The sequence below is a fragment of the Lissotriton vulgaris genome, chromosome 7 (genome assembly GCF_964263255.1).
Source record: "Lissotriton vulgaris chromosome 7, aLisVul1.2, whole genome shotgun sequence".
Classification (NCBI taxonomy): Eukaryota; Metazoa; Chordata; class Amphibia; order Caudata; family Salamandridae; genus Lissotriton; species Lissotriton vulgaris.
The window spans coordinates 122489444-122633622 of NC_141695.1; the positions used below are offsets into that span (position 1 = coordinate 122489444).

A 144179-nucleotide genomic window follows, 5' to 3' on the forward strand; every position below is an offset into this window, starting at 1 on the left:
TTGCTACAGAAGATTATACCCCAGGAAAATTGGAATCCCTAGAAATTACTGTGGGGGAAGTCACCGTGGCCATTAAACAGAGCCTTGGCAACAAGGCACCTGGGCCCGATGGCTTCCCAATAGATATAATCAAGCACAACCCAGAACTCTGGGGAAACATTTTTGTTAACCTTTTCAACAGTCTACCGTTTGTCCCAATACCCGCAACTTGGTCCACGAGCATAATAGTGCCTATTTATAAAAAGGGCGAAAGATCTGATCCCGTAAATTATAGGCCTATTTCGCTCTTGGACAATACTTTAAAGATCTTGGGTAGGGTACTCTATAGTAGAGTTAATGACTGGGCTGAGGAAATGGGGGTACTTGACCGTTGTCAAATGGGTTTTAGACGCAAGGTGGGAACCATCGAACAATGCCTAAATTTAAATCTTTTAATTAGCAAATATAACATCGCTAAGGCATCACCCATTTACCTGGCGTTTATGGACTTATCGTCCGCATTTGACCTGGTAAACAGGTCAAAATTGTGGTCGATTCTTTTGTTGTATGGCCTGGATCCCCCCCTGGTACATTTCCTCGCCTATTTGCACAAAGATACAAAGTCACAAGTACGGATTGACATGGAGGGTACAGTCTCTGGGCCAATTAATGTAGAGAGGGGGGTGAGACAGGGGTGCGTTTTAGCACCCCTGTTATTTATTATCTACATAAATGGCTTGAGCAACTCCCTAAAAAAGGTTACCTCAGATGTCCCTAAAATTAAAGGATGCCAACTACCGTGTCTTTTGTACGCGGATGATGCTGTGCTCATGGGATTAACACCTAATGCCCTACGTGCACTAGTCAGGGATTTTTCATCATACATGGGGAATTTGGATTTAAAAGTAAATTTAAAAAAATCATTCATCATGTCCTGTGGGCCGGGTGCTAAGCAATTAAATTCCATTATGATAGGAGCTGATAGGTTGCTCTTAACCAAAACTTTCCCATATCTAAGTATGGTCTTTGCTGCGAACGGCCTGTGGAGTGGGCATATTGCCCATGCCACAGGCAAGTTCTCAAAGGCCATAAAATCAATTTTATCTCTTCCCAAACCGAGGAAAGTTGGAGCAACTAAAGCAATTTTAAAGATTTATAGGCTCCAATGCATCCCAGTGGCAACCTACGGTGCCGAAATTTGGGGGTCAGTAAAAACCCCCTCAATACAAAGAGAAGAGAATCGGCTCTGTAGGAAGCTACTGGGAGCTCCGATTTCATCATCAGGGTTTATCTGCCACTTGGAGCTGAATGCACCCTACATTAGTGACTTTATTGCAGCCAGGCCTGCATTATTTTGGTTAACTATCTGGACAAATGAATATGCTAGTTTAACACATGATATTTTGAGGGAATGTTTAACTTGTGACAAATGGAATAAGATCCCGTGGTTTCGTGGTATACAAGAGAGTCTGTCTAGTATAGACAGGGGCAACCTCTTTGAAAATCCGTCTCACATAAAGAGGACTGACAAAAAAGAAGTCCAACTTGAACTGTATGCCAATTACAGGGAAAAAAGATTGTCAGAAGAGATGAAGAAACAAACTGTTGTGTCCTATATTAACAATGGTTTATTAACCCAGCAACTCCCGCTGTATTTGACATTACCAATGTGTTGCTGGGAAAGATCTTTATTATTTAGAATGAAAGCAGGAACGGTAACATTTTTACTTTGTTTTCCTCTGGGACACAATGTAGATGACAAGATTCCGTGTCCTTGTGACGGAACCAGTAAACAAAACGATCTACATTTCTTCTTCATGTGTAAGTTTTATATGAAATATATTAAATGGTTTCTAGCACCCTATTTTAAAAAACATAGACCCATCTCCCTGAACCAGTCTTATCTGATGCTTTTAAAATTGGAGGACGATGAACTTATATTTCGCACAAGCTGTTTTTTAAAAGTTATTTTTAACGTACGTAGAAGTATGGAATACCCTTGATTCATTTGTACTATCAATGACTACTGATCCTCCTTGCACTTTTGAAATGTGTAACTTAGCAAATGCATTGATAATGTACTTTATAGTGTCTATTGCACCTATTGTAATTGTAATTATAAATGTCGAATTGTATTTTAAATTGTGCTTTTATGGATTTTTGAAATCCGAATAAAGATTTTTGAATTGAATTGATTGAATTGAGTGTTTCGAGTGTCACCGACCAACACAGTGTCTCCTGCAGATTCAGAGACACCTGGAGGCCATGAAAGCTAGGGTCGAATGTTGGCCCCGGGGGAAGTGAGGGTCCCAGACCAGTCTTCCCCGGGGTGCTTTGTGCTAGGGCCAAAGGACAAGGCAGGGGCAGGTCTAGCTAGGGGAAGGGGAGGGCTTAGGATAGGCTATATAGGTGTCAGGAGAGGCATATTCTGCCTCTTCCTGACACCTGGCACCACTGGGGAGGGCCTGCGTTCTGGGTGGGAAAAGTAACTGAGTCAGGTTAGTGTGGGCGCAGCGGGTGTGATTCTGGAGAGGCACTGCGGGAAGTGGTATCGTGTGGAGGAGGGCTGTCGGCATGTTATTTGTATCCTGAGCATCTGGGCCCTACCTGTCTGACGGCGGCGGGTCCGGATTCTGGGGCTGGTAAGGCTGCGCTGATGACTTTGGGTGAGGCAGGCATGGCAGACCTACTACAATCGAGCAGCCTCGACCAGCCCTGGGTCGGGATGCACCACTCGGTGCGTGGCGCGTTGAGCGGGGTTGCAGCAGTGCCGCCGTCTGGGGATGATTCAAACACAGGCCGGGGCGGGCACAAGGAAAGGGACTGCAACAAGGAAAGGGACTGCATGAGCGAAGCGCAGGGGCTAGGAGAAGCCTCCCTGCGCGGCGCCAGTCCAGTCCATGCCCAAATGGGGCCCGCGATCTGGCAGAGGGCAGGGCCTGCAACGGTGGAGGAGCTTAGCTAGCTTAGGAAGCAGCCGGCCCGTGGTTTCCCAGGACGGGAATGCAGGGCAGGGGGCAACAAGCATGACAGGGGATGGCCCGTTGGACCTGTCCATGCACCCTCTGAGCCACACAGCTAAGCAGCAGGAGGCAGGTGAGGTCCCAGGGCCCGCATATAAAAGAGTGAAATGGGCTACGGCAGGGCCAAGGGGCCTGTGGGTTCAGAAGGGAGTGGGACCACCCCCTTCCAAGTGGAGCCCTGTGCCTTCTGAATGTGGCAGAAGGCACAAGGGGAAAGGGGGAGGGGGCCAAGTGGGGGTGGGGCGCAGGACCAGTTTGGACAGGGGGGCCTCGGGGTGGATTTAGAGGCAAAAATCAGGGAGCAACAACTAGTAATCCAGCTCGAGGAGAGATGGGCCGGCCATTGTGAAGAGAGGGAGAGGGCAGAGGCACTGGCAGCAGCGGAGGGTGTTGCGTGGGGCCCAGGGGCACCTCCCAAGACCAGGCAACAGCAGGCCGTACAGGGGAGAGGTGTGGGTAAGACACAGGAGGATGGTGCTGTGCTGGAGCCCCCTTTGAACCAAGGGCTGGGGGGGGGGGGGTCTGGGCTAGGTGGTGCTCGACATGGGGGACAATTGGTGTGGGTTCCAGAGGAAACAGACACAAGGGGCAGTCTAGGGCCAGCCAAGATAACTGAAGGGCCCAGTGATGTGCAGGACCCCTCTGGTTGGAGCAGCCAGGGGAGGAGGGGGACAAGACCGGCATGGGGGCTGGTAGAAAGGTGGCGATGCCAGTGGAGCATAATACAGCCTCAGGACACTGGCCCAAAGCAGTAGGATGGTTCGCGGCGAACTGCCCCCGTCGAGGCGCACAAAGACGTATGGCCAACAAAGGCCCCACGAGGTTGGAGCGTACGAATGTGAGGAAGGAGAAAGCATGTGCGGAGCCAAGAGATCAGGCAGAACTGGTGCTGGTTTATGAGGATGAGAGTGACGAAAAACGAGCAGATTTTCTGACAGGTTTCTATTCCAAAATACAACCTCAGACGGAGAGAAAAAAGTATCAAAATAAGAAAAATAATTAAATAACCAAATAAAGCAAAACAGAGTGGTCAGCAGACAGGCCAGATTTTTATTTACACCCATACACCTTAGCGCTGCTTTACAGAGTTTTCCAGTGAAGCACTACTTTCTTTTCATCTTCTTTCTTTGAACAACATTGTTTTCCCTGGGTGGGGAAGTGCACCATTCATAAAGGGACTGCAATACCTGGTTGAGGGGTGGAGTGGCAAACGTTTAATATGAGCGTTTTCAACTGTTTTAATTATTTTAGCCTATACAATGTGTACCGCAGCTCTGTGTTGAGGGATTTGGTCTTTTTTAAACCAAATTGCTTACATTTTGTAAGAATATAAGCAATTGACATTGAAACAGGTCCCTTCCTGGTCCTGTAGTCATGTCCTGAACTTTTCAGGCAAAATCACTTACTGATTTCTGAATAATGAGTTGAAACCCGTTAAGGTTACCATGTTGTTCCTGCTGGATCACTGAAACAATATCGATGTCAAAAATATCGAGATGCCAAAATATCGAGTAAAAAATATAGAATGCCATAATATCGACATCCTATCTCCAAACAGGTAAGTACAAAAATTTCAAATCAAAAATATCGATGTTAAAAATATAGACAGTCAAAATATCGACTTTTTTAAATAGTGAAAAGTAATTTAAAATTAATAAAATAATAAATATAACTAACTTAAAAATACTTAAAATACTTAAATAACATCAAAACTAATAGATAATTAATATAATTTAAAAAAATACATTTTTTTAAACACACACATATATATATATATATATATATATATATACATATATATATATATATATATATATATATACATATATATATATACATATATATATATATATATATATATATATATATATATATATATATATATATATATATATATATATATATATATATATATATATATATCTCAATAACTCTGATCTCCTTGCTCTGTATGCTGCCGCCATAACGTTTCTGCCTCATAAGGCCTTGATCACATGACAGCGTATTGGTTTCAGAGCCATGAATTTAAAGTGCAAGTGCTAACAATTAAACAAATCACGTGTAAAAGGCATGGAAGACATACTTAAATGCAGTGTGAAGCAGTCCAATCCTGTTCAGTGTCAACCATCATAATATGTGGTATAGACTTAATTCTACACACACGGTCCCTTATTATTGCTCTGATATATATATATATATATATATATATATAAACATAGTATTAATAAAAAAAATACAATATATTTACCATAGGATAGCGAGAGGGTTAAATTTACTATTCCCACTCCAGTGAGTGCAACAGTAGGGAAAACGTTGGATAGCGGGAGGGTAAGAATTACTATTCCCACTCCAGTTAGGGCAACAGTAGGGAAAGCGTTGGATAGCGTACGGGTAAAAATTACTATTCGCACTCCAGAGAGTGCAACAGTAGGGAAAACGTTGGATAGCGTAGGGGTAAAAATTACTATTCCCACTCCAGTGAGTGCAACAGTAGGGAAAGCGTTGGATAGCATAGGGGTAAAAATTACTATTCCCACTCCAGAGAGTGCAACAGTAGGGAAAGCGCTGGATAGCGTAGGGGTAAAAATTACTATTCCCACTCCAGTGAGTGCAGTAGTAGGGAAAGCGTTGGATAGCGGGAGGGTAGAAAATACTATTCCCACTCCAGAGAGTGCAACAGTAGGGAAAGCGCTGGATAGCGTAGGGGTAAAAATTACTATTCCCACTCCAGTGAGTGCAGTAGTAGGGAAAGCGTTGGATAGCGGGAGGGTAGAAAATACTATTCCCACTCCAGAGAGTGCAACAGTAGGGAAAGTGTTGGATAGCGTAGGGGTAAAAATTACTATTTCCACTCCAGTGAGTGCAACAGTAGGGAAAGCGTTGGATAGCGTAGGGGTAAAAATGACTATTCCCACTCCAGAGAGTGCAACAGTAGGGAAAGCGTTGGATAGCGGTGGGGGTACAAATTACTATTCCCACTCCATGGAGTGCAACAGTAGGGAAAGTGTTGGATAGAGTAGAGGTTTAAATTACTATTCCTCCTCCAGTGAGTGCAACAGTAGGGAAAGCATTGGATAGCGGGAGGGTTAAAATTACTATTTCCACTCCACTGAGTGCAACAGTAGGGAAAGCGTTGGATAGCGGGAGGGTAAAAATTACTATTCAAACCCCAGAGAGTGCAACAGTAGGTAAAACGTTGGATAGCGTGGGGGTAAAAATTACTATTCCCACTCCAGGAACTGTAACAGTAGGGAAAGCGTTGGATAGCGTAGGGGTAAAAATTACTATTCCCACTCCAGAGAGTGCAACAGTAGGGAAAGCGCTGGATAGCGTAGGGGTAAAAATGACTATTCCCACTCCACTGAATGCAATAGTAGAGAAAGCGTGGGATAGCGTAGGGATAGAAATTACTATTCCCACTCCAAAGAGTGCAACAGTAGGGAAAGTGTTGGATAGCGTAGGGGTAAACATTACTATTCTCACTCCAGTAAGTGCAACAGTAGGGAAAGCATTGGATAGTGGGAGGGTAAAATTTACTATTCCCACTCCAGTGCGTGCAACAGTAGGGAAACTAAATACTTCATATATAAATAAAAATAACATAAATATTAATACCAATTACAAATTAATTTAAATAATTAACAATTTTATATAATCTAATATTTAATCAATTTAAAAAACAAATACACATTAATTATTATTAATAATTACCTACTAATACAAATTATTCACCAATTAACAATAAATTAATTAATAATAAATTAGATAAAAAATATAAATTAAAAAAATGAAATTACTTACAATTAAATTACTTCCCACCCTATTCCCCTACAAACCCACTACCGCTACAGAAAATAAATTACATAAATTAAGATATTTGTCAATTAATCATTTAAAATTAATAACCAATTATATTTTAAATAATTACCAATTAATTAACAATTCATTCAAAATAAATACCGATTAATAAACTAACATATTTAATTAATTATAATTAATTTACTTCCCACCCTATTCCCCTATAAACCCACAACCCGCTACAGAAAATAAATTACTAAAATTAACATATTTATCAATTAATCAATAAAAAAATAATTACCAATTATATTTTAATTAATTACCAATTAACATGCAATTAACAAATAATTCAAAATAAATACCAATAAATAAAATAACATATTTAATTAATTATAATTACATTACTTCCCACCCTATTCCCTTATAAACCCACAACCCACTACAGGATTATATTAGGCAAATATTAAAAATAATATTAACTTACTTACCTCAAATTCAATATTTTCGTTGTCTATATTCTGTCCATTCGATATTTTTGTATTCTATATTCTGTCCATTCGATATTTTGTCCATTCTATATTTTTGATTCAATATTTATGCTATTCTATTCGATATTAATACTATTCTATTCGATATTTTGGTAGTCTATATTCTGTCTATTCGATATTATGTCTATTCTATATTTTGTACTCGATATTATTGCTACTCGATATTTTGACTGCACACCGTTCCTGCTTACATTTCACATGCTTTGCTCATCCTTGCATTCAGTGTTTGCTTTTTACAGGGTGCTGTTACTTTTTTTCAGGCAGCATTTTACTCTTGTCCAATGCATAGTTTGAATTGAGTCTCAGCACAATTGGGTTGTAGCTGAAGGCAGTGCCAGTTTCTCCCAGTGGGGTAGTATGGTGTTCAGTGGGGGAGAGGATGTTGCACTCTGGCCAGAGCTGCCAAATTTGGAGCTGGAGAACCATTTTTAGCCTTCATGACCAGTCCACCAGACCACACTCCTGACAGAGCTCATTCCGATGCTACACCTTAGAAGGCCCGATAGACCTTAGAAGCCCTGGTGTCTTAGCACCAGCAGGTGGACCCTAACGGTGGCAAGTGTGAGTTAACCTTGAAGGCCTGTCCACCACAATCCATGCAGTTCACTTCCAGTCTTGCGAGCAGGCATACAAAGAAGCACACACTAGAGTGACAGTGATTCTGTCGCTGCGGTCACAAGACCCTTGAGGCTAGTCCACCTCATCCATGGGCACCTCCATTGGACTTTTTCAGCACTAGTAGTGCAATTTACCAGGGGTTGGTAATGTTGGATTTGCATGCACATTAAACTTAGGGGGTGATTATAATGGTGGTGGGACTGCCACATCGCCGCGTCGTTGACAGTCCCACCGCCGTTGATGACTGCATTACTGCCCGTCATATTACAATTGTATAGCAAAAAAGGGGTGTGGCTCTAAGCAGTAAAGCTGAGCACCATTACATGAACAACCAAAAACAATTGCCAATACTGCTTTCTATTTGTGACTTAGTCCTATAAGAAAAATGTGCGGGTATACCGTCAGACCATTTTAAGCGTATTAATTGCTTACAATGGCGGGTGGTTCCCTGGCAGTCGAAGAGACCGATCGCCAAACACACTTCTCCCTTCCATAGGGAAGAGAGATGGCTGTGATCCTTGTGTCTTGCAGAAAGGAGAGAAAAAGATGTATCTGCTCTTCAGGAAGAATATACAATGCAGAAAGGGCCAGAATAGCCACTCTGGCATTTCCTTTGTGGGCTGCAAGCTAATTATGCTTAATTTAAGTTAGTGTCTGCAGGTGAGGCGTAACTGTATTCTTTGTTAGAGACTGGTACATTATTTAAACCATCAGACTGTAAAACCGAACAAGAGAAAGGCATCAACAGTTGCTGGCAGAAGGAGGAAGGGAAATATGGAAAATAGAGAAAAAGGAGAAAGCAAAGATGAGAAAGAACCTGGAAGAGTGAGATAATGTGGAGGTGGAGTATGTTGGTGGATAAAGGAGGCAGGAGATGAAATCAGATAGACAGCCTTGGTATTCAACAACCCAGCTCCGCCACGGATTCCCTCACTACCACCCTTTAATAGTGCTGCTCAAGTCTCCATAGCCACTCTCTCAGATGCATTTAATTAATTATATAGCGCCACTCATACCAGTGCAGGTTGTCAGCACTTTACATCATTCACACTACACAGAGGCAGCCAATCATAGGTGTGTAAATCTGTGTATAGGAAATGTTAAATAAAACTACAGGGTGTAGGAGTCACATGTCATCCATACTTGTAGACAGTATTGTTTAAGAGTGCTTGGTCTGGATGTTGGAAAGTGGGTTAATAGTAGGGGCAAATGTATATCTGACCCCGCCAATAAGGACACTACCTCAATATATAGCTCTTCAAAAATTATTCTCATGCTCAACGGATGTAACTACTACCTAAACCACGAATTCCCTAACCACGAAGGCTAAACAACGAGAAAACTCAAATAACTACATTTTTAACAACGAGTTCCCGAACCACGAAAATTGCCATATTGCTCTTTACACATTAATACTACTATTTTCTTTTCAATCCGCTTTTTATAACTCTTCCCACAGATCTAACTTTACCTTCGAGGTACCCACCATGCTATTTAAATATTTAAACCATTTTTGTAATCTTACCTGTCTGTGATTGCTGCCTCTTCTCGTCTTCACCAGAAAGCACTACGGTCCGGAAAACAGAGGGAAACGATCTTTCGCATACATCAGCAGATTCGACTGAAATTGTATGCATGTATTTCCCAATGTATTAATAGAAAGTATTACATCCGTTTTAGGAACATCACTACTTTATTAATGTGAGGTGACATGGCTCTTGGTCAACATAATTCAAAGAAAAACTACCTGTGCACACACATCTTATATCAAAAACAAAGTATACAGATAAATATACACAAAGTAGCAAATAAGGCTGCATAAATTCAGGGATCTCCTGTACAGTATTAGTTCATATGGGTTCTTTAATTTCCTTTCACAAGAAAGCAGCCAGCCGACACGTGTTTCATCGCTTCTGCGAATCGTCAGGGCTCCAATCGGCTGTGTCTAAGAAAAAAGGTCGCTCCGCCGGTGATACTTCCGACCCGGTAGGGCCCGTAACCAGTTCAACAGAAAGCAAGGAAGTAGAGACGGCACCCTTTATGGTGGAAATTCCTGTATCGAATAGTTGTGTCATAAAACCTGTATGTTAGGGTAGGATGGTGGCGTGTTTCATCCTTTCTGAGTCTGCCGAATGAATAAACTCGGGCAGGGAGCCCAGGAGCTATAGATGCTGAGAGAACGTTGAGCGGATAGCCCAACGGACTAACATCCGAAGTTTATGATGCCAGATAGGAGAGGTGCTGGGCATGTCACTCAGAAGTCCCTCTTATGTGAAAAAGCGCTGTGCGCTGAGTAGAAGTTGCTCCTGGGTCGCCGTGTTCCTCGTCTTCCACATCATCTGGGAGGCTTTGTCCCTTTCAGATACTTATTCCAAGTTCTCTGGGTCAAGAAGAAGGACCCTCCTGTCCAATGAGGTGCAGGGCAATGCTCCAGGGTATGACCACATCCACAAAGTGTGGCATTATTTTCCGAAAGAGAGCACAATTTTTCCAAAATTCATCATGGCTGATTTTCCAGCAGAGGGAGCAGAACTAATTAAACCAGCCTACAGGATGGCTTCATCTACCTAGGTCCACTCCCCTTACATCTGGGAATTCCTCCTTAATCCCCCCATCCGGCTGTGGGAGAGGTGTAAATGAAAGTGATTTTTCCTGCTTGTCTCCATCTCTTGAAAAGCACTGTTTACTACCCCTTTCCCTGGCTCTGGCATTCCTATGCCCAGCAACCTCTACTCCCAGACAGACCTCCTAACTCTAGGGGTCATTTATCACCTCTTCAAACAGCCAGTCCAATCCACTTACCTCTGACAAATCAAGGCAGGGCACTAGAGGGCTGAATTGTGGCTTGCAGACAAGAAAGTCTTATAACTTCCTGTCTGTACATTTTGGAATAAATTCAACAATACCACATTGTAGCATTTATCATTAACATTCTTCTGAGTCCTTTAATCCTAGTTGTATGGCTTTCCTTTCTCCAGTTATTAATTAATAACCTCTTGCAATGTTAACATATGGGCTGGGGATCAGCAATGGAAATATTAACTGGCCGATTTCTCCAATACCAGGGCCTATATAAGGATCCTCCTTATACCTCCAGGACCCCCACCCCTAGAATACATAGGAAATACTTTAGGGGTTCTGATTATATCAAAAATTGTAGATCCTCACTTCACAGTGCTCCTAGCACAAAAGCCGATTTTGGGAAGCATTATACTACAATGTATGCAGTGAAATGTGCAATTTCACTAAACCCAGGGCATATAACACTCATTTTATAAGGGTCCTCCTTGCAGATACCTGACCTCTAGCCCCTGGGACACAACATTGTAGTTTATCAATTTGTAAGTGCCCCAAACCCAAAAGTCAAGATTGGGCAAAATTTGCATTTTAAAAGCAGTCCTCCAACACGGGCCTGCTTTTAAACTGACCTCATGCTACAGCAGTGCACACATGCAAGTGCAGGAAGGGCTACTGGCCTCTAAACCACTATTCCCTAATATATACTAGGGACTTATTTATTTATTACCGGATTTATATTGCGCATGGCTGCCTCAGCAACGAGGCATCCCAGCGCAACCAGAAACCTGATCAGAACACGAGAACATAGCAAGCAAGGGATATCACAATGTGGGGAACAGCCAAGTCTTAAGGGACTTGCGAAATGGCAGAAGATTGGGAATGGCGCGAATGCAAACTGGAAGAGAGTTTTACAGTTTGGCTGCCAAGAGGCCAAACGACCGCCCCCCCGCCCTTGCTTTCCTAACACGAGGGACACAGACCAGACCTTGATTGGTCGATCGTAAGGCTCTACTAGGCAGGTAATGCTTCAGAAGGCCCAGAAGCCCCGCAGGGGCTTGAAGTCGCAAGATTTTATGCGCGATACAGAGCACCTTGAACTGGATGCGAGCTTCAATTGGCAGCCAATGCAGTTTCAGAAGAACGTGGGCCACAGAGTGCGATTTAGGGAGAGCCACTAACATACGTGCGGCTGCGTTCTGGACCCTCTGCAAGCGTTTGATGCTAGCTTTGTTAGCACCTAGATAAAAGGCATTGCCATAGTCTAGCCTTGCCAAGATGGAAGCTTGCAGGATGGACTGACGAGGGAGGGAAGAAACCAAGCAAGGGTCTCAACCCTCTCAGAAGCCCAAAACAGACAGAGGCTACCGCTTTTGTCTGCTTATCAAAGGTCAGACCGGTATCGAACCAGACGCCCAAGTTCTTCACCGTCTCCTTAGGTACCGGTGCGGGCTTTGAATGGTCGGGCCACCATTTCTCTGACCAGAGTCCCTGGTCCTTGCCATACAACAAGATCTCGGACTTGCTGGCATTTAATTGAAGGTAATTCACCTTCATCCAAGCCGAGATAGCTGTTAGATCCTCCTTAAAATTTTCCAGATTGCTCCTACATTTTTTAGAGAAAGCGATCACTAACTGGGTGTCGTCGGCATACAACACCAGAGTCAGCCCTCTGTCTCTGGCCACTGTCGCCAGAGGTCCCACATACAAATTGAACAGAAGGGGACTCAAGATAGAGCCTTGAGGAACCCCTCTGCCCAGAGCATGAACATGCGAGTGGAAGGTGGCACGGACACTTGGAATGACCGTTCAAACAGAAAGGACCGGACCCATTCCAAAGCAGCATCCCTAATACCAATCGTCCAAAGACGATGAAGGAGAATCTCATGGGATACCATATCGAATGCGGCACTTAGGTCCAATAGGATCAAGGCCGCTGATTCATCCGCATCCAACCTGCTTCGAAGCAATTCCGTGACCGCCAAAAGGGCAGATTCCGTACTATGGCGGGGGCGGAACCCATGTTGAGATGGGTCGAAGATGTTATGCTCATCAATGTAGTTGGATATGATGACTTTAACATGGGCCTCAACCACTTTCGCCATAAACGGGAGCTGTGATATTGGGCGATAATTGCCCGGATCCTTAGGGTCTAGAGATGGTTTTTTCAACAGAGGAATGATCTTTGCATGCTTCCATGCCCTGGGAACGGAGGCTGACTTCAGCGAAAGGTTAACCAGTTCTAAGGCCACTGGGGAAATAAGGGGCAGAATCTGCTGGAAGTGACTTGCTGCCAGCGGGTCAGTGGGTGAGCCAGATTTAATTTTGGCGCTGATAGTCTGGTTTTCTGCAAGCGACTGCAATGGCAGGGAGACCAAGCCATTATTCGTCGCATTAGCTGGCCCTGCTAATTCGACATTTACCTTCAATGTATCCCCAGAAGAGAGGCTTAGGTAGATCTGATCTACTTTACCCACAAAGTGGAGTGCTAAGGACTCACACTGCTGATTAGAAAGGACAGGAGAAGCCCTAACCTAATTTTTTAAGCAGTTTAAAGATGGTTTTAGTAGGGTTAGAGCTTATCAGAATTTGGTCTGCTACAAATTCTGCCCGGGTTTTACGGATAAGCTTATGATACTCCTTAACTGCCTTACGGTATACCACTTTAGCCAATGGTTCATAAGAGCGACGCCATGCGCTTTCCAACTGCTTGCATCCCTTTTTTGCGTGTGTTAGAGGGTCGGAAAACCAAGGATTGGAAGGAACACGGCCTTTTCCTCCCTGCTTAGCCGGGATGCAGCTATCCAGGCCAGCAATCAGCCAGTCTTGAAAGCACACCTGCGCTTCCTCGATGTCAGGAGGGAGCTGAGATCTAGATTCCGCTAATCGCTTAGCGAGTTCCTCCTGCTCAAGTTTATGCCATGGCCATTTTGCCACAGCAGCCGCGCGGAGCACATCCGCTCTACTCTGCCACAATAGAGAAAATGGAATGATTGAATGGTCAGTCCACGTTAGCGGGACCGGGGGTAGGATGTTTAGGCAGGAAAGATTAGAAAAAATGGGGTCAAGCAAATGCCCAGACTTAAAGGTAGTTTCAATCCCCATGCCCTATTATATACTAGTGCCGTATGGAGAGGTCATGTCAATCATGGAGGCACCCTAGCCCATAGTGCACCCTATTGTATGTAGGTGTTGCTACTGTATTTGTAATTGTCTTTTTCAACATAGCACTGGCCCTGGCCTGGTTAGTCAGAGGCCAGGGTCAGTCAGAGTGAGGTACCACCAGTACAAGTCAGCAAAAAGTTGGGGAGTGCCCAAGGCACAGATGGCTTTGCAACACTAGAGAAGCACAAACCCAGAATTTAAAACATAACACCAGGGTTGGGGCAGAGGCACCGGCAGCAGCGGAGGGTGTTGCGTGGGGCCTGTTATGTCTGCAAGTAGTAATCACCAATACACGCAGGTATGAGTGTTCATTGTCCTGGCCGAACAAGGACTCTTTTATTAACCAAACAAATCCCACCCCCAATTAACCCCTTCGCCGCGGGGCTAATTCCCCCGTGGCACGGGGGAGGGTGGCGCGCACGGCGCCGCGGTGCTGATGACGAGCCCAGGGTCATCATGCAGCACGGTGCTCGTGTGCTGGTGACGAGCCTGGGCTCGTCATGAGCCCGCCCGCGCAATGGAACGCTCAGCAGAGCGGGGGAATTATCCCCGCTTGTGAGCGTTCCACGGCTCATGACGAGGCCAGGCTCGTCACCAGCACACGAGCACCGTGCTGCATGATGAGCCATTCTCATTCAGGTGAGCACCATGACCACATCACATTCCTCCCCAATTTACAATCAAAGCAAAATTAAATTATTAACTTACACAAATGACATAATCTCTTAAACGTGTGGAACGAGCAGGACAACTCCTCAATTGATAGCGACCCGTGCCCCTCGGTTGGTGTTCAGGGCCTAACAGCAGGTCACGAGTGGGGGACACAGGGGTTATATCATTTTGTCCAAATCCCAAATCCACCCCTACCGGGACCAAAGGAGTAAGATATCTTGGAACAACATCCTCCAGTACGGGAACTGGAGGAGGGAGACACAATGGTATAACACCCCAAAATCTGATGACACTGAACCCGCATCTGAAGGCAAAATGGGACTCCTGTCCTGAATATCATTACCACTTTCATAAAACTTTTTAAAGAAAGAAACATTCCTTGAGATGGTTACCCCACCCCTCACTACCGTAATCTTAGTGCCCTGAACAGATCTCACAACCCAAGGCTCAGGCTCAAATGGCAAACTAAACTTCCCTTTCCGATGTCTATTTCTCATCATTACTACATCACCAACAGCAAATGTCCGGGCCTTAGCCCCTCGGCTCAGTGCCACTTTGTCGTTCTTCACCTGCCGGTTTCTTAGCTCTCCTGCCACAACAGCATAACTGGCCGGATGAGACTCCAACACTGGCACGAAATCACCCATAGGACGATTCATACACAAGGACATGGGCCTGACTTTAGTAGTGGAATGGGTCAGCCGGTACTCCTTCAGAAACAGAAAGATAGCACAATCCAAGTCCTGACGATCTGTAACAGCAATCCTAAGGGTTTTATTCAGGGTCCGCATAAACCGTTCTACCTCCCCATTGGCTTGAGGCCATAAAGGAGCCACCTTACGATGGAAAACACCGCTTGACTGTAAATAAGAGGAAAACTCATGACTGGAAAAGGGGGTTCCATTGTCAGTACGTAATTCAGAAATTAAACCATGGGTTGCCATCATTTTATCGAACAAAGGAATTGTATAACTTTCTGTGGTAGTGTCTATAATCTCCACTTCGCGATACTTGGAAAAGTCATCGATCACCACCAACATGCGACGACCATCAGGTAAACATCCGAAATCAGCACTAGCCCTCTGCCAAGGAAAAGGAGGAACCTCTTCAGTGATGATAGGAGCAGGAGCATCTCCCCCCCAGCAGCCTGACATAGTGTACAACCTAAAACAATGTTCTTCACCTGAGAGTCCAAACCAGGAAACCATAACTTGAATCTCAAACGAGACTTCGTCTTCACCACCCCTTGATGGACCACATGAGCCAGATCCACCACCCGCTGTTGTAAACTTGCTAGAATCACCAACCTCAATCCCCTCGGCAAACATCCCTCCGGGGAACAGGTCAATTCAGTCCGAACCTGAAACAACGCTGCTAAAGTAGATCGGGCATCATCAGTACGGCACTTGGCGGCACTCAGAACTCCTTTACACTTTCCAGTCCCAATAGCAGCCAGGCATAACTGAAGACACCCGTCATGAACAGTGGCGTCCACAACTTCCTCCAGAGAAATTGGGAGAGGCCGAGACCGCTCGACCACCATCCGTACATATTTCTCGGTCTCCTCAGCATCATTTACCTCCAGAACAGAGGCGGGTCGAAAATGCCGGGACAAATAATCAGCTGGATTCAATGCCCCAGGACAGAAAACCACTGTCAAACAATAATCCTGCAGCTGCAGAATCCACTTCTCAATCCGCGTTGGTGGTTTTGAAGAAGAACCCATAAATAGAGGAATGAGTGGCTTATGGTCCGTGTACACTACAAAAGACTGACCATATAAGTACAGATGGAAATTACGACATCCCCAATGCACTGCAATGGCCTCCTTTTCTATGTGAGAGTATCGCTGTTCAGTAGCAGTCAAAGCACAACTAGCATATTCTACAGGAGCCAATTCACCATTTGTTTGACGCTGGGACAACACTGCCCCCAGTCTACTGGGACTTGCATCCCCAGCAAGTTCCGAGTCCAATGCCGGATTGAAGCATGCCAAGGTGGTATCTGCAGACAATGCCCTCTTTGTAGCTTGAAACGCAGATTCCTGCTCAAAACCCCAATCCCATGGAACATTGGATTTTGTAAGCTCTCTTAAAGGGGCTGTTAAAGTAGACAATCCGGGGATAAAGCGTCCACAGTAATTCACCATACCCATGAAACTTCTCACCCCAGACACATTGACAGCAGCAGGAGCAGTCTGTATATCACACACTTTCAAAGGATCAGGAGACACACCATTTTGTGAAAAATGATAACCAAAAAATGAAATGTCAGTTCTCAAGAATTCACATTTCTCTCTGTGTAAAGTTAAACCATGATCCAGCAAACGTTGGAATACGCCTTTCAGACGACTATGATGTCCATCTAAAGTGGGAGAATGAACCAAAATGTCATCGCTGACATTAATTACTCCTTCCAGTCCTGCCAGCACTCCCCGAATAGTGTCCTGAAATACTTCGGCAGCACTAGAAATGCCAAAACTCAACCGTTTATAGGCCTGAGCCCAACGTGTGTGGAAAAAGTGGTAATTCCCCGGGAAGCAGGGTCAAGCATCAACTGATGATATCCATCACGGACATCCATTTTAGAGAACCACCTGGACCCACTGATTTCCACCACAATATCATCAACCGTAGGAGTAAGATGATGCTCCCGTTTCATTGCCAGGTTGGGTAATCGCATGTCCACACAGATCCTGACCTCTCCAGGCTGTTTAGGTTTGCGGGCAACTACAATTGGGGATACCCACGGAGTCGGACCCTCCACTTTCTCAATAATGCCAGCTTTTTCCAATTTTATCAACTCCGCCTCCACCTTCGGCTGAAGATGGAAAGCCACACGCCTATGACGTAGTGCCACTGGTCGAACAGACTCATCAATATGCAATTTGATCATCCTGTCTTTCAGACAACCTATGCCTTCAAACAGTTGCGAGTACTGACTTAACAAGTCATCCATAGTCCATTGATGGATAGCCAGTGCAAAAACCACCAGATGTAGGCTCTCAGCAGTCTGACAGCTCAATAGCATCCCGTGACCCTCCTTGGTGACATATATAGCTGTTTTCACGGATTGGGTGCCATGAGAAATCACCACAGAGAATACCCCAGCTAATATGAGAGGTTCACTGGCTCCAAAAGCAAACACTTTAACAGATGTACCACTCAGCACTTGTAAGCTTGGTAGTCCCTTTATCATGGATACAGCCATCACATTAATGGATGCGCCAGTGTCAATCAGAGCCGGCACTAAATGACCATCCACCTTAACATCACATTTTGACAAGCCCCTCCGTACTGCACCCCCAGGCTGTAGAGCATGCAACACATGGACGACCTCTTCATCATCATCCATATCTTCCAGCTCTGGAAGGCCAGCATACACCTGGGCGGAAGGCGCAGGAATAGACCCCCGGACAGAAGCTGAACGACATACTTTCGCAAAATGGTTCACTTTATTACAGTTGGAACACCGCTTCCCAATCGCCGGGTAGGTCCCATTATGAGGAAATGAGCCCCCACACCCATAGCATGTCCGACGTCTGTCCACCTTAAGAGGCAGCATTTTCTGTTTCTCTGACCCTTGAACCATCATAGCATTTACTGATTCCGTCTTTACCGACTGTTGGAGAGCAGCATCCATGTGGGCCGCCCTAACCTTTGAAAGTTCTTTTGACCGACCACGGGTCGACATATCTGCCATCAGCATATTAGGCACCTGTAGTATCGCCTCGCGTAGCATGCTGGAATAACAGCCCTGTATGAATTGGGCCCGTATCTCATCTGCCGCATTGGGCATCCTACAAGTGCTGGCCAATACCCGCAATCGGGCAAAGAAGACATCCACTGACTCATTTGGCAACTGCCTTGCCTGACGTAGCAGAAACCTCTCATAATCAGGATTCGCCAGAGGTTCAAAATGCGCAGTCAGGGCCTGTTTCAGAGTGTCATAAGTATGAGGCGTCTCTTCCACCACCGACCGCCCCAGCAGATGAATCGCTGCCCCACCAAGATGTAATAGCATGGGACGCTTCCTCTCCTCATCCAGATTAACACCTTCGCTGCTAATGGAATTCCCCTCCTGTGCTGCCCCTCATTGAAATGGGTGTGGTCGTGACGGAACCATTCCGTCATCAGCACAGCCCAACCGTGACTGATGACGGAATGGTTCCGTCGCAAGCACCGAAGGGGTTAATGGCCTCAAAGTAGGTCTCCAAGCAATCCACCCACTCTTTCCAATGCGCAGCCTGCGCAGAAGGGGGGCCATCCAGCAAGAAATGTTCCACTGGGGGAACTGTGGACATCATTGTGCCCTTCTGGATGAATTAATAAGCATGCCCAATGTTCAGAAAGAATGCCCGCACCAGCCGGGCATTCCAGCCACAAGTGACCCAGTGGACCAGTACTCGTATTCACAACACTGTCCCAGGTCCAGTTAATCCCCACCAAGGGACTTCGCCAGGTCGAAAGCCTCCGTGCTGTCAGAACGAAAATAGCCGGCCAGACCTCCAAGACCTGCCGGAATAGTGACAGCCTCCGTGTCTTCAAGGCTCACTCGACAATCCCACAGCAGGTAACAGGAAACTGACAGCCTCCGCGCTGTCAAGAGCCGTGAGCCAGCCGGCCCACCAGCACATGCACTGTAACGGCTCCGGACACGCCCCCAAACACCGTCGGGGCAGGCGAGGAAAAAGAACCACTTCTCGCCGTCCACGGAGTATGAAACCACCGGACCTGAACGAACAGCGCCCACAACGCCGATCAGGGACACAGGAACCGCCCCGGTGAAACACCGCCAATCCACCGCTGCACTAGTGGACAGGCGGGAGAACAGCCTCACAAAGCTCCGGACCTTCGTCGCCAAGATGTTACGTCTGCAAGTAGTAATCACCAATACACGCAGGTATGACTGTTCATTGTCCTGGCCGAACCAGGACTCTTTTATTGACCAAACAAATCCCACCCCCAATTAACCAATTAGCCCAACACTCTTTATAAACAGCATCTGTGACAGCGCGATCCCTTTTGCCGCCATTCTCATTCAGGTAAGCGCCATGACCACATCACAGGGCCCAGGGGTATCTCCCAAGGCCGGACAACAGCAGGCCGTACAAGGGAGAGGTGTGGGTAAGACACAGGAGGGTGGTTCTGTGCTGTAGCCCCCCTTGGCAGGGGAACCAAGGGCTGGGGGGTCTGGGTGAGTTGGGGTTCGGCATGGGGGGCAATCGGTGTGGGTTCCAGAGGAAACAGACACAAGAGACAATGTAGGGCCAGCCAAGACGGCTAAAGGGCCCAGTGGTGTTCGGGACCCCTCAGGTTGGAGCGGCCTGGGGAGGAGGGGGACAAGACAGGCATGGGGGCTGGTAGAAAGGTGGCGATACCAGTGGGACATAATACAGCCTCAGGACACTGGCCCAAAGCAGTAGGAAGGTCTGCGGCGAACTGCCCCCCGTCGAGGCGCACAAAGACGTATGGCCAACAAAGGCCCCACGAATTTGGAACGTACGAATGTGAGGATAGAGAAAGCATGTGCAGAGCCAGGAGATGAGGCAGAACTGGTGCTGGTTTATGAGGATGAGAGTGACGAATGGGAGGAAGGAGAGTTGCAGGATGAGGATGATGAGGCAGAGAGAGTCTGGGGGACATCTGGTGACGTTGATGTCTTGCAGGGCAATGCCAAGCACACAGGGACAGCCAGGCGTGAAGGGTCGCAAAGCGGTGGAGCATGACAAAAAGACAAGGCGATCGGGGACAGAGTGCTGCCAGGTAAGAATGATTGGTGGGCCGCATGGGAAGGGGAGATTTAGGAGGGAAGAAGAAAACCAGCAGGTCTGTGGGGGTAGGCAAAGCGGTGACGGATGAACTGAAGCAGGTGTGACTGGGCACAGGGACCGCACTGCCAAAGCACAAGACAGGGGACGTGGTTAAGATGATGGTGGAGGCAGGTGTCCAGAAGGACAGAGTCGTGGGTGCTGAGGGTAAAGAGGACAAGAAGGAGGACAATTATAACAAAAAGCTGCCATACATGGGGCTGGGGATGCCACTGGGGTTCCACTTGTCAGAGAAGCGAAAAAGTAGGATAAGGAGACACAAGCATTTTGACACTTTCAAACTACTGCACAGGGATATACAGGCCAAGGAGGGATCCAAGGAAGAGGAGTGGGGGCTAACAAGATGACCAAGAGTGCCCATTAATATGGAAAACTGGATGTCAGCCTTCCAGATTTATGCAAGCATATATTGCAAAAAGCACTTAGAGAGGGCAATAGCTTTGCTTAAATACATAGACATCATCTGCAAGGCACAGATGTATTTCAGGGGGTACGCCTGGTTAAGCTACAATGAGGAGTTTAGGGCTAGGGATAGCATTAACCCAGACAAACCATGGAGGGAGGTGGATTGGGAGCTTTCGATGCAGTGGATGTCGCCCACTCAATCCTTAGCAGCCACACTTACGGCCAGTGGACTGCCTGTGACTTACCACCCTGCCCCACAGAGGGTGGGTGGACCAGAACAGCAAGGGGCGAGTGGAACAGGATACCAACAGAAACTGGGGGAACCCACTACGGGGCCTCCTGGAATTTCATTAAGGGATATTACGCCAGACACCCCTGCAATTTCAAACATGAAGGCTCCTAATGCATGGGGTGCCTTCCCATCACACACAATGCTTCACACTGGCAACCCCAGTAGAGAAGTGGAAGGCATCCAAGGGGAGTGGTCAGTCTAGTCCAAAGGGCCCCTACACCAGTTAGAGTTGAGGCCATGAGACCATGGCTCTCGATTATCCCACAGAAGGAAGCTGCATTGTGGTTACAGTGGGGGTTTACAGAGGGTTTCCAGATTGGATATCAAGGTCTGCAGGGGTGCAGATGGGCAGATAACTTGAAGTCCGAAAAGCATTTCCCACAGGTAGTTGAGGCCAAACTAGCGACAGAAGTGGCGGAGGAAAGGACAGCAGGATCATTTTTCGAGTGGCCTTTGGCCGATCCGATTATCTCTCCCCTGGGGTGGTGCCAAAAAAGGAGCCAGGAGAATACATGATGATTCACTATCTACCCTGGCCGGAGGGAGGCTAAGTAAGTTACTCCATTGCCGAGGAAGACTCAAGGGTGTTGTACGCCTCAGTGGAGGATGCCATCCGCCTAGTGCGGGGCTGTGGGCGGGAAGCAGAGATGGCAAAGTGTGATGTCAAATCGCCTTTTCGGCTGGTGCAGATTCACTCAGTGGATTTCCCACTAATCTGGATGCAATTTGGGGGTGCCACCTATTTCAACAAAGTCTTGCCTAGGGGGTGTACCATCTAATGTGCCCTATTTGAGTTGTTCAGTACCTTTCTGCAATAGGTGTTAACCAAGAGCTGTGGACACCGGGGAGCGTCACACTACCTGGATGACATCTTGTTTGTGGGGACCAAAAGGTCTGGAGATTGTGGGTGGGCACTGTGACAATTTGAGTAGTTGATGCAAGAATTTGTGGTGCCCTTGGCACTGGAGAAAACAGCTGGGTCCAGCAGTGTGTTTACTTTCTTGGGCATCGAATTGGACTCGTTGCACTGGGTGGCTTGTTTACTCAAGGCAAAAGTGGAAGAAATACAGATTTTCCTGCTACAGTTGATGGGGGAATGAAGGATTGAATTGAGGATGGTACAGAAGCTCTTGGGATGTTTGAACTTTGCATGCAGAGTGGTCAGAGCAGGGAGAACCTTTTGTAAGATGCTCGGCATGGCCATGTCTGGAGCGGTGCTGCCACACCATAGGGTGCGAATTTCGATGGGTGTCAGGGCGAATTTGGGGGTTTGGCAGACATTCCTGGATGATTTGGGGTACGCTTGGAATTTCTGGTGAAAAACACAGTTTGGCAAGTTCAAATTTTCTCAGATGCAGCAGGGAACAAGGGTTTCGTGCTGTGCAGGGATGGGCGATGGTGTGTGGAAACATGGCTGGGACATTGGCTGAAACTGGGGCGGTGCATTGACTTCCTGGCGTTTTTCCCACTTCTGGTGGCATTGGCCGTTTGGGGTCAAGAGCTGCAGAATGGGTCGGTGTTGTTTCATGTAGACCACATGACGGTGGTAGAGCTAGTGAACAGGCACAGAGCAAGGGACCTGAGGGTTCTGTGACTGTTGCAACAATTTATGCTTGTGTGTCTGCGTCTCAATGTTTTCTTTCGGGCCAGACATGTGCCAGTAGTCAGCAATGATATTGCTGATTCCTTATCTCATTCGCAGTGGCACCGGTTCCAGACAAAGCTGCTGGAGGACATCCGGGCATGGGGGAATAAGAGTGATTGGTTTGGTTGAAAAATCTCGGGCTAAGTCGACCAGAAAGAGTTACCGGCTGGTATGGAGCGAGTTTGGGCATTTCATGGACATGTCTTTGGAGGCGCTGCGTCTAGACTGGCGAGTCACTGTGCTGGGAGTGTTGCGGTTTGGTGCTTGAATGCAGGGATAAAGGCTTGTGGCACATGACTATAGTGGGCAAACTGGCTGCGATATCGTTCTATGGCAAACTGTACTTGGGTTATAACCCTGCAAGTATGAGATACTGAGCAAAATGTTGAAGGGTCAGAGTAGGGAGCGGGGTGGGGGAAGGCGGCGCCACGAGAGGCAGTTACATTTGAGTTGTTGCAAGACTTGTTGGGTGTGTTACCATTTTGCAGTTTGTGGTCGCATGTTTAGACTGTGTAAGGTGTGGATGTTTATTGGGGTATTCTGGGTCTCAGAGTTGGTAGGGACAGCGTGCCAGCAGGGGGTGCAATATGAGGGAGTGCATGTGGATCACGGGCATCTGGAGATATGGTTGAGGCGATGCAAGATGAATAAGTCAGGGAAGGGCTGCTGGGTGTGGTTGGCAGAAAATGGTTGTAGCGGGGGCTACCCACTTCAAACTTGGCACCACTTCATCGCACTGTTAGGTGGGTGTGCAGCCAGGCTTTTCTGTCATGCCACAGGTATCAGGGTGACAGCTTATCAGTTGCTTGCAGTCTTAAGAATGGCATTGGGAAAACCAGTGCAGAATAAGGCAAATTTTGGAACGCATTCTTTTAGAATAGGGGCAGCAACTGCAGTGGCACATTTGGGGTGGTCCTGGGGTAGAATCCGGCAGATTGGGAGGTGGAGGTCGAGATGCTGCAAGTGCTATGTGCCCACATAGAAGGATAAGGGCTGGTGACTGGAGGGAAAGGGGGTATGCAGGGATGCTGAACCTGATCTAATACCACATGATGTGTGAGAGGACCGGGAACCAAAACGGGCAGCGAAATGCATGGATCAGCAGGTATACGGACATAACCTGGGATTGAGAAGCAGCCACCATGAGGTTACTTGGTGGGGTAAAGGGGGAATGCAATGGGAAGCGCTGCTTCCCTGGTTAAGAAAGTTAGAGGCTATCCGGACATGCTGTTAATACACCTTAGGGAAAATGACCTGGTACGCCTATCTGGACTTTCATTGCAGCAGGATATGCAAAGGTACTTGGCAGCTATATGGAGGAATTTCTCAGGCACATGTGTCGTGTGGTCTGAGTTGATACCACATAGAGTCTGGAGGGGGCAGTTAAACACGCATCGATTGATAAGGCCTAAAGAAAATTAAACAGGGCAATGATATGTTCTGCCAGTCTCAGGATATTAAGGTGATTGGTCACGTAGAGCTGAAGGAGGAGGAGGCATGCCTGTTCAAGGATGATAGGGTGCCTGGCAAAAGGTTTATTTTGCCAGGTTGCAATGGCAGTTTAAACTGCAAGCAAAAGCTGGAATGGCAGGCCTCAACATATTTAAAGGACTACTTAAATGGGTGGTAACACAATAAGTGCTGCATACCCACTAGTGCTGCAGCAACAAATGATGGACGGAATGCTGAATAAATCAAACATTCACCCCAGTCAAAAGATCTGGGTTAAATCCATAGTTTCTTTGCTTGCTATCCCAGTTTATACCCAGCCATGTGCAAATCAACCTTGACTCTGAGCCTCATGGAAACAGTCCAGCCTGAACTGCCAAGCTGGGTCCTCCCTTGACCGGATACAAGCATCCTGGGACCGGTTTCAGAGTATTACCGCACATCAGCCAGGCTCACCTGAATCCAGTGGCACAGCGAGCAAGGGACCCACATCTGTGAATACTCATCCCACTTAGGGAGAAAAGTGCTGCAGCAACAAATGATGGGCGGAATGCTGAATAAATAAAACATTCACCCCCAGTCAAGAGAACTGGGTTAAATCCATTGTTCCTTTTCTCAGTTCGCCACCCGAGTTTGGACCCAACCATATGCAAATCAGCCTTGACCCTGCTCCTCATGTGAACAGTCCAGCCTGAACTGCTAAGCCGGGTTCTCAGTGGACCGGAAACAAGCATCCTGGGACTGGTTTCGGGGTGTTACCCCTCATCAGCCTGGCTAGCTTGAATCCAGTGGCACAGTGAGCATGAGATCCACATCTGTGCATACCCATCCCAGTTAAGGCAAAAAGTGCTGCAGCAACAAATGATGGACGAAATGCTGAATAAATCAAATATTCACCCCCAGTCAAGAGATCTGGGTTAAATCCATTGTTCTTTTGCTCACTATGCCACCCAAAATCCACTAGTGGCATTTAATGTACAGGTCCTGGGTACATACAGTACCACTTTACTAGAGAATTCCAAGTGAATTAAATGTGCCTGTTGGGCATGAGCCAATTCCACCACGTTTTCGGGAAGAGAGCACAAGCACTTTAGCACTGGTTAGCATTGGCAAAGTGAGCAGAGTCCTAAGGGCAGCAACATCGAGATCAGCAAAAAATAGGAGAGGTGAAGGCAAAAGTTTGGGGGAAGACCATCGTAAGGCTGACAGGCTAAAGATTTCCTTGATCAGAACAGGTCACATCTGTGCTGAGATGGTGGTGCACTCACATAATCCATACTACCGCCTCCATCAATTTGTCTATGTTTTAGTGTGTACAGTGTTTTCATTACCATATATGTAATCATGAAATAACAACAATGGTGTGATCTGATTATCAAAAGAACATTTTTCCGTAAAAATATATATCTTCTTCTAAAAATAAATTTATATTCAATTCAAATCGTGTTTTTTAAAATATGTTGGGCCTAGGTTATAACTGTATAATATAACTGACTGGGCCTTTCACGCAGTTGTGTGTCTTTACAGCCATTTATTGACTTAGCTAAAGACCTTTCTCTACAGTGCCTTTTTCCCTATTTATAGTAAGTTCATTAGGAATATAGGGGTCCCCTGTTTTCCATTTTGGTGCTCTCACATAATGGCATGGAAGGGAAACGGGCTTTGGTATAAAACAAGTGACGCCAAAAGACTCCAGCGGTAGTCAGTTAGGCTGAGGGAATGAGTTGAAGCAAGGTGTCAACAAGGGTTTTCTGGTTAAAACAGTAGTCTGGAGTATTCTCTATTTATCACCTATAAGACGTTTTATTGAGATGTTAGCCGACCTGGCGAAGGGATTTTAACACTTTTGCCTATATCACCAGATTTCACTGTTGAGTACATACTGCGCCCATACAACAAGGTATTCATTGTGTGCACTTCACATAAAGACACCTCCATCACCTGTTTCAGGATCGCTCCTTTATTCTGTGATAAAGTGGACATGTGACAAGCTTCCTAACACAGCTGCCTGAAACTGCCAGCAGCCCTCCTGTCCTGCATGTACTTAAATGTGTTTCATTTCTGAAATATGGAACAGTTCACCTGTGAAGCTCAACACAAGACAAGCAGACTAGGAATCTCAACACTTTGTTGGCCCCGGCAATTGGAAGATGAATTTGGTATTAGTGGAAGCTCCGAAAGACTTGTGGGGTCTCTATCATATAGATCTGTTTGCATTCAAGTGCAAGTGTTAGATCAAAAGCAGCTTTAGTTGGACTCCTAATCCAGAAGCAATTGATGTTTTCTTTCAAAGGTGGGGTCATCAACTGAACTATGCATTTCACCCATTACGGGTGACCCCAATGGTGGTACTACAAACCAGGAGCGACATGCAAACCTAATCTTGATGAAGCCATATTTTCTGACTCAAATCTGGTACCCAGATGTCACAGACCTGTCAGTATAATCGCCTGTGATCTCTACATGCTGAGAAACCAGGTGGAGGAGTACATTGTGAGAAGTTAGCCTGGCATATGATGTCCATTAGTGCTAGTGGGCCCCTTGCACCAGTCTAATCGACCTTTATTGATGGTGGTTGTAAAGTCAACCTTATAGAAAGCTAATCTAGTGGTAGCATGAACCAGCAGTCTTCAGGCTAAGACTTCAATAGGTGAGTTAAGCAAGTTGTTTTACCATATATAATCCCTTGAATACCAAATGAAATGACACCACACAAGGTATATATCAAATATATATGTATTTAATCTAAACACAACCCCTCTGCACTCTTTATGAGGTCAGAGGTAAAAATACAATACAAGTCACAAAGTTAATATACAACAAGTTGCACAGTATACGTGGAATCGCTGGGGCTACACTAAACAACCAAAGGTTAGGAAGTAGGAGGCCCACGGGAGACGCGTGCAGTGTCTAAACACAGACGCGGGTTACCATTGACTTTCTATCGGAAACAAAGAAGTTACGAACAAACAATTTAGGGACACTTCCGGATGGACTAGGATGGAACCCTTTTAAACTAGGACACTTCGAGAGTCAAGACCCACGGGAGCACCGGAGTACTCGTATTACCTCACCCAGGGATGCCGGGTGCATAGGTGTTTTTTCGTGTCGGGTTTCGTCGTCGTTTTCTATGGAGAGCTGCAAAGAAGTGCTGCAGGCGACCAGAGGAAAAGTGTCCGGGTGGATCCAGGGGTGGATCGGAGATATGAAGAACCTGAAAGCAGCGGGGACAGAGTCTGGGTCACTAGCCAGTGACCAGGAAGGTACCAGGAAGGAACCAGGCGATGTCGGGTGCTTGGCGGTGAAGCAAGTGAGATTGCCTCTTCAGCCACGAGGTCCAGGAGGCATCGACGAAGATCAGGCGCTGGATTCGAGCTGTTCCATGATAGATCTAGATGACTGCAGTGTCGGTATCCAGATTGGACCCAACAAGCTTTGGCAACCTCAATCCACACAGGATGTCAAGATTAGATCTGTTGCAGACCAGCAAGGTCTGTGGCACTTCTCCTTTTCAAGGAAGCTGAAGCAAGCCTGGAGCAACCAGAAAAGCAAATTAAATTCAAGATGGCATCTTCAGGGGGCTCACTAGCCAACGGGCAAAGAATCGGGAAGATGCATCGAGCTCAAATGCAAAGGCAGAGCCCATGGGACACTCGTGGAGTGTGGGGGTCTGGGCTTCAGTGCAAATGGTTGTCGGGGCTGGGGCTTCTCGTACCCCAATGCACAACTTACTGAGGCTTCAGGAAAGGAGTGCAGGTAGCAAAATGAAGAATGTCCAATATGTCCAGTCCCAATATGTCCGCCTCAGGTCTCAGCTTTGCTGTGGATGTGGATCGGCGTCAGAGAAGTCTGGAAGTCCAGTTCTTGAGTCACACAGATTTCGGGTTCCGACGGGAGCCTTGAAACTGCAGACCGGCAAAGTTACTGTTGGTGCTTGTTTGCACAGGATGGTCACTCCTTGACCACAAGGGAGATGTCTTCCGTCTTCCAGTCAGAATGGAATGTCGAAGTTCCAAGATATGTCTTTCAAAGATTCGTCCAGCATAATCTAAAGTCCCAGGAACACAGCTCCAATGTTTATATTAAGAAAGGGGGCTGGATTACCTAACTAGGTCCCTCCTATGGGTGGACCTGAGAAGGGGGTGGTTACACCCCTTTCCCTTTGTCAAGTTTCGCTCCAGAGCTGGGGCTGGACTGCCCCAGCAACTGGTTTGAACCGGGCTATGCATGGAGCAGAGCACCTTGTGTGCCCCAGGAAGTGTATAGATGCATTCACTGAATGCAGCCCTCCCTGCCCCAATACACAAAACCCCTGTCTGGGGAAGTGCTGGCATCCATTTTGTGATGCTGAGGCTCTGTTTAACTTTAACTGGGTAAAGCAGTAACTTACATCTCTTTTCCTCTAGAAGGGTGGAATACTACCCCCGCCAGATTTGGCGGGGGGGGGGGGTAGTATTCAAAAGTGTTTGACACCTTACACAACATGTTTTAATAAAGCCAAACCAAAGTTAGCATTAACCGCGAGGATTATAATGCACTTAAGAGTATATGGTATGGCTATATAATAGAACAGCTATAAGGAGAAGGTTCCGAAAGCTACAGAAGGGGCTCAGCTCATGCCAAAGCACCCGCTCACATAAAACCAAGCACTCTGCGTCCAGGATTGTTGAGGCCTCCCATAGGAGTGGCTTGTAAGTGTTTATGTGTCTATATATAAAGGTAGATATAGGTATACTATATCTAAGTAAGGGGTGATTACACCACCTTACGCAGGCTGTGTGAACAGACCTGTGGTGTCAGTTTGGAAGGCAAACCAGGGGTGGCACAATGCATGCTGCAGCCCATGGTAAGCCTAAGGTGCACCTATGCCCTGGGTACCTATGGTACACTATACAGGGGCTCACAATGGTGACCCAGTAATTAATCTGGTATGTACCTAAAGTACATGGAGTCCATTTTATAGAGAAAGCAGATAGTCTGGGGCCCTGAATAGCAATGTCCCAGGCCAACTAAGTCGAAAACCAGCAAAACACCAGGAAAAAAGTGGGAGTAACCATATAGTCAGATTCCACCTTCCTACACACATCCTTTGACATGACCTGTTGGCTCCAATGGCCTGAAGCATTTCATAAAAAGAGGGCATCTATGGGCTTTCGGAGCAGGGTGAGCAAATGATCAGAGAATCCTGGGCGCGAGCTGTACTCATAGGCTAAGGGGCAGCCAGCGCTAGGAGGTCTAGATGGAGCATGTAAGGGAGTGTACATCCCACTTCAGCGCCTGTAGTTTCTGTTTTGACTTTTATGTCAGAGTTAGTACAGCATGGTAAGGCATAAAGGACATGCAACTCCTATTGGTTTGCCATTTCTGAAGGAACTGCTTACATGGATGGGTGAATATCATTTAATGGTTAGACTGTTGTGATTCTTTTTCCTGTCCAGTCTTCTCAGCAAATGAGAAACATAGGTGCAGATTTATCAACTCTTTTCATTAGTGCAAAGTCACGGAAAGTGATACACACTGGTGCAAAGTGTTGATAAAGTATTTACTGTCCCATTTAAAAGAAACAATTGGCACAAGAGAGTTTTGCGCTACTTTGCATCAAAGAAGCGACCCATGAGAAGTTCCTGGGCATTCCCGTGCCATTATAGTTTTTATTGCAAAGCCCTATTTACTAACAATGGTAGGCAGGGCTTCGAGTCAAATAATAATGCCTACTGAAGGTAGGCGCTAACAAACAGAAATGTTTTTACTTCTCCTAACTTTTCACACATTTAATGTTTGCTGCACTGTAAAGTAGAACTATTCTTAGAGAACAAGTAATTATTTTCCCTGTTGAACACTGCCTAGAGAACATATTTGGCATTGTCCTCATATAACAATTATAATAATATGTTATGTCATGAAATGGTCTCGACCTTTCTTTCTGTATTTAAGAGCCATTTCCAAAAATGTAAATTCATGATTCATTCGGTTTGCATATTTACATACCATACTATATGCTTAGAATGCCAACACTTCCTTAAAATGAGTACTGTAGAAATGCTCAATATTTTCTCATGTACAACCATTTCAAAGTACAATTTTTGTATTTTTGGGGTGGGATTGTAAACACTAGCTTTAGATATGTTCAGTGCTTATTAGGTTAGCTTAATTGAACTTAAGATCATGGAGTGGGTGTTGTAATCGAATCTAGGCCCCTAGTGTAATTTTCCCAATTCATGCCCTCATATAGGTATACTTTATCATATCCTTATATAGGCATAGAAATTACTACCCTATTTGGTCTAAGCCATACAGCCCAAATACGGCATGACTACTTCCACTAAGTTCCGAGAATTAACAACGATTTCTTGGAAAAACCCGCCTTCAGCAGCTCGGAACTTCCCCCTGCTTGAATAGTTCTTCAAGAACTCCTGGTGTTTTCCAAGAATTTAGCCTTTGAGTGACGATATTAAGTCCAAACATGCATCAAACTTGGCACCTTCAAAGTATAAATATGCCCTGGTTTGCCCAGTCAAACACACAGTGGTTTGGAGCAGATCGACTATCTACTTGCCCAACGCCCTGCAGCAGCAAGTGCCGAACGAAGCCGACCCTCCAGCTGATGCACTGAGAGAGACGCTGTCTTTTCTCTTGCCGAGAAATCCAGCTCCAGTGTTTCCGGCTTACCCTTGTGGGTATCTGGGAAATCGAGTCCTGAGAGAGAGATAAAGCCCTCCTTCATTCTAAAAACCAAGGTACGGAGCTGATTAGACCTCTTAAAGAATTCTTGGAATAGATTCCTGGCAGAAAACTACTAAACTTAGGTAACTCCTCACTTACTTCTTCCCTTGTACTAGACTTAGGTTTGGTACACCAGGGTAGGCACATTTTAGAAGCACCAGTTGAGTACTTTTAGTCATTATTTATTACTGTATGTATTTTCTACATTTTATGCACTTTTATGGCTTAGAAACCATATCATGATTTTACGGTACTACTTTATAATACTGATTGTATTATATGCCTTGTACTTTATAACCAGTATTACGATTGTAGCAGTTAATTTCCAATGCTTGAAAAAGAAGACTGTTTAATAAATACTTTTATTGAAAACGCCCGTCTCTCTATTTCTCTGCATCTCTGGTGAAACGAAGCATGCACGATTGACTGATTATTGTTTCTGCAACTCTAGAGATTTGATTTCTTATTCTTGGGAAACAAAGTTGTCATGTTCATGCGGTTGTCAGAAACTAATCCCTTCTTGTGAATTTGAGAAGGTTTCTAGTGACCTCTGAGCTAGCTGTCTCTCACCATTAAGTTTAATTTATTCGGTAGAGACCTAGTAGTCCTCAGTCCTACGTCTAAACTACAGTATATATTATCCCAATGCGCAGAGCCTATTGGGAATATAGGAACTACACTACATGGGATCGAGCACTGCGGAGAGGGGGGGGGGGGGGGGAGGGGAAGTTTGCCATTGCATTTAAAGACACATGCAGCCAGATTCATCATCGGCATGTTTTGCGAGTCTGTAATTACGAATAATAAGGAATTGCTATTACAGACTCGTAAAACCGGATTCATGTAGGAATCGCAATATTTATTGCGATTCCTACAGCTTCCTTATTTGCAATTAGCTAATTGCTAATCGCAAATAAGAAATAACTCCCCATTCATTCCTATGGGCCTTTCCTAAAGGCCCATAGGAATGAATGGGAAGACATATCAATGTGCAAATCGCTATTAGCGATTCGCATTTTGATTTTGCGATTTCAAGGGTGCAGGGGTGTCCAATGGACACCCTGTTGCACCCCTGAAATGTAAATGTAGCCTGATGTTGCGCACACACATGTCCAAAGGACATGTGTGTGTGTAACATACCACTTAGAAAAATGCACTTAAGTGCATTTTTCTAAGTTTTCGCTATTTACCACGAAGTTACACTTCGCGGTAAATAGTGGCCAGAAATAGCGAAATCGCAAATAATAAATGGATAATGACTTGCATTTAAGGAATCTCAAATAGAGATTCCTTAAATGCAATTTCTCGCAAATATGCGATTTCGCAATTAGCGATTTTTGCATTTGGGATGATGAATCCCAAATGCAAAAATTGGGCTCGCAAAGGGCCAGATTCGCAGAATTCGGCCCTTTGCGAGCCGATTTTTCTTTCATGAATCTAGCTGCAGGTCTTTTCACAGTGACTCCTCTGATGAGTTAGGGGATGGGGAAGTTTTTAATATCTCTCTCACCCGTTCACCCCATTTTACACTGGGTGGCACACTGATCTACCGTCCCCCAGGTCCCACTGGCACTGGCAGATGCTACTGTGCACCGCGCCCTTAGGTTTTCTAGATTTCTCCTCTAGGGCGATTTAAACATTCATTCTGAAGTTGCCGAGCTACCAGACTCAAAAAGTCTGCTGGAGTCTTTCAGCCTTGCTCAACTAACTCAATGGGACAGGTTGCCCAGACATTCTGGGGGCCATACCCTGGATGTGGTCTGCTCTAATTTTCCTCTATCTGTATCTGTCCCTGAAATCCTTACGTGGTCTGACCATAAACTGATCGGGTTTTCCTAGTCTTCCGATAAAATTTCCTTCAACTGTAAATCTATTATTTGCCCCCAGAAGATCAATTTATCTACCTTGTCCAATGCCCTTCGTAGTAGTCGTCCAGCGCTAGGCACGGAGCTGACCGCTGCTGTGCAGACCTTTAATACCTGGATCTGCTCTGGGGTGGTGTCCACCTCCAAAGGGAGTGCTAGACTTAAAATTCGCTCCACTCCCTCTAAACCCTGGTTCTCGCCCTCCTTGAGAGAGCTTAAGCCCGGTTGCAAAAGAATGGAAAAACGCTGGCGGCTCTCCTATTGCTCTATCGCTAAAGAGGCCCTTCGTGTTGCTCAGAGAGAGTATTACGCTAGTATTAGGACAGCTAAGAGCGAATACTTTGCGGGTAGGAATGCTAAGGCTAACAGAAACAGCAGGGACATTTTTTCCATTGTCAATAGCTTTCTTTCCCCTTGCGCTGAGCAACCAATAGTGCCATCTTCTGCGCTCTGGTGTGAGGACCTGTCCTTATTTTTTGATAATAAGATAGCAGGGATCCAGGCCAGCTTACGGACCACCTGTCTTAGCCAAGGTTTCCTGACTCCTGTGTCCTCCTCTCTACCCTCCTTCTGGGCTTACACCTTTGAGGAATTTTCTCCACCTTCGGGAGATGATACTTTAGCAGTCCTAAAATCCTTGAAATTAGGATCTCCTATTGACCCATGTCCAGCATGTGTTCTTGGGGGGTGGCAGAGGTGGTGAGTCAGGAGGTTACCGAAATTGTCAGCCTCTCCTTCAGATGGATTCAGAAAAGGGGGGGGGTGATGAACAGAGTGTCTGAATTAAGCCGACTACTCTTACCCAGTCCAAAGATCAGGGCTTGATCCATCACTGTTATTTATCTCACTCCACCATCCCAGCTCAGAACCTGGCTATATACAAATCAGTCTGTCCCTGGCCCACTGCATCATGGGAACAGGGCAGACTAAACTACCAAGCCAATTCTTCACCAGAAAGGAGACAAGCTACCGGGGACCGGTTTCTGGCATTTCAGCCGTCTTCGGCCCGGCTTGCTTGAATCCTGATGGTGCAGTGAGAAAGGGACTCATGTCTGAGTATACCCTGCCACACCTATAGTTGCCAAAAACGATTCAGAAAAGGGGGTGGTGTTCTTGGGGGGTGGCAGAGGTGGTGAGTCAGGAGGTTACCGAAATTGTCAGCCTCTCCTTCAGATCGGCAACTGTTCCGGACGACTGGAAGCAGGCCAAACTCTTGCCACTGCTGAAAAAGGCAGGTCTTGACCCTGCGGTCCCCGCTAACTACCTGGTTGGCTTCTGCCCAGTTAAAATGTAATGAAGATAAAACTGAAATCCTTCGTTATGGGCAGTTTCCACCACATTTTAGAGAATCATTATGGCCTGCTGGCTTCCCTTTTCCGAGTTCTGTGAACACTCGTCTGCAGATAACACAAAACGCGACTGCCAGACTTCTTTTTAACATCTCCAGGCGAACTAGCGTCCGACACCATCTGCGCAGTCTACTCTGGCTCCCTGTTGCGCAGCAAATTATCTTCAAGACTATTACTTTTGCCCACAGGGCCAGTTACGATCAGGGCCCTGTTTATCTGCGGAAACGTTTTTCTTTCTATCTCCCCAATCGTCCCCTGCACTCCGCCACTCAATATCGGTTGGCGGTTCCACGCTTTAAGCGCTCCCGACTAGGATGCCAGTCCAATCGTGTTAAAGCAGCAATGGCTTGGAATTCTCTTCCTTTGACTCTCCGCTCCAATCCGAATTATGTGCTTTTCAAAAAAAGCACTCAAGACCCATCTGTTTAAATTGGCGTTTTAAAGTTCCGTTTTCCTCCTCTAACTGTGGCTTCTAGCATTGCTCCCTTCGCGCCAGGATACTCTAGTAGTAATTGAGCGTGTTATAAAACCCCATATAACATAACATAACACTGTACAGCACAAACACAATATGAGAAACATTTTAAAGTATGTCTAAACATAGTATTTTGTAGCTATTCATCAGTTGAAGTGTACTGGAAGAGGTGTGGTGCACCAGCCAGGGTGACCGACTCCGGAACCCAGGGGATCCCGGTTCGATTCCAGGTGCCGGCAGCAGATCAGCCCAGCACCATGTGACTCTGGGCAATAGTGCGCTTAATCTTCCTGACGGCCCTCAGCACCTTGACACCTTCGGGTAATTGTTCGCGCTTTACAAATACTGGACCATTTACATTTGGACATTCTGAATAAATAAAAAAAAACTAACCAGGTGTCTGAATCCTAAGAGAATTAAATAACTGTTGATCCTGCATCTGCTTTGCCCTATCTCTTTTCTCTCTCTTACCCACCTTCACCCTCTATGTGATGATTGTTGCTGGCGAGCGCTCTCAGCATTTATACTGTTCGCAGATCTCCATATATTCCTGCCATTACGCCGCTCATCATCCTGCTGGGCTGCTCTTTGCCGCCTTAGGGCTCTTTATCTGTCACCATTGGGTCGCTATTCCCTCTGCTGGGCTCTTCTCACTATGTTAGCCCTCCCTCAGATCTCTACATCTGTCCCCATGCGGTCACTTTTCCTGCCACCGGCCGCTTGCAGCATGTTAGCTCACCCTCTAGTCTGTGAATCTGTCGCCATTTAATTGCTCTTTGTCCCACCGGTCACTCCTCATCATATTTGACACCCTCGTCTCTAAATATGTTCTCATTTTATCCTCTGTGATGTTGTTTTATTATATCCTGTGGTGTGTTATTGTACTGCATTGGCTTCGAAGGGCAGTGAATTGGTTCCGATCACACAAAGTCATCACAGCATCGATGTTGATGGTTCAGGACTGCAGAAATCATCTGACAAGGGCCCAGGACTGGATTGGCACTACTTGGCAGGAATAACAGATGGCAGAGTCCAGTTGCTGATACAGAGTTGAAGGAAGTCTTTGATGACCCTGAAACTTCAGAACAGGGGGAAAGGCAACGAGCCCTGGGAGTCACTCTGGGTTATAATAAGAGTCCTTGTACTCAGCTGGGCAGGGATCAGCAGACAACAGGGAGCTCAGCAAAGCAGAAAGCAGTTCCTTCAGAGCAGCAGTAAGGCAAAGTGGCAATCCTTTACACACAGTAGTCTTTTCTCCTGGCACAGTTCTGCACAGGTCCAGTGGTGTACTGTCATGGTAGGGTCAAAGCTGCCGTACTTATACTGAAATATGCCTTTGAAGTGGGGGTGACTATAAAGGCAAGCCCTTGAAGTGCACATGTCCCCTTTCATCCCAGACCTGTCTGCCAGGATATCTGCAGGGGTAATCAGCCCTTTTTGTGGGACACAGGACACTAACTATTCAGATGTAAGTGTCAGCTCCCTCTTCCTCTTCCTGCACATGAAGAGCTATCAGAATGTAGATGAATGTAGATGAGTTCTGTCACACCTACCCTTCCTGTGTTTGTGGCTGTCTAGAGGGAATTCACAAAGTGTAGCTGTCGTCCACCCCAGATGTGTATTGAAGACAGGCTGCAAGGCACACAGAGTAGTAAGAGAAGAGAAATGCACTCTTCCTAAAAGTGGCATTTATTTTAAAAATAGTATTATTAAATCCAACTTTACCATTAAAGAGTATTTATAATTACCATTCCAAAGATTTGAAACATGATGCAGCTGCTCCTTTTTAATTAGGAATTACATCTAAAAAGTGTTTTAAGAAATTCCCAATGCTGATGTACGAGATGAGAAGGCCTCATGGCAATGAAATACAAATGTAGTTGTTTGTCAGTATCAGGACATGTAAAACTTAAAAGTACATGTCCTACCTTATACTTACACGGCACCCTGCCCTGGGGTCTACTTAGGGCCTACCCGACGGGCGACGTATGTGTAATAAAAGGAGAGTTTAAAACTTGCCAAGTGGTCTTAAATTCCACTTCAAAGTGGCAGTAATCTGCACACACAGGTCTTGCGATGTCAGACTTGAGACAGGTTTGAAATGCTACTTGTGTAGGTGGCACAACCAGACTGCAGGACCATTAGTCGGATTTAGATTACAGGCCCTGGGTATATGATATATCACTGTACAAGAGACAGATAGGTAAACTAAATATAAGTATAAACCAATGTCACCATGTTTAGGGGAGAAGAACATGCACTTTAGCACTGGTTAGCAGTGTTATGTTATGTTATTGGGGGATTTCTATAGCGCTCAGCTACTCCGAGGAGTGTCCCGGCGCTTATGATCCTCACAGGCACAGAATGGGGGGCGAGAAAAGGCACTTACTGAACGAAAAGCAGAGTTTTAAGAACAGTGTTAGAGTCCTTTGGGGGAATACCACCATAAGGAAGGCAGGTCTAACAATTATGGGTGACATTATGATTTTTATCATTTGAGCACTGCATGCATCAGAGTAATTTTGTTTTGCAGCAGACAGGATGAACAGCACCTCATACTTAACTTTTGCTTGTTGCTGTGCAATATTTTGCTTAAGGCGAACATAGTGCAGCACAGGGTAACACATCACATCAATCTGGGAGCATTATTAAAATCTTAATGTTAGCATTATACCATAGAATGCACATTAATTTCCTTCTTACATCCTCTTGAGGGCAGGCAGGGCCAGAGGGCCCAGCCAACATGCATTATTCTGAAACAAACAGAAAGGTTATTAAATATTAAGGCAACATTAACAGGAATAATACACCAGCTTTTGTGAATCAAACACCAGGGAGCTGATTAGTTCATTGTCCCTCTGGCGATTTGTTCATGAACCAGCATGGGCAAGAAGCTAGGGCTAGAAAACATGGACCACTTCCAAGTCAGTCCCCCGTCTAACCTAGCCCGTATCCAAAAATCCACTCAGGAAGAGAGTTGTGATAATAAACTAAGGCAGTCTGGCATCTGAATACCATTCATTGGCAATGTTCTGTCACAGAGTGAGATGGTCAGTGGTAGACGCGCCTTACCCCTAGCAAACAATTAACTTTTGCTTCCCTTTAGCTAAGGAAGAGCATGGAAGCATTCATCTGCCATGTGCACATCACATATCCAAGTCCAATTTCAATGAACCAGATCAGACCACAAACTAAATGTGGTCTTGCCACTGGTCTGCAGCGTACCCCAGGGCTCATACCTCAGCCCGACTCTGTTCAATGTCGACATGGCCCCCCTTGCACAAGTGGCCCGCCAGCATGACCTGAACATCATCTCCTACGCTGATGACACCCAGCTCATCCTCTCCCTCACCAAGGACCCACACACCACCAAAAGCAACCTCCACGAGGGAATGAAAGCCGTCGCAGAGTGGATGAGGAGTAGCTGCCTGAAACTGAACTCGGACAAGAAGGAGGTCCTCATCCTAGGTCTCACCCCCTCTGCGTGGGAAGACTCCTGGTGGCCGACCACTCTGGGAGCAGCTCCAACACCCACATACCTCGCACGCAACCTAGGATTCATCCTCGACTCCTCCCTCTCCATGTCGAAGCAGGTCAATGCCATCTCCTCCTCTTGCTACAACACCCTCCGCATGCTTCGCAGGATCTACAAGTGGATCCCGACCGAAACAAGAAGAACAGTGACCCAAGCCTTTGTCAGCAGCTGGCTGGACTACGGCAAAGCACTCCATGCTGGAATCCCGGCCAAACACCTGCGACGACTGCAACGCATCCAGAACGCCTCAGCCCGGCTGATCCTCAACGTCCCCTGCCGCAGCCACATCACCTCCCACCTGAGAGACCTACACTGGCTCCCCGTCAACAAGAGGATCACCTTCAAACTCCTCACCCATGCACACAAAGCATCCACAACACCGGACTAGCCTACCTGAACAACAGACTCAACTTCTACACCCCCACACACAAGTTCTGCTCCTCCAGCCTCGCCCTTGCCACCGTCCCGCACATCCAGCGAGCGACCTCAGGCGGCAGATCCTTCTCTTTCCTCGCCGCCAAGACCTGGAACACCCTCCCCACCCACCTAATGTAGACCCAAGACCTGCTCACCTTCAGAAGGCTCCTCAAGACCTGGCTCTTCGATCAGTAGCAGCCCCCCCATCTCAGCGCCTTTAGACCCTCATGGGTAAGTAGTGCACTTTACCAGTTCTATGATTGATTGGTTCAAGCAGCTGCTCAGAATTCTGTGAGACCCTTTAACTTTGTTGCTTTTGGTGGCCTGATATAGAGCTTGATATTTTTCTGACACAACTGGTATTGGAACCCATTCCCAATATACCTACCTACCCATGTCTCAACCCACACAACAAAACTTTGCCACTGGTATTTCCTGGGAGATTACATAATGCTGCCAACTTTCCCGGTTCAGCACTCACTGGTTGACCACACCTGAGCCTTCTATTGTTGGCCATATAATGACCGTAGTCTGTGTTATATCATATTATATAGTTATATTGATGAATGTAGTACACTAATCAGGTATCCAGGTGCTTGGGAATGTGTGTGTAGTCACCAAGGAAGAGCTTGGTCTTCAGATTCTTGCGAAACTCAAGAAGTGAGGAGGCGGCTCTGATGTGTTGAGGGAGATTGTTCCATGTCTTGGGTGCAATGTAGGAGAATGACCGACCTCCAGTTTTGCCTTTGCTGATGGGAGTGTGTGCATTTGAGAGTGAGGTAGAGCGTAGGTGTCTGGTGTCTTGTGAGTTGGCAAAAGTGTATGCGGCTGTTCAGGTATTTTGGTCCTGTACTGTGTAGAACTTTGTATGTGAGAAGTTTGAATTGGCTGTGCTTGTGAATGGGGTGAAAATGAAGTTTCCTGAGGTCAATCAATCAATCAATCACAGCATTTATAGAGCGCGCTACTCACCGGGAGGGTCTCAAGGCCCTGGGGCGGGGTAAGTTACTGCTCGAACAGCCAGGTCTTGAGCTGTTTCCTGAAGGAGAGATGGTCCTGGGTTCGCCGAAGGTGGGTGGGGAGGGAGTTCCAGGTCTCGACTGCCAGGTAGGAGAAGGATCTTCCTCCGGCGGTGGTTCTGCGGATGCGAGGTACGGTGGCGAGGGCGTGGCTGGTTGATCGAAGCTGGCGGGTGGGCGAGTAGAAAGTCATGCGGTCGTTGAGGTACTTGGGGCCCAGGTCGTGGAGAGCCTTGTGTGCGTGGGTCAGGAGTCTGAACGTGATTCTCTTGCTGACGGGGAGCCAGTGCAGGTCTCTCAGGTGTCCGGTGATGTGGCTGTGTCGGGGGATGTCCAGGATGAGTCATGCGGAGGCGGCTCTGATGTGTTGAGGGAGGTTGTTCCATGTCTTGGGTGCAATGTAGGAGAATGACCGACCTCCAGTTTTGCCTTTGCTGATGGGAGTGTGTGCATGTGAGAGTGAGGTAGAGCGTAGGTGTCTGGTGTCTTGTGAGTTGGCAAAAGTGTAGGTGGCTGTTCAGGTATTTTGGTCCTGTACTGTGTAGAACTTTGTATGTGAGAAGTTTGAATTGGCTGTGCTTGTGAATAGGGTGAAAATGAAGTTTCCTGAGGTCAATCAATCAATCAATCTATCACAGCATTTATAGAGTGCGCTACTCACCGGGAGGGTCTCAAGGCGCTGGGGCGGGGTAAGTTACTGCTCGAACAGCCAGGTCTTGAGCTGTTTCCTGAAGGAGAGATGGTCCTGGGTTCGCCGAAGGTGGGTGGGGAGGGAGTTCCAGGTCTTGGCTGCCAGGTAGGAGAAGGATCTTCCTCCGGCGGTGGTTCTGCGGATGCGAGGTACGGTGGCGAGGGCGTGGCTGGTTGATCGAAGCTGGCGGGTGGGCGTGTAGAAAGTCATGCGGTAGTTGAGGTACTTGGGGCCCAGGTCGTGGAGAGCCTTGTGTGCGTGGGTCAGTAGTCTGAACGTGATTCTCTTGCTGACGGGGAGCCAGTGCAGGTCTCTCAGGTGTCCGGTGATGTGGCTGTATGGGGGGATGTCCAGGATGAGTCGTGGTGAAGCGGTCTGGATGCGCTAGAGTCTTTTTTGGAGTTTGGCTGTGGTTCCGGCGTAGAGGGTGATCCCGTAGTCCAGTCGGCTGGTGACGAGTGCCTGGGTGACGGTCTTCCTGGTTTTGGTGGGGATCCATCTGAAGATCTTGCGGAGTATGCGCAGGGTGTTGAAGCACGAAGATGAGACGGCGTTGACTTGTCTGGTCATCGACAGGGAGGAGTCCAGGATGAAGCCCAGGTTGCGTGCGTGGTCCGTTGGTTTGGGAGCGGTGCCCAGGGCTGGGGGCCACCAGGAGTCGTCCCAGGTGGAGGGTGATGATCCCAGGATGAGGACTTCCGTCTTGTCTGAGTTCAGTTTAAGGCGGCTGCTCCTCATCCAGTCGGCGACGTCTTTCATCCCTTTGTGTAGGTTGGCCTTGGCGGTGGTGGGGTCATTGGTGAGGGAGAGGATCAGCTGGGTGTCGTCGGCGTAGGAGATGATGTTGAGGTTGTGTTGGCGTGCGATGGCTGCGAGGGGGCTCATGTAGACATTGAAGAGGGTTGGGCTAAGTGAAGATCCTTGTGGAACGCCGCAGATGACTTCGGTGGACTCGGATCTGAACGGGGGGAGGCGGACTCTCTGGGTTCTTCCGGCGAGGAACGAGATGATCCATTCCAGTGCTTTCTCTCGGATTCCGATGTTGCTGAGGCGCTTCACTAGGGTGCGGTGGCAGACAGTGTTGAATGCTGCAGAGAGGTCCAAGAGGATGAGGGCCGCTGTTTCCCCGTTGTCGATCAGGGTTCTGATGTCGTCGGTGGCTGCGATTAGGGCGGTCTCGGTGCTGTGGTTGGCCCAAAATCCAGACTGCGATGGGTCGAGGGATCCGTTCGTCTCGAGGAAGGTGGCCAGCTGTCTGTTGACGGTCTTCTCGATGACTTTGGCCGGAAAGGGAAGGAGCGAGATGGGGCCGTAGTTCTTGAGGTCGGTGGGGTCCGCCGTTGGTTTCTTCAGGAGGGCGGTAAGCTCGGCGTGCTTCCAGCTCTCCGGGAAGGTGGCGGTGTGGAAGGAGGAGTTAATGATGTCCCGGAGATGGGGTGCGATGATGGCGTCGGCTTTGTTGAAGACGTGGTGTGGGCAGAGGTCGGTTGGTGATCCGGAGTGGATGGAGTTCATCGTGCGTGTGGTGTCTTCGGTGTTGATCGGGGTCCAGTTGCAGAGGGTGGTGCTGGAGGGTGTTGGTTCGGCGGTAGGGTGCGTGGTCTGTGCGTCGAAGCTGTTGTGTATGTCTGCGATCTTGCTGTGGAAGAACGAGGCGAGTGAGTCGCAGAGGTCTTGCGAGGGAGTGATGTCGTTGTTTCCGGCGCTGGGGTTGGAGAACTCTTTGACGATGCTGAAGAGTTCCTTGCTGTCGTGGGCATTGTTGTCCAGTCGTTCCATGAGTGCCGACTTCTTGGTGGCGCGGATCAGCTGGTGGTGTTTGCGGGTGGCGTGCTTGAGGGCGGTCCTGTTGACTGTGGTCTGGTCGAGCCGCCAGGCTTTCTCGAGGGTGCGGCAGTTCTTCTTGGATTCCTTGAGTTCGTTGGTGAACCGAGGGGTTTTCTTGCTACCAGTTCTGCTGGGAGGGTTCTTTAGTGGTGTGAGGTCGTCGGCGCAGGCGGTCAGCCACTTGGCGAGGTTGCTGGCTGCTTCGTTTGGGTCCGCTGTGTTGGTGGGTGTGTTCTGGCTGAGGGAGGCAGAGAGCTGCTCGGCGGTGATCTTGCTCCAGCTTCGGCGGGGAACCTGTTGCGGGTGGTGGTGGGTCGCCGTTTTCCTGAAGCTGAAGTGGGTGCAGCTGTGGTCGGTCCAGTGGAGTCCGGTGGCGTGGCTGAAGGAGATGTGCTTGCCGAATGAGAAGACGGGGTCAATCGAGTGGCCGGCGTAGTGGGTGGGGGTGTTCACCAGTTGCTTGAGTCTGAGGTTGGTGAGGTTGTCCAGCAGGGCGGTGGTGTTTCTGTCGTTGTTGTTTTCCAGGTGGGAGTTGAGGTCCCCTAGGAGGATGTAGTCGGCAGAGGGCAGGGCGTGTGGGCTGATGAAGTCTGCGATGTCTTCGCTGAATTGTGCGCGTGGTCCCGGTGGTCTGTAGATGAGGGTGCCTTGGAGGGTGGTCTTGGGGTCAGTGTGTATCTGGAAGTGAAGGTGTTCAGCGGCGGTGAAGGTTTCGTCGGCGTTTGTCGAGATGCGGATGGTGTTCTTGTGTATGATGGCGATGCCTCCTCCCGTCTGGTTGACGCGATCCCTCCGGGTGATCTTGTATCCGTCCGGGATGGCTATGGCGATGTCGGGCGCTGAGGACGCGTTCATCCAGGTTTCGGTGAAGAAGGCGACGTCCGGTGCTGTCGCGTCGAGCAGGTCCCAGAGTTCTACGGCGTGCCTGTGGACGGAGCGGGTGTTCAGCAGGATGCGCTTGAGGTGGTTGTTGCTGGTGCTCGACTTGGCGGGGATGGTGCAGGTCCGGAGGCAGGTGAATTGGCAGGTTTGGCAGGCGAAGGGTCCGTGGGTGCGTCTCGGGGTGGCTCGGTAGCAGGCAGGGTTCCGGCCGGTGTTGAGTGCGTTGAGGGTGGCAGCGTCGTAGGTCCGTCGGGTCGTCTTGCATTGGCGGGGGCAAGGGGTCCTGGCGCTGGGCGCGGTCCAGGCGCGGACGGGGGCAGACGGGCTTGCCTTTGGCGCGCCTTAGGAGCACAATTGTCGTGCCCGCTGCGCGTCCGCGCGGTCACCATTTAAGGCTAAGTGGGAGGGAGGAGCAGCTAGGAGGCGGGAGCGGGGAGGACACAGAACACAAAGGGGGCATGGCTGCGTGGATGGCGGCGGGAAGCGGGGGCGGGGCGGGGAAGGCACGGGGGGAAAACGGCTAAGAATAACAGAAGGCAATACAAATAAACAGAGGGAAATACAGTACAATTTAGACAGAGGGCAATACAATACCAATTGAACAGAGGTGAGGTGAGGTGCGGTATGGGTGTGGCATGGGAGATCACATAAGAGTCTTGCAGCGTTGCTCTGGATATTCTGAATCTGTGTAGGAGATGTTTGGGGATTCCAATATAGAGAGTATTGCTGTAGTCCAGCCTGCTGGTGATGACTGCTTGTACGTTGGTCTACCTGGTGTCTTGAGGTAACCATTTGAAGATATTTCATAGCATGCATAGGTGCACATTGCGTTGACTAGAGCTGTCATGTTGAACCTGTCATCTAGGATGATCCCTAGATTTCTTGTGTGGTCTGTGGGTGTGGGTGGTGGTCCTGCCTCTGATGACCCCCAGGTGGAGTTCCATGCAGAAGCCTTGTTGCCAAAAGACTTGTACTGCCGTCTCCTCAGAGTGGCGCTGCAGGCAGTTGGATCGCATCCAGTCTGCTACCACGGACATGAAATTGGTGAATTTGGTTCTGGTGGTAGTGGTCCTGTCTGTCAGGGTGAGGATGACTTGGGTGTCATTGGCTTAGGAGATGACGGTGATATCTTGTGATCGTAAGATGTTGGCGAGCAGTGTCATGTATATGCTGAAAAGGGTGGGACTGAGGGATAATCCCTGTGGGAATGGCATTATCAATTTCTTGGTCTTTGACGTGAAGGGTGGCAGCCTGACCCTTTGGGTTCTTCCAGTGATGTAGAAACAGATCCACTTGAGAGCAGATTCTTGTATGCCAATCTCGTGGAGTCTGCTGAGGAGGGTGTTATGGGTAACAGTGCTGAAGGGCAAGGAGAGGTCAAGGAGGGTGAGGGATTCTGTTTCTCCATGGTCCAGGATGATTTGAATGTCATTCATAGCTGTGATGAGTGTTGTTTTGGTGCTGTGGCTTTTTTCTGAATCCTGATTGAGTGTTGTCTGGAAGATGTGAAGTTTGTGGTGGGTTGTGAGTTGCTTGTTGATGGTCTTCTCTATAATATTGGCTGGATAGGAGAGCAGGGAGATAGTTCAGAAGTTGCTCAGTTGATTCAGGTCAGCTGTGGGCTTCTTGAAAATGGCATTGTTTTCTGCAAGTTTCCATTCATCCGGGAAAGTGGCAGATGTGATAGAGGTGCTCATGATGTGTGTCGGGGTTAGGAATCCTAACTTTCCTACTCCTAAATGCCTTTTGTGAATACCAAAAGCTGTAAAGTTAGGATTTTGTCTCAGTTTAGGAGTATTAAAGTAAGGAATCCTATTTTTACTACTCCTAAATGCCTTTTGTGAATACCGAAAGTCGTAAAGTTAAGATTTTGTCTCAGATTACTTTTGTGAATTGGGCACAGAGATATTACACTTTATTTATGCCATTTTTGTTGATACTCTTGCTTGGAATCAACCCCTCTGCTGCGAAGAACCATCACCTTGCACAAATTCTGTGTCTAAGCCATTAAATGGCGTTTGAAAGAAATCCGACCCAAACCGGTTTTGAATCTTTAGACCACTTGTCCTGTAGTGTAGTGAAGCCTTATGATCAGGGCTAGTAGTAACCAGACATGCAGTCTCTCAGAGATGAGGGAGCATCACCAGAAGCCTGCACTTTCTGCTGGAGGCTGTGAGCCGGTCTACTGAGAAAGAGAATAAGCTAGCCCTGAAAGAGAGACTATCCATGAGGAGAAGCCCAGTGTTTCCACCGTGAGGAGAACCCCGAGAATAATGACTACAGCAGAGATAGAAGCCAAGAGCAACTCGTGCTGGGGTCCCACGGTCTCTCTGAGTGGTTCCAGTGTATTGTCCCAAGACTTTGCAAGAACAAGCATCAATGTGTCATCCACCAATCTTACATAAGCCTGAAACGCTGGTGCTGATGCAAGGAGCAGGAGCAATGTGACTGCCTAAACAGATGCTCAGATTGACCCGGAGGCTCCTTCTGCCAAAGGCACAGCATCACAAGGTAGCAACAGCTGCTTTTTCTGGAAACACAACAACAGCAGCACAATCAATAAAGAACTCCATGCTCAAGGGAGCCCACCACAGGCACATCTATGTCTGGGGCGAGGAGAGGAAACCTGTGGTGATGGTGATGCCATGATACTGGCTGCGGGTTTTGCTTCCTTTTATTCAAGTAGGGTTAGCTGCCACTATTCAAGAAGTCAAAAGTGGCAGCTTACCTCATCCCATGCACCAACATAGACCTGTCACATCTCATTGGTTGTCATGCGTTTGGAAAGGGTGGGCATGTCTTGGTTAAATTCCTTCTCACTCCTCCTTGTATGAGTAGTCTGCAGAAATAGATGAACCTGGCACTGAAGCGTCCCTGACATCAGCGAAGAGAGAAGAGGTGAGCTGTGTCTGTCAAAAGAAATCTGGAAGGATCCAGCTGCCAGGAGCAAACATCAGGGACTATAAAGCAGCAGGTGGGTGAAGAATGGAACTGAAAAATTAGGGAATGATAAAAGGGATGCTGTTGTTGTAATACTTTATTTGCTATATACATATCATAAAAGTACAAACAATTTAAACATGAAACACACATCTAAAATATCATATTCGATTCATTTCATAATTTTAAAAAGATAAAATAATATTTACATATAAAACACTTGGTTATATATAAAAAAGTCGTAAGTCATATGCAGTAGCGGGTTTAGGGGACAAGTTAGAAGCCGCAGTCTAGCCTTCAATAGTTTTTAGCAGCCTTGATCGAATAAACCATGCATTTGATAGATACTTAGCAATCCCACATACGAAAAACAGAGATGCAGTATCTGATGAGAGGATACAGAGAGCAGTCCTAAAATCTCTCACTCCCAACTCTCTACATACCGGTTTTAACCATCTTGCTCTTGGTTTTTTCTACGCTGTACAAGCGAACAAGAAATGGGGTAAAGATTCGCTCATACATGGGCAGCCCGGGCAGGTATGGGAATGAATCCTCAATCCTTTCCAACCCTCCATGAATTTGTTCAGAGGAAGTACTCCATATCTCATTTTCATGAAGAGCGACCTATCTCTTGGGATTTGGATAAAATCAAGGAAGGGTTCAAACTTCTTGGTGGGTTTTTGTTCCAAATATTTTGTAGTTAAAGACCCCCACTTTGTACTTTTTAATTCCTCCGCCTGGACCCATTCCCAATAGATTTTTTTAATAATTTGCTTATGGGGAGGGGATTGGGAGATCCAGAATTCTCCCAGCCCTGAATTCAAAACCAACTGCAACACAGCGATCACTTACACATGCGTCCTTATGTTTGATTCATACAGGAACTGACATCACAGGAAAAACTCCATCTTGAAGTGGAGACTCAAGGCAGTAATCTCTGGACACACCATCATTTTTAAGGCTTTATCAATCCCCTTCTTTCAACACAGGCATCCGCTAGGTCACGGAAAAAAAGAGTCCCAAATTTGACATCTCTCCCCCAATGCAATTGTCCTAGCTACATCCATTGCCCATCCCCGCAGGTGGATGACTGCAACCAGAGAAACCTGGCACAGCCTGGGCAGATATGGCACAAAGCAGTGCATGTGCATGTAGTCGAGAGGTGCTCGGTCTGATGGGGCAGAGAATGCCTTGTCTTCTTTCCATCACTTGCTGCCTCAGATAAGCCTTTGACGTGGATGTAACTTCACAGTGTCCAGCAAATGTAGATACTCATGACAGATGTCTCTATAGGATACACCCTCGCCCGCTGCATAGAGCTACTGTGGTCCAAAACGTATGGAAGCACCCCTCACTGAGGGAGGCCAGAGGGGATGCTGGGAGATCTGACTTCAGAAGGGACGCTTCACCGAGGACCAGCAGGTTTGCGGCAGGTGTGTGGGGAGTTAGTTCATGGCTCAGACATTAGACAGCATTATGGTGTTGAACCAAAGAACACGCAGAGAGTTTAGACTAACCCAGCAGGGATGAGGGACAATGTTTAGGATGTGAAATTTGATGATTTTCCATATTGTTACTGATGTAGCTGATGTTATATTGATAATCCTAGTGCAAGCGGTATACAGTATATTAGCACTTAAGAAATTCTAATTACTTCACAAACATCTGTGTACCTCTTTGGTGGGTGACTGAGACCAGCTCTTTAACCATGCCCTGAAATCGCTTGTCTGTCAGGTCTGTCAGTTTCCAAACATCCCTAAATCTCCTAAAAGGACTAAAGGAAGGTGGTGGGAAGTACCTGTCTGCTGCTCTGATCTCCATAGGGACGCAGGATGTAGCCACATCCTTGGGAGTCCAGTATCTAACTGGGAATCACCGCTCAAGGTGGTGGGAGGTATACAACTGCATGCTTAAGATGATGGGGTGCCAACATCTGTGTACAAGGTGGCCTCCAGAGATTTGAGGAATCATTAGCAGAGGTAGAGAGGGGGTTGAAGTTCCTTCGCCATGTGTTCATCGTGGGAATGGCAGACGCGAGTCTTCTCATGGTGTGCGGTTGGCTCGTCAGTCGAGCCTTTGAGCAGGTTGTTCATGCTACAGATGTGTGGAGGTGCTCAGACAATTATCTGCACATGATGGAGCAACCCCCTGCTGCTGCACTCTGAGCCGACAGATACAGAAGAAGTTCAACGTGAGCGCCTTCAGGAAGCACTTTGACAACAAGCTAGCGATGAGTACAACAAGCTAGCCAAGAGTACAACAAGCTAGCCATGAATACAACAAGCTAGCGATGAATACAACAAGCTAGCAATGAATACAACAAGCTAGCCATGTGTACAACAAGCTAGCAATGAATACAACAAGCTAGCCATGAGTACAACAAGCTAGCGATGAATACAACAGGCTAGCCATGAGTACAACAAGCTAGCGATGAGTACAACAAGCTAGCGATGAGTACAACAAGCTAGCCATGAGTACAACAATACAACAAGGTAGCCATGAGTACAACAAGCTAGCGATGAATACAACAGGCTAGCCATGAGTACAACAAGCTAGAGATGAATACAACAGGCTAGCCATGAGTACAACAAGCTAGCGATGAGTACAACAAGCTAGCGATGAGTACAACAAGCTAGCCATGAGTACAACAAGCTAACGATGAATACAACAAGCTAACCATGAATACAACAACCTAGCGATGAATACAACAGGCTAGCCATGAGTACAACAATACAGCAATGAATACAACAGGCTAGCCATGAGTACAACAAGCTAGCGATGAATACAACAAGCTAGCCATGAGCACAACAAGCTAGCGATGAATACAACAGGCTAGCCATGAGTACAACAAGCTAGCGATGAGTACAACAAGTTAGCCATGAGTACAACAAGCTAGCCATGAGTACAACACGCTAGCCATGAGTACAACAAGCAAGCCATGAGTACAACAAGCTAGCGATGAGTACAATGTCATGATATTGCTGTATTGAGTGAGCACAGTCTTTGTTTTTGTTTCCCCCACCCCCCTCCCCCTCCTCCCCTCCCGACCGAGTGTGGGCCTAGGGAACAGTCACAATGTTGGGAGTTTGTGCACAATGTCATGCTGCTGCTTTATACTACATAAAGCATAGTCAACAAGCTGTCCATTAGTGCACAATGCCATGGCACATAAGGGAGTGGTCATTGTCTAAAAACTGGTAATGATTTCAACAAGTTGGTAATGAGTGCACAATGTCAATTTTCTGCGTCAGGGAATGATCACAGCTAACAAGCTGACAATAAGGTCATAATGCCATTGTACTTCAGGGAGAGATAGTCAACAAGCCGGCAATCATGTCAACAAGTTTGGTAATGAGTGCACAATGTCATGCTGCCTCTTCAGGAAGTGGTCACAGCCAGCAAGCTGGCAGTGTGTGCACAATGTTGTGCTGCTGCATCTTTGTGTGACTCGCCATCCGCTGTGCTAGTCTAGGAGTTGACATTTGTTCTTACGGCTCAGTCGGTTACCTCCTCCTGGCATCGGCACCTATAGTTGTAGGATTCTGTGTAAATCACTGCATCTCACAGGGCTGATGTAAAACACAAACACATCTTATGAAAAAAAACCTCTGCTGTTTAGTGCTTCTGCATTTGTTTGTTCCCCCTGCTTGGCCCATCCTGTTTTTGCTTTTTTTGTAGTCTGGTTTCAACCAGTTTCCGGTGTCAACACCACTCTGTGTAGAACACCTCCTGTTTGAAGTGCTCCTATTCCAATATAAATATTCTCTGTAAAGTGCCCCAATGCTCCCTGTGGTAGAATCAGGCTACACAAAATGTCTAAAATTATTTATCTCTCAATCCTTTCCAAATGTAAATGAAATACTATACATAAAGTGAGAACTGCATTTGCATTTTAATGAAAACCTAAAACAACAGACGCCTTCAATGGGCTGATTCACGATGTGAACAAAGTATTTGAAATAAAGAAGAAATAGCAGGAACAGAGATGTATCTTAATGACCTATAGTGAGTTTAACTGCCTGTGGTGAGCCGGACGCCTCTTTTTCCCCGGCATCCGTATTGGAATACGTAGGATACAGGCAATACATCCATAACTCTGGTCAGACAGCAGATGCCACTTCACACTTTGTTTTCAAGTTTTTTTTCATTTCTTGCCAACTTCCTGAAGAATATGGGCCTCATTTACGAAGCTGTGCGTCACTTTTACGCCGCCGGTGCGTCACCTTTTGTGACGCACCAGTGGCGTACAAAATGCGCCTTGTTGCGCCATATTTACAAAGTGACGCATCTAGGGAGATTTCACTGTGTCACATTTAGGACGCTGTTGCGTCAAAATCTTGCAGCTGCCTCACAGCAGGCGTAAGACTGATGCAGGCCCTTTCACATTGGGCTTGCCCCATGTGAAAGGACGCATTGCTGGAGTTGCGTCACTTTTGTGACACACTCCAGCAATGCGTTACTTTTGCACTTACAGATACGTCAGAAATACTGACTTATCTGTAACTCCTTGTGACATGATGCGCCATACATTAAATATGACGCATCAGGAATGTCGCAAGGAGTGCGCACTGAGAAGTGACGCATCGTTGCTTTCACGCAGCGATGCGTCATTTCTCAAATAGAGGCCCTATGTTTTTTTCTTTTTTAAACTGCGTAAAAGTCATGCGTTGAATTTGTCAGATAAAAAGATGAAAATTCTATGTTGTGCGGCATATTTCCCGAAAATATGTTGGACGATTGTATCTACATGCAATCTAGTTAGCAATCCAAAATTTGGTGAAGTTTAAAGAGGCCACCTGGGGAATGATGTAACAATTCTCAAAACCCCTGGAGACGTCATCAAACAACGTAACACTTTGGAATGCTTATTGTAGCAATGCCGGAGTGAAAAACAACTTTCAGAGTCAAGCTGTCATCAAACCAACCATTTTCCTACAGGTCTTCTAACTCCAGATCTGTGAATATTAGCCTTTTCACCTTAGTAATAATTCGCAATAGCTCCTCGAACAGACGCAAAGAAAGTAAGATATTTTTGTGTCCACTTTACAAGGTCTGACTGCAGTTTGTTCATTTGCTGTAAGCTTCTCACACCAAGATGGCCGCCAGCAGCAGTCCCAGCAGCAGGGGGATGTTGGCGAAGTCCATGGGGCTACCACTAATTGGTGGATGTGTGCTTGTTGGCGCTGTAGTGGGCAGGGGGACCCTGTTGCACAACTCCCCAGAACAGATGACGCGTTTGAGGTTGTACAGCACTTCGACGCGGCCAGGTATTACCAGCGTCTCGAAGGGGCCCCAGCGGCCGCAATCTTTGAAGAAAAGGGTCAGGAACTCTTCGTTACCTTGGGGGGAAACAGAAACAGCCATGAGGGATTCTGGACATGAAAGGTTGGCAGTGCACTGGCGCCTCCTGGAGGTGGAGAAATCATAGGTCACTGAGACTGCCTTAAAGAACTGTTGCATAACGTTTCGATACAATAAAGTGAACCATGAGGCAAAACGCCTCACCAGAACCCTGGAAAGTGAGAGACCAGCTTATCTTGAATCAAACAATGGGGCAAAAAAATAAAAAAATAAAAAGCCCTTTGTCTTTGCCGTGCTGCTGCACTTTCAGAGCACAGGAATCAACATATCTACAATGATATGTTGTATTCCTGTGCTCTCCCCTGCGCAGGCGCACAAACAGCTGCAATGCGCCGGCGCAGGCACCCTTACACCATGGTGCAAGGATGCCTGTGCCTTGGGGAGATTGTTTTTGTGCAGGAAGGGGCACCTTCCTGCACAAAGCACTACCTACAGGCATTTTCCTCTTTCAATGCGTGCTGTGGAATGCAGCAGGCATTGAAAGAGGAAAAAAACAAGGAGAAATTAATGCCTTTCTCCTCATTGAGCCTGGCTACGCCACCGTGGCGTAGCAAACTGACGCATTTCCAGTTTTCCGATTTATCGCAAATCTGGAAATGTGTCTGGTTCCATGGGTGTTGCATGGGAACACCCACAGGATTACCCATGGAACGCCCCTTTTGCTCAAAGTGCTGCGTGTAAAGGGGCCATATTTACAAGGACAGAAAAAGCCACGCAGGGTGGCTTTTCCTGTCCTTGTAAATATGGGGCAACAAAATGCTCTGTCAGTGCATCACAAAAAGTGACGTACTGGCGGCGCAAGGGGCTTGGAAATCTGCCCCAATGTGTTCAGTGAAGTTGGGATTAAAAATGTAAAAGTCTACACTGTTGTTGTTACTTCCTCACTTGCCTACAATCTCTGGGATTGACAATACATGTCTTGGGAGTTTGGCATATGAATGGCTGTTGCCCAAACCCACAGATATTTTAGAGATACAGGCCTATTGGAAAAGCTCTAGGTGTGTTTTGACAGGACAACTGCGAGTATTACTCACACAGTTGTAGAGGAGGCACCGGTGTGTAATGATGTGATGGAATGTGAAGGGGAGTTTTAGTGGAATGTGGAATGTGAAGGGAAGCTAGAATACATTTTGTCAGTCGATGAAGTTACATCCAGAAGCAGCTATCACACAGTGGTACTCACGCATCTGTATGGCCAGGTATCCCTCAGCACACTGGTCCCCGGAGCAGTTCATTATGGGCGCACGTTGGTTGGCGCACTGGTCTGCTGTGATGCCAAGACAGGTGTAGCACTGCACAGAGGTGTTCAGCGGGGAGGAATCTGCAACACACACAATGCTCCCATCAGACTCAGTCGCAGGGAGAGTCCTGGTTGAGTGGAGTTTGAAATTAAAGTTTTAGTTCTGTAACTTGGTGCACAATGTTCTCCCCCCTTGATGGTACCTGTCCAGGTAAATTCTCTTCATTCATATATTCTCTTTCACTGATTCTTTACATCAAGTTTCTTTAGTGTGAAGTTGAATAATAATAGACGTGTAACCTACCTTGCATAAAATAAACCAGTAATCAGTCAATCTTTTTGCCAGTGCTAAGCATTTAGAATAAAAATAACGTTCATAATCACAACAGACAACAGCAATATTCTCCAGAAAGAGAAAGAGACAAATTGCTGATTCCCAAGAAAAAACAATGGGGCCTATTAGCAACAACTTGCGATAATTATCGCAAACCGCGCCTAGTGTGATTTTTTTATTGCCTCCTATCGCTGGACTTTATCGCGGAGATAACGCAGTATTACCAAAGTTTATCTCCCCGGTGATAAAGAATCCAGTGGTAGCGGCGAATCCCATCTTTAACGTGAGATTTCCAGCGATAAAAATCCTATCGCTATAGAAAATCTCGCCAATAGGCAGGTGGAGACTTAGCCGTAGAATCCACCTCCCATTGACTAATATGGCTGAATCAGGTTTTTACCAGGTGTAAAATCCTGGCGCTAATCATGGTTAGCGCACGTTTTTTTATTGCGTCACGGGTATTGCTAATAGGCGACAGCTGTGTTAGCGACTGCTTTCAGTCGCTACCACTTTGGGTAAGCCCACTTTGCATGTCATTAGCGGTAAATATGGCTGACATGGAAACCGGGCCCCAAACCAGTCGCTATCGCCTGGAAGCTGTCGCTGTTAGCGACAGCTTGGTAATTGGCCGATAAAAAAATTGCTGGTTTATCGGCAAAAGTGCCACTAAAGTGGCGATCTGGCCCTTGCTAATATGCCCCAATGAGTTGAAAATGAAAACGAGGACGCGAGAAACTTGATTTGCGTAGCTTGGTCAGCATAACCAGAAGAGTTTCAGAAATACAAAGTGATGCCTCTTCATTTCGCTTCCTTTGAGTGTATCTCTACTCCAAGGGTTGCCAGGCAGTCTGCCACCGTAGCAGCCCGAGGGAATCAAGACACTGTACCCACCAGCATGTTTAATTTTGCAGTAAACTGTTCATTACCTACACGTCCCCTGTTCCAGGCATTACTAAGGGGGTGATTTATACAATGACAGATGTAATTTACTCTGGCGGGGTGATTGAGTAAATTACTACGTCACCCTCACAGAGTAACCGCCCGCCAAATTTAGAAATGACCGTCAGTCATTGATGAAGCTTTGGCAGAGACCGCCATCACAGCGTTTACTGTCAATGTTTTTTTAAGTTTGACGCACAGCCCCATCAACATGACAAAGCAGCTGATCAACCGTATGTGTTTCTATTCTCAAAAAGAAAACCCAGAAAAAGAAATACCCCCCTCCCCATTCTTAGCTTTTTACTGCTCCTTACCACCACAGTTTTCCTGTTGGTGACAGGCAGTAAAAAATGGATATATATGTCTGCCCATCTATATAGGACAGGCAGACATACAGGCAATTCTATGCTGGCCCATACTCCATCGGCTACTGGAAAAGTTTAGCTTGACGGTCACAGTGTAGTCTCTGACATCGCCCAAGTATGGTCCGCATGCATCTAAATTTAGCAGGCGGACCATTATGTTGGCAGTAAGGGTGCTCAGTTGCCATTGTGACAGAGTTTGCTTACCGCCAATAGATAAGTCAGGCCCTAAGTTAGGTGAATTGTTTGTGTAAGAGGGGGGGCCCTGCCTGACTTGGATAAACCCTGGCAAGGAATAAACGTAAATGGCGTTGACCTATATCTCTATCTAAAGAATGACAATAATATATTCTTTCTATGTATTGTTTTTTTTATTGCTTGGTTAGCTGGGAGGAGGGGAACCGGGTGTTTTTGCGGGATCATCGATGCTCAAGCACTTCGCTATAACCCATGAGGTGGACACTATTGTGAAGGATACATAGACATCACAAATATCGATGTGAGGCGACTTCGATTCTGAGCATCTGGCAATTATGCGGGCAAGAGAGAATTACTAACCTCAAGAAATACGAATGCAGAATTTCACAATAGGAAAATAGTTAAAGAATTGTTCAGATTGGCCCGCACCGCATTATACCGCACTGGGATCTTCTGTCATAAGTGGGGACTCAAACCTTGCGTCACATCTTCTCTGTAGTAAAAGTAAACTAAGTTTGGAAATTAATACAGTTTCCAGTAATGTGAACGAAACACAGAATTCCTGACGAAGGCGCATGCCGAAACACGTTGAATGAATGGAATTGTGGTTTTGTACATTAATTTGAATTATTTTGATGTACCATGTATAATCTACATTTAATAATGTTTGTACAACAAAGTATTTATCAAATATTTATGCAAAAAGACAAATAGATATAAAAAAATTGTTGTTTGAAAGAATATTCATGAAAAAAGGATGCAATAAAAAAAACGTACATAGAAAGAATACATTATGTCATTCTTTAGATAGAGATATAGGTCAACACCATTTAGACAATTTTGAAAATGCACAGAACCCGGTGCTGAATTCCTCTTTTTTCTAAAAACCTAAGTGAGGTGAATACTGCCTCCAGAGACAGGAAACAAAACACCAATGCTTGAATAGTAAACCCCGCCCACCTTCAGAAGGGTGCTATAATATGAATAGCATTCCCAGCCTCTTGTTTATATTACCTGTTTTGCAGGATGACGACGTGGGAATGCAGAGATTTTTGATAGCCCCAAACTTCATCTTTGTTGCAGGGGGTTCTTCACCTACCGGGCTTCAAGGGGTGGGTGGACTTAGAGCCCACGAGGCAAGTGTGGGAAGAATTTAAAATGATTTCCAGATCAATTTTACACATAAGTGTGTTGTTTGTGCGTCACATACCTCTATAGTTTGCCTGGCCTACTGTCCTGGGCACATCATTGGGAGGTGATGATGTCCATTGGACATATTTTTCTCACTATATTGTGGTTTTGTGTGTTTTTGTGAAAGGAACACTGCTTTTTGAGCAACCATGCAAGTGTGAGAGAGGGGATATGTGTTTAAAGTTCTCTAGACTGGAGTGTAAATTCCCTTTCTCATAGGGCCCGATTCACAGAACTAAATTAAGACAAAATCCTAAACGTACTACTTTTGGTATTCACAGAAGTTAGGATGTTGTCTTAAGTTTGTCTTAAGACAGACTTAAGACAGACTTAAGTTAGGATTTTGTCTTAAGTCTGTCTTAAGTCTGTCTTAAGACAAACTTAAGACAAAATTCTAACTTCTGTGAATACCAAAAGTAGTAAGTTTAGGATTTTGTCTTAAGTTAGTTCTGTGAATCAGGCCCATAGACTTTTAGTGGGTGCATAAGCAGTGTAAAAAATTCTATGTTAGGAAGATGTTCCTTTTAGTATGAAGGCTTGTTGGCATGCGCGGTAGTCGGAGACCTTGCGCCTGATCATATTTTAATTTTAGGAAATTTCTTTGGCTTTTAAGGTGGTTGTTTATTGTTCTGAATGACTTGGTGTGTGCCTCGTAGTGGATGCGGTGAGTACTAACATTGGCAAACATTCTAGTAAGAGGAGTCACCTGTATCGTTTACTGTTTTCCCCTTCAAGATGTCCCCCACCCCTCTAAAATGATCAAGAGAATCCAAAGGGGAGGAAGAATATTATAGCATATGAAGCATTTGTGTGAGGCTGTTGCTGCTTGAAAATGGAAGAAAGGAGATTCAGCTAACAAAGAGTGTGTCGACCAGAGTAATTTATATTCAGACTTGTCTAGGTCAGAGAATAGTGAGAACTCTTTATTTCCCTGTGGATCAGAAGGGAAAATATGTTTCAATGGATCTATGCCCAATTTTCTGACTCATGTGAAGGAAATCATAGGGTTTTCCTGTAGAAGAGGCTCCTGGTTCATCTCAAGAAACTTTGGTAAGGCAACTCGACAAATCACTTAATGTTGGTGTGTCCATTCACCCATATGATTTTGATGTCATTATAATTGAAAGAAACTATCCAGAAAGAATAAATCTTCCAAGATTGATGCCAAGACTTTAACCTTTAGAGGTGATGGAGAACAAGGCTCTCTTCGTGTGGACACTCCAGTGCAAGCTAAGTAGGAAGATTGCCCATGGCAGAAGACAATATTTTAAAGAACCAGCAGAAAAGAAGTTGGATTTCATCCTTTAATATTAATTATTCTGGTTTCTATCTGTACCTTCAAGCAGTTATTTATGAAGCTTACACATTCAGTTTTTGTTAACTGATTTTAAGGCATTTCTCAAAGGTGTTCGGGAGGTCAGAAGTGTTCTGAATTATTGGAGGGTGTAGGGTATTCCCAAACGTTTTGCCTTTAACATCCTATGTTTGCTGATTTAGTTTTTAATGGCATTAGGCCTCTGTGCACTTTTGTGCCCTTTACCTCTGCTGACCAGTGCCAATGTGCGTACACTTTCTCCTTTAATCTAGGCCTGGGCAGAGTTTGTGGGGTTTTGCTACACGGGGCTCCATGAAGTGGCAAAAAACTCTGCTCGTCTCCACAAAGTTCCGCAAGTCGTGTAGTGAGGAAAGTTGCACCGCTTGCGCTGATGTTTAGCGCCGGGCATTTGACCCGCGGGATGTATGACGGTACCACGCGTACTTTTACAACGCGTACCGCTACCACGCTACTTTTACCACGCAAGTCGTTACAACGACTTGCGTGGAGGGGCGCTGGATAGTAAATTATTTAATTTACTATTCCAACTCCAGTCCCCGTGGACTCTAGGGAAAGGAGTTGGATAGTAAATTAAAGTATTTACTATCCTGGAGCGCCCCCCAGCGCATGTAGTTGTAACGACTTGCGTGGTAAAAGTAGCGTGGTAATGGTACCGCGTTGTAAAAAATGCGTGGTTACCGTTGTATACCGACCCGCGCTGTAAAAAGCACATAAGGCACCGTACACAGCACAAGAGGGTGCAGGTTCTTTCTCTCACTCGAGTAGGTGTTCTACTCGAGTGGAAGCTTCCTCAACACGAGCGGCAAGTTTCTCAACGTGAGTGGCAATGACCTGCCATGACTGCCAGCTTTGTGAAAACTCACCAGGATGAGCCATTTTTGAGTTGATAAAGGGCAGAATGTGACCAGAACCATGAAAAACACCTAATTTAGATGCCAGCACATGATGGTTTCACTACGGGACCCCCGTGAGGGGTGCCTTCACTAGATGGTGCACAAGACGAGCCGTGCTCACCAGGGATCATGTGTGTGGGGCAACTCGTGTAAATGTCTGAGCTCCAATATAGCACCAAGACCCTCTCTCTCTCTGGTCTCTGGAGGTGAGGCTATGCCCTTACTAACTTGTTCCTTTGCTTAGAATACATGCTTCAATCCAACTGGCACAGCGCCTCGAAGCACTTCTTTTCAAGTGGTGCGCTCTAGAAGGCCTCCGAAAATAATCGCCCAGACTTAAAATGCTTTTGTCAGGGCTTACTCACCAGCCTGCAGTGCCCGCCCTCCCCTGTCCTTGTGTATTCAAAGCTCAGCCTTGGAAAGCTGTGATTCATGATGGGTGATGCGAGGGGAGGGTATGCAGAGGGTGGCACTGGTTCAGAGAGGCTGAGCTAGGAGTGTGGTCTCCTGGTGGGAGGCTCGTGTAACTTCAACCTTACATGTGTGCACCCAGCGTCTCCTGCAGAGGGTCTGCTTGTGAAGGTGGCCCATAGAAGCCAACAGACCCTATCCCAGTGCCCTGGCATTGCCTCTGCTTCAGTGAAAAGGTAGAAAGGTAAGCTTGTTGCAAGAGTATTTATCTTTGACGTCAGTATTAATCATCAACAATTTTTTGTGGTGATGGCTGTAAGTGATGCCGATTCCAGCCGGCGATAAGTGATAATGCGCCGCACCGGGGCTAACACTCCATTGGACTGTGCCGGGACATTCTAAATACTCCTGGGCCTGTTAACCGGAGAACTATCTGTCTATGACAAAAGCCAGGCCTACAGCATATTTGTTTCTGCTTCCCAAATGGCCAGGGCTATTTTATTTGCAATCCTCATCCTTCAACTAGCCGTGCTCTCTCTGGCAGACATTTTGGAAGCTCGGCATGTTAACTTGCTAGGGAACCATGAAGACACCGCTTCAATATCTGCAAACTTTTCATAAAGCCTTTGAAATAACAAGCATTGGCTTAGCCAAATAGGTCTTGCCTTTGAAACCTTATAAGTGTTTGGTTATCCAGCACAATATCCTTGGTGCAACAACATCAACTGTTGCATGGCTTTTTTTTTAAACTCTTTATTCGCAACTGCACAGTATTATCATCATGATATCCTTGATTCTTATCACACAGTACAGTCTTTTCTCATTTTCTTCCCGACCAAGCAAGGCAATTATGTACAATTCCAGCATGTTTCAGATGTCGTATGGAATAAATACAGGAGTACAGTATATCTTATATATCCCCTATCTACATTTCTATGAAGACGCTTGTACGGTCATTGGTACCTTACACATTGTCGCTTCAACAAGTTTAATATTCAACAAACTAAAGGATCCAAACCCTGATCATCCCCCCTCCTCATAACACCCACCCTATCCCCATATGTCTCCTGCCCATGTGTAGTCCAAAATATAACACTCCGTCTCAGTGAACCAGACGTTCATAGCTTGTACTGAAGTTCACATAAACCACACCCGTTCACCAGCGGGCTTAAGTACGCCAATTTTGCACGCGTCTTCAGACCCTGTACTATTCTTCCATTTACACACCCTGCCTCTGCGATGGTGCCATCTCTATCTCCTCGACAGGGGCGGTGGGTGACATTTGAAAGTGGTGGGGCGCAATGTGATTTGCATACAGCACCGTAGCGATTACCCCCCCAAGAAACATTTGAAAAAAAAGAAGAAAAATCGTGCATTTTCAAGCAAATTTGAAAAAGCAGGAAGGTTAATAAAGCAATTGTGAAAGTGCAGTTATTACATTAATAGATGGCATAACATAGGTAGCTGCTTATTCAGTATAACCACAGAGCTTCATACATTCCGTCCTATTACGCTCAGGTGCTGAATTCAGACTATAAGACTTTCATGGAAATCTCAGCTCTAAGAGCACAGCTTACAGTCCTCTTATGAAACCGGCCTCCAGCTTACACCCAGCTCTACAGTCCTCTCACTAACCCGGCCTCCAGCTCACCCCCCCCCCCCAGCTCTACAGCCCTCTCGCTAACCCGGCCGGAAGAATTCCCCCACCTGAAATATTTTTCAACCCCCCCCCCCCCGAAATTTGGCTCTAGTTGCCCGCCTGCAGCTCACACAATCTCTCGATGCATGCCAAAAGACCCGATTCACGCAGGACAAAATCTCTATCTTTCCTGATCCTATGTATGTTGGTATGCATGCCTCCCTTCCCCAAGCTCTACTGCCCTCTCACGAACGCGGCCTCCAATCACACCAACCCTCCCTTCGACAGACGCACCATCACCACAATTTCCTCTCCGTTTATTTCCCACGCAGGGCTCACACTCACCAGCTTCTCACCACTCCTCACTCACCCACACAATTTCCTATATCTCATTCCGCAATATCATTCTTCACTCATTACATTTTCCTCATCCGTATCCTCCTGGCAACGTCCTCCGTCCGTCATCCCTGCTCCCACTACAATCCTCACAATATGGCTTCCTGCCTCCTCACAACACTGCCCTCACTCGCAACACTATCGCTTTACAAAACTTCCACACGACCCATTCTGCTTCACACCTTTATTGTTTAACAAATTATCTTTCACCCCAACCCCCGTGTACTTACTTTTCCCAACGCTTTCCCTCTTTAGTGGGCTTTCACCCTTCCAGCCGCAAACATTCCCACGCCAACTTTTGGCTCACCTGCTCTCCCCCTACATGCCACCGCACCTCAGTCCTCCCTCCCTTCTTGCCCCGCACACTGTCCGTCATTTCCGTACACCTGTGGCGGGGGCCTGTGTGGTTTACAGTGCATACATCTGCCTGCCTAGCATGGGCTGTAGTCCAATGACAGCCATGTTAATTATCTGCGCAGATTAACTGCTTCAGTCTGTTTTTCTGCTGCCGCTGGCATACTGTAGCTGACTGTTGATGAATTTGGTACATAACCACCGCCTCCAACTTTACTACACTCTTTATACACCAACAGCACACGATTTTTAATCTGCACAAATTCAGAAATGCTCTTTAATTGAGCAGCACATACAGCCAGCCTTATCAGAGCAGTCTGAACAGCTACGTTGAGTTGAATGCCAAGTATTCCATGCCAATGAATGGAAGCGCCTTCTCAGAAGTCCTCAGAGCACTACAGATCCCCGGTAATAACGAATATTCCTACCTTTACAGCTCCATTGGAGACTTCCCTGGCAACAGCGTTAAAAGTTCAGCCCCGTCCCAGGCCGTCCCAGGCCGGCGGCGGCTGCACTGAGTCCGGCTGGTGTCCAGGTCTAATTGCCCGGGCAGCTGTTGCTGATGTCATGTGAGCACGTGAAACCCGAGGTCCGGGCACCCTTCAGGTAGTGCGGCAGTCTCTCAAGTTTCCCATAGCCTCTCCCGAGGCTGTTCGTCAGGCAGGATATGCACACGCACCACCGGCTCGCTTACTGTATGTGCACACGTGCACACACAAACTTCGATTTTACATGAGGGCCCACAACATGCAGCCCGATGGACTCGCCGTTAGCGTGCATTGATGCAATGAACACCCTCTCACTGTATGAATCCCTGAATGCACAGTATCGTTGTTAGGCCTTAACAGCCTCTAGCCATACTCAATATTTCTGCAGAGATAAACTGTTGTACATTGCACAGATCCCGCCCTTTCGAAAAACGGCGCATATATGAGAGATATGAATCGCCTCCCACCCACGCCGTGCCCCCCTAGCCAATCCTGGTGCTGCATGCAGCGCCAGGATTGGCTGGTCCACCACATAACATCCATTATTGGATGAGCGGTGGACCAGCCAATCCTGGCGCTGCATGCAGCACCAGGATTGGCTAGGGGGGCACACTGTGTACTCGCCCTGGGCAGCCTTGTAAATCCGGCCCGGCTGAAGCCGCACCCCTGGCCCCTTGTCTATGCCCAAGTGTTATTCGCGCATCGGCGCATGCGCGGGCAAGTCTGTCCCCGGTATTCTTATGCGCACAGTGCTGGCCTGCTGCAGAAGCTGCTGTCACTCAAGCAGCTGAAGCAGACCAGCAGCCCCGCCCCCCACCCACGCCCTGCGCACTCCAGACCGCAGCCCGCACCGTTTGTGAAGATAAATAACAGAACACTAATTCATTAGTGTTCTGTTGACTTATGTTTATAGCTTAGCTGCAAACAGTGCCAATACCACAGTGCGTCCAGGGCTTAGTGGGGGTACGCCCCTACGCCCCAATGGACGCACCGCGGCTGCTCCTCGGGTACTAGCAGCATAGCCTCCCAGTCCTGCGCTATGGGATACTTCCTTTGTCCCCTCCCCTCCTCCTGTCTCAGCGCTGCACTCTCCGCCCTGCACCATTTCAAAATCTCAGACTGCCATACAGATATTCTCGGCGGTCTCTGTGAATTCCACCGCATCGTAATAACCCTTATCGCTAATAGCAGGGCCAGATCCAGGAATTTCAATTTAGCTTTTTGTTTTTTAGATCTTTTGCGGGATCCCACCAAACAATACAACGCATCCACTGGGACCGGAAGGGCAGTCACCTTACTCAGTGTCTGACAAATTCCCCCCCAGTAGTTATTCAGGGAGGGACATGCCCACAACATATGGAGAAAGTCAGCCTCATCCCCTTTACAGCGTGGACAGCAGTGGGGGGAGTCGGGAAACATTCTGTGTAACCTCTGTGGGGTGAGTTACGCTCTATGTAGCATCATGGCCTGTATAAATTTAACGTTCCTCGACACCCTTCGGGGATGCTCAAGAACTATCTGCCAGGCATTATCTGTCATTACCTCTACCGTGTCTTGTGTCCATGTGTCTCTGAGTGTAACGAGTGGGATCGTGGCGTGTTCCCTAATCCCCCAGTATAACCATCGTACCAGGTGGCCCCCGTCCCCATGTGGTATATCAAGTGGACCAGTTCATGTCTCGTGGGTGGAGGCCTCTGCGGAGCCCAGGTTCGTCGTATGTAGTGAGACACCGCAGCATGTAGCAGGTACAGTCGCTGGGGAGCCCCCGTGACTCGCAGGAATGAGTCATGATCCAGCAGTATGTCGTCCCCGAAGAAGGCTCCTACATCCTCCACTCTAGCCTCCGCAACTGTTGCATGGCTAAACACTTATAAGGTCCCAAAGGCGAGACCTATTGGCTATGCCAAGGATTGTTCTAGATTGGTTTTGGATTTTCCTTGTGTTCTGTTTTCACTTGATTACTGTTTGTGTACTACATAATTACTGAATAGATTGCATCTGCATTAATTCGGACTGCTTTTCTACCACGCTTCGAGAGAGTTAAGCAGAAGTTAATATATGGACTTCAGTGATTCACCCTGACATGGATTGTGGGCGTTGCTTGAGTAGGGTTTCACCCACTCAACCAACAACTCAATTTCTCATAAAGGACATGGAATGACAACCTGAGCTTCTCTCAAATGTTTCTTTAGATGCAGTTAGAGTCTCAAATTTTGCATATTGTGCTTCAGCATCATGACGGAATTTGTGTCTCAAGGAGTAAAATACTGATTTGGAGCAGAGACCAGCAGTGCTCAGCATGCCTTTTGAAGGAGTGCTAATTTTTGTAAAAAATGTGGAAGGGAAAACAAAAACAAAATCTTCAAAGAGAGATAGCATTCCTCCTCTTTTAGAAAATGTCAGTGCAAATCCTCAATTTCTTCCAAACGGAGATCTTAATTTGGGCAAATGGCTGGATGGGTACAGAGTAGGGCAATTCTTCAAGGTTCCAGCTGTAACGGTTTCCCAGGAAATATCATAAAAAACAGAAGCAGCACTCATGCAATAAAGATCTTCTTTTCTGACTGCCAGAATCCAAGAGTTAGGTGACCTACAGCCTGATTCATGAACGGGTCGTTTTGCGAGGCTCAAATAGCGAATCATAAGGAATCGCTATTTGAGACTCGCAAAACGGTATTCATGTAGGAATCGCAATATTAATTGCGATTCCCACTGATTCCTTATTTGCGATTAGCTAATTGCTAATCGCAAATAAGTAATAACTCCCCATGCATTCCTATGGGCCAAAAGGCCCATAGGAATGCATGGGGAGTAATTCCTCATTTGCGATTAGCAATTAGCTAATCGCAAATGAGATTGCGAGTACAAGGGTGCCAGGGGTGTCCAAAGGACACCCTGTAGCACCCCTGCAATGGAAATTAACACAGGTGTTGCACACACACATGTCCAAAGGACATGTGTGTGTGTAACATGCAACTCAGAAAAATGCATTTAAATGCATTTTTCTGAGTTTTCGCAATTTACCACGAGGTTTGACCTCGCGGTAAATTGCGGGCCGAAATTGCGATTTCGCAATCGGAAAATGGATGATGAATTACATTTAAGGAATCTCAAATAGAGATTCCTTAAATGTAATTCCTCGCAAATATGCGAATTAGCAAATAGCGATTTTTGCATTTGGGATGTTGAATCCCAAATGCAAAAATTGCACTCGCAAAGGGCCAGATTCTCAGAATCTGGCCCTTTGCGAGCCGATTTAGGCTTCATGAATTAGGCTGCTAGAGTTGCAGATGGGTGGGAGGATTCACCACTTTCTGGAGGAATAGAAAAGATCCACTTCAGGTGTTTGAATCTTGTGAAGAGAGGCTTCCAAATAGAGGGGTATAGGTACAAGAACTGCCGCTAATGAAAGTTAGTGTTAGTTAACGGCAGTTCTCTTAACGTGGCCTAGCACCAAATACTGTCACCCTGTTAGCGATGTATTTACAATACGTCGCTACATGGCGATAGTTTCAGGTAGCCGTGGTGAAAACTGACGCTAATACTAGCATGAAGACGATACAAATTCTGACATTAGCTGGCGAAAACTGACGAAAGGCCCATTTGAGGGCAAAAAACTCACGTTAGTCAGCCGAACTTCACCTTTTTTGCCTTCTGAGGCAAAAATAGCCAATAAGTCCATCTCTAATAAAAAAATAAAAGAAAAACAATGGAATGCAGAATGGGGCAGGCAGGGACAAGTGCAGCACAGATCAACAACATTCCCAAACCCCCCAACAGCCAGGATGACCAGCCAGATTCCCAGGGGAAGAGGAAATGCAGAATTAGGGCTACATATATGAAAAGAGGCGCATGGCTGGGGAAAACCTGTGATGCATCACTTTTTATAGCACCCTCCCTGCAACACCATTGCAGCCAAAACCTGGAAATTGCGGGCAATCCCTGGGGCCCAGAGGCTTCGCTGTGCCTGCATCTGGGACCCAGAGTGGGATGCAGAGCTGCTGTGGAGTTGCTCGCCCATGGCGGTAGACATTGAGGCGTCAGCGATCACCCGTACCTGGTGGTGAAGTCTGCCAGGTCAGATAGAGACATGTTGCTGACCTGTGTGAGAAGACCTCCTGGTCCCCCTTGGAGCTGTGAATGATAGAGACACTCCTGCACACCAACATAGGGAGGTCTGCGTCGCATACCACGCCCCACCACTACGCCGGGGTGCATAGAAGAGAATTACTAATGGTGGGCAGTGCCTCTTTGCATTACAGGTCGGAGGATATTGGACTGGCCAGGCACCGAACTTGTGTTGTAAGAGCACTGCAACTTCATGCATAAGGGTGCCCTGTTGCATCACATCTTCATATGCAAGGGCTGTCGGTCTTCATTTACTTTGAGGACATACTGATTTATGCATCATCGGAAAAGGAAATTCTGCATTGATTACAACCCATAGAGTTAACTTTGAATCATCATGGATTTCTGTTGAGTCATCTAAAATGTCAGCTAACTCCATTAAAGAACATGTTGTTCATTGGTGCAAGATTCAGGACTGCTCTGGGCAACTCTGGGTATTTCTGCCACAAAAAGAGACAAAACCGCCTTTAGCATCTATTTACTGCACTGTTTATTTTTCAAGAAGGAGCTGTATACAGATTGATGGAGGTACAGGGGCATATGACCACAATTGTCCTTACTGTTTAGCGGGTGATACTGCAACTTTGTCCTTTACTTTGGTACGTTCCCTGACATTGTATTCATCAACCGAACCCATGGGGGCGCTAACACTGGTGAAACAGGAGATCAAGTCAGAGCTGCAATGGGGCTTGTTGAGTCCATGGAGCCTGTGCAAAGGAATCTTGGTGCATCTAGGTCCGCCAAAGGTTTTGAACACAGACACCATGGCTTAGGTTGTGGTGCTATTCCAGTCCAAGCAAGATGGCCCCATCAGAGACTCATAGATGCTTGAACTGGAAGGAGCTGACACCAGTTTATCGTACTCTCCTTTACTTCCATCGACAAGTGCAACATGTTAGTGAGATCAGACAACACGGAGACAGCGGCATACAAAAAGTATCACTCATTCGAGACCCTTGAGCAAGGTGAGGTTTCGTTGGGATTATGGGCAGAGAAGCACATGGTGATTTCAGCAAACCATCTCAAAGGCCTGGACAACTCGGGAGAGTCAACTGTGCAGAGGGTTCACACTGTCTCAGAAGATATTTCTGTCCAAGAGGACCTTCATAAGTGGCCACAGAGACTTTGTATGCCTATCCTACATTTCCTCTAATTCCAGAATGACATCTAAAGATGCAGGAAGTGGACGTGGAAGTGGCAGTGTTGATCTCATTTTGGTCACATAAGTCATGGTTCCCACTTCTCAAGTCCATGGTTCTTCTTTCTTCACTAAACCATCTTATTTACGAGTTTGATCTGCATACTATCAATTTTTCTCTTACGCTTTTGATATCGGTTTGAAAGTTGAAAGGTTGAATTTGCAGGAAAAGCGTCCTCTTCCCTATTTGGCTGAAGCAATTCAGGATTCTAGAAGGCTTTCAACTCTAACATCATATGCCACACATTTGGGATGTATTTCAAAAGCTGTGTCCTTCACGTGCTGTGCCTCCTATTTCTTGTATGTTGTCATGTACTCTGCAATTTCTATAGTATGAGTTTCACATGAATGTATTTCTCTCCACCCTTAAAGCACAGTGGTTTGTAGCTCTTTTGAGGAAGCAGATGGACTGGTGGGAAGATTGTTTACATGGTTTTCAGTTTTCAATTTTGAGACCAACCTCTTTCTTGTCCTTCTGCTCCATTCTGGGTCTTCCTTTAGTCTTGAAGTCTCTTCAATCTATTCCATTTGAGCCTTTACCTACAGCAGATTTGAAGTTTCTTTCTTACAAAGTTGTCTTTTGTGGTTTCACTTACATCAGCAGGGAGAAGTGGAGAATGATCTGGTCTTTTGTGTAGGCCTACTTTTCTAAAATTCTTGGAGGATGAGGGATTCTTAAAACCTGATCATCACATTCTACCTGATTCCAACTTTTCTCTCCATTCTTCTGAATAAATTCTTCTTCCACCTTCCTTTCTCCTTCTTCTGACGAGAATGTTTATTGCATTGTCTGGATGTTAAACGTTCATTTTCAATTTATCTTGATCGATGTATTCGTTACAGAAGTTAGACAGTTTGTAAGCTTTGGTCTGGCTGAAAAAGGTAACCAGGCATCTAAATTGACATTAAGCTGATGTATTAAAAAGGCTACTTTGTTCACCTATTTGGGGCAGGAATAATCGTCACTGGAGGGTGTTTAAGGAAGGTCAACAAGTAGATTTTTAATTTCTTGAACTGAGGTCCATTGTGTGCCTCTTCGTGGGATTTGTAAACATGGACCCTGGTCCTCAGAGAACACTGTCATTCGATATTATCGTCGGCAGAGTATCCTCAGTATACGAGAGAACTCTGGTTCACGGGTGTTTTTATTCTTAGTCCCAATTACTCTTCTACCAGTGATTTCTCCCCATCCACCCTCCCTGGTTTCCAGGCCTCTGCCTATGCTTTGGAATAAAGGAAGGGGTTGGAAGAGGTGTGGCGCTGCGGCCAGGGCGACTGACTCCGGAATCTGGGGATCACGGTTCAATCCCTGGTGCCAGTGGCAAGTTAGCCCAGCACCATGTGACTCTGGGCAATAGCTTGCTTAATCTTCCCGACGTCCCCCAGCGCCTAGAGACCCTTACGGGTGATTGTTTGCGCTTTACAAATGTGGATTATTACATGCTATTTTCATCATGCGCCCAGCTAAGGTTGAGCTGGGTTTACTATTCGAGCAGCCCTCTTTTGTTTCCTGTCTCAGGTGGGATTCATCTCACGTTGGCCATCATGTACTCCAATGCAATCGGTAAAAACGGTCACAATTTGCGGACCAACTTTATGTATGTCTTTTGCGATCCGACCTATATACTTATAAGACAGTTCAGAAAATTGGCAATCGTAGTGAGTCGCAATTCATCCCACCTCATGAATAATAATGAGTTAGGTCACAAATTGAGACCCACTATGAATGGGTAAAACCACAGACATGGTGGCCTTTCTGGGGCCATCACCGTGTCTGTGATTGCTTTTAAGTGAATCAATCTGGTTTTTAATGCACAGTAGGCCATAGGTAAAGACTGGGATGAGGATGAGGATGGGATGAGTTCCCTGTGACTCTCATCTTGCGGTGTTTTGGACTCTGTATCCATGTTGTGCTTTCCTTCTTGAGGACATTGATTCCGCTCTTTCACTGTTACATTGTATTGTAATTGCATTCATATAGCGCTTACTATCACTGACGAGACTCTGAAGTGCTTTATTGCAGATGACAAACTACTCGTTAACTCAAAGTCGACGGCTAACCCAGTGGTTATTGATTATTGTGGTAAAAATGTTGGCTGTTGAGTTAGTCTTATGCTCTGTGAAAACTGAAACATTTCCTCTAGTTTCTGACGGCGGATTAAGTCACTTGAAGTTAGTTGTAATTATTAGTGAGTTCATGCAAGAAAATAAAATAAAAAGCACTTGGGGCATGAACACTCTTCTGATCCATTCGCCTCTTTTAAGGTGGAACAATGCACACAAACCAGTCTTTCTTACCATCAGAGGGATGCCAGACAATCATGCTCAGGAGAAGAGATCTCTTACTATTGTCCAACCTTTGCATCCTACCTTCTAAGAAGCAGGAAGGGTTTTACATGGTCAGTGTGTTCGCCCTGATCAGCTGCAGGTCCTTCTACCGTGACAACGCGCAGATCAAGAGTCTTCACCACAGCCACTGCCTCTCCTAAAGTACCATACCCCATGGTCATCCCGCTCCAAGAACACAGACCTGGACTATGTAAAGGGGGTTCTTCCTGCTAGTGTTGCCTCAGGGAGGCTGAGTACCTTCAGCCTCCTTGGCAGCAGCATCCTTCCATCCTTTCAGGACTCAGATGTCTTCAGCTGGCTGCTGCTAGGATGGATAGCTTTTTCTCATGGGCAGTACAAGGATGGCATGGCACAGGAAACACCATTTTGAAACGTCATCACTAATGAAGGGACTGTGCAGAACAAATGAACCATCCCATGAAAGCCCTCACTACTTCTTTCTGTCTATCTGTCTGTCTGTCTATCCGTCCGTCCATCCGCCCCACCTGCCCACCTGCCTGCCTATCTGTCTGTCTCTCTGTCTGTCTGTCTACATTGTTATTTACTGTATTATTTGTATCCTTCTGGCAGGAGCCAAAGAAGTGCTCATAGTTATTTTACTTTCCTCAGACACAACTTGCAAACTGGTCCATTTATCCAACAAGCTCAATTCTAGTGACTCACATCTACAACATCCAGAAAACATGAGGCTGTTGAATGGAAGCCAAGACCTGAGGCATGGCCTCCACATGAACCCTACCAATATCCCTCTCATTGTCAGTCCTTCTGAATCTCTTTCTTAAATGAACATGGTGAAGCATCTGTTGGTTGGTTCTCATGTGTTTGATTTGCATGTTGTAAACTGGACACATCTTAGTGCACAAGAACTTCTGGGCACCACCCTGTTGGTGACCTTCCTACAGGCCAGAGGGTCAAAGCTTCAGTGCTTTGGCCAGAACCCTGAAAACTAACTAGTGCACCTGAATCTTGCTTTTGTAAGTCTCCTTTCAAAACTCTTTGGCAGCCCCTCATATTCTCTCCTCTAGCGCCACTGTTTTTTCTGTAACAGATACAGAAACGGTGCGTTACTGTTACAACGCAACTTTTACGTCGTAATGCTGTTACAACGCAGCTTTTACAACGCAGGTTCCATTACAACGGATGTCATTACAACGCAGGATATTACATAGCAGATGGTATTACAACGCATACCATTACATCGTAAGTATTGGTAAGTATTTTTTTTATTTATTTTATTTAATTTAATTTAATTAATTTTATTAATATTAATTATTATTAAATATATTTATTTATGTTTTTTAATATAAATTAAATATATTAATTTAAGTAATTTTTAAAATAAGTATGAGTATAGGAGTATATGTTTTGGGGTACTGAGGTATATGTTTTGGGGTGTTTGGGTATTTTTAGGTTTTAGGGCAGGGTTTGGGTTTTGGGGTACAGGGGTGTTTTTTGGTTTCAGGGCAGGGGTTGGGTTTTGGGGTACAGGGGTGTTTTTAGGTTTCAGGGCAGGGTTTGGGTTTTGGGGTACAGGGGTGTTTTTAGGTTTCAGGGCAGGGTTTGGGTTTTGGGGTACAGGGGTGTTTTTAGGTTTTAGGGCAGGTTTGGGGTTTTGGGGTACAGGGGTGTTTTTAGGTTTCAGGGCAGGGTTTGGGTTTTGGGGTACAGGGGTGTTTTTAGGTTTTAGGGCAGGGTTTGGGTTTTGGGGTACAGGGGTGTTTTTAGGTTTTAGGGCAGGGTTTGGGTTTTGGGGTACAGGGGTGTTTTTAGGTTTCAGGGCAGGGTTTGGGTTTTGGGGTACAGGGGTGTTTTTAGGTTTTAGGGCAGGGTTTGGGTTTTGGGGTACAGGGGTGTTTTTAGGTTTCAGGGCAGGGGTTGGGTTTTGGGGTACAGGGGTGTTTTTAGGTTTTAGGGCAGGTTTTGGGTTTTGGGGTTCAGGGGTATTTTTAGGGTTTATTTATTTTAAAGTATGACTTTAATTAAATTAAAATAATTAATTAAATTAAAATTAATTAAATTTATTAAATGAAATTAATTACAATTTTAAGATTAATACAATTATATTTATTAAATTAAATTAATTAAATTTAAATAATTACTATTAATAAATTTATTAAATTAAATTAATAAAATTATATTATTTTAATTAAATTACATTAATTCCTATTTAAAATTAAATTAAACTTATTTAAATAAAGATAAGATTAATACAATTATATTAATTTAATTAAATAATTATATTTAAATAATTACTATTATTAAATGTATTAAATTAAATTAATAAAATTATATTAATTTAATTAAATTACATTAATTCCTATTTAAAATTAAATTAAACTTATTTAACTAAATTATATTAATTACATTTTTTAAATTATTTTAATTATATTAGTAAAATAAAATTAATAAAATTAACTTAATTTTATTTTTTAAAATAAATTATACTTACCTATACTTACGATGTAATGGTATGCGTTGTAATACCATCTGCTATGTAATATCCTGCGTTGTAATGACATCCGTTGTAATGGAACCTGCATTGTAAAAGTTGCGATGTTACAGCATGCGTTGTAAAATAACGCGTTGTAACATCATAGATCCTACAGAAACTCACTTTGAATCCTCTTACTATCCAAGAGCATAATTTCCTGAGGAGGCCAGTTCTTATCCGGTGCAACCAGTCCTTTCCCAGCAGTCCTCATGGATGAGACTAAAGGGGTTTGAGGTAAAGTAAAGGTTTTTAAACCAAAAATAAAATTCCTGGGTATCCCATCCAATTGATTTAATTGGGGCCTTTGAGTCAAGCTAGAGTGGGACTGTGCAGAAAGGTGTGAGAATGGACCCAATAACTCTTCGATTTGGTGTCTGACACCCGCTTCACATCTCCTCCCACCGTCATCACCATGATAGGGCACTTACCAAAACTAATGTTTGCCAGTGGGAATGGAGTGTTCTCAAACTGGCGGCTGTTGCACAGGTTGGTGTCGCAAGCCTCGATATCCGTCACTGTCGCAAGTGCCTGACGCGTTGTCTCAAGGGGGGACGCGCTGGTGGAATTGAAGCCACACCCCTTGGTGAGGACTCTCAAGGAGGTGAAACCTGAAAAAACACAAAGGAGACCCAATTCAACTGAGCGCCACCATGAACATTACTTTTTGTCTGGGCGCCGACTAGAGTGAAAGCTGGAATGTGTATATTTAGGCCTGATTTAGATCTTGGCAGAAAGGTTACTCCATCACAACGTGATACATATCCCGGCTGCTGAAATATAAAAACCTTAGAATATAATGGGATTTATATTTTGGTAGAAGGGATATCCGTCAGCGTTGAGATGGAGTAACCCATCCTAAGGTCCTGATTTAGATCTCGGCGGACGGGTTACTCCATCATAACGGTGACATATATCCCGTCCACCAAAATATAAATCCCTTAGGATGTAATGGGGTTTATATTTCGGCAGAAGGGATGTCCGTCAACGTTGAGATGGAGTAACCCGCCCTAAGGGCCTGATTTAGATCTTGGCAAATGAGTTACTCCATCACAACAGTGACTTATATCTGTCCACCGAAGTTTAAATCCCTTAGGATATAATGGGGTTTATATTTCGGCAGACGGGATATCCGTCAACGTTGAGATGGAGTAACCCGCCCTAAGGGCCTGATTTAGATCTTGGCAAATGAGTTACTCCATCACAACAGTGACTTATATCTGTCCACCGAAGTTTAAATCCCTTAGGATATAATGGTTTATATTTCGGCAGACGGGATATCCGTCAACGTTGAGATGGAGTAACCCGCCCTAAGGGCCTGATTTAGATCTTGGCAAATGAGTTACTCCATCACAACAGTGACTTATATCTGTCCACCGAAGTTTAAATCCCTTAGGATATAATGGGGTTTATATTTCGGCAGACGGGATATCCGTCAACGTTGAGATGGAGTAACCCGCCCTAAGGGCCTGATTTAGATCTTGGCAAATGAGTTACTCCATCACAACAGTGACTTATATCTGTCCACCGAAGTTTAAATCCCTTAGGATATAATGGGGTTTATATTTCGGCAGACGGGATATCCGTCAACGTTGAGATGGAGTAACCCGCCCTAAGGGCCTGATTTAGATCGCGGCAGAGGAGTTACTTCATCACATTGGTGACATATATCCCGTCCACCGAAGTATAAATCTCTTAGGATGTAATGGAGTTTATATTTCGGCAGACGGGATGTCCGTCAGCGTTGAGATTGAGTAACCCTTCCAAAGGGCCTGATTTAGATCTCGGCAGATGGGTTACTCCATCACAACGGTGATATATATCCGGCCACCGAAGTATAAATCCCTTAGGATGTAATGGGGTTTATATTTCAGCAGATGGGATTTCCATCATCGTTGTGACGGAATAACCTGTCCGCTGAGTTCTTAATAAGGCCTGAAATCTTTACAGAGTGCTACAAGCTCCTCCCTTCTCAAGTAGCTCGTGTGTGTTCTCCTTTAATGGGACAGAGGCTTTTTCTCAAAAGGAAAATAATGTTTTTATTAATCGTTATGTATTTATTAGGTGTTCCCCAATCTCAGACTATTTCTGTCTAAGTTAATTTCATTTACATATTAATCGTAAGCTAAGACTGTGGCTGTAGAATGGATACCTGGAAAGCGAAAATGAAAAGCAACCTCCAGTTAATACTGAGCTGTGATGGACAGGGCAGTACAGAACTAGGATGGACAGGACAGTACTGAGCTGTGATGGACAGGGCAATACTGAGCTGTGATGGACAGGGCAGTACAGAACTATGATGGACAGGACAGTACTGAGCTGTGATGGACAGGGCAATACTGAGCTGTGATGGACAGGGCAGTACAGAACTATGATGGACAGGACAGTACTGAGCTGTGATGGACAGGGCAATACTGAGCTGTGATGGACAGGGCAGTACAGAACTATGATGGACAGGACAGTACTGAGCTGTGATGGACAGGGCAATACTGAGCTGTGATGGACAGGGCAGTACAGAACTATGATGGACTGGGGAGTACTGAGCTGTGAAGGACAGGGCAGCAAAGGAAGGACTAAAAACCTGTCCCTTTAATAGTCATTCCTCAGCAACTTCTCTGGGTCCTGGGCAGCCGGCCTGCTGCTAGCCCCGGGACAGCTGTCACTCCCTATCAGAGCCTTCATTCATTCATGCATTATGTAGCTCGGCCTAGGGCTCCTTTCTCATGCTCTCTTTTCTTTCTTTCTCCTCAGAATCCGCGAAGGAGGGGAACCATACACACAGCCCAGCGCGCAGGTGGCGACAAGAATGTTTGAAAGTACACTTGGTATTACCCTCGCTGTACTGAAAATACACTGACACTGTACTGTATGTACATATAAACATCTGTTTAATAAAAATTGCGAAATAAAAAAAAAGAAAGTAAGGGAAAGTCGCGCAACACCCATTGGGCTCACGGGGCTTCAGTCCCCCCCCCCCCCCCCCCCCCGTCGTGTGTGTCAGCCCGGGCTGACACAGCTTTGCGGGCTGGCAACGATCGAATTGCAGCCGCACCTGAGTACTTAACAGGTCTTTAAAACACCATTGAAACCATTTACTTGTAAATTAGGCTTTTGTTATGTTTTCACCCCTTCTTACAGCCACTCTGTGTATGGTTGTTTGAATTAGCTCCCTCCAGAAATATTTTTCAGTCACCCTAGCCCCCCTCCCCACCCCCCCTCCGAAATTTGCCTCTAGTTGCCTGCCTGGTAAGGGAGCTAGAAAAATAAAAATACACACACTCTTTAATCCATGTCACAAATATCCCTGGGCAAGTGAGCCCAGCAGTCATTCTGCTCCCACTGGAGAATTCTGACGTTGTTGAATTTTCTTCCTTACTTCTCACCATCCTTCTTTCAGTCTTTTGCCATTCTCTATTTTTCTTTTTGTATTTTCCCATCATGCTCTTCTACCTTCAGTCCTTGCTGCACTTTAATTTATCCATCCATCCATCGGTTCATCCTTTTTTTCCCATTGTTTCTTCTCGCCATCTTTCCAGTTTCCTTCCTTTTCATCCATCATTCCTGCCACATCCATCTTTCCTCTCTACCTTCCATCCATCCGTTCTCCTCCCTTTTCACTCATCTCTCTATCTTTTCTCTCCATCCGTTCTTCTCTCCTTTCACCCTTTTTTCAGTCCAGCAACCATCCATTTATCTTTACATATATTCATCCATTTATCTATCCTCCCTCCCTCCATCCTCCGCCCCTCCTGCCATGCATTCATCCATCCATCCAACGCTCATCCGTTCATCCATCTCTACATCAATTCGTCCATTTTTCTATCGTCCCTCCATCCTTCTGTTCATCCTCCTCCCCGTCCATCCCGCCATTTATACAGCCATCATTCTTTCATCCATCCATCCATGCATTGATCCATCCAATGCTACATCAAATCATCCCTCAATCTTTCCTCCCTCTATCCTACTCCCCCTCCATCTCGGCATTCATCCATTTATCCCTCTCTCATCCATCCATCCATCCATCTCTACATCAATTCATCCATTCTCTCTTCATCCTTCTCTCCATCCTCATCCCTCTCCATCCATGCATTCATTCATCCTCCCTACTCTCATCCATTCATCCATGCACTGATCCATCCATTGCTACAGCCATTCATTCATTAATCTTTCCTCCCTCCATCCTACTCCCCCTCCATCTCGACATTCATCCATCCATCCTTCTCGCATCCATCCATCCATCTCTACATCAATTCATCCATTATCTCTTCATCCTTCTCTCCATCCTCCTCCCTCCCTCTCCATCCATGCATTCATTCATCCACCCTACTCTCATCCATTCATCCATGCACTGATCCATCCATTGCTACATCCATTCATTCATTAATCTTTCCTCCCTCCATCCTACTCCCCCTCCATCTCGGCATTCATCCATCCATCCATCTCTCATCCATCCATCCATCTCTACATCAATTCATCCATTCTCTCTTCACCCTTCTCTCCATCCATCGCTGCATTTATCCATCCATCCATCTCTACATCAATTCATCCATTTTCCTATCTCCCTCCATCTTCCTCCCCCTCCATCCCTGCATTCTTTCATCCATCGATCTCTCATCCATCCATCCAACTCTACATCAATTCATCCATTTATCCATTCTCTTCAGCCCTCTCTCCATCCAGCTCCTCATCCATCCCTGCATCCATCCATCCGTCCTTCTCTTCGTCCTCCCTTCTCCCTCCCTTTCTTCCACTGCAAGAAATATATTCCCGACCTTACGTCAAAGGAGCCTTTAGAAGCTTAAGAGTTTCACGTTACACAGAACTGAGAGCCCAGTGAAGCCCCCACCCCAACCCTGGCGCCCCAAAACTGCTAAAGTGGTGGGTGACCGACCGCCCTGTAACAGAAGGAGCAGTGGGGCTTAGACAACGATACGAGCGCCCAAAGGAGGGATGAGGTGTGGGGTAAGGGGTGGGGGGTGGGAGAGTAGCGCATACAGGAAGGGGGCAGTGGGAAAGAGGGACAGGCAGCTGAGAAGTTGGGGGGTGGGATGAAGGGGCTGGGGATCAGGCAGTGTGAGAGGAGAGAGAAAGTGAAAGCGAAGGAGGACAAGGCAATGTGAACAAGCAAAGTGAAAACAAGGGGGTGGCAGAGATGACAAGAAAGTGGTAAAGAGGTAAAGCAGCAAACACAAATAAATGGGAAGCGAGAGAGACTGGAGTGAGAGGGGACAACTTCTGGGACCCAAAGGAGCAATAATGGGGCAGTGTAACCATCTAGGAAATGACATGAGCTTGATGGGCCGCCCGCCCAACCAATAGCAGATGATGATGGAAAAGTCATGATAGGCAGTAGCTGAAGGTGCTGCCCCCAAACCCACTTTCCACATGCTTCTGCTTAAACTTTTTAGGGCTCGCCTGCTGATGCGCTTGCGCATAGCTGGCGAAGCTCTATTGTGGCGAATCCAGAGTTTAACCACTGGCTATTCCACTGGCGATTACATGCAGTGCATGTGCTTTTTAGGTCATTGCGCAAGCACAAGCCCTAAACAAGCATTGGAAATGCAATAGGTCTCGCACCATTAGAGTTAGTGCTTTTAGAATTGTTTATGGGTTTTTTTGTAAATGTTTAGCATTTTTGTTTCCTGTAGCCAATGCGAAAGTATTACAAATAAAAAAAGCCATAAACATTTCTAAAAGCTCTAACTGAAATGGTCTGAGAACTATTGCACTGTGTGAGGGTGAGGGTGAGTGAGGGTGAGGGTGAGTGAGGGTGAGGGGTTGAGGGTGAGTGAGAGTGAGGGTGAGTGAGGGTGAGTGAGGGTGAGTGAGGGTGAGTGAGGGTGAGTGAGGGTGAGTGAGGGTGAGGGGTTGAGGTTGAGGGTGAGGTGTTGAGGGTGAGGGTGGGTGAGGGTGAGTGAGGTATTGAGGGTGAGTGAGGGTGAGGGTGAGTGAGGGTGAGGGGTTTTGGGTGAGTGAGGGTGAGGGTGAGGGGGAGTAGTTGAGGCTGAGTGAGGGTGAGTGAGAGTGAGGGTGAGTGAGGAGTTGAGGGTGAGGGGTTGAGGGTGAGTGAGTGAGGGTGAGGGGTTGAGGGTAAGTGAGGGTGAGGGTGAGTGAGGGGTTGAGGGTGAGTGAGGATGAGTGAGAGTGAGGGTGAGTGAGGGGTTGAGGGTGAGTGAGGGGTTGAGGGTGAGGGGTTGAAGGTGAGTGAGGGTTTGAGGGTGAGGGGTTGAGGGTGGGTGAGGGGTTGAGGGGGAGGGGTCGAGGGGGAGGGGTTGAGGGTGAGTGAGGGTGAGTGAGTGAGGGTGAGGGGTTGAGGGTGTGTGAGTGAGGGTGAGGGGTTGAGGGTGGGTGAGTGAGGGTGAGGGGTTGAGGGTGAGTGAGTGAGGGTGATGGGTTGAGGGTGAGTGAGGGTGAGGGGTTGAGGGTGAGTGAGGTTGAGGGTGGTTGAGTGAGGATGAGTGAGAGTGAGTGAGGGTGAGGGGTTGAGGGGGTCAACATATGAGGTCTGAGCGTAGAGTACTCACTGAACTGAGAGGCATGAATAGGTACACTATGTTTACACTTTGCTGCGGTTATCGCGAGTGCGGATGCGCATGTGCACGCATTCCGGGTCAAAGGCGGAAGAAAGACTACGCTAGCGGAAGAACCATACGACGTCTGCCAGCTGTGGGTCCGCGCGCTCATTTCCCAGGAACATCTATAGCGGAGTTAGGATATTAGTGGGAGCTCTACCGAAGGTACCAGTGTCGAGTAGTGAGAAGAGTATCCAGCAAGGGCTCCCTAAAGAGATGCTGGATTGCCTATGGTTCCCGTGCGATAAATGGGCATGGCGCACATCGTTCATGCGATGGATAGGGCTAGGATAAAACTCGGAGAAGAAGACAAGCCTTTCACCGTAACACGGCGGGCAGGGGAGGGGGCGGTCTAATTACTACTCTGAAAGCTCGTGTTTCAGTTGATCACATAAAGTCAAGACTGACCTGAAAAACAACAATGCATTGAAGGACAATACAAAGAAGTGTATTAACCCTGCATTTACACTGAGACTAAACACATATATTTATGCAACTCCTTACCTGGTGTCACGCAGTAGCCGACAAGGCTGTGTGTAGGATGCGTAAAACTTTGGAAAGCAGGAAGGAGACATTCGACAGCAGAGAAGACGGCGGGGACACAGAGCCGAACCGCAAAGGGGGCAGCCATGCTTAACGAGCAGGCCATTTGCTGCGGTTATCGCGAGTGCGGATGCGCATGTGCACGCATTCCGGGTCAAAGGCGGAAGAAAGACTACGCTAGCGGAAGAACCATACGACGTCTGCCAGCTGTGGGTCCGCGCGCTCATTTCCCAGGAACATCTATAGCGGAGTTAGGATATTAGTGGGAGCTCTACCGAAGGTACCAGTGTCGAGTAGTGAGAAGAGTATCCAGCAAGGGCTCCCTAAAGAGATGCTGGATTGCCTATGGTTCCCGTGCGATAAATGGGCATGGCGCACATCGTTCATGCGATGGATAGGGCTAGGATAAAACTCGGAGAAGAAGACAAGCCTTTCACCGTAACACGGCGGGCAGGGGAGGGGGCGGGCAGGGGAGGGGGCGGAGAGGGGAGAGGTGCGACACGGCAGGCAGGCAGGGGAGGAGAGTAGGAGGAGGAGGGGGGAGGAGAGTAGGTGAGGCACGGCCTAGCGGCAGGCAGGCAGGGGAGGAGAGGAGGAGGGGGGAGGAGAGTAGGGTTATAGGAGCATACGTTGTTGTCACGCCTAGAAACAACTTGAGGGTTGTAATGCCTCATCGCACAGGGGAGGGGGCGGAGCGGGGGAGAGGGTGTGTGTGTTAGGAGGGCATTGCGAAATGGAGACGGCGGGAAGGGGGCAGACATGGCGGGGAGGGGGCGGAGCGGGGGAGAGGGTGTGTGTGTTGTTAGGAGGGCATTGCGAAATGCGAGACGGCGGGAAGGGGAGGGGGCGGAGGGGGTAAACAAAGACGGACGTGCACGCGCTTTTAAGGTCAATGCGCATGCGCATAAGCTCAATGCGCATGCGCATTGACCTTAAAAGTCACGGGCACTGCAAGGAATCGCCACGATTCCTTGCAAGTTAGATAAAGAGTCGATGAGCCCCTATAGTCTCGCTTGCTCGATGCGCATGCGCATCGACAGGCGAGACCTAAAAGCGTGTGCACAATGCCACCAGCCGCCTGCCTGCCTGCCTCGCATTACCACATCAAAGGCAGCCCTCCCAGTGCATTTCTCACCCCCTAATTATTCACGGCCGGCCGGCCGTACTTTCAGTTTCACGGCCGCCAGGCCGTGTCTCCTTTTATGCTCTCTGATGCCGTGTCTCGCATTTCTCCTCCCCCCAGTGTACTTTTTTTTAAACTTGTTTTATTTCACCCTAGTCAGTCGTTGCTTGCAGTCATTGATGTAACAGAGTGCCTACATATTGGCTTTAGCTACTGATTGTCGCTATATTCATTTTGTTTTGCTTGTTTTACCTTTCCACTTAACTCTTCTTGCCCCGCCGGAAAATTCCTCCACCCCCGCCTCTCCCATATCCCACGCATCCTCCCCTCCCCCTGACGTCTCCCCCTTTTCCTCACACCCCGGGGCCCTTCACACTTCATCCTCTGACTGGCCGTGTCCCCAATGCTGCGGTAGCACTCGCTGTCCCTCGGCTCTATTTCTCAAGCACATCCCCTGATTTCAGAGAGGCGCTTGATACCTCCGAGGCCCAGAGGCCTCCAGAGCCGGGGACAGCGTGGGCCGCTCCCATCTGCATTCACAAAGACCCCCCTGGCCTCTGAGCTTGGCTTGTTTTACCTTTCCACTTAACTCTCCTTGCCCCACCATATGTCGGCCCGCAGTGAAACTTCACACAAATGGCCTTTCCGGCTCGGTGGACCCCACTGATGTATGGTGGAAAGCTGTCTCTGCTTCTCCCACTGTGTTTGTTACCACAAGCAGCAGGATGACAGTTTGTTTACATTCAAGGCTTTCTGGAGGCCAGGGCCCTCACAGCGGAGCAAGGGGGACCGCTGCTTATGAAAGGAAACAGCCGAAATTTGTTCATCCTTGGCTCCAGGCATAATCAATAGACCCCTGTTAGCTTTCCACTGTGGGCTTGGAGGAAATTAGCTCAAACTAAAATTATGCAGTTATGCAACAGAACAAACAAAAGAAATTATATTTCAACCAAACATGCCAGTCAAGAACTTCAGTTAAACGCAGCAGAGCATTCCACAACTTCAGTTATAAATTTTTTTCACAAATTGTAATGTGTCTGAGATCCCTGACCTTTGTCCGTGACAAATAATCATTATTCTTTCTTGCTCACAAACGGGCGGCAGTGACATGCGCACTGTGTGCCGAGCGTTCTCAAGTGAGTAATGCGCGAGACATGCCGGTGAACAATTATGAATGTGGGTAAAGCCAGAGGCCTATACGGCGCACTTCAAGGGCCTCCATTACATATACTTTTCACCAGAAACCAGGCCTTGCTTACGACTCTCTTTATTCCCAGTGATAGATGCATTGTGCTCTAGGGTGCTTGGATGTCGTGCAGCGGGGCGAACGATATGAGCATTGTAGTGTCACGAACTAGTAAAACAGCGTGAAGCATCGAAATGAGGCCTTGCGCTTCTCAGTCGCTTCCTTGTAGTCACGCTTTGGTAGGATAACAAACCTCACAGCCGTGGGCCATAAACAATTCTTCTGTAAAATAGTAAGCCATTTAATCCATATGTGCATACATTTAAATGTGGTTATTTCTTCGCAGTCGTACTCGTCTATGGGAAAACGGCTTATAATAAACTTACATTTAAAAAGCCCAACGTTTTTTAGGCTAGGACACAATGGACAAAATGGGCCTACTTTAGAATTCTGTGTACGTCACAAATGTGACAGAAATCCCGTTGCCCTTACTACAACAAGTACATTATATCCCATCGCTGTGGCACTTGGACTATACTTGAAAATTGTGACGGACTACCCCCAAACTTTTAATCAGGCTCTCAGTTGCATGTGCTTAGAATTTTTGTGATTCCCTTGAATGTAGTAAAAGGTATTTCTATGTAAATCGGCTCCCTTTAAGGCAGAGAAATGTCGGCATTTAACTGGGAGAAAGCAACGTTTAACATTGGCATTGCACAGACAAAATGCTGGAGCAGAGAGGCTAATTGCATCACTTGAAAAGAAAGAAAGCCCAATTGTATTCCCTGCCACAGAAGGATAATGAAAACAGTATGATTACAAGAGGAGACATGCAGAGTGTCACATGGCAAAGGCGTGAGACAGGCTAGTTAGAGTTTTGCCTAGGTAAAGGGTTATGTGTAAGAATGAGGTTATTCACCACTGTACACAAAATACTATAAAACCGGCTTTCACCATGCAATCACAGAAACGCTTAATGAACTTCTGTAAGGCACTATTGAAGTGACTGGGGTCTGGCAGTTGAATACTCCATGTCTTTATGGAAATTTATGTAGGCCAAATAAGCTTTGAAACCAGCCAGATTTGCCCGAGTTCATGTGCTCCGTTGGCGTTGAAAAACCAGCTAGGTCACAAACCACCATTTGTCTCTTCAAAGGCTCCGCTCCCCGCCCCACGCCTGCACCACTCCTCCTCCCACCTCCACGGCCGTCCTTTCTGCCCCCCTCGCACACCACATCAAAGAATCCTGTTTCCTGCCACCCAGATCGCAGCCTACCCAGCCTGTGCCGTCTCTCCCTTCCCCTTAACCCTTCACCCTGCCCCCACCACCTCTCGATATTGCTGCTTGTTTTGCTTTCTTCCTTACTCAATAATCAGCGCATTATGACATAATGCACCACCTCTTGTTTTTTTTACCTTTCAACTTAACTCTCCTTGCCCCGCCGGAAAGTACTTAAATGGGTTATGTTATGTGACAGTCATAAGTAGGCAAAATAAGGATGAAAAAACGCCTGCGGAACCGACGCTTTGTGATGGTTCAATTGTTCTTGCCATATACGTGGTGATACGCAGAGGCTTGAGAATGTGCAGTTCCCCAGACGGTTAACCCAGCACAGGGAATAGCATTTTATTTAATGTTTTTATAGAGCGCTCTCAAATCGAAGGTTATTGTAGCACTTTATGTATAACTGAAATACTTTATACAGTTACAGAAAAACATGGAGCACTTTCAACTTGCCAGGAGTTTGTAGTAAAAGAAGACATCTGAGCTGGACAATAAATTGCTCTCAATGATTTGCAGGTTCTTTGTAGGGAGAACAATCTGTATGTTGCACGAGTGGGTACACTAGGTGTGAAAAAAAGCTGACTAAGCCTTTCGGAGATAGTAAGGTGGTATTGATTTTTTGCAAGGTTATCTCTGCCAGACATATCGGACTAGGTATACATTGAAAATGTTGACAGTTTTACAGTTTCAAAAGACTGTGGCAAAGACAAAACTCATCTCAGCCCTAATCGTCACAGCTTCCAATAAGAGTCCCTCTTGCAGAGCACCTGACCACACCGCTCCCACAATAAGAATCTCACCCTCACACCCCCTCTCACCCCTCACCCTCACACGCACCATCACCCTCACACACACCCTCACACCCTCACCCTCACACACCCTCACACACACCCTCACCCTCACACACACCCTCACCCTCTCACCCACCCTCTCACCACTTAGCACCACCACAGCACCACTCAGCGCTAAACCAGCATCACTCAGCACCTCCACATTATCACTCAGCACCACCACATTATCACTCAGCACCACCACAGCACCACTCAGCACCAACACAGCACCACTCAGCACCACCACATCACCACTCAGCACCACCACAGCATAACTCAGCACCACCACAGCATCACTCAGCAGCACCACAGCATCACTCAGCGCCACCCCAGCATCAATCAGCACCACCACAGCACCACTCAGCACCACCACAACACCACTCAGCACCACCACAGCATCACTCGGCACCACCACAGCACCACTCAGCGCTACACCAGCATCAGTCAGCACCACCACATTATCACTCAGCACCACCACATTATCACTCAGCACCACCACTGCACCACTCAGCACCACCACAGCACAACTCAGCACCACCACAGCACCACTCAGCACCACCACATTATCACTCAGCACCACCACATTATCACCCAGCACCACCACAGCACCACTCAGCACCAGCACAGCACCACTCAGCACCACCACAGCAGCACTCAGCACCACCACAGCATCACTCAGCACCACTCAGCACCACCACAGCACCACTCAGCACCACCACAGCATCACTCAGCACCACCACAGCACCACTCAGCACCACCACAGCACCACTCAGCTCCAGCACATTATCACTCAGCACCACCACATTTTCACTCAGCACCACCACAGCACCACTCAGCACCACCACAGCACCACTCAGCGCCACCACATTATCACTCAGCACCACCACATTATCACTCAGCACCACCACAGCACCACTCAGCACCACCACAGCACCACTCAGCACCACCACAGCAGCAGCACCCAGCACCACCACAGCATCACTCAGCACAACCACAGCATCACTCAGCACAACCACAGCATCACTCAGCGCAACCACAGCATCATTCAGCGCAACCACAGCATCACTCAGCGCAACCACAGCATCACTCAGCGCAACCACAGCATCACTCAGCACCACCACATCATCACTTGTTCAAATATGTTCTCTCAATGTTTCAAGCTTTATTACAAATGACACAAAAAAAATGTTAAATAATGCTATAGGTGTCACATTTGCAAATTCTATAAATATTGGCATTTACAATAACAAAATTAATACATTTGCTATTATAAAAACATAAACATAACTTAAAAAAATATTAGATTTACAAGGCCAATAGCTCCAATTTTTCTAATGCAAGACCTATTGCATTTCTAATGCTTGTTTAAGTATGCATGCCAAGAGGTCCCCAACAGGCAAGGCTGCCAGTAGCAAGCTCTAAACACAGGACCTGAAATAGTGGGAAAAGGAGGAAGGTCTCCAGTTGTCCCCGCCCATCTCAGCAGTTGTCCCTGCCCATCTCAGCAGTTGTCCCCGCCCATCTCTGCAGTTGTCCCCGCCTATCTCTGCCGGTGTCCACGCCCATCACTTAATCTCCCCGCTCATGAATGTGTAATGTAAATACGGTGCTCATGTAAAGCGCTCCAATACCTTCGGTTCGAGTTCGCGCTATATAAAATATGCAAAAAAAAAAAAAAAAAAATCTCTCCAGTTGTCCCCGTCCCTCTCCTCCCAGCAGGCGTGGCTTACTTATGTTAAAGGTGGTGAGGGTTTGAAGACACACATCGTTGGTGTAGGGGCATGTGATGACTTCAGCCCTGCCTGGGGTGCAGCCCCCGTCCCCAGTGTCTTTGCAGCTGAAGCACTGCAGGCCATGAGTACCTGTAAAGGAATGAAAACAGCAAACGTCAGCACACGTCAGTGAACATTCTATTAATGCAGCCAGGGCACAAGTCCTAAAAAAAAAGTGGGGAGACTGACCTAGTTTGGCAGTATGCAAGTGACATCATGGCACGCGACATCACACAAGGCATCACAGAAATTTACATCATAGAAAGGCATCACAAGCCATGACTTCACAGGAAGTGGCATCACAAAAAGTGACATCAGATCTAAAGCCCTCACATATATGTTTAGCAGGTCTATCATGTGTACGTTTGAGTGCATTGTGAGGACAATTGCACAGTGAGCTATGGAAGATGATATGTGACTTTTACACCTTGCAGTCCCCCAGTTTTGTGTAACACATCCTGTACATTCATTTACAAACATATCATTTCTTGTACATGTAATATGCACGTGTTGATGTAGAGTGCTCTGACACCCTGCATTAAATGAGTACAGCTATACAATAAAAATAGTGGACCTTCAATTATTTCAACACCTCCTCAGGGAAAGTAAGCTCTATATAAATGCAGTTTGCTTTGTTTAAATACTGGGAAAGACTAGCACATCTGATATTCTTACAGTGCATGCATATCTCAGAAGCAGGGACTGAACAAATTGAAATGCTGCCTCTCTTAAGTATGTGTGAAGTGCCACAAAGTTGTGAACCTTTGTTTCCCCTCAGCTTCATTTGCATCTGGTTTTAGGCTCCTGACAGCTCCCAGCCAAGAGACTGAACAAAAGGAGGCCTGATGACCCCTTAAATTAGCCCTTTGTTATGGGCCCAGCAGGAGTCTTAAATAAGAAAGCCCCGTCACCGCCTGCACGTTGTTGGTTGTTGCAGCTGAAAAGCAGACAGCGTGCAGGCGCTGCTGAAAGTGTCCTGGTGTTTGGAAATTACCCCGGACGAGTTCAGTATCTTTGTCAGTGGGGCCCAAATTCTTGGCAGGTTGTACAGCGTTCACCCGGTGGAAAAAGTGGGTGGACGCCGTCCACTGCGTGTACCCCGGACTCTTGCCCTGAATGTAGCGTTAGAAGGTAAAAGAGCTTTCAAGCGCTTTACAACATGTTTCCAAAAGGGGGCATGCTGGTCCAGAGAAATCAGTAAATATCCCTGAAAAGCTGAGAGAGGCAGCCATGAGCCAGGTACCAGCCTCATGTGCACGGACAGCCCCTTGTTGTGCCTTATGTTATCTCCTTGCTTGCTGCTCAGCCAGTATGTATGTGATGTCTGTGTGGAATGTTGAATGTTGGATGACAGAGTGAATAGAATGTTAGTGTGCCTGGTGTGGATGTGGAATGACAGTTGATGAGAGAGGGCTGAGCAGTGACCATCCTGTTCCTGGTGGGGTTTTTCCTCCTGTACATCTTACTTGAAATAAAGAGCTTCAAGAAACTACTTGACCATTCATCATTTCATTCACTACATTTTGGCGACGAGTGAAGAACTCACAGCGTGCTACATCCTATTTACAAGGTACCTTCAAGCAATACTACTCTAAAGAGAAGAATTCAATTAAGGTAAAGGACTTTTAAATTATTAGAATTTTCTTCATGCTACCTGGCACTCCGAAACCCCACCAGTGACCCCGAAATCGGTCGCCCTAAACTCTCATATGTGCCAGATCTAGCTCAAGTACTCTCGCTTGCTACCAAGCAGAGGGGAAAACGTGTGCTGTAAAGGGAAAAGAAAAACAAATGATTTCCATCAAAATTCGGTTGTGTGGAAGTACAGTGATTTGATACTGTGATTTTCAGAGTCTGACAACCTTTCTTGCTACAAAAGAGAGAAGAAAAACGAGTTGTTTTCATTTAAAAAATTCACTTGTGTGGAAGTCTGAGAGCAAGGAATTTACATAAAAATGTCCTATAAGTACAATACAGTTTGCTGAAAAAACGAGTGGTTTTCATTGAGAAACGGGTGATTTCCATTATAATTCTATCGTATGAAAGTCTGTACTTCTGAACTAATTTCAGTAACAAGTGATGAGGCATCTTACGTTTTTTCAACTGCCAACTGCCTTTCACACGGAGAGCTCCTTCCTCGGTGAAGCCATCCTGCTTATGATGACGTTTGAGAATCTTTGCAGGAGTGCGTGTCACGTCATGACGATCTTTGCCAGCCATCTTCATATTCGTTTCCGTGGTAACCGGAAACAATGCTACGCCAGCCATCTTGCGGAGCGCATTCCTCTGACACTCTGCCCGCGCTGGTATTTCATAGGTCACAGCGCGTTTCTCCTTGTGCATGTCAGCTCGTCTTCACGTACGAGGCCAAGTTTGACTCTCCATTTCAATTACAATTTTGCTGAAACAGGGCGAGGCAAATGGAGAGAACGAACGCTGACGCCAAGTTTCACTTCCCATTTCAACTACTACTTTGCTGGACAGCGCGAGGTAAATGAAGAAGAACAGATACATTTGGGACTTGGTGAGAGAAGTGCTAGCGTTGCTATAGGAAGTCTCCAAATATTGTCATTCTGTCCATTTCTTATAACGTGGACCTGTCGAGCCTTGAGGTGTCGCAGCAGATGAAGCACTGACGAGACAATATTCATTCTTCATGCTTTCTATTTAGTTTTGGGTTACTTTAGTCATGGTCTTACTGCCATCTGCTGGATTAAATCGGTACTCTACTTGTCATTGCTTCATGGAACTCATATTTATACATGGGGGCTCATTTTCTTACTACTTATAGGTTATGTTATAGGTATTTCAGCAATTTAAATAACACTGTAAGGCTTTAGTAACTGATACAGTTATATCACTAAGACTGCAATGTTTATTATTCATACACCAATTCATTTTGAGCTGCTTTTCTGTTAATAAGGTTGCAGTGATGTTTAAATAATTTATACAGCTATTTATGTTGGTGTTTTATTTAAAGTAAATCTTACAGCAATCTAGTAGGTCTGCTGTTCTGCATTCATTATTATTTTACAAATTTTTATGCAAGGTGTTTTTACAGCTATTCTTATAAGTCTGTGTTACTTCCAATGCTAATTCAGTAATTCAAATAGTCCGTATTACGTTTGATGCTTCATACAGTAATTCAAGTCTGTGTTACTTTCAATGCTTTTACAGTAATTCAAGTCTGTGTTACTTTCAATGCTTTTACAGTAATTCAAGTGTGTGTTACTTTCAATGCTTTTACAGTAATTCAAGTGTGTGTTACTTTCAATGCTTTTACAGTAATTCAAGTGTGTGTTACTTTCAATGCTTTTACAGTAATTCAAGTCTGTGTTACTTTCAATGCTTTTACAGTAATTCAAGTCTGTGTTACTTTCAATGCTTTTACAGTAATTCAAGTCTGTGTTACTTTCAATGCTTTTACAGTAATTCAAGTGTGTGTTACTTTCAATGCTTTTACAGTAATTCAAGTGTGTGTTACTTTCAATGCTTTTACAGTAATTCAAGTCTGTGTTACTTTCAATGCTTTTACAGTAATTCAAGTGTGTGCTACTTTCAATGCTTTTTACACTAATTCATATAAGTCTGTTTTATGTTTATGCTTTATACAGCAATTCAAGTATGCCTATGTTTCCTTCAATGCTTTGTACAGTGATTCAAGCCGGTATTACTTTCAATGCTTGGTACAGCAATTCGAGCGAATCTGTATTACTTTCAATGCTTGATACAGCAGTTAGCCTGTATTACCTTTATGATTTAATTAATCGTTGTTATTTACATGGTACGAATTTAGTGGTGCAAATTTACCTTCATGATTGCTGCTTCTTGTGACTGCTGGTACTGTAAGTTTATGGTTATTTTTACGTAGGGTTGTTCAGAGCTGGTCTCTATACATATTCAGTGTGGGTGTGCGCGCGCCCTTTCTACTGTTTTTACCCTACGTAATCTTTGTACCTAGCTTCAGCTGTGCCTTCTTTGCAGTTATTCTATACATACATTGGTACTATTGCATTTTACAATTTTATTGTTCCCAAGGGAAGGGAATGGGTTTAACTATATTTTCTTAGGTTGTGTTTACCTATATTTGCTTAGTCTATTTTATTCTGGTCTTATTTTGTAAATACTTGTATATTGCAAGTTTTATCTTTTGCTTCCTCTCATATTGCTATGTATTATATTATTGTGTTTAATTTCCGTTGAAGAAAAGGGGATATGTTGTGCCTTATGTTATCTCCTTGCTTGCTGCTCAGCCAGTATGTATGTGATGTCTGTGTGGAATGTTGAATGTTGGATGACAGAGTGAATAGAATGTTAGTGTGCCTGGTGTGGATGTGGAATGACAGTTGATGAGAGAGGGCTGAGCAGTGACCATCCTGTTCCTGGTGGGGTTTTTCCTCCTGTACATCTTACTTGAAATAAAGAGCTTCAAGAAACTACTTGACCATTCATCATTTCATTCACTACACCCCTCTCTGCCAACCTCACAGATGGACATTTCCCAGGCTCCTCAGCGCCCACACACTCCAGTTCTCACCTCACAATTATCGCTGAATTTAATGTTTTTTGCATTCATTGCACTTTTGCTTGGTACTTATCTAGACGGTGCCAACAACTGTGCAATACATATATATGGAAAATACAGAATTATGCAGGATAAAATCTAATAACACAGCCCCCTTCCCCTAAAAAATAGAATAAGAAGGCTGTTTAAATAAAAAGAAAAACAAGAAAGAAAAGCAAGGCAAACTTAAGCCCAGCTCTTTTATCATGAAATATAGCCTCTAAAAAAAATAAAAGCAAAGAGAGCATGTGGGCTTGCCTGCTGCAGAAATGATACCCCTTTGACATGGTCAAGAGTAATATCCACCTGTTTGTTTCTTCCATTGGATTTACTGCACTGATGATAGATGAGTGAGGCCTGGGCAAGGACGGCACAAAACAGCAACTCTCTGAAGCGCACCCCCCCATTGGACAGTTTAGAACCTTGCCATATGACCCATATGCTTCACCACCACCCCTAACTCACACACCTTCCACCCTACACAGACGAAAGCAAAATAAACAACATGCCACTCTTCATAACTACGCATCTCCATATCTACTGCCCAACAAGGCTACTCTACAAAAACCACACAGCGCACCAACTCACTCTCAAAAACCATCTCCACCATCTGCACATGCAGACCCATCAAAATGCCTTGTTGGCCTGTTGGACGAGGAACACAATACAGAAAAGCTACTCGATTTCAATCCTCGTACGGTTAATACCAGCACTAATGACACCTCTGATACAAATCCACAAAATACTGCTCACTCTTCTTCAAAATAAAGTCCCACTATCACCATAGCACATTCTCTAAACTACCCAATAATAAACGCTCAATCACTCTCTGAAAACAAACATCACATCTACGATCTTCTTGCTGACACACAGTCTGACTTACTCTTCATAACTGAATCATGCTTGGGAGATGACACAGCTCCAGTCTGGCATGAAGCCATTCCTCTAAGCTATTAAACTATATGACACAAAATCGTAGAGGCAAAAGAGGAGGTGGTCTAGCTACTGTATACAAGGAAACATTAAATATTACTGTGTCTCCATACATGGTTGTGAGGCCCCCTTCACCAAATGCCACCCTACAACATCTTCCTCCTGTAACTTCCTACTCCGTTACAGACCACCACCTAGCAATGCACATTCGCAGACACGCTTCTAGGCACAGTTTCAAACCTGATAACACTACACTCCAACCTTTGCATTCTTTGTGACCTAAACTTTTGGTTTGACAAACCCAATATGCCCCCTCCGAAAAAAATCATCGCTGGCCTAGATTCACTGAATCTACATCAGATCGTCCATAGACCCACACACATCTCTGCACACATCCTAGATATCATTTTTGGAAATACAGAACAAGTTATCTTTCAAATTACGACTCCAGTCACATGGTCAGACCACCATGTGCTTGCTTTCCAACATAAAACAACAGAAAGCAACACACCTAAAACCACCTTACATGCATCCACCTATCGACCATGGAACAACCCCAATGTTGAAGACTTAGGGGCCGATTCACAGAACTAACTTAAGACAAAATCCTAAACTTACTACTTTTGGTATTCACGGACTTTAGGATTTTGTTTTAAATTTGTCTTAAGACAAACTTAAGACAGACTTAAGACAGACTTAAAAAAGACTTAAAAAAGACTTAAGACAAACTTAAGACAAAATCCTAACTTAAGTCTGTCTTAAGTCAGTTCCTAACTTCTGTGAATACCACAAGTAGTAAGTTTAGGATTTTGTCTTAAGTTAGTTCTGTGAATCAGGCCATTAGAAACACAACTAACATACAATAAAGATGTAGGCACAATAAATGCAATACAAAAACTATATGAGTGGTTACTGAAGCTTTTTGTACATTAACACCATTAAGGAAATCAAAAGAGGACAAAGGAAAGCAGGCCTCGTGGGGGTTTACAGAGCTAAAAGAGATAAAACAGTAAATTAGAAAGCTGGAACGGCCCTGGCTCACAACAAACACCAATCAAGACAAACTTCACCTAAAATAACTTAACAGATTATACAAATCAGGAAGCGAAAAAGCTGAAAAAAAAGGATACTATTCAGACAGAATTCAAACTGATAAATGTGCAAATAAAGAATTCTATAGTATTCTCAACTAATTAAAAAAACCGAGGGGCAGATTTACAAGCCTCCTGTGTCACCAGTACGTCACTTTTTGTGACGTACTGGAGTGGCATTTCACTTCTCCATATTTACAAGGAGAGGAAAAGTCACGCTGCGTGACCTTTCCTCTCCTAGTAAATACGGCACCTTCACAGGCAGCACTTTGCGTGGAAGGAGCGTTCCATGGGTGTCGCAGTGGGTGTTCCCACGCAACACCCATGGAACAAGACACAGTTCCAGATTTACGAGGATTTGTAAATCTGGAAAAGCATGTCAATGCTACGCCTCCCGAGGGGAGGCGTAGAGCGGTGCAACGAGGAGAAATGTTTAAATGTCTCCTCATTTTTTTCCTCTTTCAAAGCGTGCTACATTCTGCAGCACACATTGAAAGAGGAAAATGCCTGCAGTGATTGTTTTTGTGCAGGAAGGGACCCATTCCTGCACAAAAACAATCTCCCCATGATGCAGGCTTCCTTGCACCATGGTGCAAGGCTGCCTGCACCAGCGCATGGCTGCAGTTTGTGCACCAGCGCAGGGGAGAGCACAGAAATGCGACATATTATTATAAATATGTCGCATTCCTGTGCCTTAGAGTGCTACAGCCCGTGGCGCAGCCAAAGGGCTTCCGTTGCCTCCCTGCAGCACTTCCTTGTAGATCTACCCCCAAATTGCTTATAAAGAAGTCATCCCATTACTCAACAATTTGCTGTCAAAATGGCATTACGCAACCAAAGCAGAAATGTTGGACTCCTATTTAAAAAATCACCAGCACTGACTCTTTTCCCAGAAAAACTTCCAAGAGTGGGCTGTCCCTCCCTCTACATTCCTTGCAACAAATATCGCAATAAATTCATGGATCTGGTCGAAGCAAGCAGGCCTGCCGGCAGCCCTTCTGATCCATTTCCAAATCAAACCTTCAAGAAAATTCTTCTAACTACCTCTGCTGCCACACCAGTAAGAATAATCATCAAGAATTCCTTAACTACAGGAATAGTTACATAAGACCTAAAAAAGTCATATATACACCCATTACTAAAGAAAACAAACCTTGACACCCTTAACCCTAACTACTAAGGAAATATATAAACAAGCGCTTAATGCTTACCATTTGTCCTGTAAAATAGCTAAGGGAAATTACACTAAAGACACCATCTTAACCGCACAGAGCAACCCTGGCACCTTTTTTATAGTTTTAAAAAACCTGGCAGGAGCGGCTCACACACCAGAACCCCCGACTCTGTCCACTATGCAATGCAATCTCATAGCTAACTTTTTTAATGAGAAAATAACTAAGATTTATTCTAATTTTAGCAAAAATCATGAGGCCACAGACTCTGTAGCAACAGCCTCTCTCCCCAGTGAGAGAGCGGAAAGGGTGAATTCCACGGAGAACGTACTAACAAGGTGGCAATCTATGGACAACACGACTTTTGTAGAAGTACTTAACAGCATTAGATCAGGCTCACCTCAAGACCCAATTCCTGTGTCCATTCTAAAGCAGCTGGATCTTTTCATTCTGGGTGTAATCAGATCTTTGTTAAACGCTTCTTTAGAGGAAGCTGTGGTACCCGATGACTGGAAGCATGCTATGGTAGTTCCCTTGCTAAAAAAGGCAAATGGCGACCCAGAGATTTTTTATAATTTTCGCCCAATATCATTACTACCATTTTTTTCGAAAATTTTGAAAAAGCACGTAAATAAACAACCAGCTGACTTTGTCAATGATAACAATCTGCTGCACTATTCTCAGTCAGGGTTTAGAAGGGGCCACTCCACAGAGTCAACCGTATTAGGGGGTCACTGAAGCCATCCGAAAAGAACTGGATGGCGGTGGCACAACGGCACGCATTCTTTTAGATTTGAGTGCCGCCTTTGACACCATCTCCCACAAAACCCTGATTCAGACGTTAGAGGACATAGGAGTAAGAGGGAAAGCACTGAGGTGGCTGGAACAATTCCTTTCACATCGGACCTTTCAGGTCTTTTCCAAAAACAACTCCTCTAATATCCTGAACTCCCTCTACGGGGTACCCCAGGGCTCTATATTGAGTCCATTATTATTCAATATTTATGTTACCCCATTAGCTAAAATTGCTGAAGAAATGGGCCTTACTATTTATTCCTACGCGGATGATACACAATTAGTGTTCTCCCCAGCAACTACTGACAAATCTAATATTTCCCCTCTCCGTTCTGGACTCCTGAGAATGGCTGATTGGCTTCACTCAAACAAATTAAAACTGAACGGGGAAAAGACAGAGTTACTTATCTTTGGTGATTATAAGGATCTTTAGGGCCCCACTCATTGGCCGGTTGAAGGGGCCCGACCCCGGTTGCGGTACAATCTGCTCGCAACCTCGGGATAATAGTTGATGATAAGTTGTCAATGCGCGCACAAACTGCTAAAATGGCTTCAACATGCTTTGCAATCCTCAAATGGTTGAGGAAAATACTGTGGCAACTCCCGGAAGGGGCACAGAGAACAGTATTACAGGCCTTAATAGGTTCTAGATTAGACTACGGAAACATCCTTTATTTAGGAGCTAATAAAGACATTATTAACCGTCTTCAGGTTATTCAAAATGCCGCAGCTAGGTTGCTCCTTCATCTCCCAGGGCGTACAAGCATGTCAGAACATTTGAAGAAATTGCATTGGCTGAAGATCGCCAAGAGAGTGAAATTTAAATGAACTCTGCTATATGTTTCGGATCAATGTGAGGGAAGCACCTACCTATTTATGTAAACTGGCCCAGAAATACTTGCCCTCCCGCACTCTTCGGTCTATGTCTCAAGCCAAATTTGTTGTCCCCAAGTCTAAACGAGCACGCTTGGGCAGACGCTCATTCACTAATTTGGCCCCAGTTCTGTGGAATTCTCTTCCACTCAAACTACGTCTGGAACCTAGTTACCTCCAATACCGGAGGGGAGTCAAAGCCTGGCTTTTTAATCAGTAGCGTCCACAGTATTCTTTGTTCAGTTAAACAGATCCAAGGCGCCGGGAAACCCTCAGGGTAGCTGTTGCGCCATACAAATGTAATAAATAATAAAAATAAATAACCCGGACAACTACAGCACAATTACAAATGGACCTTTCCTGGGCAAACTGATAGAAAGAGCAGCATTCTCCCACATGTCACAAATCATTGAAGATAATTCCATACTTTCAGACTTCCAAACACGATTCCATCCAGGTTAAGGCACAGAATCTGTCCTCGTTGCTATCTGGGATGACCTTAAGACTGCCAGTTGACCAGAACGGGGTTTCTGCACTTCTTCTCTTGGACCTCTCGGCTGCCTTTGACATGGTTGACCATGACATTCTAATACAAAGACTATACAAAGCTGGCATAGAGGGGACTGCCCTAGGCTGGATCACGTCCTACTTTCAAAAAAGAACTAATGTCATCCATATCCCCCTTTCTCATCCAAACCGTACTTCACAAAAGCAGGGGTCCCTCAAGGTTCTATCATATCGCCCATGCTTTTCAACATCTACATGAAGTCATTAATGACAAGGATTAACAAATTTCCCCTCACGTGCTATAACTATGCAAATGACACACAGAATAGTCATAGATTTTCTGTAGCGTCAGGGCTGTGGATCAGTGGATGACATGGAGTCATCTCAACTTGAACGCCTCAAGAATGGAAAAACTCACATGTGATGACTGGAAAAAGTATGACCCACTCGCTGCATGGCCTGACAATCTGGGAACACCTCTGAAAGTATCTAAGGAAGTAAGAAACCTCGGAATTACCATAGACTCCAAGCTATCAATGAATGCCCAAGTGGACAAACTAGCAAGATCAAGCTTCATTACTATGAAAGCACTGTGATTCATAATACCCCACCTGGGGTTTCCACACATGCTTCAAGCTACTATCTCTCTTGTACTGTCTAAACTCGATTACACCGATAGCCTCTACCACGGATTATCCACTCATGTGGTTGTGCATAGTGTGCCTGCTGCTGTACCTCGTGCCATAGTGCACATTGGAGTATGTTTGGCACACTGACCCTTTTTATGCAGGTCAATGCTTAGCCGTTCTTCCCAGCAGGGGGAATAGAAGCACGTGTTCCAGCCCAGTCTGTTTTCCATCTCTTTACTACTTCTATTCTTGTTTCCAACCTGAAATGAATCATAATTTCTACTTTGTCCACTGTTACGTGTGAGATGCCGGTGTTGTGCGATCTGATACAAAGATGTTGTGACTGGTGCCCTAATGTGCAGGGCCTTCAGCCATGACGCTGCCTGCTCCAGTTGGTGCCATGTAGGGCCATCGTGACAGAGCTTCTCTGGTGGCTGCCATCTTTCTTTTTGGCCATAGAGTCTCATTTGATCCGCTGGATCTGTCCGCCCTGGTGTCTGCCTGCAGCCAGCGCGGTGCCTTTGCTGCACTTGAAGCCCTTCTGGTTCTCACCCTCCCTGCAGCAGTTATGGCCCCTTCATGCTGCTGCAGGTGGTGTTTTGGCAACCTCCGGTCCCTCTCTCTCTACCTTTCTTTCTTTCTCTGTCTCCTGCTCTTTCTCTCCATCTCTCTCTCCCCCCCCTCCCCCCCCCCCCCCGCCTCCAGGTCGGTCTGTCGACACGGGATTGACAGCTGCTACCAAATCTAGTGAAGGTATTTTATTCTACCCATTGTCTCTCTCCCTCTTCCTCTCTCTCTCCCCTTCTCTCCCTCTCTCTCCCTCTCTCTCTCTGTTGCTCTCTCCCTCCCTTTATCGCTCTGTCTCTCTCTTTCTCGCTCTCACTCTTTCTCTCTCCCTGTTTCTCCCTCTCCCTTTTTTCCTCTCTCTTTCTCTCTCTCGCTTCCTCTCTCTTTCTCTCTATCTCTATCCCCTCTCTTTCTCTCTCTCCCTCTCTCTCTCCCTATTTCTCTCTCTCTTTCTCTCTCGCTCCCTTTCTCGCCCTCTCTCCCTCTCTCACCATTTCTCTCTTTCTCTCTCCCTTTCTCTCCCTCTCTCTCCCTTTCTTTCCCTGTCTCTCTCTCTCTCTCTCTCTCTCTCTCTCTCTCTCGCTCCCTCTCTCTTTCTATCTATCTCTATCCCTCTCTTGCTCTAGGTCACTCTTTCTCCCTCCCTCTGTCTCTGTCTGACTGCACAGGTCCCTGCCAACTCAGACTGACAGCTGCAACCTAACCAAGTGAAGGTCTGCCATTTTACCCATATTCTCTCTCTCTGATGTCAGCGGACACACTGCTCCTGGGTCTGGGAGTTGCCGCCTTGCCAAGAGCAGGCAGGTACAGGTTGCGAGTCCCCTCAACGCGATGGCTCAGCGTGCTAACCTGCAGCTTTCTCTTCCAACCCTACCGACAGGTGCAGCTCACAGCAGCTCTTGTGGGATGCCACCCTGTCCCCCAAGAACATCGAGTCCGATAACAGTGACGTCAGAACCAGGCACAAGTAAGTGTTGAACCTCTACAAAAATATAGTAAGAGTTGTGTGGGTAAGGAACTGACTGGCATCCAACAGGAACTAGAGCGAGGTTAAAGTCCGAATAGGTACCCGGCCCCCTGTGCCACCCTAACTTGAGTTCTGTGCCCGGTCAGAAGCTGATTCTATCAAATTCCTACAGGATGAGGGCAAGCAAGCTGTCCTCATCCTGTTGGACCTCACAGCAGCATTCGACACCATCTCGCATGTTATTCTAATCAATCGAATGCGAGAGATTGGCGTGACAGACTCAGCCCTGGCCTGGATTTCATCATTCCTATCAAATAGGTCCCAGACTGTGGCACTAGGACCACACCTTTCCTGCGAAAAGCCAATTACATCTGGAGTGCCCCAGGGGTCCATATTGAGTCCCCTATTTTTCAATATCTACATGGCACCCCTCTTAGCTGTGATAGAATCACATGGGATCCTGGTCACGTCCTACGCTGACGACACTCAATTGGTCGTCACCATTGACAAACAGCGTACTGACGCAGAGCTCCGCTTTAAAAACTGCCTCTCTGATGTCTTTGAATGGCTAAATACTAATCATCTTAGATGCAATAGCGCAAAGACAGAGATCATCCCAATAGGCAAGAATCCTTCTTTTTCCCCTAAAGATTGGTGGCCCACAGGATCCGAGGCCCCTCCTAGTGCAGTTACATCAGCTAGAAACCTGGGCGTACAATTTGACTCTTCCCTTACTTTTGACGACCACGTTAAGATCACTGCCGGTCGATGCTTTGGATTAATAAAATCCCTGAGGAAATTTTTTGATTTCCTCCCAATTGCAGCCAGAAAGTCAGTCGCGGTAGCCCTTTTACTTTCCCGACTTGACTACTGCAACGGCCTTATGGCCGGAGTGAAAAAATCTACCCTCAGAAAGTTGCAGAGCTTACAACATGCTGCAGCTCGACTGGTTTTACAACTCCCCAGAAGGTCATCTGCATCTGCAGCCCTGAATTCACTTCACTGGATGCCACTGCACAAAAGAATCTTTTTCAAATTGCTTCTCACAGTCCACAAAACCATGCAAAACACAGGACCCCGTTACTTTGTAAACCGTTTCAAGCGATATATAACCCTTCGCGCTGCTTGAGATCCTCTGGGACTAACCTTGTTCAAATTCCCAGATTTAAATATAAGACCAGAGGAGGAAAATCCTTTAATGTTCTGGCAGCTAAAGCCTGGAACACCTTACCCACCGACCTTAGAGCCATTGACAATGAGAACAATTTCAGAAAACTTCTCAAGACATGGGTCTACAAACTACCAGACTCCTCTGTCTTGGCTGCCATTTAGTTCTCTCTTCCATTCACCCCACTTTCTCAGTTATTCCTCCGCAACTCGCCCAGCGCCATGATGCTCCCCTGGGAGCGAACGCCTGCGCTTTACAAATGCCCATAAATATCAAATATCAAATATCAAATTCAGGAAACTTCGAGAACAGGCATTTACAATGCAATGGTCTCGTCTTTGTTAAAGTTAGAACTATTGGCAATGCTTATGACAATATGTTTGTTTTTAAAACATATAAATAAATGGCATTGTCATTTACAATGCCAATAGCTTAATCTCTCGCAAATGCGAGACCTATTGCATTTGCACCCCCACACACACACAGCGCCACACACACACACACCCACACATAGAGCGCCACACACACACAGCGACACACACACAGCGACACACACACACACAGAGCGCCGGGTGTGAGGGTGAGGGGATGTGAGGGTGAGAGGGTGAGTGAGGGGGTGAGAGGGTGAGTGAGGGGGTGTGAGGGTGAGAGAGGGTGTGTGAGGGTGAGAGAGGGTGTGTGAGGGTGAGAGAGGGTGTGTGATGGTGAGTGAGGGTGGGTGAGGGTGGGTGAGTGAGGGTGTATGAGGGTGGGTGAGAGGGTGTGTGAGGCTGAGGGTTTGAGTTTTATATTGTGGTCATCTCTAAATTATCCAGACAGCACCACCCAGTTGCAGACTGTCACAAGCCCCGGTGTTGAGCACTGAAAACCACAGGCTCAAATTAAGCACTGACGTACATGAGGAAGACAGCTGGAAAACACATGCCCTCTCATAGAATGCTAGAACTAAAATAAATAAAGTAGCACCTGAAAAGGAAGCAGTGGAAGAGACAAGAACGGTGTTAATGCTCAACAGGATGGAAAAACACCAATATGGAAAGGAAAACGTTCAAAAGCAATAAGAAGCAAGACAATCAAGAAGCAAGCACGAGAGTGACAAAGAGGCCAACCAATGTAAGCAATGAACGGGCTCTAACCTCACTGTAAGCTAACAATATGTTTAGCAAAATACAGCGCATGCGTTGTCTTAGGCGTAACCTAAGAAGATTTTTTTTGGGCCAAGTTCGTGCTACACAAAACTGCAGAAAAATGACAGATGTAGCACACCGTTAAGAAGAGAAACCCCACTTATAACCACTTTCTGATGCAGAGGTCTAGGCCGGGACCAGGGTTCAATTCCCCGCCTCGGCGGGTCTTGGGCTCAAAAATTCCACGGACCTGATAATTCTCGCCTCGGTGCCTATTCCAATCATGGAGTCCCACTCTTCAACTCTGGGCAATAGCTTGCTTAATCTTCACAACGGCTCCCACAATGCTAAGGGGGTGCCCAGGAGTGGATGCCTCACAGAGAAAGCCAGGATGGGTTCCACAGCGGTATTCGTACAAGCGCCTTGAGACCCTTGCAGGTGAGTAGTGCGCTATACAAGTATCAATTTACATTTACATTACATATATTTATTTGCCCGTTGTTGTATCACACTGCATTGTGACTACAAACTGCTTTGCAGGGCCTCTTGGGGCCTCCCAACAAGTAGCAAACCGATAAATGGGTTAAGCCATTACAATCTGCTGGCTTGCATTCAATGCATAACATTTTACTTCGCAGCAGTTCCTCTGAAAAACTGCTTTTGAGATGTAAAGAATGCAGTTTAACTGAACCCAGAGACTCGGGTGGTGGACATTCAAGGGCTGGCTGGAAAGAGAAGGCATTCCACAGAGTTGCAGGCACCTCGCTGTTCAAGAAACACCTTCGATAAAATGTGCGATCCGAGTGAATTGAATACTCCAGCTGGGAGCGACGTCCATCAAGCGGCATCCCCGGAACAGTGGCGTGACCTCATCATTTCACAGCCATAAATCGCATTTTCAGTGCAGTCGTCCAAATGCAGATGCAAAGGTGTGGGGGATATTCTGCTATCAGCGTGGCCTCGCTCTGGGAGGCTCGTGAGGCGGCTGTGCAATCAACGCGGGGGCGTGGCTTGTTAGGCCCTAGCCCCTTCCCCCCTGCTAGCCCTGATCGACCCACCGATAATAAAGTCTCTCTTCTTTGACTTCAGTTTCTCACCCCACATGAACTCCCAAAATGTTTTATAAAGTTCAAGCACAGAGGAAGAGGAGAGTGAGCGCGAAAGATAGAGACACGAGTGGGGGTGGAGATTGTGCGTGAACTTCTGTCCACATAATCCATGTTCAGTTAAAAGGAACATCTTTTTATTAATGATTTAGGATCAGAGGCAAGTAGTGATCAGTAAGTCACTCTTTGTTTCATGACTCACTTTTGAACGCACTCTGCATTATGCCATCCTGAGTTGTGACGAGAGCTCAGATGGAAAATGTAATCAGCTGGCCATCCAAAGGTGCTCTGGGGGCTCATGGCGGCATGGTTCACGACTCTTGGAGAAACCATATCTTTGGAACATGCAATTCCTTGGGGGTTTAAAGTCTGACAGTCTAGCTGTTCGTCAAGATAGCCTTGCAGGAGGCAGGTTAATTTGTTTGTGGCAACACCAGTGCTTGAAATGGTAAAATAGAAAGGCTCTGTAAACCCCATCCTTTTCGGATTGAGGGGCGTGTTTTTCAAGGAGAGAAAGAAACGAAAAAAACACGCCCATCAATCCGAAAAGAACGGGGCTTACAGCGAGACAATGATGTCACAGAGACCTCTTCTCCAATGGCTGGCTGCCGTTTAGGAGGCCAGCCAATGGAGAAGAGGGGCGGGTTTAAGCCTCGCTACTCTGAGACATAAGATCTCGCCAGCGAGACTGCGCATGCGCAGCCTACGCTAGCTGACACCTACAAGGGGGGACATATTTACCAGAATAGTATATACCAGAATGGTATTTACCAGGATGGTGGCACAGGACAGTGCAAGCAAGTCAGCCCTGCATCACAGGGAAAGGGTAGGTTAGCTAAGCGCTATATTCATCCAATACAGCGCATTCCTGTCTGTCACCCCTGCACTGGCACCGCTTCAGCGGCCTGGCGCCTGCATTACAGGCAGGGTTGTTTTTGTGCAGGAATAAGCACCTTCCTGCACCAAAGCAATCCATGAGGCATGCTCTTCTTTCTGCAGCACAAATAGCAAGAGAAAAATCAAAGAGAAATAAACATTTTCCTTCTGTTGCGCCACTTCAGCCCCACCCGACCACCCGTGCTGCCAAGGTCGCCCTCTCAGCAGGTGGCGGCGCTGCGCCCTGCTCAGATACAGACCTCTCTCTCTCTCTCCATCACTGGCGCTCAGTCTTGTGTCCACTCCTGTTCTGTGCTCGGAGCCGCGCCCTCCCCCCTCGCCCCACCCCCCCTCTCCCCTGGGACCGCAGTTGGCAACACAAAGTCAGATCTTAGGGTTTTTACGGGATGGGGGCGGTTCTGATGTCAAAGAGGACATATTTAAGTGGGGCGCGTCTCTTTCAACCCCACGAGACAACCAAACAAGGCGTGTATTGTAGTGACAGACAGACAGACGGACTCAGGGCGCACACAACGGGGGTGAGATCACGCAGGCTATACGGGATTTCGTTGTAGATCACAAAGCGTGTCCCTCGGTTACACACGCCGTGAGTCAACACGTGTCTGCGGGGAACGGGATTTTGATATCAATTTATGAGTATGATAAATTTAATAAAGAATCCCATTCGTCTGTTTTGGACCGCTCTTATCTGTCATTGAGGAAAGGACCACCTCCGCATTGGTTAGACAAACCCCATTAACTGACGCCACTCTGAAGAACCACTTACAACTGATGAAGTTTTAAGTGTTTATATAAAGATTAATTTGAATGATACAATCCACTCAGGATAAATCTCAAGTATACAAAATACAAAATCAGTTAAAATCTCAGTTGCTTTAAGCTTCGGCGTGAAGTGGTTTCTTCTGCGTCATCTGCAGTAAGACAAAAACAATCATCAAGTTAATCTGTCCCTACTCTATGCTCTGTGACAACCCTACTTCGCAAGTTTCTTCCCTAAAAAGGTGTCAGCAGTTTGTCTCCCTAAGAAGTCAAACTCTCTTTAGCCTCTAAAGGAAATCTTAAGTTTCAGAAGCAGTACCCTATCTGCCTACCCATCTGCTCTCTAAGGGTCCTCGGCCTACTGCTCCCTTGCGCTATGATGTCTCAGCGCATCTGCTCAAGGCATCTACCCTCGCCCTTGCTCTGAGCAATTCGCCCTTCTCCGATTGCCCTCTCCTGCTTGCCAATTGCTACCTCCTCCCCGGGGTGCTGTCCCTAAAATACACAATCACCGTGTGAGTGGAACGCCCCTTGACGCCCACCACGGACTTTCCCCGATGATGTCAACTTCCTGCTTCTTCCATTGGTCCACTCTTCACGTCGTCCGTTAAGTTGACCCTTCTCCTTTGGATGTCATCTTCATCATTTCATCGTTGACATTTATTGATTCTTTCAGATCATGTAACATAGAAACTTAGACAAGGCCTTAACTCCATATCTCTTAACTTGACCCTGCTAGGTCCTGTGAATGGTCTTGTCAAAACATAGTCTACATTCAAAATGTCTCTCCTCACGTTCGAGCAATAAGCTCCGTCCGGCATTGTCACCTTAAATCTAACAAGTGCTAGACTTCTCGGCTCTCATGTCCACATCAAACTATTTACGACCTTCACAAGACCACTAAATTACATTTCATGTGACTATGCTCCTTTGAGCTCTTGGTCAGTCAGGTTAGAAACACAAATGACCTAAACTCTTCCAACATTCTTACAAAATGCCCTTTACACAGCATAACCTTTGGCCTACTTTCATATATTCGTACTTTTAGCAAAGCCCTAGTTATACTTAAACATTCTACATCAAATATATGAAATATATTGAATACGACTACATAGAATATAACTTATGCATTTTCCTTGGTTACATCTTTATGTGAGTTCTCTTATACATTTATCCACGTTTACGTCTTTCCACATTATTTTCTCGCCGCTTCTCCCAATGTAAAGTTACACATTTAAAGTTACACACGTACACGAATTCTACTGTGCACGCTCTACATTTCATAAGCATTTATACACATTTCTATACAATTGCCCTTCATATATACGGGGTTTCTAAACTTAATGCATTTCATCATGCGAATACATTTACATTTCCTATAACATGTTATCACATTCATTGGCCCTTATGCTATAGTTGCCAACTTTCATTACGATATGCGTTTCATTCCTACGTTTATAACATATAAGTCTAAATATGGCTACTACATATTTTTCGTTCAAATTGCGCTCTCTCAGTTCCCCCCTTTGATGACTTTTAGGAGTCATCACTAAAGGCAATTTGAATACATAGTTTATACTGAACTAGTTACATCCGTTCCTCTTTTTATCGATTCAAGTGTTCTCAGACTTTTATACTGTTGATCTTGTAAAACAGCTAGTCTCCTTTCTTGGTCTCTCATCGATCTTTGTAACTTGTTCGACCTATACCATTTATACAATTTTACTAGTCCTAATAATATAATTATGCAAATTATTACTATTAATACAGGCTTTAAAATATACCAGACTATACTTTTGCCTATATTAGCAAACCAACTTCCAACCTTGCCTACTCCATTTCCTACTTTTTCCCAAACATTTATTTTTGATAAATCTTCAATTTCTTGATGAATCTGTGTAATGTTTCTGATAACCTTCTCAAGTGGTTTTGAATTATCAGGAATATAAGTACAACATTCCTGAACTTTCAAAGCCTTACAAACTCCGCCTTCCTTTGCTAATATTACATCTAAAGCAAGTCTGTTCTGTAATACCATTGCTCTAATCGACTGCATTTCACCTTCTACTAACATTAAAGATCTTGCAGTGCTAGCAGATAATCTATCCACGACAGTCGCTAACCTTCTAATCTTAACATCGTTAAGAATCAAACCTAACAATGGAAACATCGCTCCAAATACATCTCCTACTACTTCTGCATCTCCTACTTCCCTTTTCGTTCTCCTCGAAGCCTTTCCTTCTATTATCGCCAAATCCTTTGCATGATATATTTTGGGGAAGACAATTGCCAAGTAACACGAACCATACCAATTATCTGGAAGTTTTACATAGGCATTTCTCCCACATACAAAATATACATTCGGAATAGCTTGCATCCCTTTCATAAAATCCTTTGTGTAGTACTCTAACCTAAAAGAGTGCTCACAACTAACTTCACCTACAAATTCACTCTCATAGTACGTTTTGCTTCGAGTTAAACATAACTTTCCTTTCTGCGTTCCATCCAATGCGATTGGACCATTACTACCTTTCTTTTTATGTGCCTTCTCTTCTTCCGTCCAGTCTATTTTCCATTGTCCTGACATTTTTAGAATCTTCTGCCGTCTGCATCGATCATCTACTTGTGCTATAAACCTTTTCTCTACTTCTGATACTTTGCAAGTCAGATTATTTCTACGTGCATATGATGTATCTAGCGTGTCCCAAGGAAGAAAGAATTTAGCTAGTCTATCTTCCTTTTTGTAATAGTCCCACTTATTCATTTGCTTATAATTCGGAACTTCAGGCAGTACCGAATCATAATTTGAAAAGTAGTACTCAAATCCTTCTCTACCATAAAATATACTAAGCAGTAAACTACATGTGATCCCATAAGTCAATGGGAGATGGTGATACCTAATGCCTTCGTCTACAGAAGCCGGCAATTGCATACAAACGTAGCAATCTTTGGCCTCCATGGCATCGATATATTCATACAATAACTTGGCATATGCATTTGACCTAAAGTTTCCCTGTGACTCATCTATGTGTAATCTACGAGCTTCATCTGCAAGTAACGCTTTTTCACGTGTAACAGTGCTCTCCTCCTTCTTTCCCACAAGAGCAGGTTTCAAAGTCGTTACAATTTTTACCTTCGCTATTCTTTTATCGTTTTCATGGCCTGTCATGTAAGATATCGTTACTACTGTGATTATGAGAAATATCACTATTGCTATAAGTGTACCTACTATACATCTAGTTTTTCTGTTTGGGTTGCCGTTCTCCATGTTATCAAAACAGCGTCCCTCGTTCTCCAGCGAAAGTTCTCTTTCCAGTCTTTGGTTACTTGTGTGCGTTCACAGTCTTTAAAGTGCTTGTTACCAACAGGTATCTTTTTCACCACAATGTCTTTTCTCTTCTTAGCAGCAGACAACCCTAGCCCTTCTCCGTCCTCTAAATGTAATCCCTAATTTTATTCTTCTTTCCACTCGGAGCTAGGTTATCTTCTTCTTTACAACATACGTACAAAAGTATTTTATGCATCAACAATTATTGTCGGACCTGCAGCTTTCACAACAATAATTAACAGTTCAAAACGAATAACTTTTTCTTCTTCTTCGGTCATTTGCTGACCAGCTGTTGGAAATTGTAGCCTTTTTAACACCAAATCTTGAATTTTACTCAAACGTGGGGGTCGGGGAAGTGTGAAAGTCAGTAACCCCTCAGTCTCAAGCCCAGGCGCCAACATCCATATCTCCACTGTCACGACTGGATCGAGAGTGGTTACCTTCACACTCTTCACTCTCCCAGATTTTTGTCCCCAATACATCTGCTAGATAAGTCCACTCTGGGGTGGCGTACCTTCTGCAGGGCACACGTACCCTTCTTGATCTTCGTGGACTCTCAGTTCCTGAGTCTGTCGTTTCTTCCTCCTGATCCGACTCTTCAGCGATCGGGACAAGAGTTCTTTCTTGCTTTCCTTCTGAATTCGGCCTTTTTCTTCTTTCCGGCCAAACGGCTTTGTCGTTTCCCGTCTTTCTGCTCCTTGTTCCAGGACCCGTCTCTTGGTCACTCTCAGTTTGTTCAGCTTCTGATTCAGTCTCCCAGTTACTGTCTTCTCCTGAGACGACTTCGGTCTCACTAGTGTCCTGACCTTCGTCGTCCTGTTCCAACACAGTTTCAGCTTCTTCGATTACCTCCCCAGCTTGGCTTTCCCCCTCTATGGCTTCTCCGCTTCCCGCCGGATTCTCATCCGAGAGAGGAGCTGTGTCTTCTGGAGGTGTTTGCACTCTTCGGGTGTGTGAGGCATGTATCCAGTTTGGCAGCCCTCCACACTTTACTGCGGTATTCGTTACAAGTATGACTTGAAACGGTCCTCGCCAACGCACGTCTAAGCAGTTCTTCCTGACGTGTTTCTTCACCAGGACCCAGTCTCCTGGACTCAGGTCATGGCACAAATCTTGTATTGACGGAACCTCTGCAGCCTGGACCTGGAGGGACACAGAATTTACGGCATCAGATAGTCCCTTGCAGTAGTCCAAAATCAAATCGTCTGTGATGTTCACTAGCGCTGCAGTTGGAACCGATGGCAACCTCATAGCTCTCCCCATTAGCACTTCATGTGGAGAGAGGCCTGTTCTTCTATCAGGTGTGCTACGTATGCTCATGAGAACTACTGGAAGTGCGTCTGGCCAACTCAGGGATGTCGATGAACAAACTTTAGCCAGTCTGGACTTGATAGTGCTGTTAATTTGCTCTACGATCCCTGAAGCTTCTGGTCGATAGCTGCAGTGTAACTTCTGATCGATGTTTAAAGCTGAACATAGCATCTTTACCACTTCGCTATTGAAATGAGTTCCTCTGTCCGATTCCAAAGAGGATGGCACCCCAAACCTCGGTATCAACTCTCTAAGTAACAGCTTTGCTACTGTAAGTGTATCGCATCTACGTGTAGGGTAAGCCTCAACCCATCTAGAAAATATGCAAACAATCACTAGCACATATCTAAGCCTGTTGCATGGAGGCATTTCTATGAAGTCGATCTGCATCCTATTGAAAGGCCCCCCAGACCTTCCTATGTGACTCAAGGTAACTGGTGTTCTCTTACCCACATTTAGTTGCTGACAGATCATACATCGCTGACACACTGCCTCTGCCGCTACTCTAAATTTAGGGTTAAACCACGTTTGTCTGAATACTCTCACCATAGCATCTCTTCCTATGTGAGCTGACCCATGCAATTTCCTCGCCATTGGACTAATGAGTTCATTTGGTAATACTGCCCTTCCGTCGGCAGACACCCAAAAATTCATTTCACTTTTCTCGCACCCAGCTGTTTCCCAGCCCTTTTTCTCCTCATCTGGTGCATTTTCCTGTACTGCTCTCAATTCGTCCCATGTATCTACGGTATCTAATAACATGGTCAATTCAGTCATTTCCTGGATTCCCCCCACTTTTGCATCAGTGTGAGAATATCCCTGCTCTGCGCAGTAACGCGCTACCTCATCGGCATATTTATTTCCTAATGATACAAAATCCGTATTCTTCGTATGAGCTACACATTTGACCACAGCTATGGCCATTGGTTTTTGCAAAGCCTCTAACAAAAGTTTCACGAATTCTCCATTCCTAATCGGAGAACCCGTGGAGGTCATGTAACCTCTTTGAGACCACAACTGCCCGTAATCATGAACTACGCCAAATCCATACTGACTATCGGTGTATATAGTGACTCGAAGTCTGTCGCCTGCTAGGCAAGCACGAGTCAAAGCCACAATTTCAGCTACCTGTGCGGAGTGTACTCCTTCCAGGCAAGCGGCTTCTATAACTCTGGTAATCGTGCATACTGCATAAGCTGCTCTCAGCTGACCGACATCGTTTCTTACGCATGAACCATCAACGAAGAAAATTTCGTCTGGGTCAGTCAATGGCTCATCTACGATATCAGGTCTCGGTTTGGTACATAGTTCAGTCACATCGAGGCAGTCATGTTCTGTACAGTTTTCATCTTCCACTTCATTCGGAAGTGGCATCAAGGTTGCAGGATTCAAGACAGAGCATCTCTTTAGGGTCACATTCTCGGCAGCCAATATGACCTGCTCGTAGCGTGTGAGCCTGCTATTCGTCAGATGCTGAGTCTTCGTCCTTGTCATTAACAGTTCTACAGAATGTGGTACATACACTTCTAACGGATGACCCATGACTACGCTCTCAGATCGTTCAATGCTGACACCCGTTGCAGCTACGGATTTGAGACATCCGGGCAACGCTGCGGCTACTGGATCTAATGTAGCCGAAAAGTACGCCACTGGCCTGCGCGCATCTCCATGGACCTGTGCTAATACCGCTAAAGCGCATCCCTCTCTCTCGCAGCAGTAAAGCAAAAAAGGTTTAGTGTAATCTGGCATCCCTAAAGCCGGGGCACGACATAAGTCCTCCCTCAGCTGCAAAAATGCCATCAAACAATCTTTGTCCCATGGTACCGGATCACTTACTCCTTTGTGCGTCAGTTGTAATAAAGGTTTGGCCTTCAGTGAAAAGTTTGCTATCCACTGTCGACAATAACCAACCATGCCTAAAAACATCCTGACTTCTCTTTGTGTCGTAGGCGCGTTCATTTTCATAATCGCCTCAATTCTGTCTGGAGACACCTTCCGCTTTCCCTTCTCAATCCTGTGGCCCAAGTATTGCACCTCAGTCTTACAATATTGCAACTTACTTGGAGACACCTTGTGTCCATTCTCAGCCAAGTGATTTAACAAGGTGATGGTGTCTTCTCTGCAAGCTTCCTCAGTTTCTGACGCAACAAGGAGGTCGTCTATGTACTGGACCAGAACTGAATTCTTGGGCAGTACTAGACTCTCAAGATTTCTCTTTAAAAGCTGGTTAAAAATCGATGGGCTTTCTGTATACCCCTGAGGGATACGACACCATGTTAAAACGCGATCTTCCAGCTTAAAAGCGAAAAGATACTGGCTCTCTTCATCTAACGGTATCGAAAAGAAAGCCTGACACAAATCTATCACTGTGAACCATTCAGCTTGGAACGGTATCTGAAACAATATCACTGATGGATTCGGTACCACTGGACAACATGAGACAACAATGTTATTAATCTTCCGAAGATCCTGTACTATTCTGTATTTTCCACTAGGTTTCTGCAAACCCATGATCGGGGAGTTACATGGACTTCCCACGATCTCCTTTAGTATTCCCTGCTTAATCATGGATTCGATCACAGGCTTTATTCCTGCGATCGTCTCAGGTGTCAACTTGTATTGTGGTGTTCTTGGATACTCAGCATTGAGTCTTACCAAGATTTTTACCGGTTCTACTCCTTTGATCAATCCTATTTCTTCCCCAGTAAAATCCCACACCTCGGCTGACACTTTCTCCCTCAAGTCCTGTGGGAGCTCCTCCACTGTTAAGGTAGGATAAAGTTCCACGCATTCCTGCGACTTCATGACTTTAAAATCAGCGTCCTCATCATTGGTCTGCACTTCTACTCCTTCTGGTGTGCAATGTATCGTGCAATTCAGTTTGCACAGCAGATCTCTCCCTAATAAGCACACGGGACTAGAATCGCAGATCACGAACTGATGTTCGTCACTGTAATTCCCTATCCTCACCGACACTGGTTCGGTCAAGGGATTTGTCATCCTTTTGTTCGCAACTCCTACCACCTGTACCGTCTCTCCTGACATTGGCAGACCCGGGACTACCGCAGATCTCAACGTAGATCGAGTGGCCCCTGTATCCACCAAAAAGGTTGTAGGACATCCCGCTATTTCAGCCTCTACGTATGGTCCTCTCTGATCTACTTCCAAGGCGGCTCCTAGAGTACAGTCTTCGTCCCTACTAGCCCGCTGCCCTGTAAGAGGATCAACGTAGTAACATTCCTCTCCTCCTACAAACAATGGCATCTGTCTGTAGGTTTTTCCTCCGTTCGTGATGCGAGGTGGTTGAGGAAACGGGGCTCGAGGAGTCTGAGTCCCCCCTTTGACAAACTTGCCCTTCGGGACTGTGGCTCCCTTAACCACGTTATTCTGAACCTCTTCCTCCTCCTGCTCTAATTCCCCTGTCTCAACGTTGTAAGGACACTCGCGTCGCCAGTGTCCCACCTCGTTACACTGATGGCATCTTGTCTTCTTTTTCAGCGTCTCGATATCCATTCTCGGTCTCGGTCTTTCTTCCTCATCTCTGCTCTGATTATTCTGTTTCTTTGCCTGCGTTCCTGTTCCCTGCTGCCGCTGTTTATCCTTTCCAGCAGCTTGCATTTGCACTAACATTAGCTTTTCTTTAAGCTTCTTTGCCTTCGAGTCTATCTCGTCACTACAATACCTTGCATACCTCAGAATCTCGTCTAAAGGTTTGTTCTGCCAACAGATCAGATGCTGTTGGATCATTAGGCATATTTCTGGTCTTAATCCTAAGACAAACTTTGAAACAAACTGTCCTATGTCCTTGGGATCCATCACATCTAACCCGCTGTATTGCTTGAATGCTTTCAGCAACCTCTCGTAAAACTCATGCACTGTCTCTTTCGGCTCCTGGGTAGTCCGATCTATCTTTACCCAGTCTATGTCTTGCACCGGCACTTTCTCTTTTAGCCACGTTATTACCCTCTCGTACTTTTCCATGACTCTATGAGATGGACCATTCGTCCTGGCTTCTCTCGTTGGCTCACAAGTGGGCCAATCAACACTAAGCTTGCACGCTGTCCATAAGTCTCCGGGTACTACGATGTCGAACAATGTGTTCAAATCGACCCACAGTACCTTTGAGATCTTCACGAATCTTTCTACCTGCTTATACCATTCGACAGGATTATCTCTAAGCTTTGGGAAGGAATTGGTGAATGCCGCCAAATCCCCCCTAGTCCAGGGCACATGGACGTAGCTTCCATTCGCGACCTCTCGCAAAGGGAAGGCTTCCATTCGCATCAAATCTGTGTCCTGGGAACCCTCAAGTACACTCCGTCTAACGGAGCCCTTTCTGGACCATCTTTCCTCCCATCTATCTAGATCTCTCCATATTCTGATACTTACGATCAATTCCCTTATGTGTACTTTCAGCGCGATCGTTCTGCGATCATCCAAATCCTGATCTGTGCAAGTTAGCCTGTGGTTACTCTGTAAAGCCTTAGTTCGTGACAGGTCTACCATGTACCTGTTTGCTAAATTAGATAAGTTCTCATGAACTGACCTCGCTCTTCGAGTAATATCTTTGGATAGAAACAGTATCTCAGCTGGTGTATATGAGTTTAATCTCTCTAGTTGCACTGTACCATCAATCAATTCATCCAGATCTGCCTTCAAACTCATCACATCAAGCCGTTTCGCTTTTATTTCAGCTTTCAGCATCTCAGTTCTATGTTCTTCTCTCATATCCCTCTCACCTCCACTATGCGCCCTACGCCTGAGCACAGGTGAGTTATGAGGAGCTCTGCTTCCTTCTCTTCGTTCCCACCCTTCGAGATCCCAAGCCTTTCCATCTCCACGTGGGGTATGGTGGAATAACGCTCCGTCCCCCAACCCTACATTCCGATTTCTAAGCTCGGTTTCTCCAGATGTGAGATAGGATCCACCGTTCGATTCTAACCCATTGTAACTTGTTTTTTGTCTGGTGTCACTTAGTAGACGATAGGGTCCGTCACGGCCCTCCATGTTCCCGTGATCTCTTTCGTGATCACCGGAAGAATGGCGAGACGTTTCGCGACTTCCTATGTTTTCGTGACTCTGACCACTATCTCCGGATGTATGTCGAGATGCTTCGCGACTCTCCATATTTCCGTGACTCCAATGTCTTGCATTCTCACCTGGGGCATGGTGTGTGCACCTGAAGGTATTCCGGTACTCCTGTGTCCTATGTTCCCCTTCACTAAAGGTGACACGAGGCACTTCGCCACACCCTGCACTTCTGTCTTCGCACATTTGCCTATTGCTGCTCTCAGTAGGATAGGTATCTCTTCTGCTCTCTTGGCTTCTTCCCTCCCACTCGGCGCTGCTTTCGCCAGCTCCACAATGAGAGAGAATCCTGTTATCCTGTTCTCTCCACTCGGATCCTGTTTCTAAACTTTTATTCCGAGCTTCTTCAGCAGCGTCCCATTCACTCAGGTACTCCCTTAGTTCCTTATAGGTTTTTGGTTTAGGACCCCTCAAATCCATTGACCCTCTTCGACCTCGCTGTTCTACTCTGGGACCCGTTGCGGAATCAAATGGGGTACTCCGACTTATTGGTGCTCGTATCTGCCTGTGGGAATTCATTGTGGCATTCCTATTGTCCTCTTCTGCTCTTTCATTATCCCACCGTGCCTGTTCATCCTGCTGGACCCCTTCTGGGTTATAGATTGACACAATAGGACCTATGGTGACCGGAACCTGTAAAGCGTCCGGCATCTGGTATGACCTAGCGCATTGCGTCTCTGGCACGTTCTGGACCACAAGTCTTCCCACTACTCTCTGTTCTGGACTAGTTTGGGGTATCTCTACGGTCTTAGTAGCGTCCCACTCTGATACCGGGATCGACTTATACTCTCCCCACCTAGTTCCGTCTACTTGCGGTAATATGGGACTCGCAAGTTCCCCACTGTATGGAGGTGGTCTGTCTGTCAATAACCTCTCTAGCAGTTCCTCCTCCGTCTCGCTTTCCTCATCTTCCTGTTCTAGAGGTTTCTTTTCTCCCGTAGCCTCTATCATGGTGAACAATTTGTCCGCTTCTATCTTTTGCACCCTCCATTTCTTGGCTTCATCGTCCCATTTAGCATCCTGCATTGCCTTTACCGATCTTCTCACCCTTTCTTGTCGCCTCTTTACGCCCCTTTCGTGTGCTGTTCTAAACCACACACCAAGAGCTTCAAATTGTGTTGGCCTCGGTAGAGGTCTCATTGAAAGCATCGTCGCCTTCAGTTGGTTCAACACTTCTAATTTAAACGTTCCGAATCTTGGAAACGCCAGCTCTTTTTGCCCTTCTGTTAGCCTATGCCACTCAGAAATCCACAGTATTGAATGTAAGCCTACATTTACTGCCATATGATATGCTGGTGTGCCTTCTGGTGGAGCTTCTTCTCCGGCATATAAGTTTCTCCTTTTCTTTTTAAAGATTTTCCCTAAACCCTTAAAACACTTCATTTTGCTTGATAACAACCACCAATCCCTGTGCGACTCTCGCTAATCAGCCTATCCCAGCACGGTTCTACGCTGACGTCACTTGTATCTTCTTCAGCAGCTTCCCTCGTTTCTTAACTCGTCTCACGATTTCGCATGCGTTTTCATTCATACATTGAAAAATGACTACTTCCGTCCAAGCGATCACTTTTCTCTGACTGTACGGCCACAGTCTAACTGTAATTGCTACCTCAACTGGCACAGCGTCTTTCCTCTTACGGTCGGACACTTGCCTCAACTGATAGGTTACTTACGCACAGTAGACGTACGACCAGCGTCCGCTACTCATTCACTCACACATACGCTCCCCCTATCATCGGTCTGTCGGGAAATCAATGGTACCTCATGACCCCCTTTCAATGGTAGACAAATTACTCTAGGTGTTCGATACACCCGAACCACTTAAGTCCTCTGGACATAAGATTTCATCCAGTTGCGCGCTCTCACAACCTTCCCTCAATCACACTACAGGCATTCAACTCCGCTTGACATTACAACACAGGAACAACATAAAACACCGCAATCTTACAACGCATGACCCTTATACTCACTCTCGACCGATTCTGCTGCTTTTCTCTCGACGCACCGTCAGCACCGTCTTCGGCTGCAATTCTTCTTCTGGTCGACGATGACTAGGGACCTTGGGGTAAACTAACCTGGCCTAGGTCGTCTTCCTCAAGAAGATAACCATCCTCTGCTACCAACTGCGGGGAACGGGATTTTGATATCAATTTATGAGTATGATAAATTTAATAAAGAATCCCATTCGTCTGTTTTGGACCGCTCTTATCTGTCATTGAGGAAAGGACCACCTCCGCATTGGTTAGACAAACCCCATTAACTGACGCCACTCTGAAGAACCACTTACAACTGATGAAGTTTTAAGTGTTTATATAAAGATTAATTTGAATGATACAATCCACTCAGGATAAATCTCAAGTATACAAAATACAAAATCAGTTAAAATCTCAGTTGCTTTAAGCTTCGGCGTGAAGTGGTTTCTTCTGCGTCATCTGCAGTAAGACAAAAACAATCATCAAGTTAATCTGTCCCTACTCTATGCTCTGTGACAACCCTACTTCGCAAGTTTCTTCCCTAAAAAGGTGTCAGCAGTTTGTCTCCCTAAGAAGTCAAACTCTCTTTAGCCTCTAAAGGAAATCTTAAGTTTCAGAAGCAGTACCCTATCTGCCTACCCATCTGCTCTCTAAGGGTCCTCGGCCTACTGCTCCCTTGCGCTATGATGTCTCAGCGCATCTGCTCAAGGCATCTACCCTCGCCCTTGCTCTGAGCAATTCGCCCTTCTCTGATTGCCCTCTCCTGCTTGCCAATTGCTACCTCCTCCCCGGGGTGCTGTCCCTAAAATACACAATCACCGTGTGAGTGGAACGCCCCTTGACGCCCACCACGGACTTTCCCCGATGATGTCAACTTCCTGCTTCTTCCATTGGTCCACTCTTCACGTCGTCCGTTAAGTTGACCCTTCTCCTTTGGATGTCATCTTCATCATTTCATCGTTGACATTTATTGATTCTTTCAGATCATGTAACATAGAAACTTAGACAAGGCCTTAACTCCATATCTCTTAACTTGACCCTGCTAGGTCCTGTGAATGGTCTTGTCAAAACATAGTCTACATTCAAAATGTCTCTCCTCACGTTCGAGCAATAAGCTCCGTCCGGCATTGTCACCTTAAATCTAACAAGTGCTAGACTTCTCGGCTCTCATGTCCACATCAAACTATTTACGACCTTCACAAGACCACTAAATTACATTTCATGTGACTATGCTCCTTTGAGCTCTTGGTCAGTCAGGTTAGAAACACAAATGACCTAAACTCTTCCAACATTCTTACAAAATGCCCTTTACACAGCATAACCTTTGGCCTACTTTCATATATTCGTACTTTTAGCAAAGCCCTAGTTATACTTAAACATTCTACATCAAATATATGAAATATATTGAATACGACTACATAGAATATAACTTATGCATTTTCCTTGGTTACATCTTTATGTGAGTTCTCTTATACATTTATCCACGTTTACGTCTTTCCACATTATTTTCTCGCCGCTTCTCCCAATGTAAAGTTACACATTTAAAGTTACACACGTACACGAATTCTACTGTGCACGCTCTACATTTCATAAGCATTTATACACATTTCTATACAATTGCCCTTCATATATACGGGGTTTCTAAACTTAATGCATTTCATCATGCGAATACATTTACATTTCCTATAACATGTTATCACATTCATTGGCCCTTATGCTATAGTTGCCAACTTTCATTACGATATGCGTTTCATTCCTACGTTTATAACATATAAGTCTAAATATGGCTACTACATATTTTTCGTTCAAATTGCGCTCTCTCATGTCCCTTCTGGGAGCAGAATAATAGAGCCTCGAATATCGGGTCGGCCCGCCGACTCACGGTGCACAGATCCGAACATATGAGGTCTAGGCAGGGCTGGCGCGTGATGATGTTGACACAAATAAATCTGTCTCCAAGATTACATATGTGCTAAACTGAGGCTTTGGACAGCAGACCTGTCCCTCGAGGTACAATGCTCTAATCATGGAGCCATTAAACACAACGCAGACGAACCAAGCGAGTCGCCCAGGATCACACTGAGAGTCAGCCGGGGCTCAGGCCTCGGTATTGGAGGCTCAGGTCCCTGCAATAAATCCCACCGACTCCGCCCAGGATCACACTGAGAGTCAGCTAGGGCTCCGGCCTCGGTATTGCAGGCTCAGGTCCCTGCAATAAACCCCATCGACTCCGCCCAGGATCGCACTGAGAGTCAGCCAGGAGCCCAGGCCTCGGTATTGGAGGCTCAGCCCCTGCGATACACCCCATTAACTCGGCCCAGGATAACACAGAGAGTCAGCTAGGAGCCCAGGCATTGGAACTGGATGCTCAGCCCCGCTCTACACCCCATTGACTCCGCCCAGGATCACACTGAGAGTCAGCCAGGAGCTCAGGCCTCGGTATTGGAGGCTCAGCCCCTGCGATACCCCCCATTGACTCCGCCCAGGATCACACGGAGAGTCAGCCAAGAGGATCTAAGGCCTTGGTATTGGAGGCTCAGCCCCCACTCTACACCCCATTAACTCGGCCCAGGATAACACAGAGAGTCAGCCAGGAGCTCAGGCCTCGGTATTGGAGGCTCAGGCTCAGCCCCTGCGATCCCTATTGACTCCGCCCAGGATCACACTGAGAGTCAGCTAGGAGCCCAGGCATTGGAACTGGAGGCTCAGCCCCGCTCTACACCCCATTGACTCCGCTCAGGATCACACTGAGAGTCAGCCAGGAAGCCAGGCCTTGGCACTGGAGGCTCAGCCCCTGCGATACACCCCATTGACTCCACCTCACATTGAGAGTCAGCCGGGAGCTCAGGCCTCGGTATTGGAGGCTCAGCCCCTGCGATACACCCCATTGACTCCGCCCAGGATCACACTGAGAGTCAGCCAGGAGCTCAGGCCTCGGTATTGGAGGCTCAGTCCCTGCGATACACCCCATTGACTCCGCCCAGGATCACACTGAGAGTCAGCCAGGAGCCCAGGCCTCGGTATTGGAGGCTCAGTCCCTGCGATACACTCCATTGACTCCGCCCAGGATCACACTAAGAGTCAGGCAGGAGCTCAGGCCTTGGCACTGGAGGCTCAGCCCCCGCGAAACACCCCATTGACTCCGCCCAGGATCACACTAAGAGTCAGGCAGGAGCTCAGGCCTTGGCACTGGAGGCTCAGCCCCTGCGATACACCCCATTGACTCCGCCCAGGATCACACTAAGAGTCAGGCAGGAGCTCAGGCCTTGGCACTGGAGGCTCAGCCCCTGCGATACCCCCATACACTCGGCTCAGGATCACATTAAGAGCCAGGAGCTCAGGCCTCGGTATTGGAGGCTCAGCCCCTACGATACACCCCATTGACTCCCCTGCCCGCTGCTGCAGTGGGTGACGTCAGTGTTCAGGGTCATATACAATATTTGCATGTCCACCTCATATAATCTTAACCAGCACTCCACATATAATCGTATCTACTACACCACACACAGTCATAGCCACTACACCACACAATCCTTGCCACTGTCCTACACCACATATAATCCTTGCCCCTACACCACATATAAACCTCGCCACTACACCACATATAATCATACGCACTACATCACTTCTCATTTTATCAATTCGACCACATCTAAATTTAACAACTCCACAGATTCCCAGTTTAGAGGCTGGACGTCATTTCAATCAAACCACTGACGTTCACCCGAAGACAACCACTGGAGTATAGGTACACACCGTGGCAAACGCCACCCCCTTAAGTGAGCGCCCCCAATGTTACCACTAGTCCACGCTGCCACTCAGCCACTGAACATCTCTCATCTGGGCCACTAAGAAACATCTGTACATCTCAACACAACCACTGCAGTACCTCCCTGTCAGACCACTCGTTAACCTGGGCACTGGGCCACATCACACTTTAGCCTCTGGAGCGCATTTCAACTTTACACTGGCACACATCTCAACCTAGACCCTGGGCACCGTCCCTGCAACGCACCACATCTCATCTTAAGTACTGGAGCGCATTTCAACCTAACATGCACACTTGCACTGCACTGCTCATTTTATCACCCTCAGAAGGATGAAAGGCTGAGCGGTCCGAAACGGCAACTAAACTGTAAAAAGAATGTCAGATACAGATCCGTGCACTGGATGCCCAGGTCCACTGTGCGCCCAACCTAGCCAAGTGCTTCCCTGGGCACAGGTCAACGCCCCTATTTCACCGAAAGAAGTCAACTTCTTACCTTGGATGGCAAAGGCGCAGATGGCGAGTAGCAGGGCCAGCTGGCGAGGTGTGGCACCGGCGGTGAGCATGGCTAGCAGCTGTGCACAAGATGGGGCCCCTGGTGACTGCGCGTGCACCCTGGATAAGAGCTGCTTCCTGCACATATATACTCACTCTCCACGTTTACGTAACTGCCGACGCAGAGCTGTGGGACTGGACAGGCTTGCCTCATAACATATTGCAAAGTTGTTTACAACACACCGGTCTCTTGCCGGTTATTGCAGAATATTCCCAAGACCCCTCCCTTCCTGGGGTCAGAGATCAGAGACCTTTAAATTGTCATGGGATTGCAAACTGCACCGGGCACAGCATGCTAGGGCAGGTACATACACCATACCCGAATAGGAAATGTTAGCATCTAGGCAGCAGGGCCACTAGAATTGTGGGATTGTGCGGATGCGGCGATTTATGCATAATTAACGATTTGTCGCATCATCTGAAGATTTTACTCTCCCGATTTTTATATACCAGCTCAAACGGTTCAAAAGCTGCGAAAAATGCAGCGACAAGTGTTGCCACTCGCTGGTAGCCACTTCACTGAACTGGACTATTCACCTTTCTGTTGTTTATTGCCATATTTGGGTGTTAAACTGGTACTAATGAGGTGCAAATATAATTCCCAAACAGTGCTGCCAAGTTTAAACAAATGCTTAAATAATGAAGTGAGTGTTTACTTTTTTTACCGATTATATCGCATAATTGGTCTTTTTTACCGCATAATTTACTCAAACCGGCCGCATAGTTTGGCCTTCTCCTGTCACGTAATTCAAGGTCATCCGCAGTATTAAGTTATGCCGAGGTAGGATAAGTAATGTTGGGTCGTCATGCAGAGTAGTGTACTTTTGTAATATGTGACATCTTATAAAGTGTTCGATGGGTCAATATTAATGTCGCCCTAAAAGGACTGCACACCGAGACCCTCATTTATGAGACCGTGCGTCACTTTTACGCCGCCGGTGCGTCACTTTTCGTGACGCACCAGTGGCGTAAAAAATGCGCCTTGTTGCGCCATATTTACAAAGTGACGCATCTAGGTAGATGCGTCAGTTAGTAAACCCCTGCGCCACATTTTACCTGCGCCAGGTATAATGTATGCAAGGGGGGCGTATTGATGCAAGGAAGGGTCGTAGAAGTGACGCACTGAAATCTATGAGATTTCACTGCGTCACTTTTAGGACGCCGTTGCATCAAAATCTGATGCAGGCCCTTTCACATGGGGCTTGCCTCTGGGGCCACTGTGTGAGTCCGAGACCCTGGGGCCACTGTGTGAGTCCGAGACACTGGGGCCACTGTGTGAGTCTGAGACCCTGGGGCCACTGTGTGAGTCCAAGACCCTGGGGCCACCGTGTGAGTCTGAGACACTGGGGCCACTGTGTGAGTCTGAGACACTGGGGCCCTCGTGTGAGTCTGAGACCCTGGGGCCACTGTGTGAGTTTGAGACACTGGGGCCCTCGTGTGAGTCTGAGACCCTGGGGTCACAGTGTGAGTGTGAGACCCAGGGGCCACCGTGTGAGTCTGAGACCCTGGGGCCCTCATGTGAGTCCGAGACACTGGGGCCACTGTGTGAGTTTGAGACACTGGGGCCCTCGTGTGAGTCTGAGACCCTGGGGCCACTGTGTGAGTTTGAGACACTGGGGCCCTCGTGTGAGTCTGAGACCCTGGGGTCACAGTGTGAGTGTGAGACCCAGGGGCCACTGTGTGAGTTTGAGACCCTGGGGCCCTCATGTGAGTCCGAGACACTGGGGCCACTGTGTGAGTTTGAGACACTGGGGCCCTCGTGTGAGTCTGAGACCCTGGGGCCACTGTGTGAGTTTGAGACACTGGGGCCACTGTGCGAGTCTGAGACACTGGGGCCCTCGTGTGAGTCTGAGACACTGGGGCCACCATGTGAGTCTGAGACCCTGGGGCCCTCATGTGAGTCAGAGACACTGGGGCCACTGTGTGAGTTTGAGACACTGGGGCCACTGTGTGAGTCTGAGACACTGGGGCCCTCATGTGAGTCTGAGACACTGGGGCCACTGTGTGAGTTTGAGACACTGGGGCCCTCGTGTGAGTCCGAGACCATGTGGCCACCATGTGAGTCTGAGACCCTGGGGCCACTGTGTGATTCTGAGACTCTGGGGCCACCGTGTGAGTCTGGGACCCTGGGGCCACTGTGTGAGTTTGAGACACTGGGGTCCCTCGCGTTAGTCTGAGACACTGGGGCCACCATATGAGTCTGAGAGCCTAGGGCCACAGTGTGAGTCTGAGACCCTGGGGCCACTGTGTGAGTCCGAGACCCTGGGGCCACTGTGTGAGTTTGAGACATTGGGGCCACTGTGTGAGTCCGAGACCCTGGGGCCACTGTGTGAGTTTGAGACATTGGGGCCATTGTGTGAGTCTGAGACACTGGGGCCACCGTGTGAGTCTGGGACCCTGGGGCCACTGTGTGAGTTTGAGACATTGGGGCCATTGTGTGAGTCTGAGACCCTGGGGCCACCGTGTGAGTCAGAGACCCTGGGGTCACTGTGTGAATCCGAGACCCTGGGGCCACCATATGAGTCTGAGACCCTGGGGCCACTGTGTGAGTTTGAGACACTGGGGCCACTGTGTGTGTCTGGGACCCTGGGGCCACTGTGTGAGTCTGAGACACTCGGGTCCCTAGTGTGAGTCTGAGACACAGGGGCCACCATGTGAGTCTGAGACCCTGGGGCCACTGTGTGAGTCCGAGACCCTGGGGCCACTGTGTGAGTTTGGGACATTGGGGCCACTGGGTGAGTCCGAGGCCCTGGGGCCTTTGTGTGAGTCCGAGACCCTGGGGCCACTGTGTGAGTCCGAGACCCTGGGGCCACTGTGTGAGTTTGAGACATTGAGGCCACTGTGTGAGTCCAAACCCTGGGGCCACTGTGTGAGTCTGATACACTGGGGCCCTCGTGTGAGTCTAAGACCTTGGGGCCACCATGTGATTCTGAGACACTGGGGACACCATGTGAGTCTGAGACCCTGGGGCCACTGTGTGATTCTGAGACACTGGGGCCACTGTGTGAGTTTGAGACATTGGGGCCACTGTGTGAGTTTGAGACCCTGGGGCCACTGTGTGAGTCCGAGACCCAGGGGCCACTGTGTGAGTTTGAGACATTGGGGCCACTGTGTGAGTCCGAGACCCTGGGGCTACTGTGTGAGTTTGAGACATTGGGGCCACTGTGTGAGTCCGAGACCCTGGGGCCACCATGTGATTCTGAGACACTGGGGCCACCATGTGAGTCTGAGACCCTGGGGCCACTGTGTGATTCTGAGACACTGGGGCCACCGTGTGAGTCAGAGACCCTGGGGCCACCATGTGATTCTGAGACACTGGGGCCACTGTGTGAGTCTGAGACCCTGGGGCCACCGTGTGAGTCTGAGACCCTGGGGCCACCATATGAGTCTGAGACCCTGGGGCCACAGTGTGAGTTTGAGACACTGGGGCCACTGTGCGAGTCTGAGACACTGGGGCCCTCGTGTGAGCCTGTGACACTGGGGCCACCGTGTGAGTCCGAGACCCTGGGGTCACAGTGTGAGTGTGAGACCCAGGGGCCACAGTGTGAGTCTGAGACCCTGGGGCCCTCATGTGAGTCCAAGACCTTGGGGCCACCATGTGAGTCCGAGATCCTGGGACCACCGTGTGAGTCTGGGACCCTGGGGCCACTGTGTGAGTTTGAGACACTGGGGTCCCTCGCATGAGTCTGAGACACTGGGGCCACCATATGAGTCTGAGACCCTGGGGCCACAGTGTGAGTCTCAGACCCTGGGGCCACTGTGTGAGTTTGAGACACTGGGGCCACTGTGTGAGTCTGAGACACTGGGGCCCTCGCGTGGTTCTGAGACACTGGGGCCACCATATGAGTCTGAGACCCTGGGGCCACAGTGTGAGTCTGAGACACTGGGGTCCCTCGTGTGAGTCTGAGACCCTGGGGCCACTGTGTGAGTCTGAGACCCTGGGGCCACTGTGTGAGTCTGAGACCCTTGGGTCACTGTGTGAGTTTGAGACATTGGGGCCACTGTGTGAGTCTGAGACCCTGGGGCCACTGTGTTAGTTTTAGACATTGGGGCCACTGTGTGAGTCCAAGACCCTGGGGCCACCATGTGATTCTGAGACACTGGGGCCACCATGTGAGTCTGAGACCCTAGGGCCACTGTGTGATTCTGAGACACTGGGGCCACCATGTGAGTCTGAGACCCTGGGGCCACCGTGTGAGTTGAGACCCTGGGGCCACTGTGTGAGTCTGGGACCCTGGGGCCACTGTGTGAGTTTGAGACATTGGGGCCATTGTGTGAGTCTGAGACACTGGGGTCCCTCGCGTGAGTCTCAGACACTGGGGCCACCATATGAGTCTGAGACCCTGGGGCCACAGTGTGAGTCTCAGACCCTTGGGCCACTGTGTGAGTTTGAGACACTGGGGCCACTGTGTGAGTCTGAGACACTGGGGCCACTGTGTGAGTCTGAGATACTGGGGCCCTCGCGTGAGTCTGAGACACTGGGGCCACCGTGTGAGTCCAAGACCCAGGGGCCACCATGTGAGCCTGAGGCCCTGTGGCCACTGTGTGATTCTGAGACACTGGGGCCACCATGTGAGTCTGAGACCCTGGGGCCACCATGTGATTCTGAGACACTGGGACCACCATGTGAGTCTGAGACCCTGGGGCCACCATGTGATTCTGAGACACTGGGGCCACCATGTGAGTCTGAGACCCTGGGGCCACCGTGTGAGTTGAGACCCTGGGGCCACCGTGTGAGACTGGGACCCTGGGGCCACTGGGTGAGTTTGAGACATTGGGGCCATTGTGTGAGTCTGAGACACTGGGGTCCCTCGCGTGAGTCTGAGACCCTGGGGCCACCATATGAGCCTGAGACCCTGGGGTCACAGTGTGAGTCTCAGACCCTGGGGCCACTGTGTGAGTTTGAGACACTGGGGCCACTGTGTGAGTCTGAGACACTGGGGCCCTCGCGTGAGTCTGAGACACTGGGGCCACCGTGTGAGTCCAAGACCCAGGGGCCACTGTGTGATTCTGAGACACTGGGGCCACCATGTGCGTCTGAGTCCCTGTGGCCACTGTGTGATTCTGAGAAACTGGGGCCACCGTGTGAGTCTGAGACCCTGGGGCCACTGTGTGAGTCTGGGACCCTGGGGCCACTGTGTGAGTTTGAGACATTGGGGCCACTGTGTGAGTCTGGGACCTTGGGGCCAATGTGTGAGTCTGAGACACTGGGGTCCCTCGCGTGAATCTGAGACACTGGGGCCACCATATGAGTCTGAGACCCTGGGGCCACTGTGTGAGTTTGAGACACTGGGGCCACCATTTGAGTCTGAGACCCTGGGGCCACAGTGTGAGTCTGAGACCCTGGGGCCACTGTGTAAGTTTGAGACCCTGGGGCCATTGTGTGAGTGCAAGATCCCTGGGGCCACAGTGCTAGTCTGAGACACTGGGGCGACCATGTAAGTCTGAATCACAGGGGGCCACCGTGTAAATCTGAGACACTGGTGCAGTCTGAGACCCTGAGGCCCTCGTGTGAGTGTGAGACACTGGGGCGACCATGTGATCTGACACCATGGGGTCACTTTGGGAGTCTGAGACACTGTGGGCACTGTTTAAGTGGGAGACACTGGGGCCACTGTGTATTTCCGAGACATTCATTTGCCTTGCCAATAGTGGATCCAGTGGTTCGCTTTGGTAACGAGTCTCCTGGATAGATCCCAGTGTCCTCTAATGCTGTCATGGAGTCCTGCCATCCTAATAGCCCACCTGTAGCCACACCCACCCAGAGACAGACAGCCCAGGGGAGGCTTCAGGCTTATGTCAGCTTAATGGGAGCAGCTTGGCTGCCTCATACAAGGAAGACTCCACTAACACAAACTGAAAGTTGGACTTGTTAGATCAATGCTTCAGGAAGGCTCTATTCAACTGTGGGGCACCGCCACCTGGGCGCACACAAAGGAGCATTTTACAAACCCCTCTAACAGTGACGTTGTGGTGGCAATAGGAGCTTGACATGACTAACAAGGCAGCATTAAGCCTCTTTACGTGGAATAATGCTGCCTTGTAAATAAGGCTCCCTTTCATGCCGTACTTAGAGTGAAAGGGGAGGGCAATGGGAGTTGCAGTGGGCGTTCCACCGCAACACCCATTGATTCTGACGTTGACCCATATTTACAAGTGTGGCGTAAATAGGAGGCAGCACCAAAATTAAGACCAGGCAAAACTAACCCTGGGCAAAGCACTACATAACGCTCGCGTAGTTTGCCAAGTTTGTGTACTTCACACTACGTGAACTGCCCGTAGCACATTGCAAACACACGTAATGTAGCGTAGTGCAGCGGTCATTTTTTGCGTGTTCGCAGGCTTCAACATCAAGTTGACGACCGCGAGCAAGCAAAATGACATCCCGGCGAGACTTTTTCCTCGTTTGCTATCAGCAACATCTAGTTGCCAATCGCGAACGTGGAAAATAAACCTCCCTGCGATATTCTCAACGCGGGAAGGTCAGGTTTCTTATTGCAATAGTGGTAGTGTATTCTCGCAAACGCTCGCGATGAGAATCGACCAGTCCGCGTTGAGAAAGCTGCAGCTCGAGTAAAAATCTACTTGAGGGGCATAAAACTACAGCTCGCACTGTGCAAGATGCCATTTTCAATGATTGCACAGTGCTGGATGCTTGTCTGCACTGTGCAATCATTAAAAACGGCATCTTGCACTGTGCGAAAAGGGTACTTCGCAGTTCGCGTAGTGCTACGCGTAGCTCACGTAGTGCAAAGTGCACTTCTCGTAGCTACGTGTAGCACTACTTCGCGAAGTACGCCCAGCCCTAGGCAAAACCTGGGGCATATTTACTAAGAAGTGAAGAGTGCAGCATTAGACTTCCTGGCTTAATGCAGTGCTCCACCAATTTTGAAGCCCAGGGCTGCATCATATTTACAACAATATGGTGCAGCCTTGTGTTTCCCCCTGCGCTGGTGCTAAATTTAGCAGCCAAGTGCCGACACAGACACCCTTGTACCATGGTGCAAGGGTGTCTGCATTGAGGGAAAGATTGTTTATGTGCCGGAAGGTCTCCCTTCCTGCACATAAACAATCTTTAAATGGCGTTTCATAACTTCTATATGTGCTGCAGAATGCAGCACACATAGAGGTTGCAAAACGTCATTTAACCCGTTAACCGCGGCGGTAATTCTGCCGCGGTGCGGGCGTTTCCGTGCGCGGACGGGGCCGCGTCGGCCATTGGCCGACGGCAGCACTGGGAAGGTAGTGCTGCCGTCGGCCAATGGCCGACGGCAGCAAGGAAAGGGTTGATTAAAAAAAATTATTGTTTATGCGCAGAAAGGGGACACCTTCCTGCACGTAAACAACCAATGGTATTTTGCTGTTTCTATGTGTGCTGCAAAACCAGCACATATGGAAACAGTAAAAACAAGACATTTCTCCTTGTTTCGCTGGGTCAAGACCAGGTTTTCCTGGTCTTCATTTTGGTTCTGTCTCCTATTTACGCACCCTTATAAATAGGGGGCAGAGTCAAAATCAATGATTGTTGCAGTGGAACGCACACCACAACACCCATTGCCCTCCACTTTCACGCTAAGTACAGCATGAAAGGGTGCCTTATTTACAAGGCAGCATTTAGCCAAGCTGAGGGGCCCATTAGGATGGCGAGCGGATTTCCCCCGCCAGGCTGGCGGTGGCTACCTGAACCCCCCCGGCCATATTAGTATGGAAGACCGTCCGCCGCTTTTCCGCCCCGGTCGCCTTGCGGCCGGGGCGGTAAAGGTTTAATATGGTGGTGGTGTCTATTAGACAACGCCAGCCATATTACGATGGGCCAGGACAGATGCCCATCGCTGCCACAGAAAGGCATGCGGTCTTCACTTTGGGGGCCCGATGCGGGCCCCAAAAGTGAAGGAGGGGTGGGGGGTGCACACGGGGGGGCACCTGTGGTACCCCTCTGCATTTGCATATACAATGCGGTAGGCACTACGGGGTGCCTGCTGCTTTGTGTATGCAAATGCATACATGCATTTATAGCATTGTGGCGGGCGGTGCAGAGAGCACCGCCTGCCATAATGTTATAAATGCAGGATGCACCCGCCACTGTGGCGGGCGCATCCTAATACCACCCATGGGACCCCCGCCCTTATGGTGGGCGGTCCCGAATTCCGATAGGATCCTAATGACCCCCTAAGTGTCTTAACACTGCCTTGTCAATAAGGCAAAGCCCTTATTGCCACTACAACGTTCTGAAAAGTGACATTGTGGTGACCTTAGGGACTTGTAAATATGCCCCTTGGGCTTATAATGAGGAGAAATACTTTATTTCTCCTCATGTTTGCGGTTTCCATGTGTGCTGCATTGTGCAGCACACTGAGAAACAGAAAATTGCCTTTGATTGTTTATGTGCAGGAAGGTGACCCTTCCTGTACAAATACAATTTACAAAACACCATTTAAAGATTGTTTAGGTGCAGGAAGGTCTCCCTTCCCTTCAACGCAGAAACCCTTCACAGTGGTACAAGGGTGCCTAATTGGCGCTAGGTTGATAAATTTAGCACTGGTGCAGGGGAAAATGCAGGGCTGCACTATACTGTTGTAAGTATGGTGCAGCCCTGTGTTTCTGAAGTGATGGAGCGCAGCATTAAGACAAGGAGGCTAACGCAGCGCTTTGCCACTTTGTTGTAAATATACCCCAAATTCTCTTTATACGTTGACATTTTCTCTCTTGGTTGTTGAGCCTCTGGTGGTGTTTTACAGTACTGGTATTACTGTGGAGTTTCACTATTTTATGGTAATTTTCTAGGCCTGAGGAAGTAGATTGGAAATATGACCAGCGATGGAATGTGTTGGCTAGAGTCATGATGAATTTGTGTGCCAAGGACATGATCTAAACAATCTTGCAAATAAAACACAAGAAGACTCAATAACAGTTTGAACGTTTGACTCATCTGAAATAATGTTATTTATGTATTACATTTGTAAAGTGCACACAATTACCCTAAACAGGATATCTTGGACCTGAAGAGCAAAGCTGATAGACAAAAGGAATGTGGCAAAAGGATAAGGTGAAGGATAAGGAGAAAAAATGCACAAAAGTAAACCAGAGTATAATATTGAGTTTAAACAAGGATTGGAAGATTGATGAAAGAAAGGGAGGGTTAAAGAGAGAATAAATTAAATTAAAAAAATAGAATGGATGAATGTATTCAACAGTAAAATTAAGGAATGGATAAGTATGAAAGAAAGACTCAAATGATGAGATAAAGGAACGATTTAGGATGAATTCCATAAAGAAAAATCCTGAAACATAGAAAGAAAAGAAAAAAGAAAGGATGAAAGAAAGCAAGAACTTAATAGATGAAAGAAGCGAAAAAGGCAGGAAGAAGAAAAAAGAAACAAGAAAGAATGATGAAGGCCAAGAAGAAGGTATGCACAAGCTTGAAAAGCACGAGGATGAAAGAAAGAAGAAAAACAAAGGACAGAAGAAAGAATTAAAGATAAAAGAAGCAAAGAAGGTAAGATAAATGAATAAAGGGAAAAATAGGGAAACAAAGATGTGAGCAAGCAAATTACAATGCAAGACAAGAAGGAAGAAAATATGAAAATAATTCATGAGATTAAAACCAGGAAATGGAGACAGAATGTAATATGGAAATGAGAGGAAGACAGAAAGCAAGAAAGAAAGAAAGAAGGAAAAAAGGAAGATAGAAAGTAAGAAGGAAAGAAGGAAGTTTTAACAGAAAGAAAGTATAAGGAAAGAAAGAAAGAAAAAGAAAGAAAGAAAGAGTGAAAGAAAGAAAGAAAGAAAGAAAGGTAGGAAGAAAGAAAGAAAGAAAGAAAGTGTAAAAGAAAGAAAGAGAAAAACAAAGGAAACACGAAAAATTATAATGGTGAAATCAAGAGAAATATGTATGCAGGCATAACATAGCATGATTAAAAGAGGAAGATAGAATCGAAGCTGACAAAGAAATAGGGGGTTAAAGACAAAGGGCCTGATTCCGATCTCGCTCGGAATGGCACCAAACGAGATCCGGCCGGTAAAAGTACGAGTTGTACGTGTTTTTTCTGCCCGACTCATGCAGCTGTACGAGCTAGCAAGTATGATGCGAGCAACGTGAAATTCACCGACTGAATCGTTTCCGGGTCTGAAACGGTCTGTACGTCTTATCCGTAAGCAAACTGTGCCATGCAATGGATGCAATTTATGACCAAGCCAGTACGACCCACAGGCCGGACAGCTGGTTCGAGGTGAAGTTTCCGGCTTGCAAAACATCCAGGAAGTTGCCTTTGGGGGTCCGCGTCGGACCCCCTGTCACCCGTAGCCTTATGACTCGGACACAGGGGAGACCCAAGGGTCTCCCCAACACAGGCATGTACGGTGTGGATGGCACCGATACGTACCCACTTTAAGGGGCGCCTTTGTGTGACACATACCCATTCAGTCAATGGGAGCCCATGTACGCGTCATACAACTGGCTCCCATTGACTTCTATGGGAGTCCAACCGAACCGAGCCCGGCAGCATGAAGCTGCATCGTACTCGCTCGGTTGGACTGAAGGAGTCCGGCTCGGTCGGAAACACTCCGAATCTGGCTCGGTCAGAAAGCTTTCCGACTCCAGGGGCGGGTGGTCCATAGGGGTGTTGGGCAGTGCCCCACAAAAGAATTGGGCAACAGGTGAACAGAAATGTAAGCAGACAAATTGACAGCTTACAATTTGTCTGTTTACATTTCCGGGCCCGCCTGTGCCTTCACTGGTGAATGCGCATGTCGTGCACATTGCACGCAGGCAGAGACGAGCAGTAGTTCAGACAATGGTCGGCACTTGTGAGAGAGGAGCTTTGCCCCTCACTCACATTCACAAACCATAAAGGTATGCTGTGCATGCCCAGTGTAGTGCAGGAGTTTGAAGATAGGCTCCTGCTCAGGCGATGATGCGTTTTGCGCAAAGTCGCCCCATGCCCTATCAAATGGCAGGACAGAGTAAACAAGGTTCAGCCGCCTGGCCCCCTGTCGCATCCAGTCTCCTAATTGGCAAAAGAAAAGAGCAGGGAGAAGTTACTTCTACTACGTTGCAGAGGAGACGTGATGCGGCGCAAGACCGGAGCCGCAGGAGATCCCTGGTAGGTTCTTTTATTAATTAAATTACACACCCCTCCCCGAGCGTGCCCCCGAGTCATGCCGGCCGTGTTCTGGGTTGAATGTGTGCATGCAAATACAATATATGCACCTTTGTGTGAGCCCTCTGAAGCCACGGCCAATGCTGGTTTGTTATCTCCCATTACGTCTGGGCATTCATTCACTAGACCACACGTCCCTCACACAGGTGCCCGCGCCAGGCCGCACACTGCCTTGTCTCTGCCCACTCATCAGACTTAGATACAAACGTTTATTGGGCTGTAACAGAGGGGTTAAAACGGGGGGCTGAGAAAGGGTTATTTTACCACACAGGGACTCTGTCATGAAAGCGATCGTATCTGACTTTTTTTGTGCGAGGCTAACCTCCTGTGTCACTTCATTACCATGCAAACAAAACAGGTGATGGACCGAATGTGGATCAATGTCACACACTCACCCCAGTCCAAAGATCTGGGCCCAAATCCATCGTTTTTTTGCACTCCACACCACCCCGGGTTAGACAATGGCGATATGCAAATCAGCTCTGACCATTCGGTCCATCACCTGTTGTGTTTGCATATTCCGCCCTAAGTGCTCTGGGGATGCCCAGACGTGGGTCCCAGGCACTCCACACCACTGGAGTCAAGCTAGCCGGGCTGATGAGAGGTGTTACCTCGAAACCGGTCCGGTCCTCGGATGCTTGATTCCGTTCTGGGAAGGACATGGCTTTTGTAGTTCGGACTGGACTGTTCCCATGGGGCACAGGGTCAGAGCTGATTTGCATATCGCCATTGTCTAACCCGGGGTGGTGTGGAGTGCAAAAAAACGATGGATTTGGGCCCAGATCTTTGGACTGGGGTGAGTGTGTGACATGGATCCACATTCGGTCCATCACCTGTTGTGTTTGCATATTCCGCCCTAAGTGCGCTGGGGATGCCCAGACGTGGGTCCCAGGCACTCCACACCACTGGAGTCAAGCTAGCCGGGCAGATGAGAGGTGTTACCTCGAAACCGCTCCGGTCCTCGGATGCTTGATTCCGTTCTGGGAAGGACATGGCTTTTGTAGTTAGGACTGGACTGTTCCCATGGGGCACAGGGTCAGAGCTGATTTGCATATCGCCATTGTCTAACCCGGGGTGGTGTGGAGTGCAAAAAAACGATGGATTTGGGCCCAGATCTTTGGACTGGGGTGAGTGTGTGACATTGATCCACATTCGGTCCATCATCTGTTATGTTTGCATATTCCGCCCTAAGTGCGCTGGGGATGCCCAGACGTGGGTCCCAGGCACTCCACACCACTGGAGTCAAGCTAGCCGGGCTGATGAGAGGTGTTACCTCGAAACCGGTCCGGTCCTCGGATGCTTGATTCCGTTCTGGGAAGGACATGGCTTTTGTAGTTCGGACTGGACTGTTCCCATGGGGCACAGGGTCAGAGCTGATTTGCATATCGCCATTGTCTAACCCGGGGTAGTGTGGAGTGCAAAAAAACGATGGATTTGGGCCCAGATCTTTGGACTGGGGTGAGTGTGTGACATGGATTCACATTCGGTCCATCACCTGTTGTGTTTGCATATTCCGCCCTAAGTGCGCTGGGGATACCCAGACGTGGGTCCCAGGCACTCCACACCACTGGAGTCAAGCTAGCCGGGCTGATGAGAGGTGTTACCTCGAAACCGGTCCGGTCCTCGGATGCTTGATTCCGTTCTGGGAAGGACATGGCTTTTGTAGTTCGGACTGGACTGTTCCCATGGGCACAGGGTCAGAGCTGATTTGCATATCGCCATTGTCTAACCCGGGGTGGTGTGGGGTGCAAAAAAACGATGGATTTGGGCCCAGATCTTTGGACTGGGGTGAGTGTGTGACATTGATCCACATTCGGTCCATCACCTGTTGTGTTTGCACTTCATTACCATAGCAAGTCAACTGCGAAAAACGATCCGGGTACAGTTTTAATTAACTGACATCTGGCTGATTATTAGAAAAAGGAGCAGTGTCTATCAAAATGTAGCGTTCAGATAATGTTGATTTATATGTAAATGTAGGATACTTGTAAAGCGCACATCTGCCCATCACCGGTGTGTCCCGGCGCTGTATAACGCTGTGGAACCCTTCCTGGCTCTCCCTGTGAGATGCCCCTCCTGCGCACCCCCAAGGTGAAGCCAGGCATCCCAGTGTTGTAGGGGCCATTGTGGAGATTAAGCAAGCTATTGCCCAGAGTTGCAGCTTGGGACCCATGATTAGAGTAGGCACCAAGGCGAGAATTATCGAGTCTGCAGACAATGAGCCCAGGACCCTGCCGCGTCGGGAATAGAACCCTGGTCCCGGGCCAGACCTCTGCTTCAGGGTCTGCCGCTCTAACCATTGAGCCACACTTCTCCGTGAGTATTCAGTTTTACAGATGTTTCCCTACATCTTTAATGTAAAATGTACAGTTATATTGGCATATAGCAAATACACTCGATTCCTGTGCGTGGCGTTTGAGGCCATTCCTCTTAAATGCCCTTATTGAGCAAAAGAGATTCAAATGTTTTCTTTTCCAGGAAAATCACTTGAAGTCCACGTGCATTAAAGCCTTGCGCTGGAGAACATTTTCACATGGAGCGGCGAGGGGTGTTCCTATAAGCCCTAAAGATGATGGTGAAGATGTGTTGCATGGGCGTGTGGATTAATTCAGCTGGTTGGGGACTGGAGCATTATCAATGGATTTTCACATATTTTTCTCGGGAAGCTTTTTCACAAAAGTTCATTTGGGCTCGGGGTTTTAAGTAACATTTTTGTAGTCAAGTGCTTCCTCACTAGGTTCTTGCAGCAAATTACTAACACTGCAGCCTGTAACAGCACTGTCAGCCGGGGGGCACTGTCCGGCAAATTGAATTCTTTCCACTTTTCTCAAATTACATCAAATTACATCATTTAATAGGGTGATACTTGTGATCTTTGGCAAATAATATTAGTATTTTGCGCATTGGTTTCATTGGCTGCCAAGTGTCATTGTTTCAACTAGCTGAGCATCATTGTTAAGCGCTGCAGCTACGAATGGATCAGTTGTACGTGGAAAAGCCTAGAGTCGCACCAGTTTGCACAAGCCCTCGCAGCCACACCCACTTTGGCTTTGCAGTCATTCATTTTCACTTTATTCTTGGCGATGTTAGTCCTTTTGGCTGTTTTGTGTTATGGGCATTTGTGTAGCGCTTTCTGCTGTTGGTTTGGCACAGTGCTGCTTGTTTATTCTGAGCGACCTTTTGCACAGCATTGCATATTGCACTATTTGGTTGTGTCTGTTGTGAGTAGTGTTTCATGGTGTATGATTATTAGAGGATTGTTTTCTGTTAGGTTTAGAAGTGGTTTGTGGATGTTAATTTGAAAGTAAAGGGAGCTTAGTGTAGATACAGATCTTTCTTATGCAATGTGTGTATGGATGGGTGTGCCAGAGAACCTTTTTCTTTTTTTTTCTCGTTAGTGAAATTGTTTCTACCAATACCGTTGTTGTTGTAGTACTTTATTCGATAAGAAGTTTATCATAAAAGTAAGTACAATTTCATTTATAAAATATTAAAATTCAGAGTGAATATATACAGTTAAAAAAACCATAAGACATAAAATGCAGTAAAAGGCTTCCCTTAATCAACCAGATCAATTAGTTGTTGTTTACTAGCTCATTTTCAGCTGGATAAGTTTTGAACGAATCTGCCAGGCTCTTCCCAAGTACTTTGCTAATCCACAGATGACCATCATAGAGGTTGTGTCCGTTCTCAAAATCCGAAGGGCCATCATGCAATGTCTCACTCCTAGTTCCCTGCATACAGGTTTCAGCCATTTCTTTCTGGCTCCCCTATATGCACTGCAAGCAAACAGGAAGTGTGCTAGGGACTCGGTGGGATTGGTACATCCTGGGCAAGAAGCTTGGTGGTACACGGAAGATTTCCAGCATCTGGTGAATTCGTTCAGCGGGAGTGTCCCATACCTCAGTTTTAGGTAGAGGGTTCTATCACTAGGTGTTTTAATGAAGTCTAAAAAAGGTTCCAGCTTCTTCTCCGGTTTATGTTCTAGAAACTGGTCAGTTAAAGTGCCCCACCTAGTGTCTTTTAGATCCTTGCCTTGCTCCCAACCCCAATACATTTTCTTGACTGTTTCTTTCGGTGGGGGGGACTGGGATAGCCACACTTGGCTCAGCCCTAGATTGTTAACCAACTCCTTCAGTTTGTTCAGCCATACAATTTCCTTTGATCCATTCAAATTAATTAGTTCATCGAGTACTGCAGCATAGCTTGCCAACTCTGGTGTCCTTCTTAGACGCACCCAGTACAACAATGGGCGAATATAAACTATGTCTTTAATGGATAGCCGCCCCATGTCGTATATGAGTGGTTTTAAAGGGGTAGACAGTGGAAGGCCAACTAGATCTCTTAGAAACGTGTTCTCTGCTTTTACTAGGTTTGCAGTCTTATCAAAACCCCATAGTTCAGACCCATATACTGCAGCAGCCAGAGCCTTCCCATCGTAAACAGCTAAAGCGGGGGCAATGGGTCTGCTGTAGGATGCTCGATGATCTCTTGAGATGGCCCCTGACACTCTTTTGAGGTTTAAAAGCATTTTGGCTACATGGGTGTCCCATTTCATTCTTTGATTGACCCTTACTCCTAGATAGCAATACCTAACACAGGCACAATATGGGCAAAAGCAGTGCAGGCTCCCCCAAAATCGAACCTAGAAATAGGGTGGATGGCAGTAGTAGTGCACCCTTGGAAACAACAGGTGTGATTCCTCTTCAGGGGCTCCAGAGCATAGCCTGGACCCACCTATGAGACCACGGAGCCACTGCAAATTATTCTATTACACTTGTAACATTTATTTATCAGTGGTCATGCCTCTGACACCTGGCCCTGCTGCTTGGTCTGACTCCTGGTTAAGAATCATGGTTTGCCTGCTCCAGTTTCCAACACCAGATTTAATTTCTCATCTGCTGCGCCATTGAGCCTCTGAGCAGCCAGAAAAAGAAGAAAGGTTAATAAAACAATGATTCAGTCTTGTTTCTAGGTGCGTGTGCGAGTAAAAGTGTGTTAGATTGAGAGAGAATGAGATTAAGCGTAGTGTTTGAGAGTGTGAATGAGAATGAGAGTTAGAATCATTGAGGGAGCGCGAGTAAGGGAAAGTGAGGTAGTGAGCAAAGTAATGCCTCAGTGCCTTACAATATCCTTATAAAGTACAGCAGGGGGTACTTAATACAAAACGTCATATTTCTATTGTTCCAGCATGAGAAACTGCTTCCTGGTCAAAGAATCCTATAGAATGGCTTCTCAAAATGGAGTTGTTGTTAGTTGTAGTAGGCATTTGGGCCATGTTCTGTTATTTCTTGGGATATTTTAGAACAGAACCCTTTTAAGTGGAGTGGTGTGGCTCACTGGTTAGAGGCGGCAGACCCGGGAGCAGGGTCATGGACCAGAGTCAGCGGACTCGATAATTCTCACTTCGGTGCCTACTCTAACCAGAGATCACACTCGGCAACTCTGGGCATTAGCTTGCCTCATCTCCACAACGGCCCCCACATATGCCGGGGATGCCTGGTTTCACCTTGGAGATACCCAGTAGGGACCATTTCACAGGGAAAGCCAGGACGGGTTCCCCATTGGTCTGTTGCACAGAGATACTGCGGGAGTCGATTCTAGCGCGTTAGAAACCCGCAATTAATTAGTTAACTCCTAACGTACTGTGTAGAGGGTGGGATGAATGCTTGTTTTAGAATTTTGAGTTTGTTGTTACACTCAGTAGAATAAAGACGTGGAATCTCAAGCTCCATCTGTGGTGTGGTTACTAGCGGGTACCCAGGCTAGGAAGACGCTACACCTGCTTGCTACCTTCTTGGCTCTGTGTGTTCTGTTGAAACTTATAGTGATATTTCGTGGGCTGAAATTTATTTTTGTGTTATAGAGTTTGCTACATTAACCTTTACTTAAATTCTCTCATGAGAATTGGAGCCCTTTTTAGAACTTGCTGAGGCAGCGCGCATGAGCTGCTCAGAGAGACATTTAGTAGCAGCGGCGTCCAGCTTGCTAGAACGCGCTCAGTCGGGCGCGACGTGCACAGCACTTTTTCATGTCGCGCACGCATGCGCGTTCTAGCAAGCTGGTCGCCGCCAATACAGCACTTGGGTTGACATGCGTTTGCACCACTCGCGTTTGTTATTTTCAGAGCTGTCAGCTGTGGAGCACTTGCATCATCATCTGAATATTTCAGGTGGTGAAATTGGTGGCACTCAAGGAGTCTCGATCACAATCAATTAAACACACTTTGGATATTTGTGAAAGCGGTCCTGATCTCTATCTAGCATTGATTCTTACTGCGGAGCCAACAGGGAGGCGCAGCCATGCTCCGTTAATGGACGCTGGGAGCCTCCTGCTGATGCCTTCTCTGGGATCCCCATGATGCAATGCACTGGAAGATGCCACGTGAAATGCACACCGTGCATTTCATCTCAAGATCCTTTTAAATATTTGACAATATCAGAATCAATTTCACTAACAGTGACACAAAGTGGAGGCATTTCTGGTCCAGAATTCAAATGATATTTTATTGCATAGACAGCGAGGGACCAGTAATTCATAAATGAACGGAATAGTTCCCATCATGACTGGTACACAGCATTATTTCTTTTTGCCAAGCACCACACTGATAAACATCTGTGGCAATGAGTTCCTGAATGTTGGGCACTAAATGTCCGGGTGTCCTTTTATGTTGGTTAATATGCTCCTTGTTTATTTATCGGGGTTGTTTCTCCAAATTGTTATGAATGGAGGTGCTGCAAGCAGTGGCTCCTCAAAGACATCATTGTAGCTTGTAGCTGCCCACGAGAGCCTCTGCGTCTTGGCCTTTTATCAGGTAGGTTACATTTGTGAGTTTATTTAAATTCACCAGGCTTCTACCTAATCTAAAACACCTAATTTATCCAAAAGTATGCACTCATGTTTGATTCTCTACCAGCAGACAAAATATCTATTTTATTGTTAGGAAAAAAATCAACTTCTTGAAAGCTTCACAATTTGCTAAAGAAAGTCTGTGACATGTATATAAACTGACAATGAACTTTACCCTGACACAAAAGAGGTATTTTATTCAGACAGAGCTGAATTGGCCCGCTTTGGGGTTAAACCTGCGACTATAGATAACAATGTCCAAATTACATCTCTAGTATGTCGGGCAAATGAACCAACTTCCTGGGACACATCTAATTGGCTTATTTCATAGATCACTGGATAGGAGGCCACTCAACCACACAACAACACACACACACACACAACTCCACACAAGTACACACACACACGCAATCACACACAACCACCCACACAACCACACACAAACACAACCACACACACAACCACACACACAACCACACACACACAACCAGACACAACAACACACAACTAGACACACAACCACACACACAACCACACCCAAGCATACATCCACACACATACCCACGCATACACAAATGCAACCACACACAAACACACACAACCACACCAAGCATTGGCATAGCCAATAGGTTTCGCCTTTGGGACATTATAAGTGTTTAGCCACGCAACAGTTGATGTGGTTGTACAAAGGATATTATGCTGCATAAATAAATACTTAGAATGTCCCAAAAGTGAGAACTATTGGCTATGCCAATGCTTGGTGTAGTTGTGTGTGTGGTTGTGTGTGTAGTTTGTGCTATATAAAAAACCACAAAAAACATAAGTCTCACATTACAGAATCTTTGGGCTGCTAGTGTTGCATTATTATTAGCGATGCCAACAGCTCAAACTTTTATAATGCAAGACCTATTGCATTGCAAATGCTTGTTGGTATTGGGGTTTGAAGACTATGATTTGATGTTGGCTGACCAGATTATGCGATAGGTTCTGAATGACCGCATCTCCTTTCACTAACCTCCCACATGCCTTATTATTGAGTTTTCTTTTCAAGACAGCACTGCTGTGTAAGAGGGACGTTTAGAATTTAATTTAGCATAGTCTTTCCTCTACTTCCCCTTGTCTGATGTGAGGGTCAACGTAGAGATTGAGTCCAGAGTTTTCTTTTGATGGAAAGTCCGTTAGAGTAAATTATTTTTTGTTTCCAGTTTAACAGGTTTAACTCCTGACGTTAGAGCTCATCATGAGGAAAATAATTGTTCAATTTCCTGTAGGACTATCAAGTAAAATAGGTAGAGCGTGTTAGGATAGAGCCTTCAAGCTTTCCTGTGGGTTTTCTTGTTAGGAACATTTCACTGGCGATATTGGGCCAACAACCAGCAACGGGCAAAGGGGGACTTTTTTTCATAGATAAAGAATTGTTGAGATCCTTTTAAAAATATTTTGGGACAGATTTATCAATGTATCTGTGAGCCAAAACCTAAGTGAGATTTATCAAGCAACGCAAGATCACCTGCATGGCTTGATAAATGCTGAGCAATGCAAGGCAATGCAAACCACAGCCGTGGCTTATTCTGCCTCAAGGAGGCAAAGCAAGGAGAGATTTAAAAACAATTCTCATTATAGCTGCTCTGGAGGGCATAAGGTTTTGGCACTGCCCCAGGTATACATGATTTTGTAAATCTGGGGCAGTGTCAAAATACATGGGTGTTGCATGGGACTCACTGTAATGCACAGTGAGCGGCTCCTTGGAGCAGAGTAAAGCAAGGCAGAAATGATGAATGCAAGAAATTGTAAAGAAATGATAAAAGCAAGACATTTTACAGAAATGACGAATGCAAGAGCTAGTAAAGAATTAATAGATACAAGAACTTGTAAAGAAATGCTGAATGCAAGAACGTGTAAGGAAATAATGAATGCAATAACTTGTAAAGGAATCATGAATGCAAGAACTTGTAAAGCTGCCTCCTCTCCGGCCCTGTTTACATTGCTAGAGCTGTCTGAACACCTCCCTGCCACAGTTTACACTGTTTACACTGCTGAACTGTCTCCTCCCTGCCTCGGTTTACACTGCTGGAGCTGCCTCCTCCACGCCACTGTTGATGCTGCTGGAGATGCCTGGATACTTTCCCTCCAGCTTTTACACTGCTGGAGCTACGCCCTCCAGGCCACTCTCTATACTGTTGGAGCTGCTGCCTCCCTGCCACTGTTTACACTGCTTGAGCTGCCTCCTCCCTGCCACTGTTTACACTGCTGGAGCTGCCTCCTCCCCACCATTGTTTATACTGAGGAGCTGTATCTTTCCTGCAACTGTTGACACTGCTGGAGCTGTCTCCTCTCCTGCCACTGTTTACACTGCTGGACCTGCCTCCTCCCTGCCACTGTTTACACTGCTGGACCTGCCTCCTCCCTGCCACTGTTTACACTGCTTGAGCTGCCTCCTCCATGCCACTGTTTACACTGCTGGAGCTGCCTCCTCCCCACCACTTTTTATACTGAGGAGCTGTATCTTTCCTGCCACTGTTGACACTGCTGGAGCTGTCTCCTCCCTGCCTCTGTTTACACTGCTGGAGCTGCCTCCTCCACGCCACTGTTGATGCTGCTGGAGCTGCCCGGATACTTTCCCTCCACCTTTCACACTGCTGGAGCTACGCCCTCCAGGTCACTCTCTACACTGCTGGAGCTGCTGCCTCCTTGCCACTGTTTACACTGCTGGATCTGCCCCCTCCCTGCCACTGTTTACACTGCTGGAGCTGCCTACTACCCACCACTGTTTATACTGAGGAGCTGTATCTTTCCTGCCACTGTTGACACTGCTGGAGCTGTCTCCTCTCCTGCCACTGTTTACACTGCTGGACCTGCCTCCTCCCTGCCACTGTTTACACTGCTGGAGCTGCCTCTTCCCCATGACTGTTTACACTGCTGCAGTTGCTTGAACACCTCCTCACCACTGTTTACAGTGCTAAAGCTGCCTCCTCCCCGCCACTGTTTACACTGCTGGAGCTGCCTCCTCCCCTGCCACTGTTTACACTGCTGGAGCTGCCTCCACCCCGGCCACTGTTTGCACTGTTAGAGCTGCCTCCACCTCACCGCCGTTTATACTGCTGGAGCTAACTCCTCCCCCTTGTGGAATTTTAGTTTACGAACTGAACATCATCTGCGCCAGCTTGTCACCTATGTACAACGTGCACGACAACCATTTTAGGTATCATGGTCTCCCCGTCCACGATCGGTTTCCAGCGCGCCCCTCTGACCCAGCAAGCATCCTCCGCGCACCCTGGCTCCCCCTCCCTCCCCCTCATGAGCATAACCCTTCTGCATGACCCTGTCCTTGGGAGTCACGCCTGCGCCTGACCAGCATCTCCTCTCCTCCCATGAATGCCCCTCTGTTGATAAACCTTCCCTCCGCGCTCGATTGTCCACGCGGCATGAATACCACTCCTTTGATGACCCCTTCCCCCGTGTCCAGCTGTCCACACAGGTCCGAGGCCATCGCCTAAGCCGGGAGATATCATTTACTGCCCCTTATTGTATGAGGTCGCTCTCCTTCAAAGGACCCTCTATTGATCCAGGCCTCCCCACCCCCTGGGATATGATCAGGCGCACACATCCTAAGACTCGACGGAACACTCAGCTGCGTGATGACCCCCTCCTCTTATCAGCAGGTTGAGGACCTCTATTGTGAAGGTATATGGGGGTGGGATTGACACGAGGATTACGGGGATGTGTCTTTCCTTGTTGTTCACAATGTTCTGATTGTAATAAAGAAAGGTCACATGCCATAAACCAGTGTATAAGAGGCCAGGCCTCCGAGAGGCTGTTAGAGCACCTCGAGACGATACCTTGTTGTCTGATCTGATGTGTTCTGCTCCGTCGGAATAAAACTTCTGTTTCCTGCCTTCTGGTCTCCGGCGCCTGCCTCATTGCTTGGTAATTTGAATGGTACAAGGGCGGTTAACGCCGGGCACATCTTGAAAAAGGTCATAGCCCTACCTTTTTCTACAATTGGCGTCCCAAAGCGTGGGGCCCATCAGTGACACGTGGATCCAGTGGGAGAGGTCCCGACGACAGAGTGAACGACTGCAACGATCGGGAGAGCTCGTGTCCGATAGACCCTCGTCTGACAGCCGATCATCCGACCTTCACTAGTTCCGAACAGACCTCTCTCGAGTGATCTACGGTCCTGACTGGGAACCATCAGGAGTGCCACGAACATCACGAAGAAGAGAGGACGATCGGGCGCTGGATTCAGAAGACAGGAAACCGTCCATGCGGTCCGGGTAAGGTCGTGTAGACACGACGAACTGAGAAAAAATTGTTTGGTTTGGATAATACTAGTATTACGCTTTGTTGAAACCCTCTGGAGATTCACCGTCTGCAAACGGAGAAAATAACAGGCTCCCTCTTTGCAAGCAGTGAAGGATAGGTAACGCAGACTTTTGTCCCCATTGTAATCCGTCGTGCCTATCTTCCTCCCCCACTGTTGTCCCGAACTGTCGTTCGTGGATTATTGTCTGGAGATTCTTTGTCTGCAAACAGGGAAGAACAAGGTCTCTCTTTGCAGGTAGAGAAAGGGTGGGTAACGCAAACTTTTCGTACCCACTTATTCTCCCCACTGATTGTTTGATTGGCTGAACACTGAATGTTCGGTATTGGTTCTTTTGAGGTATTCACGGCCTCCAAACAACGTAGAATAGAAATATTCTGTCTAGTCTTTGTCCGCCGTGATAAGATAGGTAGTGCAGACCTTTGTCCCCGTTGTAACCCGTCATGCCTATCTTCTCCCCACTGGTTGGTAGCCTGTACAGCCCGGACCGCTTATTAGAGATGAACCATCCAGCTCCACTGGAGGGCACCCCTAATAAGGACATGTTCACTAAGCATGGACTAGTCACCATAGCTTATACTAAGTTATGGCATCAATATACAAAGAAGAACCCTGAAAGTCAGTGGCCACTGATAGGTTCCTTTGACGATCATAAAATAAAAGCTTTAGAAATAGCGCTACAGAAAAATAAGACTACGCCCACTATGCTCGATAGTATCGGCATGTGGCGCAAAGAAACGGAACAACGAAAGAAAAGAGAAGAGGCAAAAATAGGGAAAGAATTACGAAAGGCAGCCCACCTAGCCGCAAAGCAACTAGAAGAAGAAATAAAAGAAAGAAAGGAAACTATGCGAAACCAAGAATCAGGGTCGACAGGCCAATGTCCTGTTAGGACCCCCTCTGCGCTCTACCCTGAATTGCCCTCCAAACAGCGGGCGAACGATGAGTTACTACTAGGTCCCCCAATCATCTACATGCCCCCTCCGTATGCCCCCTGCCAACAACACTCGCAGGCCCTAAATGCAAACGAGAACGACCTCAGCGCTAGTGCACCGGCCCTCACGGCCTCCGCACCAGCCACATTAACAACATCGTCAGACAACCCTGAGGCTAGCAAACAACCACCAGCCAGACCAAATAGGTTGAGCAAAGATGAGCGGGATGGGATCGACAAAATAGCAAAGACCTTAGTAGAACGAAGGGAGAGCGAAGAGTACACAATGAACATATATAATTCACATGCCGACAGCCACAGGCGGCATTTCATTTTGCGATTCAGCTACCACACCCTGAACGCATATGAAGATAGGTACCAAAGTAAGGGCCCCGCTAAACTAACAACGCTGTATAGGAAGATTGATGTTGGAGATGGGACTGAATGTGAGGCGACGGAGCTCTTCACGCAGATGCTTGAGGTCCTCCGCCACCTCACGGAACAAAAACCAGAAGCCAAGGTTACAGTCCCTGAAACGACCTCAGTAGAAGTAGCCAATACTATGATGCCCATCAGAGAGGCGGCCCCTTACTGGATCCCGCCACGTGGCCAGGGAACAAGCGATGATATTAATAATGCAGATGCAAAAGGGAGGGTTGTGTATAATTGGGTTTACCAACCTTGGGACCGACAAGATATCCTAACCTTTAAACAAACTCTGCCCGATTTAAGAAAGAACCCGACAGCATTTTATACCGAATTAGGCACAGCCTTGGGTTCGACAATAATGACTTTAGCGGACATTGACTTGTTCTTTGGGTTATGCCTGCCAGCTGACGTGTGGAAGCAAATCCGGAAGGCTGACCACGCGGATCTGTTTGGGCATACCTGGGACCAACTAGGTAAACTAGATAGACAGCGAGAGCCAGGAAGGAAACCAGTGAAGGACATACTGGAACTCCCAGACAAACTAGTTCAGAAGTTAAAGACACTGATCCCAGAAAGAAAGGTAGACTGGTCGATAGTCACGGCCTGTCGACAGAAACCCCAGGAAGATGTGTCAGAATACTTCTCCCGATTCGAGACAGTGTTCTCCGACTACAGTGGCCAAGACATGACCACCGCAACCGGACAGCACCTGTTTGTACAAAATTACGTAAAAGGCCTAACACAAGAGGTCTCCCAAAAGCTGCAGACGAGTGAGAGTAGTTGGGGGGCCTCCAAACCCGCAGCTATCCTTCAGATGGCTCAGTATTACGAGCACCAAAAGAATGAGAATGATAGGGCGTCCGAGAAAAAGAAGAAAGATTTAAAAGAAAGGGTAATGATAGCCCAGATACAAGGTATAACGGTAGGACGGGAACATCAAAGGGGGAACTACCAATCAGCCACCCCCAGAGATCTACCTCCTAAAGATCACACTCCCACACCCCACACTGGACGTAGAGACATTAGCAATGACCAATGCGCCTTCTGCAAAGGGTTCGGCCATTGGAAATACCAGTGTCCGGTTATGCTAGAGATGAATAGAAATAGGGACTCCAGGGATGTGGCAGGTGGTCCGAGAAATAGAGTACAAGGACGAGGGCACACCAACGACACCAACAATGACAGATCAGGGAGACTGAACACATTTGACCGTCCCCGACAGAACCAATATCAGCTGTCCAAAGGTGAAAATGCCCCCGACTTTGCATAGGACTGCCAGGGGCAAGGGAGGGATCCAGTCGAGCTCTGTGTTGACCAGCAAGGTCCTTATGTCACCGCTAAGGTCCTGGGTACAGAGTCTCCATTCTTGGTAGACACTGGGGCGACACGTAGTGTGTTATCAAAACGACTGATTCCAAGGGCACCCTTGTCTGGCTCACACATAACGTCGATAGGTTTCGATGGAACGCCCTCCACTAACCCCCTGTCCGTACCTATTACCTTTGACCTAGAAAACAACACCACTGACGCGACATTTCTGCTCTCCTCCAACTCCCCTGATGCCATTATGGGCATTGACTTACTGAAACATTTTCGAGCCACTATTAGATGTTCCCCAGATGGAATCCGAGTCATCCTGTACGACAACCCAGACATGCCCAGATCCTGCTCCTCACGACACATGTGCTCCATAACTGACGCTGACCTGTCCTTGCTTGACACCCTGCCACCGTACCTGTGGGCCAAAAATGACTCTGATGTGGGACGAATGATGATTGACCCTATTCATATAACTGTAAGACAGGACGCTATGCTCCCGAAACTCCCACAATATCGGATATCCCCAGAGGGCGAGAAGGCACTGGTAGCGATCATTCAGTCTCTGGTAGATGCAGGAGTGGTCAAAGAGGTGGTCAGCAATGTCTGCAACAGCCCAATCCTACCTATTGTTAAGAAGCAAGGTGAAGGAGATGAGAAAGCGTACCGCTTTATCATCGACCTGCGAGAAATTAACAAAGTGGTTGTACCCCAATACCCTGTAGTCTCCGATATCACCACCATTCTGACCCTCATCCCGTCCACTGCCACCACCTTCACTGTTATCGACCTTAAGAATGCGTTTTTCTCTATCCCCATCCATCCAGACAGCCGTTATCTCTTCGGCTTCACTTTAAAATCCCGCTCGTACCGATTTTGTAGAGCTCCCCAGGGGTACACTGAAAGTCCCAGCATTTACAGCCAGGCCCTCAAAAGGCAGCTGGATGCCTTCCAGCTGCCAGATGGAGTGGTGTTGATCCAATATGTCGATGATATCCTTTTGGCGGCCGACACCACCCCGCTTGCAACGACAGCCACCGTCCAACTCCTACACTTTCTTGCAGAAAATGGCCACAAAGTCTCCAAAAAGAAGTTACAATTCTGCCAGCCACAAGTGACTTACCTAGGCCATCTCCTGTCCAAAGAAGGGAGGAAACTTACACCCGACCGAATCCAAACCATCCTAGACACCCCCATCCCAAAAACACAAAAGCAAGTCCGCTCCTTGGTTGGCCTAACCTCTTTCTGCAGACAGTGGTTACCTAACTTCAGCCTCATTGTAAAACCCCTACTTGCCCTATTAACCAAAGATGCCTCCTTCCCGCTCCCTTGGACCCCTGAGTGTCAAGCATCCTTTAAGGAATTGCGAGATGCTCTCTGTTCGGCGCCTGTCCTAGGAACCCCGGATTACTCCAAACCCTTCTCCCTCTTC

At 46.8% G+C, this 144179-nt stretch overlaps 1 protein-coding gene across 1 annotated transcript; it reads right to left on the reverse strand.

Annotated features, from left to right (window-relative positions):
• Window positions 1-49811: 49811 nt before the first annotated feature.
• On the reverse strand, window positions 49812-117832 carry LOC147700976 (ly6/PLAUR domain-containing protein 5-like). The gene is made up of 5 exons (XM_086929809.1): window positions 117677-117832; window positions 84518-84649; window positions 71680-71859; window positions 52488-52625; window positions 49812-51282 (listed from the first exon to the last, which is right to left on the reverse strand). Exons 1-5 carry the CDS (start codon window positions 117819-117821, stop codon window positions 51029-51031), a joined length of 849 nt encoding a protein of 282 aa, XP_086785935.1. The 5' UTR covers window positions 117822-117832; the 3' UTR covers window positions 49812-51028.
• Window positions 117833-144179: the final 26347 nt, after the last annotated feature.

Coding starts and splice junctions, on each gene's coding strand:
- LOC147700976 (XM_086929809.1), bottom strand. CDS start 117,821: ATGTGCAGGAAGCAGCTCTTATCCAGGGTGCACGCGCAGTCACCAGGG. Junction 84,650..117,676: donor CTGCGCCTTTGCCATCCAAG/GTAAGAAGTTGA, acceptor ATTCCTTTACAG/GTACTCATGGCCTGCAGTGC. Junction 52,626..71,679: donor ACTGGCAAACATTAGTTTTG/GTAAGTGCCCTA, acceptor TGTGTGTTGCAG/ATTCCTCCCCGCTGAACACC.